We start from the raw sequence: 139,876 nt of genomic DNA, 5'->3' as shown, positions 1-139,876 counted from the left end.
CCTAGCAGTTATGGTCCCATACATGAATAGGTAATATAAAGAATAGCAGCTAAGTAGATGCATTCATTTAGAATTGGAAAAAAATGCGCCATCAAATTCCAACATTATCTACGCAAAAGATAAATTCAGAGGAAAAAAAGATGAATTTTTGAGGTCGAGATTAATTCATATACCTCCCTTCCAGGATGGAAAGGGATCTCAGGTCCTCCAGTAACTTCAACAGCAACAACTCCAGCCAGCTGTCAATAGTAAAGCAGAAATGATAATCACGGAGCAGGAAAAAGATGCAATAACAAAAATGACAAAAAGTCGAGCCGCAACGAACCTGGTAGAGGTCAGCGTAGGTCAAGATGGGAAACTGCTCTTTGATTGGTTCCAAGAGCCTCACAGCGATGTCAAGTCCGTTGTTGGCGCCATGCGAAAGCTCCTCCTTGAATCGCATGGTCCCAAACGGCCCTCCGGTCTTCGACACGACGTCATACGTCCCTGCCGAGTGCCACCTGAAACTCCCAAACCCCAAATTTCCAAGATCATACACCGATATGCTAGAAAACTTAGAAAACCTAACTAAATCGAGTGGAAGTGACCACATACGCAAGGCGGAGCATCAGCGGAGCGCAGTTCTTCTCGGCGATGAGGCCGCGGAGCTTCCTCTTCGCCTTTTCCACAGACTTCAGGTACTCCTCGCTCACAGTAGGATACGACTTCCCCATTTCAGCAACGTAGACGACGACGATGGCAGATCGACAACAAACGAAGGCAAGCGGTCGGCAGCCGCTCCACCCTGCCGGTGTTAAATAGTAGGGTTTTTCTAAGAAGAGAAAGTTCCAGCAGCTTGCTGCCCACCGCCAGATTGAACGAATGTACGGTGCAGAATCAACAAAAATGGACGGCGACGATGGCTCGCGAGGTAGTTGTTGAGGAATGATCCGTAATGGCACGTGAATCGTGGCCGCTGAAGTGTGTACGTAAAAAGACTCTTGTACCCCTCATCGCCATGCTGGTTCATTGAAGATTTTGAGGGTAATGGTGGGAAAAGGACCCGTCCGGCAATTGGCTGCCCGAGAACTTCCCTCGATCGATCAAGAGCGAATTTCATTACGACGCGTGGAAAGTCGTCAATGCCTCTTTGTTCAACCATTTACAACCACGTGTCCTGATTAAAATTCAATCGATCAATTTAAATTTAGAATATTTTAAAATTTAAAATTTAAATATATATAATTATATTTTAAATTTATTCAATTATAAATTCTAAAGATGCATTTAAAAAGATACACTTAACTTTTATTTTTATCAAAGGTGCACCAACGATTAATTTTTTTTCCTTTTCTTTTTTTCTCTCTGATTGCACTCTTAAATTAAACTAAATTTTAATTTCAATTTTAATAGATAATCTTCTAAATTTATTTATTTTTAATTTTAATTTTAAAACTTTAATAAAAATTAAAATATATAAAAGAAAATTAATAAAATATTAAAAATATTTTTTATTTTTAATATCTTCTATTTTTTAATATCTAATTATAAAAAAATTAAATTAAATTAATAATGAAAATTGATTGTATTAATAAAAATAATAATAATATAAAATAAAAAATCACTTTGGTGAGTTTTAAAAATCAACAGCGTAGTTTAAATATCAACAATATTGAGATGTTGGTGCTTAAAATCAATACCACAGTGGGGCTAATATTTAAAAATAAGTATCACAATTTAAATATCAGGACTATTATGTTATTATTTTTTAAAATAGTAAAGAAGACATATTTGGACTCTAGAGGATTTCAAAAATCTATAACACTTGGAATGAGTCCAATCGGAGTTCTTTAGGTCCATCAATAAGTTTCGATTAGACCTGCGAGATTTAGATTTTTAAAAAATTGACATGTAATATAAGAGAGTAGCTTAGTGAAGTTATGTATGATGTTCATTCATGGTTCTGACATCGCTCTGATAATTTATGTGTATGCATGTGTCAATTGCCTTAAAATTTGAAATCTTGAAAACTTTCTAATCACTATTGTTAATGACTTTAAATTAATATTTCTGGACACGTATAGACTTTGGTGAACTTCAAAACTATAGCACTGAAAATAGATTCTGTTGGAGCTCTCTAGGTTCACCAATGAGTTTTGGTCAAAATCTATTGATAGACCTAGAGGTTTTGAATTTCTAAAAATTTATTATGAAATTGAAGAAGATAGTACAGTAAAAATATTTATAGTGTACATGATTAGTGCTGACATCTCTACGTTAAGTTATGGACAAAAAATAATAAAAAAAGAAAAAATTCTTTTGAACCTCTGAAAAAGCCTTAAACTATATTTTTTGGGCTTAAAACATAGGTCATTATAGATTCCACTTTATAACAAATGTAGATTCGACGCGTAGAATGTCCTATTCTGATATCCGAGTCAAAAATTATAGCCTCCGAAAGTAGACATTTAGCACATACATATAACTTATCGTAAAGATATCAAAATCAAACATGAATACCATATATACCTCCTATACACTCATATTTTCTATCTCATAGCAAAATTTTAAAAATCCAAATATTTAAATCCATCAACGAGTTTCGATCAAAATCAATTGATGGATCTAAAGAGCTTTGATTGAATTCATTTCAACTTCTATAGATTTCTATAGTGCTTGTGATTCCAAGGGTGCCTTTTGTTATCATCGTAAATGATTCCCAACATTATTCAAAAGGTTTAGAAAGTTTTAGACTTATGCTAATTGGCATAAACCTATAACTTCGGGTAGGAAATTCAGAACTAGGATTTCTTGTCATATCTCCCTTCTACACACTCACCTCTTCCACCTATTATAAGTTTTCAGAAATCTAAGTCCTCTATGTCCATCAATGAATTTCGATTAAAATCCATTGATAGATTTAAAAAGCTATAATAAACTCCTATGGATTTATTATGTGAACCTGAGTCCAAATAAACTCTCGTGTTCAAAATAATTTAAAACTTTCAAAACCTTATGGTGTTGGTTTTCGAAGACCAGCATCACAATCTATGCTAGTTGCCACGTGATCATAATTTCATCTACGTATTTAGGATCAATATTGGATATCATATATACCTTCTACATACTAACTTCTCTCATCTCATTATAAATTTATAGAAATTCATTAAGTTTCCTAGGTCTATCAATGTGTTTCGATCAAACATCTATTAATGAACTTAAAGAGTTCTGATCAAGTTCATTCCAATTCATGTAGATTTCTCTAGTTAATCAAAAAAATTTGGTCAACTAGACTACTACTGAGGCAACAACCAAGTTGTCTGTGATTAATTGAACACTGGTTATTGAAGCATTTGGAGTCTATTTGAAGCTATACATGTTTATTGTTCCTTAGACTAAGACTTGAAACTTCAAATACAATGATAAAGAGTAGCGCAAAGACAGTCATACTTCATCGGCAATAGGCAATAAAATGAAACTATTTCACGAGAAAAAATTATAGCGCGTCTTTATATGTTTCAACCAGCAATCCCTAAGCCACAACCTCGAAAACACTAGTTTCTGAAACCAGAAAGAGAGCTGCTATCTTTTTTATCAATTAATTAGGAGGCAAACTAAGCATCACTACCACAACTACATAAGCACTGGCAGCACTAGCTAGTAGCTAACACTAACACTGTCTCGATAGAGATCCATGCCCTGTTAACAGTTTAATGATGTTTGATGACTATTTTAAACAACATATTAACTGATAAAGTTAATTATTACATATCCAAAAATCGATATGTGATGTACGATAGTTACAGTTCATGACATTTTGTTATATCACTTGATGTGGTGGAGCGTATGAAGTAGTATAATGGGAGGGCAGGCGGGCATGATGTTGATAGCCATTACCGGAGAAACATGCACTCGCTGCCGCGGGAGGATATCCATAGCTTGAATAGAAGCACTGTAATTAAGAATGATTTCGAGGAGGATATGCATAATATATTTTGACTCGTTTGAAATGATAACACAGTAAAAATGTTACAATCCTTCATGCCAAGTACGTTGTCTCAGCTTCAACTATAGAAAGTTGTCAATAAAAGCCAATTCAAGACTCGAAAGTTAAATCATAGTATTCTCAGCAACGACACAGTATAATATAATACAATAGGGTCTTTGGCAGCAAACGTGATCATTCTATCATACTATTCTAAGAAGCAAGCTTGGGTCTATGACCAGTATCATATGGTATTAGTAGATGGAACATAATACAAACAGAAACCTCCTTTTAAATGGCATAAATTCTATCAATCTCAGCATCTGATAACTCCGAGTTGTTCTGCCATGAGTTTGAACCGCTCCTGGATGATTTTGTCCTCTTCCTTATGGTGCGAGTGCGCTTTGACTTCACCACGTAGAAAGTCATGGTACCAAGGACACCAGCCATTATTAGTCCACCAATTAACGAAACCAAAATAGCTGCCCACTTGGCGCGCCGACCCAAGACAATGTATGAAGAGGCTATAAAAGCTACTGTAGTGCAGACAGAAGCCAGCCACATGAGCTTGTTAATAACCTCCACGACACGCCTCTCCGCCTTTGTTTCTCCCCTGACAATAGTTATCTGAACTACCACCACTGCAAGAGAAGTGAACAGGGCGAGAGCATTGAAAATGAAGAAAACTCTGAAGCTGGCGGATCGCACCACTGTCGCTATCCCAGATGTATCATCAGTTCCACCAGGCACGGTGAAAATTGAAGCAAATGCAACAGTAGCAAAGAGCACAGCAACGACAGTGACAGAGTTGGTAGCATTATTGATGCCTTCTCTGTGGAGCTTCCTTAGTTCCTTGGCAATGCCATGCACATTTTTGTTGGTTTTTCGGGTTTGCTCCAACTGTATATGAACATCCTTTTTAATCTCAGTTACAGTCTTCCTGAGCTCATCGCGTGGCTGATTAAGTTCATTTGCCCTGACTGCATCATAACGAGCCAACCACTCCTTTATCTCAGCTGATTCTTCTGATAGCGGCAGGCTTTCAGCAATATCAAGAGAAGTTTTATGATCCCTTGTTAGAGCATTTACATTTGTATCTGGGAGATTTAGGAGAGCTTTAACTATCTGCAGGAATTAAGAAAGATACTAATAAGCATGTCAGATAAATAAATATCACATTGGCAGAAACTCACTGCGTGTGACGGTGAAATATTAATCAATTGACGACATGACAACATTTTATTCAGGTGCTAGTTATGCATTCTCAATTTTCAATGGTGGCATTAGTAATTAGTATTCACATGAAAAAAAAATTCTCTATCATGCAGGAGGCATTATGCAGAATAATAGACAGAATGTACATTTCTAATACTTTTAAACTTAGCTGATTACTAATTTAGTTATACAATTGAACTTCTTTTATGTAGCCCTAAAATTTGAAGGTATGAAATAATCTAAATTCTTAAAATCACATTTCTTGAGCTATAGGTAGAATTTAAATTGTTTAAGCTTCTAATTAGGTACTCCTAGAAGTAATGGGTGAATTTATAAAATAAACTAGACCTTTCAAATAATGTCCTAGACAAATAATGGAACCCAGGAAATAGTTTGTTTTACTATATCTGGTTATTTTAATGGAGAGTGGAGACTAAAGAACGCGGACTACAAGAATGCAATGATATGTAATAACATCAGGGAGAAAGGAGGCAGAACTACCTTGCACCTCCAAACTGGTATTCATAATTGTATACACAATGTTATACTTGATCAGAGGGAATTAATTGGAGGAGAACATCCGCAAACAAACACCAAATTATTACCAGAACTATTACTGTAAAAGTGATGAGTTTGCAGAACAATCACATCAAGTTTCTACATGAAGTAGGACGATAAGAGAAGAAATGAGAATACTCAAAAAGATTGGAAAGGGCCAATTTCTTTGAAATCCCAAGAACTTAACCAGGAAGATCCATATAGCATTTACTTAGCTTATGCTACATTCCCGTGGCCTAAGCACCCCCACAACTATGAATGATCAAGAAATTGTCAACCAGCTGAAGTAAAATACCAGTTAGAGATTAGTTTTCTTTATCGAATACATGAACACTTTAACAAAAAATGTTATGAAGTGCCAACTAACATAGCTTTTCTATTATTAATATGGCCCAATTGCTAAGCTTAATTTCACCACAAGAGCAAAAGCAAGCTTACTTAATGGCTATGGATAAACTAACTTTGAAGGCAAAATTTTCATCAAGCACCCATGCGAACTTTCAGTTGGACGACCTTCATTGCTTGAAGAAACATAAAGATGCAAGCAATTAAGATGAAATAAACACACTTAAGCACTTCAAAATTCAAACCAAAATATTCAGGCTAATTGAGACCAATTCCATAAGAACACCAGAAGAAAGCCCAACTATAGATTAAAACAAGAGAGCATAACACCCTGACTTTTTTGCAGGGGAAAAAAGCATAACACTGGTAAGAAATACCTCTGGTCGTTTTTTTCTTGTCGCCACATGTAAAGCTGTGTTACCATTTCTGTCTGGTAGCATCACTATGGCCGGATCAGCATCCACAAGGGCATCAACAACCTCACAATTTGTTCCTTTGACTGCCATGTGCAGAGCAGTTTGCCCCTTTTTATCAGTCCTTCTAGCAAGCTGTGCATCCTTCTGGAGCAATGCATTTACAATTTCAACATGCCCTTGCCGGGCAGCAAAATGCAAAGCATTTTTCCCATTAGATTTTGACAATTCAATCAAGCTTTCATCTTGTTCGAGCAACATGTTCACAATTTCAGTGTGACCTCTTATTGCTGCAGTTATTAGGGGAGTCACATTTGACTGACCAAGTGTCTTGATGAGGTTTGGATCATGATCTAGAAGTACCTTGACAATATCTATAGACAAATAGTGAGTAATATCTCAACCATGTAAAAGAGTGAGACATAAAATTGATGAAAGAAATATTCGATAGCAAGATTTAAAAAGAATATGCAGACAATTTGAAGTCAAGCTACTGCATAGCTAAAAAAACATGATAAATATTGACAATAATATACAATATCCTATCAAAAAAAGTATGAGTTCGCGTCTCATAAATTATACAACAAATTCATCAACTTCAGCAATCAATAAAACTTAAATCACCTTTATCATTAATAATTAAATAAATCATCCTAAGCAATTCATGATTTCATAAAAATATTTTGTTTATTAATCTAATTGACAAATAAAATGCCAAATTTCTAACACATATAAAAAATCATAATAATATTTTGTTTATTAATAATAAGCAATGCATGTTAATCAACCTTCACAATCCATACAACAGAAATTTTACATGTTGGCCTGAGTAATATATAAAATTGTTTGGTATTTATTTATTTGCCAAAACCAGTTTAATCTAGCCAAATAATGACTGTAACAACCTACAAATTCATTTAACTAGATGATCCCTATGTGACCTATGTGGATGGCGTTTAACCTCACTAAATTAAAGACTATGAGGATGGCATTTAACCTCTCACTAAATGAACTTATGTAGTTGCACAAGTGACTTTAATAGAGGCTTTTCAAAACAATGCTTAATAGCAACTAAGTATATCTCAAAAAATTCGATGACCAAAATCACAGTGTAACAGTGTTCATTTGGCACAAATTTGAGATCTTTAGGAACAACAAACACTTTTGACCAACAACCATAAAACAATTTTGCCAAAAGTGCTTATAGGCCCAAAAAGGCTCTAAATCTATAAAAAAACATTAATGGATTACGAAGATCACTAGGAGTGCAACAGTGCCAATTTAGAACACATTGAGAATCTTTAGAGTCATTAAACGTTTTTGTCCTCAAGTAGATAAAAGTGTTTGATGGTTCTAAAGGGTTCCAAATTTAGAAAAAGAACACAAATAGACTCAGGGGAACATTAGGACGGTGCTCATTTGGCACAAATCTGATGCCTTTAGGGCCACTAAATACTTTTTGCCAAGAACCATCAAGCACTTTAAATGAAAGTACTTGATAGCCCTAAAGGACTCTAAATCCGGAAAAAAGAATATTGACGGACTTAGGGACCATCATGAGTGCATCAGTGCTAATTTAGAATAAATCTGAGTTCTTTAGAGCTAAAAGTGTTTGATGGCCCTAAAGGGTTTGATATCTAAAACTTGGGGGAAGACTCATGTAACAATGCTATATTTAGCATGAATCTAAGACTTTTAAGGCCACCAAGTACTTTTGCCTAAGGGCTATCAAGCACTTTTGCCAAAAGTGCTTAATAACTCAAGAGACTATCAAGATTGCAACACTGCCAATTTGGAACAAATCTGATTCATTTAGGACCATCGGGAACTTTGTTTAAAAGTGTTTGATGGCCCTAAAGAGCCCAAAATCTTCAAAAAACATATGAAGACTCAAGGAACCCTTGGAGTGCAGTGATGTCGAATTGACACAAATATGAGATCTTTAAGGTCACAAACATTTTACCAAAGCAGAGAGCTACCAAGAAAAGCCTGCATTATCTAGATACAAGAAGTACCGATTGTAAGGTAAAGATCAGTGAGTAGAAGATTGAGAAAAGAAATCATCTTTTTGACTTAAATCAATTGAGATGGTGGTCTGGAACATGCTAGGCAAGACTAGGAAAACAACAAAATGTATCAGCGCTAAAGATAGAAGTCATAGTAATAGTTTGGTTGCCTTAACCACTGTAAATATCTTAGCTGATTAAAGAGGACTAGTGGATAAAAAACAATATGACTGTCTTTCCTACTAAAAACCTCAGTATTTTCTAGACCATAATAACACTCTAAGGAGTCAGCTCTTCTCCATATTCTCAAAGCAGCCATCTATAGTTTCAACTTCATCATGAGAACTCCAGAGCAGAAAATAGCCTAATGTTATAGACATAGAAGTATATTAATTTAAAATTTAGTCAACAAGGTCAGCAGTTTCAATGCTCAAAAGCTCACCTCTAAAAGTCATTCAATTTAGACTGGTACAGTGAAAATTAGAACTAATGCTCAACCTAAGTGTTCATTGTCAACCACAATAGCTTTGCTTTAATTTTAAAAGAGATTGAAGGCCGTTATTGATGGCTTCTCATTATTATATGGTTCTAAGAATACCTTGTTTCCCTTCTCTTACAGCTACATGGAGAGCGTCAAACCCTACTCTGTTCTTCCTGGAGAGGCTCTCCCGATCCGAATACTTCAACAGCTCAACAACAATATCAAGAAAACCCTTTTCGGCAGCGATGAAAAGCGCAGTCTCCGCTACTTCGTTCACCTCGTTCACCATCGCGGCGCGTATTTCAGCCACTTCGGCGTCGAACTCAGCCGCGCCCTCCTCCCCCGTTATCTGGGCATCAATCTCGCGGAGAATCTGCCTGACCGCGGCAAGGTCTCCGCGATGGGCCGCGAGGTGGATCTCCGTGTCGTTGTGTCGGCCTGTCACCTGCTTCACGTACTTCTTCTTCCCCGCTGGGTCCACCCGCTTCCCAGAGTTCGACAGTACCAGCGCTGGAGCCGTCGTGGGGGACGCGGCCGACGAGGAAGCCTGGTCCATCCGCTTACCGGAACTCGATAGGACCAACACCGGGAATCCCGTCGGAGACCCCGTCGCCGATGCAGCATGGTCAATCCGCTTCCCGGAGTTGGACAGCACCAAGGTTGGGACAGGCGGGGGCGCCGCCGTCTGAGAGCTCGAATTGACACTGGAAGATTCCAACTGGATCTCCTCCCCTCCTGATTAGCCAAATATTGAGTAAAACACCGACCGAAATCAGAAGGGCCAATAGAAAATCAAGACACGATTAGCACAAAAGGCGGCACCTTCTTCGTGTTGCGGGGCCATCTTCCACTTCTTCTTCCTCTTATGCTTCTTCTGGTAGAGTCTCAGCGGTCTGCGTTAAGAAGTGAACGCATCGCCATCGGCGATTTCTTAGGGCGAGTGGATTGCCATGAGCATAGGGGAGAGGGTGAGAGAGGAAGAGAGACGGCACACAGTGGAGAGGACGCGAGGAAAACAACAAAGGATCCTCTCCAACCATCCTCTTGATTCAAATCTTACAATGCCAAGTATGGCTCAGCCATAGGTGGGGCCAACCAGTAATGTTCTCGTAGAGTGTATGTGAGTGGAATTGCAAATGACGTGGGTAGTGTGTTTTGAAGCGCGATTTAGGTTGCGTTGTGCTGGAGAAGGGATGAATGCAGCCAATTATTAGGTCGTTGATGTGACACATCACTTTTAATTATAAATGGTAATTGCATATTTGTTCAAAAAAAGAGATATTAATGCAAGGCGGGCTTTGGATTGGGCCAGCCCATGGGTTACCATTTTTGGGCTATTATTTTATGAATTATGAGTTTCAGATTGATGACTATTATTTTTAATAGTTTGATTTTGCACAATTGTGTTATTATTGTTAATTTGTTATATCATTCTTGTCTAATAAGCATCTCACTCCATTAAATATGTTTGGGGTAAAGATTTGTCTTATGGTTGGAATTTGATCATGTCTTTTTTATCCGTCCCAGTTAAATGATTTAAGTTATGTATGTGTTTCGTATATGTATGGACATAGATATCATATGTAGTAGTGGCGACTATTGTGTATTCAAGACTAAAAGCTTAGTGACGGGACAGAAAAATAATTTTAATAATTTTATTATTTTAACTAAGTTAGGGTTTTAAGAATATTTTCATATAAGATCTTGAATCTATTTAAATATTTATTTAATTATTTTTGAAATATTTTTTATCAATAAGAATTTATGATCGTGTCGTTTCTTTTCAAGCATCGAGTTTTGTTATGCTATGATATTATTTCAAATCAATAGATTTTAGTCGATCAATCGACTACCACCACCTGATTGTGAAAAAAAATTAAAAAAAAATGCATGGCCCACCATTGTCAAACAGAACTAATTAAATACCTCACTCATCCTGTTGTTTCGGTGGTGTTAGGATTATTTCATCAATAGATTTTATTCAACAAAGATATTCAGATTCCGAACCAATATATTTTAAAAAAGATTTCTTTTGATATTCATGCGTGAATCAACAAATTTAATAGTTATCCGCTACGTTAGTTGATATCAGAATAAGATTGATCTTGTAGAATCATGCCTCCAAAAAGATAACAATGTGTTGACAATGCTTTTAATTGTGATATCCAGTAGTGATTTTGAAGGATGGTTGACATAAAGTTTGACTTGGTTATAGATCAACTAAAAGAGAGAATGACAACGATGTTGAAAAGGCAAAATAGAGAGAAATCCAATCCAACACAATAAAAATCACCGGACAAACTCGACGTCAAAGTTATTTATGATGAGGAGGTTCCCTATAGGCATTGTGGAGTAGTCATGAAGGAGGATCATAGGCGTTGGGAGACGAACACACTTCTTTGAAGCCTGTTCCGATTGTTCAGAAGCTCATTTCATCTGTTTTAGAGATCAGGCTCAGAAAAATAAAGATCTTCAAAAAATCTAGTGTCTTCAATCATTTTGAATCTAATGATGGCACCACGAATTGCAAGGCTGATATTTACGATGATGGTGAAGTTAATGCCTGAGAGTAAGGAGGAATATGATGCAGGTTTGGAAGAGAATAAAGAATATCCGGAAATAAAAGGTGGAGGATGTTTGGATATAATAAAAGTTTTATATTGAGAATATATAAAAAAGATTATGAATTTATAAGATAGAAAATATTTCATTTCATTGATAAGAGACTTTTTAAAAAAAATTTAAAAATAAAACTATACCTATTTGGACTCAAGGTGGATAATATCTACCGTAGATAGGTTATAGCACAAAAGAAGCAATAAGTGGATATTGTTGGCCCTACTTCAAAATCGTAAAGGTGGTGACAATGAAAATGTTGGTAGTCAACTTCACAAAGCTGTTAATATGGACTCCTATTCTGACGGTGCACTTGCCAAAGCCTTTCTTGATGATGAGGCTGAAGAAGAAGATGATAGTGACCATGATTTTATGAGGTTTCAGGAGAACGAAGAAGAAGATGATAGTGACCATGATTTGACGAGGTTTTGGGAGAATGAAGAAGAAGATGAAATTGATGATAATGAAGAGCTAACTGATATGATTGCAATTAGTTTTGAAGAAGCACCAATTGACTGTGAACGGCACAATCAACTTCATCAGAAGTGGCTTGAGCAACAAGATATAGCCGCAACAGATAATGTGCTTCGGAGATTAAGATTCAATAATAAACAGCCAGAGCCAACTTTGCTTCATGAAGAAGAAGCAAGTTTGGAAATAAGTGATGAGTCCAATATTGATGAAGAATCTTGGGATCTACCTCCAACTAATACCATTCATAAAAGCACAAAAATGGCAAAACGAATGATGGCAAAAATGTTTACTCAAGATGATGATGGTCATTTAGCATCAGATAATTGTTATGGGTTAGTACGCCTAGATCAAGAAAGTCAAAATCTGATCTAATTGGTAATGACACGACAAAAGCAATGTCTGATCTCGTGGCCGACTGACTCAGTTCGGTGCCCAACCACATAGTTAGCTCGGCTCATCACCTAACTCAGCTCGAGGCCCCACACTCTAAGTCCGAGTTCTCTTTTCAATGACCGTTCGAGCTCTCCTTGCCACCCGAGCTCTTCTCACCGCTTGAGCTCTCTGACTCTAACTTCGTGGTCGATCTCCAACTCCAGCTCCAGCTCTAACCAACTTCCTCAACTTAATGATCAAGCTCATGCTCGACTCCTAGACCACCCGACCATCGGACCGCCCGGGCTCCCCACTCTAGCCGAGTGGCCAAGTGGCGGCTCGACTCCCAAATGAATCCGTGATCTCATAGCTAGAGGTCGACCTCTCTGTTAGCTCAATCTCTCCAAGTCTGCACTTTTGCCTAGACCGCTGTCAGAAGAACACGTGCAATGATATAATATTTGAGGGTAGTTCACCTACCTCATCAGTACAGCATGAATAGCGCAGCATGGTTCTGGACCATATATCGAGTATGGGCGATATGACCCTTAATTACTATGGCAATGGGATATTCTCCTTACCGACGATGGAACACCCCCAATGACTCCATATAATGACTCCACTTCTCGCGAGGGCAAGTACTGGCACACTCATATAGACACTAACTTCATCCTCTGCATTTCATTTTCTATTTTCCTCATCTCTTATCGGAAAGCTGATTTGAACATCAGAGTGATTGAGCTATTCCGTCCATCCTCCTTTATCTTAGCACATCAAAGCTTGGTATTTGATGGCTCATCGAGAGGCGATCTCAAAAGACTCAAATAAGAACAACGATAAAGAGATAGAGCAAATTTTTATTTGTCAGTGTCTAATTGAATAGAACGAGGATCCTCTCAAAACAAACATGCATCAAACTTTGGTTTGTTTATCAAGGAAAGCATCCTCCTTAATTCTTTCTCTTAGCAAAGCATCAAAGCTTGGGTTCATAGCTCAGTGGCCAAGTTAAGATTTTGAGGGTGTTTTTGCCTTTGTTGGGTCTGAGTATAGCAATTTTGACTCAATAGATTCAGACGTATCAATCAGATCACCGGAATCAAGTCGAAACGTATTTTCCTTATTATTTTTTTTTGCACTTTCTCCAAATGCACGGTGAGATTGGATAATTACCATATTTTTTTATTAATTGTGCAAATTAGCACGGGAGTTAATGTATGTATAATTAATTTTGAAATGTGGACAAATAATCTACGTACGAATTTATTTATTTTCGATGAAGTATCTTTTGGGTTAGAGCTGAGTATTCGATTAAAATCGAATTGAACAGAATTAGTTAAAATTGAACTAAACTGAATTTTTTTAAACTAACCAAACTGATCAAATTTTTAAATAAAAATCTAACAAACCGAAACGATAAAAAAAGGCTTATTAATTTAATTTTCGACTGAATTAATCTGAAATAATCGAATTATTTAAATATTATAAAAATTTATCAATTAGTAAGGATTATAAATTATTTTTTTATAAATTATTTTTTATTTTAGTTTATTCAGTTTAACTGAATAAGAAATTTTAAAATTAAAATTGAACTGAATTAACCAATTTTTTTAGAAAAAATAATCAAAATTTTAAAATAATTGAATCAAATTTTTAAATTTGATCGATTTATTCGGTTTAACTGAATTTTTGCTTACTCCTATTTTGAGTTATATTGATCAAGAGTATTCGGCGAAGCTGATGCAATGTCCTCCCCATGGAGGTTAACTATAGCTTCTTGAACATCTGCGTCCATAACTTAGTGGTAGAGCAATTTGCCTACAAATCAATAGGTCACTGATTTGAACCTGATTGGGCCCTATTCTCCTTGTTTTCTATTTTTGCACTTTCTCCGAATGCACGGTGAGATTGGGTAATTACCATATTTTTTTTATTAATTGTGCATATTAACACGGGAGTTGATGTATGTTTAATTAACTGTGAAAGATGGACAAATAATCTATGTATGGATTCATTTGTTTTCCAGGAAGTATCTTTTGGGCTATATTGATCAAGAGTATTCAGTGAAGTCGAGATAATGTCCTCCCATATAGTGGTCAATTGCAGCTTTCTGAATTATAATGATAGTTGGGTTTATAGCTCAGTGGTAGAGCAATTGATTGCAAATCAATAGGTCACCGGTTTGAACCTGTTTGGGAGTTGATGTATGTTTAATTAACTTTGAAAGCTAGACAAATAATCAATGTACGGATTCATTTATTTTTCAGGAAGTATCTTTTGGGCTAGGGCTAAGTATTTGATTAAAACAGAATCAAACCGAATTAGCTAAAATCGAACCGAACCAAATTTTTTTAAACTAACTGAACCGATCGAATTTTCAAATAAAAACCGAACAAACCGAACCGATAAAAGGCTTATTGATTCGATTTTCGACCAAATTAACCGAAATAATTGAATTATTTAAATATTATAAAAAATTTATCAATTAGTTAAGGATTTATAAATTTACTTACTTAAAATTTTTAAATTATTTTTTTATTTTGGTTAATTTGTTTTATTCAGTTTAATCGAATAAGAAATTTTAAAACCGAAACTGAACCGAATTAACCGATTTTTTTTAGAAAAAATAACTAAAATTCTGAAATAACTGAACTGAATTTTTAAATTCGGTTGGTTCGGTCGGTTTATTCTGTTTAACTGAATTTGTGTTCACTCCTATTTTGGGCTATATTGATCAAGAGTATTTTGCGAAGCTGAGGTAATGTCTTCCCTATAGTGGTCAACTACAGCTTCCTAATATTTAATGATAGTTGGGTCCATAGCTCAGTGGTAGAGCAATTGACTGCAGATCAATAGGTCACCGGTTCGAATCCGGTTGGGCCCTATAATCTTTTTTTATCTTTTTTGCACTTTCTCTGAATGCATGGTGAGATTGGGTAATTATTATTATTATTAATTAATTGTGCAAATTAGCACGGGAGTTGATGTATGTTTAATTAACTTTGAAAGATGGACAAATAATCTAAGGATTCATTTGTTTTCCATTAAGTATCTTTTGGGCTATATTGATCAAGAGTATTCGGCAAAGCAGCGGGCAATGTTCAATATCCTCTCCGTAGTGATCAACTGTAACTTTCCAATTTACAATTACAGTTGTGTCCATAGCTCAGTGGTAGAGCAATTGATTCCAGATCAATAGGTCACCGGTTTGAACTCAGTTGGACCCTATTCTCCGTGTTATCTTTTTTTGCACTTTCTCCAAATGCACAATGAGATTGGATAATTATCATATTTTTTTATTAATTGTGCGATTAGTGAGAGTTGATGTATGTTTAATTAACTTTGAAATAATACATACGGATTCATTTGTTTTCTAAGAAGTATCTTTTGTGCTATATTGATAAAAAGTAGCTTTCATGCCAAATCCGTAGTTGTTCTTATACGACATTTTGCTTGGACTTATTTTATGTTAAGAACAGCATCCATGAGGAAATGAAAATGATTTCCCCAATGGGGAACATCTTATTTTGTTTTGTGAAGAAAAGATGGTAAATTTAAATCAAAATTTCAACTTTTAAGAAACAAGCTAATGCTAGTATAGAGATTAAATTGCAAAATTATATCAAGGAGTAGTGTATATGTATTAATAGTTGAAAGGATTTGAATTTTGATTTATTGTGTAAAATATTAGTGAAATGTAGCACTGAGTATTCAATTAAAATCGAATCGAATTGACTGAATTAATCAAAACTAAACTGAATCAATTTTTTTAAACTAACCGAGCCGATCAAATTTTCAAATAAAAATTGAACAAACTGAACTGATAAAAGATTTATTAATTCAATTTTCGATCAAATTAATCGAACTAACCGAATTATTTAAATATTATAAAAAATTTATCAATTAGTTAATGATTTATAAATTTATTATTTAGAAAATTTTAAATTATTTTTTTATTTTAGTTATTTCGATTTATTTGATTTAATCGAATAAGAAATTTTAAAATCGAAATCGAATCGAATTAATTGATTTTTTTAAAATAATTAAAATTTTAAAATAATATAATTAAAATTTTAAATTTGATTGATTTAATTAATTAATTTATTTTAATCAATTTTTTTGTATGGAACTTTCTTTTTAAAAACAATTTTCCTTTAATGTTTGGTGAAATGTGTCATTAAAAAAATAGTTTTCTAAAAATTTAAATAATAGCAATTGTTTTGGACCAACCGAACCATGAATGCACAAGGGGAGTCGCTGACCAGATGCCACTAAGTCACCTGCTCCTTCCAGTTCCATCCCGACATTACTTCTATGATTCACACATAGCCGTCGACGATCACGTCCGCCATGCCCTTCCCTTTCCTCCTACGCCGGTGGCCGCTTCTCGTCTACGCCGCCACCTGGACAGCCCTCATCTCCGCCACCGTCGCCATGGCCGCCTTCTCGCCTGAGGTTGCCTTCGTGTGGGCCATCTCGCAGGCTGCCTCCTTCGCGCGGCCTTGCGGCGCCGCGTCAGTGCGGCTCCCGATGGATGGCCCGCCAGGGGAGGTGGTGTGCGTGCCTGCCTACCTCTTCGACCGATCAGCCGTCGACGCCGCCATCCCGCCGCTGTTCGCCATGGCGGTGGTCGCGGCCTCTGTCAGCGTCATTCGCGCCGTTGGGCTGTGGGAGGACGAAGAGGAGGAGGAGGAAGAAGAGGCGTCCCGTTGACCGTGACACGATCGTTGACCTTACATATGCCTTAGCTCATGAACCGATGGATATACAGGATAATATTATATATATATATATATATTGTTGATTATGGGCCTGGCGGGTTTACACTTGTTTAGATTATCGGCGGCCCAACTGCCCTAGTTGTTCTCCTTCTCTAGTTTTCTACCTTTTTTGTCGCTTTCCCGAGGCACTTGCCCACGACGTTGAACGCTAAAAAATGACCTAATAAATAATTAATCCCACGCGATAAAATTAAAACAAATTAACTCGCCAAACGGAGAAGGAAAGAACGAGAGGCGAAAGGGGGACGATTCAAGATCGCATCAACCACCTCCATTACCATAACTTGATCTACCATGATACCTAGGCATTTCGCGTTCTAGGATTTCCTTCTCTTCTCTCGATCCCGTCGGAATCGTATAGTTTGATCGATGGCTGACGCCTCCGCGACCCGCCGCCTGCGCGAGCTCCAGGCGCAGCCGGGGAACAGGACGTGCGTCGACTGCGCCCAGAAGAACCCGCAGTGGGCCTCCGTATCCTACGGCGTCTTCATGTGCCTCGAATGCTCCGGGAAGCACCGGGGCCTCGGCGTCCACATTAGCTTCGTCCGATCGGTCACGATGGACGCCTGGTCCGAGGTCCAGCTCAAGAAGATGGAGGCCGGAGGAAACGATCGCCTCAACGCTTTCCTCGCCCAGTACGGCGTTCCCAAAGAGACGGACATCGTCGTCAAGTATAACACCGGGGCCGCCGGCGTGTATCGCGAGCGGATCCAGGCCCTCGCAGATGGCCGATCATGGCGTGATCCTCCCGTCGTCAAGGAAACGCTTGGTTCGGGGGCGAAGAAACCTCCCTTGGCACCAGGCGCTAGCAAAGGTGGCTACTTGACGGGTGACGGTGGTTGGGATAGTTGGGACAGCGAGGAATTGACATCCTCGTCCGATATCCGGAGGAACCAATCGGTGGGTGATTTTAGGACGGGAAGAGGAGAGGAAAGAGGGGCGCAACCACCCTCGAGATCCAGGTCAACGGAGAACATCTATTCCAGAGGGCAATTGGAAGCATCAGCCGCCAACAAGGAGAGCTTTTTCGCGAGGAAGGTGTCTGAAAATGCTTCTCGTCTTGAGGGAATTCCTCCATCTCAAGGAGGAAAATATGTTGGTTTTGGTTCATCGCCACCACCTTCTGCTCCAAAGAATAACCCTCCTGGTGATCTTCTACAGGATACTGTTTCCATTGTTTCTCAGGTGAAGGAAACTTGATCCTGTCATAGATAATTAACTATTCATCATGCAGTTTGTTTCTCTTTTATATTTGAATGGGCAGTCAAATAAAATCATTATAGAGTTCCAAAATTCACGTACTTAACTAGAAAAACTTAATATCAGTAAATATAGCCTGTCCAGTCAACTACTAGTTTCTCGTGATAGAAATGGGATTCCTTTCCTATGTGCACATTTTACCTGAACCCTTGTTTAGTTGAGCTTTTTAGGCCCAACGTTGTTGGGATATTATTATCATGGTATCTCATACTTGGTAGCTACTGTCAACCTTAGATTTTGTGTGACATATGCTTTTGTTAAATGAGATAATCTTTGCCTTTTGATGGTAAATCAAATTTCAATCGATTTTTTTGGTTCCATAATGGCATATTATCATCATTGAGCCGGTAAGGAGCAACTATTTTGAATCGGCATAGTGGATCTTATCTCTCCATTAACTTATGCAATGTTATATCACTAGTGGCCCTTTTTTTTAATTCGCTTGTAATTTATGTTGATTGAAGTTTTCTTTAGTTGTCCTCTACTCTTTTAAGCATATCTACTAGACTTAACTTGCTAAGTGATAACATATCAATAGTATCTATAATAGTAATGTGAGAATCAACATAGCGCAATGTCTATGGGCAGCAGGATAAATGGTAGGCAATTCTGCATACATGTTTAGGTAAGAGGTTGGACAATAAGATACTTAAGATCCATGATTGGAGAACTTGTGGATTGTGGTATCAGCGAGAAACAATATGCTGTCCTCGAGAGCAAATTTGTAGCAATTACATACATCATGTTTATTTGGGCATAAGCCAACAAATGTATGAATGTGTTTTCTGATAAGTAGTTTTTTCTCTTGAGTTTTTTTGGAAATTATGAAGCCTATTTCATGATTGAATTTTATCATTGGCTCTTTGTTATTTGGTATGAAGATATGCCTTATTCTTGATTATTTAATAGGGTCTTGGTCGACTATCGCTTATGGCTACCTCTGCAGCACAGTCAGCAGCTAATGTAGTACAAGCAGGCACGAAGGATCTTGCATCCAAGGTACTCTTCATTTTTTTTTTATGTATGTTCTACTTGCTTAAGCTTTTTCATGCATATTTATGTTTAGTCATTTCCATTGTTTCTATATTTAGTGTTGGAAACAAGTTGGAGCTTTTCTACTAACTAAGTAGCACTCTGATGTGAATCCTTCATATATTACTTGCTCTTTAGCTTGATATATTTCTTTTGTGATAGAAGCGTAGAACACTATATTCGAGCCAACAAGAACTCAGCAATGATGAGAAAGAATACAAAAATTGGAGACTTTATTTTTTTTGTTTCAAGCTTGTTTCAATAATGCATGTTATGGGTGTTTGGTACTCAGATCCATTCCTTATGTTGAAGAAAATAATTTATTGATACTTGATTTACTTAACGATTTAAAGATGTAACCTCTTCATCTTAGGTTTCCTTTCAAACAGAATGTCAATGGGGTAAATATATATCATAATTGCCATTACAGAAAAAAGAGCTAATGATGCAGAAATATGATACCCCATATATATCCTTTTAAGCCTATAAGTTTCTCATAAATGTGATTAGTTTTAACCAATCTCATGTTCATATCATTTTTTTCTTTCTTTACTTCTTTATTATCTTTATATTTTATTACCTATTAATCATTTTTCCTTAGTATTCAATTGTCATTCAAAATATTAATAAATATACATGAAAGAATTAAAAAATAATATCGATAGCTAATTAAATTCACTCTATATCATATTCAAAGTTAAAGGACAACATTGTGGATTTTATAATGATTGACTATTCTAAGAGCGAAATTTGTTAATGACACATATACAAAATTTTAAATTTTAGGATGCTATATCTGTAAAATTAAATGGTGGTAAATACACGAAACAGTAGATTTGCAAGCATATGCCTGAAAATTTGCCATATTGAGCTGGATAAAGTTCAACAACATATACTATTTCTATTTAGTGGCATGTTAACAAAGAAAGCCACTGAGTCTAAAAACAACCATTTGGTCCCAACTATTTGGGCTAGCCATATGGATCATACCAGTAAGATTTTGCCATTAGAATTTCCGACCTAAGATTTGTATGAACCGAATCTTCAGTTACAAGTAAGCATAATGTTCATGAATTTTTGGCATATGCCTGTGATGGTTATTAAGATCTAGTTAAAATGTCTTATTTTACTCTATGCTTGCGGTTGACATTGATGGTATTAGAAGATCAAACAAGTTTGTTTAATCATTCAATTCTTGTTGTTTTTGTCTCCTATTACCTTGGTTGCTAAGTCTATTTCAATGTTCATGCATATATTACTATGATATAGGCCTATTAATGGTGTCGACAAGAAGAAAATAAATAAGTGGCAGAATAGGAAGTTCAACAAAGCACTTGTCAAGGAGAATGAGAGAGACATAAGATTCACTATTTGTTGTCCCTACCAACCGTGTTTTAAAGGCATTAGGCACAACTAGTTGGTAAGATGTTGTAGGGCCTACTCTAAGGCGCAAATCTGCTTAAGAGAAATGCACCCAATTTTACAATTTGAAATAACTATAATAAAAGTTACACTGATTAACTCTTAAAATCATATATCAAAGATCAAACCATTCTAAAAGAAATTCAGACACAATGTAACAGTACTACAATACTAAAAATTCTATATCAAAAAGTACCCTTTTAAAATTTTTTTTAATGATGACTATCTTTTTTTAATATCATAATTGCACATAAAATATCATGTGATAAAGGTTTTATATATGGCTTGGTGGAACAATAATGTTTTGATGCTGACTAATGTACTGATCAAAAGGAAGAGGAAAAAGAAGAGGTGGATGACCAAAAGGAAGAAGAGGAGGAAGAGGATGAGAAAGACAAGAAGAGAAATACAGTTATTTGTAGTTTAGTGTTTTGTTTGTTCACTAGAGAAACTTGATATTGACAGTTGTAGTTCATTAAAGACTTCCTCAAGGCTTCCATTGTTCCATGAGGTCATTATATGTTGGATCACCTTCGACTTGGTGTTCAATGTTTCAGAGGGGTGGCAGTGGTTCTCCATGGAATGGCTTATCTTGCTCAGTATTTGGTGAGATTAATGAAATTTAAATTCGTGCATATTATACTAGTACTTGAGAATATTAGTATCATTATGACCACAATGAGGAGATAGTCAAAATAATTTATAATCTTTTTCTATTGGTCAGTATATCATGATTATCTTTCAATGAAAGCACGTCTAATTCACAAGGGTATCATAATAGATGCTTAGTGCATCCTCTGTTTTGCGAGATTGGAGGACCTGGAACACCTATTAGAAGGTGGGGGTCTTACGAGCAACTGTCATCGTATTTTGTTTAATCCTTCAACTTCTCAAATTGCTCCTTTATATGTTTCGTTGGGCTTGATGATGGAGCCGTCTTTGACATTGCCAAGATACTTCCAACCTGTTTAATCCCGATATAAGGATTTATTTCACTTTTCAGCACCAACTAAGATAAACTCAACCAGATTCATTAGCAACTTCATCATCTTTGAAATCAAGCAACTAAGCTCATATGGGATGTTATCTAAATTTTCATCATCTTTGAAATCAACAACTAAGCTCATATGGTGTGTTATCTAAATTTTCATCATCTTTGAAATCAACAACTAAGCTCATATGGGTATGTTATGAAACTTTCTTAGTGGAAGTTCACAATAAGGAGGAGTCTTTTCCTATAGGATTCCAAATATCATGAAAGGCATAAGTGGGAGACCTAGTTTCACATGTAAACGTCCATTTTACTTTTCCTGAAATAATATGCTCTGCAATATGTAAAAGTTCATTGCACTACTTTTTTTAATTCTCTTTTCTTGGAAAGCATGACATAATGTATGCTTTTCTTGCAGTGATGTTTCCTGCAGTGATGTTTCCTGCTACATTCTAATTATAATCCTAAGAATCGTTACTTTTTTGTTAACATTTAATGTCTCTTTAACAAGTTTTTTGATGACACTTGCTCAATGTTCACATGACCAGATGCTGTTAGAAAGTTAAAATCATCTTAAACAATTACAGCAGAGCAGCATGCATCTGATCTAAGAAAACAAATATAACCTAAAGGTTTACCAAAGTAATGCATTCCATGTAGACTGCATGAAAATACTTGTTTCTAAATTTGTTTTGAGAAATCCTTAATTGCATTAGTCATATTATAAATATATACATATTCCACGTCTTGAATTTCTTAATAACAATGAATTTTGTAATACGTTAGCAAAAAAACAGATATTCAGGGACCTAGACAAGCATCCTAGTCCCATCTACATTTGGATCTTTGTTTTGATATTAACCTCAAGGATCTGGAAGCCAAGGCATTGGTGTAGACTTCTATATCTCCTGACTATTTCTTCCCTCTTTGTAGTGTGTAGACTTCTACTGGAATTCTTTCTTCACTTAATTTGATTAGCATCCCAGTTAAATGCTTCATTTTCACATTCTTAATACAGGTAGCTGAGGGAGGTTACGATCATAAAGTCAATGAAACAATGAATGTGGTGGCCACAAAAACCACCGAAATTAGGCAGAAGACATGGGGGATAGTGAGGGGTGTGATGGCGTTGACATCCCAAAAGGTTGAAGAATACTCTAAAGAAGGCATCAATTGGAAGGGGGATGATTGGCCATGGAAGGAGAGAGAGACTGTTGGTAGTAATCAAGAGTCTGGACAGGTTAGCAGGTACCAGAATACTTCTGAAGATAATGCAAGCAGACATAACAATTCCACCAGTTCCTGGGATGATTGGGATGACAACGAAAAGAAGGAAGAGCATGGAAAGGAGAAAAAGAGCAATGAAGGCTGGGCTGGCTGGGATGATGACAAAGACGACGATAGCTATGAAAGTTACAATCACAGCTCATCTAATAACACTACAAGTCAGGGCACAAAATCTGGTTCTGGATGGTTCGAAGGTGGCTTCCACTGATGCCAGTTTCTACACCTTCATTTAGCATCAAAAATGAATGTTGGTTAATGCAGGTTTGTATTTTTGATTACTTGGGTACATCCCAGTAGTCGCATCCAAGAAGGATCATCTACATTTTTTTTCCCTATATTTTTGCAAGTATAGTAATTCATTGTGTCCACTATTAACGAATTTGTTTTCCGACGCTTTTCCGGCACCTTAATTGTTAGATAATTTGTACTTCATGCACTAATTTTGTATGTTTTTGCGTCGACGAGGGGAAAAATAATAGGTACTATTAATTATAAGCCATGTTCGAAACCATAACTATGATATGTTCTGTCGTTTGCTGATAGAACAACTTGTGGAAACGTTTTCTAGCATCTCATCCAAAATATTCCTCAACATTTTTATTTTGTTGTTAAAATTTTATTTATTTATTTATTTTTAAGCACCAGAATGCCTCCATAGTTTAATATGTATTTTTTTAAAACTCAATATTTTTATTTCACCCTTAAAATGTTTCTTTAGTTACTATTTTCATTCTAGTTTACTATTAAAAACTTCTTAGAGACAAGATATTTGAAAAAAAAATTGGGGAAAATGCCACGCTATATTTTGATATTAATAAACTTTTACAAGGCTGAAAATTTTAAAATTATTCTAAATTTTATCTTCACAGTAGAAAAATTTTCTTGGGCCCCTTATCTTAAATTGTCAACGATTTTAATGTAGCTTTTTGTTTTTCCCCAAACAAATCCCTTTATAGACTGACTTTGAATGGTAAAGAAGAGAATATGTAGTTGGATTAAGGCTCAATTTGTCTCCTTCCATTAGGCTAACTTTTCAAAATCATAAAGTGTATGGTAGGCAAAAAATCAAGAAAAAGCAAAATTGGTTTCAAGCTGATGCTATCGCTACTCTGAGGGGTATTCCAAAGATGTTCGTTCTTAAATGTTTGTAATGGCGACAAGCCAAAAGAATAGTTAAAATCAGTAAATACTACAACGATGGAATTGCAAGGCTGAAGGATATCCACCATGTCAGAAACGTAGCAGAAGCTACGGGTTTGTGTTCCCAGAGCTTGCGCAGTTAATGGAAATCAGTATTCAATCAAGGACAATTAAGAAACTGAATTGCCTGAGCGATGAAGTTCTAGCAATTCGAATTTCTGAAGAGAACAAACAAAAAGATTATCAGAATTATTTAAAGGGTTTTCTAGGGCGATATCATGCAAAGTTATCAATTTTCGAATAAGTCAAAAATTGGCAACAAGTTTTTGAACAATCATATAGGCTTAAACACATAATTGCAACGCTCCACAGATGCAAAGTTATCAATTTTCGAATTCGTTTATCTTTTGGAAAACAAAAACACTGTTGTTGCATTCTGGAATTTATTTCCTACCAGTTGGCAAGTTATATATTTTACCTGTAAATCAAAGGGCAATCCGTCCTATATGAGTCTCGGAGTTATTTGTTTAATAGTTAGAATTATATTTAATAATTTTGATCAAAATTACTAAATAATTTTAAATGTCTGCAAGCCTAAAAAGGGGGAAAAAGTTGATTCCTTTCTTTTGTTTGTATTCTCCGCCGAAGCAGAGGGAGAGGAGGAAGAGCTGGCTTGTTTTTTGATGAGGAGAGAGAATCCAGTCGTGTTGTCACGGCGGAGAGCCTGTGGTGGAAATCGCGTATGAATGTCTTTATGCGCCGCGCTGCATCCGCTCGAGCCTTCACACTTTATGCGCCGCGCTGCAACGAGTCTTCACACCTAGAACAACGATAGCAGTTCGCACTCTTCCCGCTTAATGAGAAATAAATCTCGGCCGTTCATATCAGATCGGGCGGTTTACACTATGCCAATGGAACATTCTAGAACCTGAAATCTCTATATAAACACTCCCATATTCCGCGTTCCTCCGCAAGAACTCCCAAACCCTAGCGGCCGAAGTTATTGATCTTTTGCCTCTGAGTCTACATTTCTCAGCGTCTGTTTGATTTCCAGGGATATGGCTGGAAAGGGAGAAGGGGCGGCTATCGGGATTGATCTCGGTACCACCTATTCGTGCGTGGGTGTATGGCAGCATGATCGTGTCGAGATCATCGCCAATGACCAGGGTAATCGGACTACCCCATCTTATGTTGCATTTACCGACACCGAGCGCCTCATCGGAGACGCCGCCAAGAACCAAGTCGCCATGAACCCGATCAACACCGTCTTCGGTGAGTCTGAGCTATTGATCTATTTACACGCTTCTTATATGTGTTATTTGCTTCTGTATGTTGCGTTACGTTGGGAGAATGTACTTATTAATTATCAGCGGTATCAAAGATCTATCTTTACGATGTAGATCTGGATTATTTTGATGTTTTCTAAATCCGGGTTAATATGATCTGATCTCTACGTTGTTATGTTTGTGCGAGATCTATGTAGACTTTGAGACTGTCTCTGTTTGGGTCGGACATTTCTATCCAGAAAATGGAATTTAATGAAAATATTTAGTATTGTATTTGTTTTGGTAGCATTCACAATTATTCACATTCCCTTGCGTCTGCTCGCGCAAATCACCGCTGGCCACGGAGGTGCTCTCCGACCATGTTGTGCTGCCTCTCCCTGTCCGATGGAAGCAGGGTCTGGTTGATGCTGGCGTTCTAACGACTGTGGTTATCAACTGAAACATGTGCTATTTTTCCAATCTCACTTTACGCAATCTTGCATCTCTTCACATTCTTTACAATTTCTTGCTCTAAATCATGGATGCACAGATCTGTCTGGTGAGGTTACCGTTGGGGTTGGTTTTGCTTGGCTAATATCCCTTTAAGACTTCTCGTCACATTTTAATTAACGGAATGGACCTTCTTTGATTTGATTTGGGCGATGATTATATCTTGCCCGCGCTTCTGAAACTAATCATGAAGCATATGGGAAAACATGCTTGAATTTCTTAATATGAGCCTGCTGGGCTTCATCAATTGCAGCGATGACGTACTTTACAGTTTTGATTATCTAGAGATGATGATTGATGGAAGTATTTAACGTCTTAACATTTTATATTTACGTGTTGTCCTCTGTTTTTAGAATTTGTTTCATTGTCTCTGCTTGTTAATGGTGTTTTGCCCATCGTTTTGAGGTGTAGACGGCTCCAAGTCCCTGCTCTTGCAGGGAGAACCTACTTGGCGCTACTATGATCAGATGTGATATTTGGACTTTTCTGATGCAAAACTTATCTTTATCCATAAGATTCTAACTTTTTTTATTTACTATTTCTTGCATGTTATTTCAATTGAAAAATTGCTAGAAAAAGCAAATAAAACTTTCTTTATTTTTCCCGCTTACAAACTATTCTCATGCCTAGTATATGAATCAATCATCTGGAACTTATGAATTCACAAATTAGATGCTGCTCTCTCTTTCACTTGGGGATTTGGATCAAACACTAAATTTGCTTAAGGAAATAAAAGTTTTTGACATAAAAGTGTTGTTTGGAATTTTTTATTAACAAATATCAATTTGCATTTTAAAGTCCTTATGCTTGAATGGTGATTCCATTTGGACCTGCAATGTGTTCATACCGGTTTTGTTGTGTCGTTCTATTAATTTTTCATTTACTTGCTTACAGTTGTAATTCTTTAACATTGTTGTTTTAGCTATTAATGCTGTTCTTACCAAGAATTGTCAAATTTTTTATTCTATTTGTTAGTACTTGTACCTGTCTGATGGCATTTGTTTTTATATATCTGCATTCTTAGGGTTCTCTGAAGTTTTTAACTTTGATACTTTCATGAAGGTTTAGTTTTTATATCATGTAATTACAATTCTAAAGTACTTGGTAAAATGAATCTCTTATTTGTTATTTTATTTTGTTGTATGCCTTTTCTCTACAGTGTTTTTAAGTTTATGAACTGTTATGTATATATTCATCTTTATACTCTCAACAGATGCCAAGCGATTAATTGGAAGGCGCTTCAGTGATGCTTCAGTTCAAAGCGACATCAAGCACTGGCCTTTTAAGGTTGTTGCTGGTCCAGGTGACAAACCCATGATTGTTGTCAATTACAAGGGGGAGGAAAAGCAGTTTGCAGCTGAAGAGATCTCTTCTATGGTTTTGATCAAGATGAAAGAAATTGCTGAAGCATACCTTGGATCTGTTGTTAAAAATGCTGTTGTCACTGTGCCTGCTTACTTTAATGACTCACAGCGCCAGGCAACAAAAGATGCTGGTGTCATTTCTGGTCTTAATGTGATGAGGATTATCAACGAGCCTACTGCTGCTGCTATTGCTTATGGTCTCGACAAGAAAGCAAGCAGTGTTGGTGAGAAGAATGTCCTTATCTTTGATCTTGGTGGTGGCACTTTTGATGTTTCTCTATTGACAATTGAAGAGGGTATCTTCGAGGTTAAGGCTACTGCTGGTGATACCCATCTTGGCGGTGAGGATTTTGACAACCGCATGGTCAACCATTTTGTCCAAGAGTTTAAGAGAAAGCACAAAAAAGATATCAGTGGAAACCCGAGGGCGCTGAGGAGGCTGAGAACCGCATGTGAGAGGGCAAAGAGGACACTTTCCTCCACTGCACAAACCACCATTGAGATCGATTCCTTGTACGAGGGCATTGACTTCTACTCTACAATTACTCGAGCCCGGTTTGAGGAGCTTAACATGGATCTCTTTAGGAAGTGCATGGAACCTGTTGAGAAATGTTTGAGAGATGCGAAGATGGACAAGAGCACCATCCATGATGTGGTTCTTGTTGGTGGATCCACCAGAATTCCTAAGGTGCAGCAGTTGTTGCAGGACTTTTTCAACGGGAAAGAGCTGTGCAAGAGTATAAATCCTGATGAGGCAGTTGCTTATGGTGCTGCCGTTCAAGCTGCTATCCTTAGTGGGGAGGGTAATGAAAAGGTTCAGGACCTTCTTCTTTTGGATGTTACTCCTCTTTCCCTTGGTCTGGAGACAGCTGGAGGTGTCATGACTGTCTTAATCCCAAGGAACACCACCATTCCTACAAAGAAAGAGCAAGTCTTTTCCACCTACTCAGACAACCAACCTGGTGTCCTAATTCAAGTGTACGAGGGTGAGAGGGCCAGGACCAGAGACAACAATCTACTTGGAAAATTTGAACTGTCAGGAATTCCACCTGCTCCTCGAGGTGTTCCCCAGATCACAGTTTGCTTTGATATTGATGCCAATGGTATACTGAATGTGTCAGCTGAGGACAAAACTACTGGGCAGAAGAACAAAATCACCATCACTAACGACAAGGGTAGGCTCAGCAAGGAGGAGATTGAGAAGATGGTACAGGAAGCTGAAAAGTACAAGTCGGAGGACGAGGAGCACAAGAAAAAGGTGGAGGCCAAGAATGCCCTGGAGAACTATGCCTACAACATGAGAAATACCATCAAGGATGAGAAGATTGCATCGAAGTTGGCTGATGCGGACAAGAAGAAGATTGAAGATGCGATTGAGCAAGCTATCCAGTGGCTCGAAGGCAACCAACTTGCTGAAGCTGATGAGTTTGACGACAAGCTGAAGGAGCTGGAGGGCATTTGCAATCCGATTATTGCTAAGATGTACCAGGGAGCTGGTGCCGACGTGCCTGGGGGAATGGATGATGACGTACCATTTGGTGGTGCAAGTGGTGCAGGGCCCAAGATTGAGGAGGTGGATTAAGCACCAGTCCACGCGCTCTTTTCTACTCTTTTCTAGAACGATTGTTGCATCGCTAGTGTTCGTCTTCCTTGTCTACGTAACTTGCTGCTATTTTTGACTCATCATGACCTCGATGTGGGTCATGCCCGTTGTTTTCTGAACTATAGTTTTGCGTCTAATTTCCGTTAGCTTGACATGGTAGGAATAATTATAATTTTGATCCATGTTTGTCAAGTCAGTTTTGTTGGTGTGCAATCGCTCAATTGGATAAAATGTGTGAACTTGTGATTTTGGCCCAAGCAGAGTGACCATGTTCAGCAGCAGCCTTTCCCCCCTGAGCACTAGCTGTTTCTTAATCCAATGCAGAGTATTTAGGTCCATGTGTTGGTAGCGAGTGACCATCCTAGTTCCCTCTTCCAAAGCAGATGCAGTCTTCGAGTATGATCCAAGTGGGTTATGTGAAACAATGAGTAACATCTTATACCACTATGTTAAAATTGATTTAGATTTTTTTGAGACAAACTTTGGTAGAAGTATTGCAATTTTTTTTTTATCTTAAGTTGATTAACATAATTCTTGCAACAGGCATTATTGTCTCAAAAAAATGTAAAATAATCAAAGAGGAAGAAGAGTTTGTCTTCAATAAAATATCCTAATGTGTTTCTTGAGAAAAATAACTAATATATATAATATAATTTTATGAATAATTTAATTTCTTCGTTTGTCATAATAATGTATATTCTGACAAGTAGAATTGATTTGTCATAATTATTTTGAATATATATATATATATATATATATATAAGAGAAATAAAGCTTCTCAATTAATAATCAAATATTATATTAAATAATTAATTTACGTATTTTCAAATTTCATGGCTATAATTAAATATTATATTAATGTATAAAAACATTGTACAAGGAGTTGTAATTTTATAAAAGTTTAAATTTTGTAGTAAAATTTTAATAACTATCAATTTTAATCTGCATAATAAAAAATAATATCTTATTGTTTTTGTAAAATATAAAATCTATAATAATTTTTATAAGAGAATAAAAAGTACTAATCTGAATTTTTAAATAAATTTGAATAAAAATAAACCCAATTATGTGCTATATTATATCATCTCAGCCTTTCTTTTGTTTTTGTTTTTCTTTCAGAGTGTGTATGATTCGAATGATCTCTCCCTATGAGGCATGGCTCTGGAATCCCTTTGTCCTACATTGTCTACCGATAGAAGTTTAGGCAAAAAGAACCAAAGCACATAAAAGAACTGCTTCTTGCATAAAGAGCTACTTATTAGCTTTTGACACTGGGAAACGGACATTGCCTGCTTAATTTTTTTTATCAATTATTTTCTTTTACCTAGACTATTTCTTCCGTAAAAGATGGAATCCACCACCCAGCAGTCTCATACGGTCGATCTTACGATCATTTGTGAGGGAGTAAATCGAGAAACTGCAATAGGTCACGAACCCTTGTCTTTTTTTGTAACTCTGCTCCGTCGTAATTAAAATCCACCACCCAACAGTCTCATACAGTGGATTTTACGATCATTTGTGAGGGAGTAAATCGAGAAATTACAATTGATCACAAACCCTTGTCTTTTTTTGTAACTCTGCTCCGTCATAATCAACTCAGCTATGTCCCGAAAACACATAAACTATTTCTAGTTCCTGGTTCTGAGGCCTTCCACACGCTAGGGTATAGGCACACAGGCAGTGTAATTTCTAACAATTGCATTTTTCTTTAGGTTCCTGGAGTTTCTGACATGTTTATCTTTGTGAAAGAAAACTGAAACCATTTGCAGATCACGCACGCAGGACTCATTCTTATATCTTGAAAAAATGTTCAGCAAAATCACAATGCTGAACATAAAAAAAACCACGCAAACTAGCCAAAAGCATTTACATCTTTTTGCCTGAATAGTAAAAAAAGGGCAGAGAGATGAATGGTAGAGCCTCTCTTCATTCTAATTTTCCTTGACCAAAACAACATGATTCAAGCATTTAAATTAAACCAATGGGTGGCTAAATATCGAATCTTAGTCACTGAATTATTTTGAGAATCATGTCGGAAGACTCAAAACAGATGCAACCCTCCATAAAACTTGATGATAACTTACATCATCACCATGTAACAATGTCACACTTTCCACACTTGTGATCTGCGTTCCTACTTATGGCAGCTGCGACACTAATTATCGCACCTGACTGATCACCCCAACTCACACAATCACAACTAAATTAACTTTCGCATCTGACTGATCCTCAACACAGAATCACAACCCAATTAACTTACAACTCTGCCAGGCAGGTGATCTTCCACCGCCAATCTTATAATTAGACTACAACAATCATTTCGACTGGTCGTGCAAAAGAACAAAGTAGCTACGCATCAGTCAAAGCCGATGAAATTGTACCGTTAAATTGTCTGCCATTTCCTGCATTTGAGCTCGAGACTGAGCCTCAGCCTGACTTCGAGCCTCCTCCTGTTGTTCCAAAAACCTTTTCATGCGTTCAAGCAATTGTGCAGCCTTCCTCTTGCCTCGGTCAGTGCCACTCTCTATCATTTCCTGTAGGGGCACCATCATCCCTTGCTCCTGCAACTCCGCCACAATTTGTTGCTGTTGCTCCCCATTGCAGAGGTGTACCAAGACAGCTGCTGCATTTTCCTTGTTCCTCGGTGACCCGCTTTTTATCACCTTTACTAGCACTGGCAATGCATCAGCAGCCGTGATGGCTGCCTTTCCCTCGGGATGGCTTGAAAGGATTGCCATGATAGCAAGTGCTTCATCCATCATAGTTCCTTCTGAATCTGTCAAGAGTGTCATCAGTATTTGAATCGCCCCAGACCGAACTGCCCTTCCCTTGTTGCCATGGTAAATGCATAGGTTGAAGAGTGCGGTTGCAGCATCCTTCTTTCCTCTTTGGCTTCCTTCACTTAAAAGCGAAACAAGAGGGGGGATAGCTCCTGAATCACCAATTATCATTTTGTTCCTATCCACCACCGAGAGGCTGAAAAGTGTTGCAGCAGCATTCTCCCGCGCTTCCATGCTGCCCTTCTTGAGAACATGCACTATCCCAGGCACAGCACCAGAGATGATTATCTTACCCTTATTTTCCTCAAATATAGAGAGGTTCAGAAGTGCAGTAACAGCATGCTCCTGTGTGCGAGCATCATTTGTACTGAGCAAACTCACAAGAATGGGTATAGCACCAGCCTCAGCAATGCAGATCCTGTTATCTGCATTTCTCTTGGCAAGCAAACGAAGTTCTCCAGCTGCTGATCGTTGATCCTCAAGGTTCTGTGAAGATAGCTTTCGAACAAGATCAACAACTTTTACATGTTCACCTGCAGAACAGACAGATTGAGATTTTCCAGTTTGCGCAGGTCGCTTAGGTGGATCCATTCCATTTGTCTCACACCATTGGTCTATGAGGCTGCGAAGGACATAATTTGGGGTTAACGATGTGCTGAATAGTTTTTGTTGTGTCTTTGGACAAGTATCATGTCCCGCTTCCAGCCATTTTTCAATGCACCCCCGTTCATAAGTCTGTAAAATAGAAATGAACAAAAATAATTACTGTTATCTTTAAGACCCATAAGATGAATCTCTTAATGGAATCAAAATGGATATTTATCGACCTGTCCAGTCGACACAATAACTGGATCCTCCATTAGCTCCAGGGATATAGGGCAGCGGAAATCATCTGGAATGACAGGAGTATTGCCAACGTCTGTGGCTGTCAGAAAGCCCAGTTCTGGTTCATGTGTTTGTACAAAATCCTTGATCTTTTTTAAGAGCATGGACATCTTTTCAATGACCTCTCCAGGATCTCCACCATCAGAAACCATCTCATGCAAGGTAAGAGATTCTTGTTTGAGGTCTGCTATAGTGATCAGCTGTAATTTTTCTGTCAATCTCCGTAGAATGATAGGATCCACTTTGGCATCAGTGGTCATATTGTAAACCATTAACAGATCAGCATAAAGCTCAATATCAGTAGTATCAATCCTTTCTTTGGCTCTTTTGAACTGAGAATGCACAAGCTCAACCTGTAGACAATGCTAATTAAAGTCTTGAAGACATTTTAGCCTAAGATTAACATATTTTGTAAGTGCAATCAAAGTCTTGAAGACAAATAGTATTTGCTTGTTTACCTGTTCTTTCACTTCATCAGATATGTCAATCTCATCAAGGGAAATTTCATCCAAAGCTTGTTCCAGTTGAGAAGTAACATCTTGGAATCTTTCCATCATTTGATCTCGCTCTAGAACCTAAAACCAAATACATATATGTTGATAAATAATAAATCAATGGAAGATAGGAATAAAGAATTCAACATAAGTTGTCCAAACATATGCTAAGCAGAAAGAAGGAATCTCAGATGAGCACTTCAGATAATTAATTTTAGAGGAACCTATCATAATCAAAAGATAGACAACATGAATAAGATAATAGTTTTAAGATAGAAAAAGCATTACAAAGTCTTTTTACAAGTAATTTGTTAGACTTACGGGTCTATATGAGGGTTTTTTGCTTTAGCCAGTCAACCTCTACTTATGTACTAATAAGTTATCCATTTAAATAGTTTCCACCTACTCTTCATACAAACTACTAGTAACCTAATGAATTATGCAATATTGCTCCTTATTCCTTTTCTATAATTAAATAATGAAACCCACAATTGTTGCAGTGTGATACGTCTATGTTGATAGTCACATATGCATTTGGGTTCACATGATTAAAAGGCATTTCCTATCCTAGCCATCAGTTTCTGATAATTCCAGAACAGTTCAAAGAAAAGATGATGAGATTTAGAAAGAATATGTCAAAGACAACTATGATTATGATGGCATATTCCATGGCTACCTGAGAATGAAAAACTAAAGATTTGATCCATTATGCCTATAAGAGTTGACAATGTATATATTAAAGGTGACAATTAAAACAATGTGTCATGAGTAATAGCACTATGCCATTTTGACGTCGAGCAGAATAACGATTATTCTGGAGGCAGAAAATTAGAGGGAATTGTATAGGAAACAAGCACGAGAAATTGGAAACGAAGAGAAGCTGCCGTCGTCTCTAGGTTTTTGCCGAAAAAGGAAAGTTAATTCAATAATAAAAAATCATCCGAAAACAACTAAACAAGCGTATAAAAACAAAAACTTTGCTTGCAAAAGTCAAAAAGACCCTCAAACCCTAAAAATAGAAAATTACTATAAATAGTAAAAAATATATATAACCGACTGAGCCTCATTTTGATATCCAAGTCAAAAACTGTGACCCGTTGAAGCTCGACTCCTCCTGCGTCAACCCTACATCACATTTGATCCACATCCTAACTATTAAACAAATATATTCTTCAGTCGGCCCTAATCATGGTGAGTTGCAATGACATCCCATAATAGTGTAATCTTTCTAACATAATTCTATAGGCAAGAGTACAAAACCAAAATAGGGGCAAATCTCAAAATTGCAAACTTAACAATCTTATTTTGTTTCCTTTTTTCTTCCCATTGGAGGGTTGGTAACTTTATGTAGGTAGGTTGGTTCATCTTACCCTTCCATCGGTAATAGCAGAAATTACCTCATGCACAAGGCTGCACTTACATGATCAGTTAAAGTCAAACGATTTTGTACTTAAAGCTAGTGTTAAGGATAAATTGAACTCTAATGTAGTGGACCTGCTTTTATGATGTAATTCCTATCACATATCACCATGATGGTTGAACTTGATCGAGATATAAACTTGGAGTGCAACTCTTACAGAGTAAACGAATATATAAAATCAACCATTTAAAATATCTGATTCATCCTAGAAGACATGCTCAAGAGGCCCAACCCTTATCTAGCTTTCCTGATGGATTATGATGTGTGTTTGTGCTTTTTTCTGTTGCTGAACAGCATCTCAGAGATTTAGAAGTTTCCAAGATTTCAAACTATGATTCTCTGATCAAGATAAAATAGTAGGGTTGATCTTTTAAAGCTAGCACCATTCATCTATGCTTCGATTAAACCATCTCATATTTTGGGACTAGGGTCAAACTATGTAGCAGGCTTTAAGCATAAAAGAACCAAATAAAGAAAAATCTAAAGGAATTGCTTTTGCCACTAGCTTGTTCTATCTGTTTGGTTAATTATATCACGAATCTGATATTTTCCTAACAATCTTGACAGAAAATGGCAAAGACCGGGACCGAAACTCGAAATGCACAAATTTCTACATTTGATTTCATACATCAATCAGCAATCACAAAAAACTTATTAGCAATTTCTTGTATTAATAAAACGAAGAACATTAGATAGGCTACTAAAACCGAACGTATACTAGTTAAAGAGGCCTCATAAAGAAACAAAAAACAACCTAATGGCCAATCAGACAGCCGATTAACCTACCTATGACGGTGGGATACTGAATTAAGAGACAACAATAGAAGCGATAACTATCTGTTTATAAGAAGTATATAAGTTCATTGAAGGAAATTGGAAGAAAGGATACCACATTTCTGAAGATCAAAACCCACATTTCTGAAGATCAAAACAGAAGAAACCAAGAGACGAAACAGTAACCTTATGCCTCTTTAACATACCAGAAAGATCTTGCTCCCTTTGCTCCCCAGTAGGAGTAGCTCCTTCGCGAAATCAAGGCCCCGATTAAGCTTTTCCATGGCTACTAGCGTCGACACGGGGATCAGGACCTTGCTTTCCTTGAGCTCCTCGAACATGGGCGCCAGCAGCTTGATCCGCCGCGAGAGGTTGAAAAATTGCTTCTTGTAAGAGTTCCTATAGTCAGAGATGGCGGCGATCTCTTCCACCAACGCTGCCAACCTCTCAACCACCGACGATACTGGCAGCGGCGTAGGGGCTTCGTTTTCTCCCTCCTCCATAGCTCTTCTACCTGGAAAACTCAGCAATTGGTCGTCGAATAGCTCACTACTTCCCCAATCGAACTGCGTAAAGCTCGATGAAGCGATCGATTGAATGAATTATTGATGAATTGCTCCGCGATTAAGACTGGTTCGAATGGTTCACAGAAAGAGAAGGCGAAAAGTTGGTTCTTTTTGCCCTTTCAAGGCGAAGAGAGGAAGCCGCAGCAAACAACGATGAATACTGTCAGGAGCAGCCATCGGTTGCCACTATCAAGGTACAATTTCAAATAAAGTCATACAATCATCTATCGTACCGTTCATCAAGTCAGTTTAGACTTTCTGTCCGTTGATTAAATGTATAATATATTTTATCGTTTGAAATAAGTGAAGAAAATCCAACAACTAGCCAACTCGGCTTCGGCTTGGAGTCGCGGCTTGCAGCTGTAGATTAATTATTTATCGAATCTACATTTATTTAATGGGAGTATTCGAACTGTCTACCCATTTTTCTTAAAAGAATATTTATAATAATTTAATAAAATATTATTATATGACCATTTGTTAAGTCGTTTGTTAAAAGATGACGGATATTTTATACATTCATAATTATAATTTAACCTATATAATTATGAACATTTTTGAATTGTTTAATTTATAACTTATATTAGATAAAAAAATTGCCTTGATATTTAAAAAATAATCCTATAAATTTTGTTTTTTTTATAAAAAAAATTATATAAAATAATCAATGCAGTAGGATCAAAAGAAAACTTTTTAACGAGCCATCCACAGCTCGGCTCGAAGAGGAACCGAAGCCGGCCACTGACTCCCAGCGAGGCAGGGCCCTGCCACATGGGTCGCGTATATTTCGCTGATGTAGGAGGACCAACTAAACTAAGCGCGCACCCTCAGCGTTTGATAGCCGGCCGTCTCCTTGGTGATCATATTTTATTATTATTATATTTAATTATTTATTTATTTATCATCTGATGTAGAGTGGTGATCTGTAGTAACTTTACAAAAGTTGGAGGCTTCAGATATCGAGAAAGATAAACCAAGGAAGGAACGAAGAAGAGTGGTGGGAGGCAGCCGGCACTTGGGCCACTAGAGCGAGCTGCATGCAATAATGATGCTGATTTGAAACAAAGAGCCACGAGATAGATGATGCACGGCACGGGCGGGTCTGCGAAAAAGCCCTTCAATTTGTAGCCATCTTGTACCCATTTGTTGCTGTTCAGCACCGACCACGTGACTTCAGCCGTGCGGCGTGCGCTTCTCATTGGATTCCACGGTTCGGCTGATTGTAAGAACGGACTAAGCTGCTGATCTTCACATGGAAGAAGTACAGTTGTTAAGATCAAGCCAAATGAAAGCGTGGAGGGGGCTTCGATCGTTCGTACTTTAATCATTCATTTCAGAGTTATATGAAAGCATCAATCTTATAATCCGAAGCTACGTGTGGGATTTATTTTATTTTATTTTTATTTTATTTTATTTCACTCAAAAAATAACATAGAAGATCAAGGTCTTTCATTGCAATTTGCAAATGCAATGATGTTTGTAAATTTTAGTTTATAAATTGGATGTGATGACCATGCCATTTGAAAAAAATGACTAGAATAACGGTCTTAAAGAGGTCTTCATGAATGGTGTGGGTGTTGTTGCCTTCGAAGACAGAAGGTTGACTTTATGCCCTATACGTCAAGGGTACGACGGCCGATTGAAAGAGCCAAGAGCCTAGCTAGAGAAGACCCCGTCCTTCAAAAGTACAAGTAAGAAAGGAAAATTCTCACCGTCCAATCAAAAAGTTAAATCATTTGGTCGGATATTAAACGATGGAAAGACTCAATAAAATAATAATGATTGTTTTTGCTCGAGAATGCCTCCGGATAAGTCACCGACTGATGGTGGCGAAGTCACATAAGACTCACGAACGGTAGAGCTCCTGTCAAGCTGCAAGGAAAAGGAAGAGGATGAAAACGGATGCTAAGAGGTACCCTAGCTCAATCATTCCGACAATCAAGTCAGGCCGTAGCCCAGAGGGGAGGAAGAAGAACAGAAGATGGAGAGTAGAGAATGAGACTAGCATGTGTATGAGAGTGTGTGCATACCTTTGTCCACGAGGAGCAAAACAATTATATAGAGTTATCTGAGCAGCTATCCCATCATAGGAAATGTCCCATCTTCGATAGGAGAATGTCCCATCTTCATCGGAGTAGTTAAAGGTCCCATCACTCATGCTTGATATAATCCTAAATCATGTCTTGTTATATTATACAATATTAATGAGGTAGATGAGCTACCCTCAAATATCATTGTACGTTTCTTTCTAGCAGCGGTCTGACAAGCTGAATAATGGAGTGAAGGAAGTAGAGTCAATTGAGCACGAAGTAGGACACTGAGTAGATGAACCAAGGAGTTGAGACGAGATTCGGGATCAAAACGACCGAAATGAGACGTGGCGCCGAGTTGGGGTCCAAGATGAGACTCGGGACTAAGACGAAGTCTGAGATGAGACTCAGGACCGAGATGGGGTCTGAGATGAGACTTGGGACCAAGCCAGGATTCGAGATGGGTCTGAGACGAGACTTGGGATCAAGACGGCCGAGACGAGACGCGGGGCTGAGATGGGGTCCAAGACGAGATTTGGGACTGAGATGAGGTCTAAGACAAGATTCAAGATCGAGATAGTTGAGACGAGATGCAGGACCGTGGGGTCCGAGATGAGCTAAATGATGCACTAAGGGGGGGGGGGGGGGGGGGGGGGGGGGGGGGGGTTGGGGATTGGGCACTGAACTGAGTCAATCAACCACGGGATTGGGCCTTGTTTCTATCGTGTCGGTGCTAATGAGACCAGATTTTGACTTTCTTAACCTAGATGTGCAAACCCATAATAATGATTAAATTTGAATATGACTTAGAGGGAATGGACTTAAGGTCTTCTATCAAGGGTCAACTTCACTTGAAGTCGGTTTGATTGGATCCGACCGATCCTTGCCTTGACTTTGATTTTTAGTTCATTTTTATTTTTGATTTGATTATGTAACGTAGTGCTATTTTACTCACCGTATCATTAAAGGAAGCCATTATATATTCTAACACAAAGGCAACCTTTGGCCTCCTAAGCCGAGAAGCTAAAAAAGACAACACCTCCAATGATACGTCCAGAAATACATTTTGCTATGCGAGTCAAGATGCAAATAAGTAATGAAAAGTCTCATAAGAAGGCAAGATCCAACCATTAGAACAAATAAGTAATCAAAATCTCTACCTCCCAAATAGGAGATAGAAAAGAAAACAACACGTTATCAAGGCAAAAGGATAAGTAAATTCTCTTCTGCAAAAGGTGGAATCCGCTAGTCCCACACGGTCGGTCCCACGACTATTTATGAAATTATCAAGGCAAAAGGATAAGTAAACTCTCGAACCTTAGGTTTTTAGACAAGGGCATGAGCTCCATCCAAGAGGTTTCAAGGTGAGAGATAGAAAGCTAAAAACTATAGTAAAGGCTAAAGAAGCACTCATTTCCTTTTTTCCCTTTAGAGGAAATGACATACCTTCCTTCTTTCCCGTGTAAGAGTTACTTGCCCACTTAAAATCCTTCTACTCCACATTCAGCTCATAGCTATTTGTCGAGAATAATGTACATACTATAATAGTTTTTAAAAATCTAATTAATTTGCCAAATGATTAAATAAAATAAAAATTAAAGAATTAAGAAAAACATTATAAAATTTCAAATCGACTCACTTTTAAAGAATCCACAAACATATATTTTTTTGCCGTGAAATTCAAAAATAATTTTTGTCCATGATACACTTTCTATTTTATTTAAATTTTAAAACACTCTTATCTATGATAATCAACTAAAATTATTACGCACGTCTAAATCCAATATATGAGATGTCACACAAGTCCACATCTTAGACTTTAACAAAAGACTTTTGAGTTAAATTATTATTAAAATCTTGAGATATTTTGGCATATAATATTATAAAAGGTATTTGCATTACATCTCTCAATTAAACTACATGGAAAGGAATTAGTCAAGCCAATAATAAAACCATCTCCAAGAAGGTGATTATATAAATTGTGGATAAAATTTAAAGCATCAGATCTAATATATATAATTCTATAGGAATTTCATTAATGTGTTCTGCAATTCTACCTTTTTATATTAAAAAGGCTAATTCTCTAATTATTATTGTTTTGTAAAACTATATCAATTTCACAAATTTCAAAGACAAATTATCATCATTATTTGATGATGATATTTTATGAAGAAAACATTTTAAACAAGCTTTTAGAAATTTTAAGTAAGAAATATTTTACTAAGAAAATATTTTAACTAAAATTAAGTGTTACTTTAAGAGTTTATAAAATTGTTTTAATTAAAAACTCAAAGCCTGTTATTAGGAACGAAATCTGAATTGGAACTTACAATTTTTTAAAAAATTAAATGAAATAATTAAAAAAACAATTGAAAATATAAATATTTACTATTTTATTTGTGTTTAATAAACTTAAATATGTAAAAAGAAATCAATGCTAAAATAAAATCTGGAAAAAAAAATCGGAACCAAACAATCAAATGAAATAAAAAAAACTTTAAGATATTGTTATTAAGCAGCCATTCAATTAATAGTGTGTTCACCGTCAGTGTCGCCGTGAAAAATAAAGGCAGGCCCAGGCGTGGAGTGTTTGTTCGAAGACCAAGAGACTCGGCGACCTCTCCTACCCTCACGACGTCACCTCCGTTCGCCAGCGGCACAACGCCGCCGGGATCCGGTGGGAAGTCCGGATTCGAGGAGGTAGGGCGAAGATGGGCCAGGGGGTGAGCTGCGCCAGCTCGAGCTTCGAGCATGACTTCTTCTCGGCAGTCCAAGCTGGGAAATTGGAAGTGGTAGACTGCTTCCTTAGAGGAGACCCAGCTCTTGCGCATCGCACCACCATCTACGACCGTCTGTCCGCGCTCCACATCGCCGCGGCAAATGGATGCCTCGAGGTGAGGTCATCCCCTCCTCCGCGCTGCTTTCGATCAGTTCAACGATTTTTGTTTTTGATTCGCGTGTGTTTGCAGGTTTTATCTATGCTTCTGGCCCGATCTGTGAGTCCTGACGCCGTGAATCGAGATAAACAGGTGGGAAAATGCATAATTAGTGGATTTCCCGTCTTTCTCAAAATGGTTTCAGGAGATTTTGATCTCTTTGGATCTTCTTGTAAAATTAGACCCCACTGATGCTGGCTGCGATGCATGGAGAGAAAGAATGTGTGCAAAAACTACTCGATTCGGGGGCAAATGTGAGTCAGCTTACTACTTTTTGCCAAAGATTCTTTTTTGGGATAGTTTTTTCTAATTACTCCTGCGTGGTTAGGTCTTGATGTTTGATTCAGTGAACGGAAGAACATGCCTGCACTATGCTGCTTATTATGGTCACTCAGATTGTTTGCAGGCAATCTTGTCGGCAGCAAAATCCGCGCAAGTCACCGATTCTTGGTAAGTTCCTGAGGGATCTAACAGTTCTAGGCTTTATATGGCTGAATGGATCAAGATGTTAAACTTGTTTATTTCCCGGTGTATTGGATCTGCAGGGGATTCTTGCGGTTTGTAAACTTGAGGGATGGCACAGGGGCGACGCCGTTGCACCTCGCTTCCAGGCAAAGATGCCCTAACTGTACCCATATTCTTTTAGAATGTGGGGCTCTCGTCTGTGCTTCAACTGGCCGATATGGGTAATTTATATTTGGCTAACTACTGAATGCCCATCTTCTTAATTCAGAGTTTATATATTTTCATTTGGTTGTAAGCACAAGAGATTCCAATTTGCAGTTTTCCTGGAAGCACGCCACTACACTTTGCAGCTCGTGGGGGAAATTTGGGCTGCGTTCGTGAATTGCTTTCACGAGGTGCTGATCGGCTTCAAAGGGATGCATCAGGGTAAGTAACTGATGATATCTTTCTGGTGTTTCTGATTCCGGGTAGACTTTATTTTCCTCAATCTCTGTGCTTGTTCGCAGGGAAATGAATCATGGCTAAACCATAATCTAAATTAGTTCAGAGAGTTCTCCAATCTCCGTCTTCTTTCATATATCATATGTATTTTTTTTAATCAAATGCAATTAGTTGATGTAGTTTGTATCTTGGTTTTATAGTGGAGTGATATCAGATACTTAGGGTAACATGTTTGGAAAACTTCGGAAGCTTAATTAGTTCATATGACCTCACATTCTATTTGGTGTTCTCAATGTAGCTTACATGTTTTTTATTATTGCAATTCATAGATCCAATGTTGGTCATTATTACAGGAGACTACCATATGAGGTTGCATTGAAGCAAAATCATGGCGCATGTGCAGCTCTATTGAGCCCATCTGCAGCGGAGCCTCTAGTTTGGCCTTCTGCATTAAAGTTCATAAGTGAACTTGACCTAGACACGAAAGCTCTATTGGAGGCAACTCTAATGGAGAGCAACAGAGAAAGGGAAATGAAGGTCCTGAAAGCAACAACACAATCCTTGACATTCCCTGCTTGTTCAGATGAAGCATTTGATGATGATATTTCTGAGGTACTATATATTCTCCCTTTTTCTTTTCTTCTACTACTCTGTTGCATGATCCGACAACCCTTGAATTGATAACTGCTGCAGTGTCACTTCGATTTCCAGCAAAAGTATTTCATATAGAATATCAAATTTTCCTTTGCATTTTATAGTAAGTTTAAGGTGGCATAATTGGTTGCTTGTATAATTTATGCATCCATATTGCTCAGATGGGCAAATTTGTAACTTAGTTGCAAATCAAGTGCATTATCAACAAGCAGAGTCATTCTCCATATCAAAGAAAAATTTCTGTAGACTGCTTTAATCATGTGAAGCATTTTATCTTTGTAGTTCTTTGTTCTGGTTAATTATTGCTGCTATTGTACAATAAATACACTACATTGAGACACCATGTTACTTCTGATTCTAGTTCTTCCAAGCTTGGGCTATCAGCCTCAGGTTCAAAGTGATCCAAAGATGACTACTGAAACATGTGCTAACTGACATCCAAATCACATGGCAAAGGCAGATCATGCACTTGACTTTTGTCTGAATCTTTAATGTTTCAATGCAATGTTTCTGTTACCAGTGATTATAATTTAAAGGGTATAACATTATAGAAAACTTAGTTTTACAAAATATTTATTCTTCCAGGAACTTGGACCATTTCATAGATAACATCAGTTATTGCAGGACGATGACATGGATGTGTGTGCCATCTGCTTCGACCGAGTTTGCACCATTGAGGTTCAAGATTGTAGGCATCAGATGTGTTCCCAATGTACACTTGCCTTGTGCTGCTACTGCAAGCCAAATCCCACAAACTTGTGCTTAGCATCACCTACTTGCCCCTTTTGCCGTAGCAACATTTCTAAGCTGGCAACCATCAAGGAGAAAGATGGTGAAAACCATGACAACACCTCAAAGACTTCCAAGCACAGGAAGCCGAGGAAGACCCAGAATTACAGCGAGGGTACTAATGGCTTCAACGTTCTATCTACAGCTATGGGGTCATTTGGAAGAGTAACTAATAGGAGTGACATTGCGGACAAGCTTTAGCATTATTGCAGTTCAAAAGGCTACCGGCCACAGCATGGAAGACAGAAAAATAAGGTGGTTGGCATGAAGGAAATAAGGTTGAGGCACAACATCTTGTGTTCTGAATCACTAGTAAAATATAATTAATCCTCCGACAGTTTTGTGTTGGTTAGTACCTTTTTTAAGCCACAAGTAATGTGAATGTCTACTTATCGGAAGGAACATATAAGTGGATCGTTATCCTCGAGAAACCAACGTGGAATAGTGAAAAGCAATTCAACAAACACCTGTCCTCCACCAGGAAAGAACTATTATCAATTAATGGTCCAATGGACATGGGCACACTGATTAAGAGTAGAGCCTTTTGTATGCTGGCTGTCATGTGACTGCTTCGGTGCCATTGCGCATGGCAGATGAGCTACATTGTCTCAGTACTTTTTATGTAACGTGGTACTCTCTTTTCAATTACACAAGCTCGTTGCCAGTTGTAACATCTCTCTGACATGCCCCATATGGTCAAGTCTTGTATTTCTGGTAGTTGAGGTCATGTCACTGTGGAGTGATTGTGCATCTCTTATTTTGTGCAACTCTTTTTAATTCGATAAGGTCTACTTGCATAAACTCTTATTAATTTGTATCCTCTATGAATGTATTTTGTTGCTGGAAATGATGCTAGATTGAGATGAAGTCAAAGGCACGCGTAGTTGACTGTTGAGCTACTTTTATACTGAAATGGTGTTGAATTTCCATATATTGACAAAATATTTGGCACATTATATCAACTAGAAGTCGTAGCATCTTATTGACAAAATGTTTACTTTCTTCCTATCTTAGTGACTCCATAGGCGTGACTGCAGACTGGGTTAGGATGAGTCTCAATCAAGATCAAAGTGTTTTGGATTTTTTTTTTTAAAATGATTTAAAGGGAATATTTAAAAATAGCACAATAAATTCGACCATATCAACTGGGACCATATGCATCGGGTCGAATACGGGATTTTAAGGTCATTATCAAGATATTTACTAATGCTGACACAAGGCAATCATCAATGCAGTAAAATATTATTATAAGATTAGAAATAAAAGAAAATCCATAATTAAAGACATCAAAAGATATGCTAAATTCAAACATAAATAAACATAATAGTCATGCATTGAATAGTCTCCATATAGTCTTTTAATGATACTCGTCCCCGGGGCAATGGTGCAATGGTAGAACATCCGGATTGTAACTCAGAGACTACGGTTCGATCTCCAGCTACGGCATATTTGTAAGAATTTTCTTCCAAATGGGGAACGCAATCAAAGGATGCTGGGCATCTGAATTAGCCGCACATTGTATGAAAATGTAGCATGAAATGCAGCATAACACACATTGTATGAAGGTGGGACCCAAGCAATGTGTGTGTGCATTTTCATGCAATCTATCATTTCTCATTATTTAAATATAAAACTATTTTAGTACTATTATTACACTATCTTCATATTAACTTTAGTTGGGAATAAAAGCTTTTTAACAAAAAAATAAAGTTTAAGATTGTCTAGATGCATTTAAAGATGACCAATGGATTATATAGGTAGATAAGTTGAACTGGTTAGAGCTAAAGAAGAGTCAAGTGCAAGGGAAAGAAAGACTCATGCAATGCAAAGGGTTGAAACTACTTGACTGTGTATGTTAAAGGAGTATAAATATTAAAGAGAATTTATCTATTATGGTTCTAAGTCTGCTGAATTCATAATCTGTAGTAACCTAGGGATGATCCAGGGAAGTACATGAAATAGAAGGTAAAACAAACAATAGTTTCTAGCAAAACAAAAAGATGTCTGTGCTAAATATACATAATGTGTTCCCTTCTCAAAATAGGCAGAACTGCCTAAAACATACCAGTAGAAATGTGTGCTGACATGTTTCCTTATGATTGGATATTTTTCTCAATTCTTTGAATGTTTATCACATAACTGATAATAAAAGCTAGATTATAGTTGCATTTGCTAACATAATCATGGCTATTTAGTTGCAAAGTTTGCAATTTTAAGAATCCTCACACAACAAATTGGTCTGTCATTGATAATCTTATAAAGAGCTCAAAAATAGGACAAGATTCATAGAGTGACCTTTAATAGTTGTGATATACATCTTGGTTGTTTGGGGTTATAGCGTGCTTGTTCTTATTGTTGTATCACACTGACTTGTTATAAGTATGAAACTGAGCTCATTTACGTTTCAGTCTCATGATTTTGAGCTTTTTTATGCACCTTCCGCTTACATGCGCCTGACCAGAAGCTTTGGGAAACAATAGTCTCAGTTTACCCTCAAAAAGTACACCGGATATCCTAGCGGACAAGTGAATTCCACAACGGTCTTATCTATGTAGTAGCAGATCAACCATCAATTGAATCTTTAACAAAGTAACATATTTAATACAGATTTTGTGGTTTCGTGCAATCACTACCTTAAAACTAAAACTGAATTTTCATTGCAGAAATGCTGACACTCTGTTTAGCAAGTTTAGGCCAAAAACAGTTTCTTCACAGTTGATCTTGACAGTGAGAACCATAGGTTCTGAGAATTTGCCCTCAACTAAGATAGAAATCAGGCATGGTTTTGAGCTGCTCAATAATTCCCCACTGAAACGTAAACACAAGCCTGATGCGTCATCGAAATTAAAAGAAACAGGGATGTCCGCACACACAAGGGAAACATTGCAATTGCTGAGAACCTTGGATGTCAAAATTTGAGAAAGTAAAATGATTTTATCAGAATGAATTGAACTGTCATCCTTCACATGGACAATCTTCTCAATATGGTCCTTGAAAGTGCACCTGTTACAGATGATTTAAGATGGTGTTTAAATTTTTCAGGAAAAAAAGGTACAGTACCAGAAATAAACCCCTTTGCCATCTTCTTACAAGTATAACTCATTGCAAAGCAAAATTGCACACAGATGGGCATACTAAGTTGCTTTATTTTGTTCTATATCTCATGTTCTCTCCTAATAGGTAAAAATTGAACTGCCCGTATCTCAGTGCCTACCAGTATACATTTTTCAATAACTTGTTTTGGTTGATAAATCACTGGCAATCAAGGAACATAATTTTAATCCGTGTAAAGTATCCGCATTCAATTTTGTATGCTTAAAATGATCAAAATGGGACTTCATATTACAGAGATATAAGAATGTCATAATGTGTTATTAATTCAATGCTCTTCTTATTGTTTAAGTTCATTCATTTTACAATCAACATAAAATTATTGCATAGCTGTATTGAAAGGGAGCCAACTTAAACAGCTTGTTAGATGTGAATATTAGAGAAACGTTTGAAATTTCTACATTGTTCTTCACGCTCTTGGACATGCTGAATTGGTGTTGAGATTGTCAAAAGGTGTATGAAATGAAAGGTAAAACAGATTTTTTTTTTTTTGTATTTTAGTTAATGGAAATTGGATGGTGAGGTCAACGAGCCTTTTGAGAGGGCAAGAAAGGAATGACTGGCAAATTCTATGGAAAGATATTAGTAGATGCCTTTAATACTATTATGGATTAGATCTTCAAGTTAGAATATAATGAAAGAAAGAGGACAAAAGATAACAGTGTTACTGCTAACATGATTTCAATTTATCAGCATTTAATTATCTTAGCAGTTAAGCTGCTACATTGGATGTGATCAAAATGATCTTATGGTTAGACAATAAAATCATCCTAAGATTTTCTCTGTTAATTTTTTATGATCTTTTGGTGTCATTATTATTCATGTCTAGCATGGGCAAGGGCAAGGCCAAGCTCCAAGCTCCAAGACTATGGGAGAACATTTAATTGTGCAAATAAGTTAGTTCAAACAAATGCAGAAGCTACCACAGATATACAGGCCTAATGATTCTAACCGGGTCAAATCAAATTGAAACAATTAAAACTCTCCTTTAAACTATGCAAATTCTGAAACTAAACAAATTATTCAAATGGTGAAATTAGGTTCAGTTGAACAAACATTACTAACTAATTTTTTCTAATCAATCAACTTTTAGAGTTCTTGAAAAATAAACATTTGTAGTGGCCAATAAATAGATTGACAATAAAAAAAGATACCTTTAGAGTTTTGTGTTGTTTATTTTGCAATATAGAAAATAGAATGAAAGTAAGCTAGAAGCAGACCAACAATTTATATCAATTCCCACTTTGAACCGTGTAAGGGACCTCAAGTTTCAAATAATTTCATTACCAACTATATCACATCCAACAAATGGATCTTCAATTCTTTTAGCTATTCAGTGAGATATCAAATGAAAAATATAAATTGAAAAGCATTAAGTTCTTTGAGATTGGAAAACAAACAAACATACAAAAAAAATCATATTTTCATTATTTATATCTCTTATTTAGAGATCATTTTAAACACACACAAACACACATATATACATAGGATGAAGATCTATGAAACTATTTGGGGTCAAATACTTTAATTAGTTGCAAACTAAATCAAAATTTAGAAAGTGTAAATTGATTCAAAACATTGTTGATAAAAAATAAATGATAATTTTGATTTTCCTTCCACATTGAACTAACTGTGTAAACCCTTCAAGTGGGTCCATTTTATGAAAAAATACACTTGTTTAGTAGGATACTTTAATTAATAAAACAACTTCATGTTTATAGTTCACTTAACTTTTGGATTGATTGTGGGCAATCGCCCAAATTCACCCTCATGTAGCTCTTACCATGCATACTAGAACAAATCAATGATACTTTACTTGACTACCTATATAGAACATAAATCTGATCTTCATAGATCTTAGTCTCCTTGATTCAAAGTAGTTAATCATACCACATTTTGTAATCAATACTGTCATTAATGATTAGGCTACTACTATTAACAACGTTTAACAAAGGATTGGTTAAAAGATGGAAGAAATGAAAAATCACTGACCTCTTTGAATACTCAAACATCCCCGGCAATTGTCGTTCAAGATCTACAAATGCACTCATGTTTATAGAAAGTGGTTTAAGGAAATACCCAATATCTGGCCAGAGCTTTGTCAAAAACTTTTTCCCATTGCATGTCACAGCCAACTTTAGTGGCAAAAGATGATGAGGGAAACGGATTTCAATTAATTTCTTCACCCTTTGACCTGGATCTAGAGATGCAATCTCTTCAGTAGAAAGCACAGGTGGTACATTATCAGTTCGAAGAAGACTACACAAGAAACAAAACAAACATATCAGTGTGTATGCGGTAAGATAAGATAAAAAAGATTTCATATTATAAATCTCTAGCTGGTTGAAGCGTTAAATTCCATATTAGATACAAAAGGCCAATGTCAAAGAGAACACAAAAAACACCTTTCAGATTCTCCTAGCACTTGGTCTGAAGATTCCACACTTGAAGAAGACTCTCCATCTTTCAATGCTATATTTTTTATTGGTTCAGAAGAGCAGTTCTCAAAGAAAATTTCAACAAGTACTAACATTGAAGATACAGTTGAAATCTCGTATGAAAATGCATATTCCACTCTCAAGCCATTACTAGTTGTAGGATCAAGAAGAGTATGAAGTTTAGGTGTAACACTACAATTAAGATTGTTAATGGATATTCTCCCAGAAGATGCTTGTTGAGATGTTTGCACAGATGACACACCAGGTTCTTCATCCAACCAAGACTCCAAAGCTAATTTAGGCATCAGCTCTGCCAAATCTGTAGAGATAAATGCAGATAAGTTCCCCTTGGTGTTCTCATTTGCATCATCAACACAAACGTTAACATTAGAAACATCAACTAATGTTTTTTCTCTGACATCTTGAACATCATTCCTGACAGCCAAAGCAGTAGGTTCAGTATCATTTGAATCATTGGCTGATTCATTTCCATCATCTGAGCTAATTGAAGAATGATGAGAATCATAAACAGAGCCACTTTCTTCAATTGAAGATCCAGAAGAAATATCAGAGTCATTTGTTTCATTGACTACTCCAGCAGCGAGATCAGTATCGAGCAGACTACAGGGCTTAGGCAGGGGTTCATAACCAGGAGCTGCATGAAGAACTACCTGTGAGAGAGATCCAGGAAGGTAAATCCGGGAACTCTTTGTTGGCAATATTGTTGAATGCATTCTTCCATTCAATATCTTTCCACCAGGTTCATGATGCAGCCTACCATTCTGTGATATATCTGAGTCATTATCGTTCTCAGATGAAGTCATCAAACTGTGTGGCATGAATTTAAAAATGAAATGTGCGCGATCGCGTACATCATAATTTATGTCATACTTTGCCAATTCAATAAAATAGCTAAGAATCTTTCTGAAAGCCAATGAATCTGCTCCATGGGCACATAATAAAACCTGCAAAATTTAAAAACAACAAACGGCAAAAGAATATAATAATGTAGAATAGAAAACAAATAACATATAAAAAAGAGAAATAATTTAAAGAATAATTGGAGAATAGTCCTAGATTGGCGCATCTGCAATTAAATTTTAAATGATTTTAGCATTTGGTAGTTTAGGACTCGTTGTGTTTTTTCCTCTAAGTAATAATCAGGGGATAATTATAATTTCAATTAGAGTCTAGCATATTTTCCTATTTCATATTATTTAATTTCTCATTTGATTTAGAGTCAGCTATACAAAAGTGGTCCAGTGTCCTATAATTTCTCTCAGTGTGAGGCTCCTTTGTTTGTTTGCCCACTCCGTTTCTTTGATAATAGACATAGAACATGGCATTTCTAAAAGCAAGGTCCAAGGACACAACATGTTAGTGATTTCTTTTTACTTCGCATATGTAATATGTGATATTTTAGATACTTGAGATTAGGTATTGGCTAACACTAAGGATGTGTCACCTGCCCAGACCTAACTAACTTAGACATAGTAAATTGACTAGGAACTATCATAGGCTAAAACTATCTTACCCATCAAGAAAAGAAAGTGTGGAAGACAGTTATGATGAAAAAGATAAAAAGTGGATAGAAGAGAAATGATACAATAATTCCCTCTGTTGGGATACAATCAAAGTCCCACATTGAAAATACATGAAAAAGATCCTGGAATTATTAGATGAAAAATATCTCAATAGTATGAGGCCTTTTGGGAAGAGCCCAAGAACAAAACCATGAGGGCTTAGGCCCAAAATGGACAATATCATACTATTGTGGAGATATTTGGATTCCATCTATACTAACAAATGATATCAGAGCCATGGTCTATGTGGTGTGGGGACCCTCAGGAAAAACAAAGGAGGTAGGGGAGGCCCAGACCCGGACCATGAGGATAATGGTAGGGGGCTCCTAGTGGTCCTTTGTTTGAGGAGAGGATTGTTGGGATACAATCAAAGTCCACATTGAAAATACATGAAAAAGATCCTGGGGTTATTAGATGAAAAATATCTCAATAGTATGAAGCCTTTTGGGAAGAGCCCAAGAACAAAACCATGAGGGCTTAGGCCCAAAGTGGACAATATCATACCATTGTGGAGATATTTGGATTCCATCTATACTAACACCCTCATCGTTTCCTTGTGAGAAAGAAACATAGGAATCTTTCTTCCCCACTATTTCTTTGAAGGGAAAGAGGGAAATACTAGTTCCTGATTTTTAAATTTATTTTCCTTCAATACAATCGACATTTCTGGCTGCAGCTCATTTCCAGCCGATTTGGGAGTATAGGAGAGAATTGCCCTCTCTTCATTTTTCTACAATGAAACATAGAGAAAGTTTGTCCCACATGGCCTTCTGCTCAGGTTACTAGTTCAGCTCGTCAATCCACCATAAGAAACACACTGTTAAAGAAAGTAAAGAAAAGAGAATCATTTGAAGTTTTGTAACCATCTTCATAACATCCTTCATGACCCAAAAGTGAGATGTTACTAGCTTCCAGAGTTGTCATTATTTTTATTCTAGCCTCAACCAGAATATTAATGTAACAATGCCAACAAATACACCTCATACTGATGAGTAAATATTCTCTTTTATGAAAAATTTTAGTACGAACACCAAAACATATATTTGGATTCAACCCAGCACAAACAACTGAAAGCATCAGCATATGGAAGAAAAAATTATATTAACACACAATTAGCCCATTCACTGGTCAAAATGGCAAAAGGGTATTTCAAGCACTGATTGTTTTTTCTAATAATGCTTATGATAAAATTTCAATTGGTTAGCAATCATAGGCAACCAAGAAGTTAATGTTACAATTGTATACTCACATTGAACATTATAGATATGGTCAAAGTGTTTCATCAAAGTATAAAGGGGAAAAAATGATGAATATTAAGTTGAGAGGGATAATGCCAGGAAGAATGAATTAAGACCTCAAAATAAAAACATGGATGCAACAAATGGTCCACTGATATGCAGCGCACAAGGGCAGCAAACAGAGATAATTTGAATTAGTACCTTTGCTGCAGTATTTAGGATCTGAAGCTTTGTGTCAGGTTCCTCTGAAGTAAAAGACCATGCAAGGTAGTTCAGTATGCTTGGTACTACTTTGGGAATAATCTGCCCAACAGCACTGTATTCTCCTATAATCCAAATAACTAACGCTCGTGCTGCAGGTATTTTTATTCTGTCCAAGTTGCAAGCCAGTTGTACAATCACCTTCATAGAAACAAATAGAGTAAAGCATGTGTAATATGTAGCATTATAGTGACTTTGAGTATAATTACCTAAACTGGAATGAAAACATTAACCAAAAACAGTTTAATATACAATCAATATTCATAGCAAAATTAGCAAAATCCTTGCCCAAGATTTAATAGTAACTTTATTTTGATTTGGTAGCAACATTCAATATCAAAAACAAACAAGAAAATGGCCAAGACCTTTATGCTAGAATCCAGGGGTTTGAGTCAGATTGAATTTGGAGAATATCTATGCTATGAGGATAATTGGGATGATAAATAGCCATGATTACAAGGCAGTAATTAATATTTTATCCAGATTGACAACCCACTTGCAGAATCACCCCACCCACAGACTGGTGGAACTTCGATTGCATAGATCCAATTGTGTGAACATACATACAAATGAGAAAAAAGATTTATTTCCATCGACCACCATAGATGATGCCTTTGAGTGAGACTGAATATCTTTCAATTTAATTCTGGAGCAGATCTGCCCAAGACTGAAGTAGATTGTAAATAGCATGTTGACTAAAACAAAATTAAAAATTCTCTCTGAAGAATTACAGTACCAAGAAGCCAAGTTAATGATACTTCAAATGTGCCATATTAAAAAAATTACTATATATTTTTTTAATGGAATGCCCATTGCTTTGTTTTTAATCGACCTAAAATGACTTGAGAAGAGAATAAAAAAGGATATAATAACATAAAAATGCAGGTGTCATGCAGCAGATTAGATACACTATCAGATCCCTTCTAATAACATCACAAATGTCAAGGTTAACTCTAGCAATAAGTTCTACTAAAAATTAACACAGCTGAGACATATATACATCCTATTAAGAGAATCTCATCTTCCATGTGAAATAGATTAGGCCACAGATCAACCATCCCAACAAGGGATCTATCCAATTCCCATGGCCCCATTAACTTCATATATGTCAATCAATCCAGCCTTATTTAGGTAAATGCATGGTGGCTCAATAATCCACAAGGAAAAATGGACAAAAGACACAGGGCAGCTAAGGGATCTAGAAAAGGCTAAGAGAGCAATAGCTGTCAGGAAGAAGGAAGAAAGCTTATACAAAACAGAGGGCAGATTGGAACCATGGTACTGTATATATTGCTTGACAAAATACACTTAGCATGTAGAAACACTACTAGAAGTTGAGTATATATAAAATAACCTTAACAAAAGGCTTTTCCCACTTCAAAGCAACTGTATTATATAATTCACCAAATTTGAAGCTTTGTTCAGGACAACATGAATACATAATAGTGAAACTTCTAAATGGCTTCCTAAACTGAAAATATCTGATTTACCAGTACAAAGCAAAGGAGATATTAAAATCAGATGTACCAAAGGCCACAGCAGAGAAGGAAATCCCAATATGGAAACATATGGCTCATCACAAAACGCCTCACAGCAGCATTCATATATATTTTTTCCATTGATGATACTGGGCCGCCAAACTAATATTTCACAGTGAATCCAAGCCATAGAATTTGTAGGACACATGCTGACATAATGCTATCAAACTACATCTAGAGTCAGGCTGCAAAGAACTTGAGTTATGAACAAGATCGATTAAGTACTGCATATTTACTCTTCACAAATGTAGTGTTTTGATTCACCACTTCTAGCAGTACAGATATACAAAAACATACTAGTGAAACCAGGTTCCATTTGACTATGGTTTCCTCAGTTTGTAGATTAATTGAGAAACTAAGTCAGAAAGCAAGGCAACTCTAACCCTAATTCATCAAGAAATACACTTAAAATAAGAATCACATTGTAGATAATAGAACAATTACCCTGTCATAACTATCTGGGTTCTGCCTTATAATAGCTTTTATTGACATGATTGCTTGAACCAAGACACCGGCTTCTCCATCAATCTGGCTTGAACTGCTTAAGGATGATTCTGTGAATTTGCCTAATTTCTATCAGCAAATTTACAATCATGAGAAAAGTTATTAAATATAACTGCAGTTACCATAAAATGTGATTGCCAAAAGTCCTTCCAAGCAAGCAGATGCTATCATCGGTAACCTTTGTGCACACAATCCAATTGCAGCTACAGTATCAGCAACAAATCTCCTATCTGGATCTTTAATATAATCCTAACAGCACAACTAGAAATATAAACATCAAAAACTTTTTAGACTAAATGGTAGAAATAAACTACAATAGAACATTCACCATTTGCAAACACTAAACATGTATTCTCCACCTATCAACTCCTAAAGACGAAGCGTACTTATTATGTGATTATAGCTGGCTATCTTCCATAGCAGAAGGAAGAATAAACAAACAAGACAGCTCTCGCAAGAAAAATATTCCAAATTTAATGGTCATTTTCATATTTCAATATTAACCAAATAGGGCATTTCATATCTCAGATCAATTAAGATGGATTCTTTACTTCCAAATCTTTAGTAAGGAACCCCAAAGAAAGAACTCATTGAGAAGCAATTAACACCTAGATTTGCTCATTTATTGACATTTTATCAATATTACCTAACTCACATTTCTTCATTTTACACTCCAAAAATCAAGAAGGAAAGAATAAATCAATCAATTAAGAGGATTTGAAAAAAAAAATTGTATCAGTGCAAATTTGTGGTGTCAACCTGGAACACTATCTTCTTAGTGCTTGATTCCTGCTAACACTTGGCATGAGTCGGCTCGAGTAAGGGCATATCAACATGATTTCGAACTGGCTCTAGCCTTTGATCTTCTCATTTGGTTTACTTACTTTCAAAAATAAGAATATTGCAGTTTTATAGTCAAATGAATTAAAATTTCAAGGTAACAACCCAGAAAATATAGCAAATATTTTAAGTTATAAAATACGTAACTAGTAAGAATGTCTCTGCTAATGTCTTATTAGTAAGGATCTCCGTTGATAAGTAGAATGTGTCCAGAACTGAAGGCATGGACTCTTAAAGCATCCAAATGAAATCCATCCAAGAATTTTCCATCACCAAGTTAAATATGGTTCCTCAGACATTTGATATTTAAATTGGTTGTGCTACAAGTCTATCAATATATGTAAATTGGGAGTATAAATACAAGTTATAGAGCTCCAAGTTGATTGATCACATATCGTCTATAGATCCACAGTAATATGAAGGTTGTGGTATGATCAACATTGATCATGAATTTAAGATGAACTTCATGAGGTTACTGGTTATTCAGTGTAATACCACATGTAGTTACATTACATATATCATGTAATTGTTTAAATATATAATTAACTCAAACTATATGTCTAATTAAGAAAGTTGGAATTAGATCCATTACATTTAATTTGAGTTTAAATAACTGAAACTGAGATCCATGGAATATAAGTTCATCTCGCTCAATAGGGAATGAAACCAAGGTTTGCATCGCCAAATATAGGCAACACGTGACAGCATAGGGAAAATATGTATTTTTCCCTTGTCGATTAATTATAATTTCAGTACAAAGGCAATACCATTCATTTCGTCTGTGCCAACTAAACCAAATGAAATTTTAAATTATCCATCATAAACCAGGTTTCTTAGAAATTATCACTAACAAACTTTTGCATTTTTTTAGTAAGCAAAATTTGAAAGGAGTTGAGGTTCAGACTATGCCATGAAACAAAAACAGCAATGATTTGTCATACATGTAGAGAAAAACCAATCGCACAATAAGCATATGTTAAAATAATGATTATTAATAAAATAATAGCAGCAGCAGAAAGTACCTGGAATTCCTGCAAAATTATTGGAATTGAGGATTCTGTGGCAATAATTGATAGTATCTCAAGCTTCAAAGCTCTGATCTGGTATGTGTCAGAACTATATACGAAAAAGTCTTCATAGTATTGTGAAAAAAATGGAGGAACCGCTTTGGCAAACACCAACAAGTTACAGAGAACCTGCAAAAACGAACAAATGAAGAAATCAACTGTCTCATTTGGAACTTAAAATTGAAAGTGGCGCAAAAGATAAAAACAACTATATTAATTTCTGAAAGTAGATTTTGTGTCATGTATTGAAATTCTAAGTTCCGATAGTCAAATGAAATGAGATAATTTCGGCACCATGTTGGAGTACCAACACATGGTGTCAATAGCAAATTGGAAATGAAGGAGATAAGAAGAAAAAGAAGAGAAGGCAATTAGGTGCTTAGGGACAAATTTTAAAGTATTATCACATGTTTTGGTCCTTAAAGCCGAAATAATACATTTCGGCACCAAGTTGTACTAACCCTCGACGCACTTTGGCGTGCATCAAGATATGTTTAGATGGATTATATTCCTTCAATACTCTTTCTCTATCTTAGTTTACTTTCTTATAAATAGGACCATATTAATCACATTAATGGAATTATTTTTTTCTGTAGTGTACCATATTGATATTCAGTAATAAAAAATACCAACATGAATTCAATAAATTTCTCATTAATCCTCTCACTTAAATTTTCTACTTAATAAACTATGCTAATTGGTAATTGAATTAAATATGATTTTCTCAATTTTACTTGTGTGTATGTTGAGAAGTATACATACAAGACAAGTCTTACACCTATAATCTTTCGCTTACCTTGTTTACTTATATAAAAAAAACATAGCAATTAGATAATCAATTGAATTGAAATTTTAGATAAATGAGTTTTAAAAAATAACAAATATTATTTAAACTCATCTCGACTCAGTTGTTGAAGTGGGCCAAGGCATGTCAAGTGTCAACATGATACAATAGTCATCAACACAATAGCATGGGTGACATGGAAGATATTACCGGTGGCGATTCCTGTCAGATTTCAGTAATTTGCCAAGTATATTCAAACCATCAATTGATTTTTATATTGTATGCATAAACTGTGTAATTTATATACTTTTTACTGGATTTTATATTATAAATTCCTATGCAAGCTTTTTAGCTATAAAGTTTTATCTATCCATCAGTTACTTCACCATATAAGCAGCCTCATCTACTTACTGGTACAATAATGTGAACTATAAATAAGAAATACATCCTTACTAGCCACCTGAGTTGTTAGTAAAAGTAATTCTTTGAATACCACTTACTGGAAATCCCTGAAAAAAGGAATGATTCTATCTAGGAAGAGGAATCAACTTTGATGGCAATGATAAGCAAAGAAAAGGAGATTACTGTAAATAAAGGACACGAAAACAATCAACATAAGAACATGGAATAGATATAGCACTTTCTAAGAAGGATGGCAAGAAATCCATTCAAAACTGGTTTTAAAAAATGGAAAAAAGATGAGTTAAGTGGTGTCAGTGTGAAAATGGACTATTCTTTTTTTGTCTAAGCAATAGGTAAAGTGGGGAAAACAACAAAGTTGGTACCTCAAATAGATAATACTATTTGAGATTTCTTTCGAAGTAGCGCACAAATTTGAGAAGAAAACAGTTCATTCCCTTGAGTCTATTTGCTCATTCTACATTTTTAAAGAAATTCATAATTTACCACATATTCGGAGGCTTGACAAGATCTCAGAATAAACAAAAGAGGCTTGATGATCCTTTCAATATTTTCTCTTGGAGCCATAATCCAATGAACTCCTGCAGCTGCTAGTACAACTGCACTATTATGACTCCACAATAAAGGAGATGTGCATCGCAAGAGCATCACAACATCTTCATTAGTGCTGGAAGTTAGAGAGAAATCCAACTTATCATCGTTAGAATTTGAGCATCCAGTTTGTGCAAAACACTCTATTTGTCCGTCTATGTAACTTTTGCACATTAAGGTTATCATATTGAGGTCACATGTTGTACCCACCAAAGAGCTATGACAACTACCTGATGTGCCACTAAAAGTTGCAAAACCATCGGCTGCTGGGGTAGTTGACATTGTGTTCAAACTAAACATAATGGATTCTTTCACAAGTCCATGTCTAGCTATGATATATCTTAAGAGAATCTCAATTAGAACAATCTGACCCCACTCCTCAACATCTGGGAGTGTCTCACATAACCTTCTAAAACTTTTTGCAATCAGAAATAGACTGGAAGGGCAAACAGATTTGAAAGCAGCAGCAGCAGCTCCAACAACTCCAGGGGAATGATCATTTAATAAAATATCAACAAGCTGCAGGAAGATAAAATTTCTCTCATTAAAATTTCACAGGAATACTTTCTTCTGTTCATTAAAGTCCTTAACGAGGGAAAGACGGGGACATGCTAAGCTTACCTCCTCAAAAGAAGAATTATCTTCATCATGGTGCAAGTCATATAACTTGGGAAGAGCATAGGCAGCACATTTCCTGACATAGGCAGATGGATCTCTAGCACACTTAGTAATAGCTCTCAATACAAGTGGTGCTACAGCATGTAAACGGATTCCTGCCATAGTGCGAAGGGCCCATGCTCGGACCAAAGGATTTGTATCTGATAAGTCCTTCTGAAAACAGTTGATAGAGAGGAGAGCTTCATTTTGACGCCTGATTAGAATCACAAAAAACAAAAGACTCAAACAGTGAAGTAGAAAATGTTGCATCAGCCACTAATCATCACTCTATGAAAAGTGGCAAATACATCTGAAAAAGGGAAAGAAGAAAGGTGGTGCATGGTTCTTGAATGGAGATATTACTCTGAAGTATAATTTCCTAAGGGAAGCAACAAACAGAGATCAGGAAAAATGATCCTACATAAGTATGTCAGGATAATATTTACAACCATATTATAATACATTAAACATGGTGCTGAGTTGTTGAAATTGAAAAGTTTAACAATGATGACAAAATTGATTGAAGATGTGAAGTCCCAATTTTCACAATTGTTTTTAAAGAATAACAAGAAAATAAGTAGCCTAAATCGTATCGACTATGGAGATTTTAAACTATATCATTTTTGCTGACACATAAAGGTCATATATAAGTCATCTTTTAGTTTAAATTTCCATAAGATTAGGTAAACATTGTGGTTGGTCCTAGAGAAGAAAAACAATTAATAATATATTGATGTCATAAATTATGTCTATGATAATAAGTTACTAATGTTAGAGCTACTAGGAGTGTCAAAAATGCCTTTTCTATAATTATATGTTTGTGTCAATGGTTAGCCTTAAATCCCTCACTTTTATGATAGCACTAGAAGAATATAGCAGTCATTTTCAAAATAAATCTTCTGATGTATATTATTTCAAAGCAATATTCTGTTAATTGAAGAGTATATAAATAGATAAAATTAGAATCTTGAATTGTGAGGAAAAGATAAAGAAACGAAAGGTTTATGTTTAATAGAACTAAATAGCAAACTAATGGAAGGATAGTTAAGATGGATGACAGAAAATTCTTGGATGTATCATTCAAAAAGAAATATTGATAAAGATATTATTAATAGGATGAATAGTGTGGTCAAAACGAAGAAGAGTTTCTAGAGTTTTGTGTGATGGTTGTGTGCCCCTTTAGCTAAAAAGAAATTTTCAACAAGATAGTGCTACAACACGTTGTACTTTGGATTATAGTTAGGAGACAACATGTACAAAAGAATTACAATAACAAAAATGAAAATGCTAAAATAGATAACTAGGGTTACCAGAAAAAAAAATACTATTATTCTTGAGCAATTAAGTATAACTCCAAGTATGAAGAAAAAGGAAAAATAGGTTGAAATGGTACGAACACATACAAAAGTGATAAATAAATAGCTAAACAAGTTGAACCCACTAGATTGAGAGATGTAGGGGAAAGGATGGCCAAAGAAGACTCTATTAGAAAGTGGTTTAACTAATTAGGATATACCAGTGATATATTTTGCATAGAGCTTGATGAAAGGATAAGTTATGTAGCTGACCCCAGATAGTTAGGAAAATGATGATGATGACAATAACAATGACAATAACTAGGTAAACAGTTTGGATGGAAATGCGACTTGAACATAATTACATGAATCAATCAAAAGTCAAGGTCTAAGTTGATAGGCCATCATAGGAATAATAAATAGTGTAGTGATACCTGACAGAGCCTTTATAACTTCTGATTTTACTTCAAAAACATTTTTCTATAGCTAAAAGCTATTTTAAAAAAAAAAAAGTTGGAAAAAACCTAAAACAAAAGCACCTCAAATACCAACAAGGATCGACAAATGTCAAATAATAGAAGATAGTCAATCAGTCACTTATCCATGTGATTGACTTTGGCAGGCTGGAGAAGAATGTGACAGTTGTGGGTTGGACATACATTTATGTTCCAAAATCCATTGGGCAATCAACACAAAACCTAAATCTAAGGAACTTGTTTCTGAAACTGATTGCATTTACCCACTAGGGTAAAATTAACTAAAACTAACTTGACTCGAGGGTGGTTATTTGAGAGAGGCACTTGTCAAGTACTTGGAGACGAAGGGAACTATCTTCACACACATCATAAAAATATAAAATAAGATCCTACCTCTTGGATCATGACAGTTGAGAATTGAATAAGAGGTAAACAGGGAAACCTAGATGCTCATACTGACAATAAGACAATAGCGTGCAAATGCTATTCGTGTTGATTGAGCACAAGAAGAAAATACAATCAAGCAGAATGAGTAGAACAGTTCAAAAGACGGTAAGAAGCAATAGCTTGCAAATGCTATTCATGTTTATCTAGCACAAGAAGAAAATACAATTAAGAAGCACAAGTACGACAGTTCAAATGACAGAGGTTCTCTCTATGAGCATGACCTAAATTTCTAAACTTGAACCTTCAGAATTAGTTTCCATTGACCTATCTCATTTGATTACACTAATAAACATCCGAGAAAATATTGTCAACATTCGAATTGTAGACACAGAAAGAATGCAAACATACTTCTCAGCGTAATGAAGTAAATAGAGATACACAAGCTTCTTAAGCTCCAGTGACTGCGACGCAACGTTCTTCACGACCTAAAGAAGTCCAAACACTAAATCGTTCAGCCGAAATCAAGCATGTTCATTAGAATCGATTCGACAATACGATAGGTTAGGAGGGCAGAGGAGAGCAATCCGAACCTGGGGGAAAAATTGGGAGACATCGGAGCCCTGGGCAAGAAGAGCAAGCAGACGCTTGAGGGCGTCAACCTTCTCGGAGTCAAAACGACTTTCGAGAAGGGAACCGATGTTGGCATCGTCAGGATCGTCGTAGAGGTGCGCGTCGGTACCGATCCGGAGCACTAGCGACGAGGCCTTGCTCAGGCTCTCGGCCGTTACCGAGAACTGGTGAAACATCTCCCTCGTTCAGTCTCGATCGTCCTCCCCCGCCGGAATCGTTCCTCGCTCTCCCCCACCGCCCGAGATCGGAAGCAGTAGCCGACAGAGGACGACGGGCTGGCCTTCCAGATGCGTGTAAGAAAATGGCTACCTGACTACCGTCATTTTGTTCTGCCTAATTTATGATGATTCGAAACGGATCCAGTTGGGTCGGGCGGATCTTGGATATCTTTTATGGGCCCCAATGGGTCGGCCTCTTTAGTCCAACCCTATATTTACCCTACATGACCTATTTTTCTCGATGAAAATTGGACGTGAAAGTTCAGTATCATTCGCAAAAAAGGATGATCATTCATTAAGGATTGTTTTATTTTGCAAGGGTTATTTCCGTAAAAATGAAATACACTTTTAATCGAATTTCTTATTGCAAGAAATTTCTTCTTCCTTTTAAGATGTTCGATTATTTTGTTCGTCGTCATTCAAATTCATTTTATTTTTCTTGCCAATTAGAAATCTTTCTATCAAAATTTATCTGCATGGATGTCCAAAACTTTTTATTAGTGTTACAAAGACTTTTTAAATCTCTTATTGAAATTGATTTGGTTACAGACACAAACACACTAAAAAAAACACCTTGCACAAATCAAAAAGAAAATAAAAAGAATTAAATCATTGCGAACGATTTTACATTGAGTACCACTATCAGAGATGGAGATGAAATCACTATTAAACAACCTGGAACTAGTACAAACTGATGATACAATTTCTCCACCACTATATTCAACTCAATAAGGTTAAAAAAATTATATTAAGACAGTGGAAGCATACATTGCTAATCTTTTCTAAACCGCAAAGAGATGCTCAATAATAGCCTTCACCCTTCATTCTTTCACTTCAAAAACTCTTATTTGGATGTATATTTTAGCTGCTTAGCATATACGTACTCTCAATCATTTTGATGATTTTTTCCACTAAATCCTATGATTCCAAATCACATGCCAGCGGATATCAATTGTTTGTCTTTGTTATCCTTTAACCATTCAATTTGTTATTTGTGTGTTGATTCACCCTCTTGACTGCTTTCAAAGAGTCGTTTTAAGGAACACATACTGGATTTAAGCCGCAAGTCCCTTGCACTCACTCACGATCCCTGAAGTGTGAGTACAGAGGGCATGCACTCCATGTGCTAGCCACCCACCTCTGACCTCTGATATCTCAAACATGTTTTGACTCTTTCTTCCAGGTTCACCGGCCATATATATGTATCATTTTTTGGTCTCCCGGCCCTTCAAAATTACACTTGCCCACTTTACCTTAGCTTATCTTGCCATCATCGATCCTTCAGCAATCTATATCAGTGGTCATCCAGCTGGTCCCATCTCTGAACGCTTCTCCTCCATCCATCCATAGAACCATGTTGTTGCACATGCACTTGCTCTCGTCGCTAGCTGCCATAAACACCAATGCGCTGCACATGCGCTGCCCTCGTCGCTGACTTCGACTGCTGCTGCTCGTTACTTTTTTACCAATATTTATCATTCCAACAATGCACGGATCAGAGCATGGCTTGCCCATAATTTGGCTAGTGGCCCAGATCCATCCTGAGAAATAAGCAGGTCCGACCACACTCATGCATATGCGTGTAAATGGGTCGAATCAATCTTGAATATGTTTAAACTTGTTCGAGTTTAACTTTTTGTTTTAAAAAAGTCGAGCATGAAATGAACTCGAGAGCATTTTATTAAACTCAATGGCAATGGTGACTGCTATCTTGCAGTGACCAGCGCACCTAGGACTCTGACCACATGTCTCATAGACAATTTGAGGCATTCTGATTGGCATGTACTACGTCCCCTCACAATTATGGGACGATCCACAAAGATTCCTTCCGAATCCAATGTGAAAAAGACATCGTACGTACGTTCATCTACAAGATAATGTTTATTTACTCTTCGTCAATTTTATCATCACTTAATCAGTTGTTTTGAGTATATCTAAGCTAGACTTCAGGGTGGATCCATTCTCAATACTTTTTTATAGGTCTCTGCTAGGATTCTGTTTAGTGCCTCACGTCTCCAATATCAATTTAAAAAAAAAACAATCTAAAGGTAGATGATTATGCTTTGATTCATCTATCAAACGAATAGCTTATACATATTTAAAGATCAATCTTTATATTCATTTTATTAAAATTTAATATAATATCGTTATTCTTTTTTATGACAGACAAGCTTCCGGGTTTATAGCCGTTTTAATTTGTATGAAAGTCTTAAAAAAAAAAAAAAAGATAAGAGTTTGTTACTGCCCCCAAACTAATGGAGAGCGCAAACTGCATGCCTCGTGGGCTTGAAATGATTCACACTTCGGGAAGTGTGTGGGTTTGTAGCTGGATCGAGGTCTGTGGATGCCTATCTACGACGAAGAGGCACATGGGAGGGCTGTTTGGGCTACTTGCAGGGAAGGGAGGGACCATCTGCCGCACTGTAGTCTGTAGAGCGCAGCGGCCTATCCATCCGGGCTACTTCAGAGCATCCAGTGGTGGACCATGTATTTTTTTTTTTTTCACAATTAGGTCGTGGTAGTCGATCACCTGCTAGTGGAGTCCATGGCGTTATAACGCGACGTACGTTGCGGATGCTCTCAGGATGGGTCCATCTGCCACCGTCAGCTATTTGCAGACAAGTGTCATATCAATCCAATTGCACTTTTTGATAATGTTTTTTTTTAAAGAAAATGCTATTAAATATAGTTTTGTGGTTTGATCTGCTTGGGATTTTGCTGTCTGATTAAATCTTCCTACTTGGGATTTTGCTGTCTGATTAAATTTCTATACGCAACTTTATTTTGTTAATGATTTTTCTTCAACTTTTCATTTCTAAGATAGAATTAAAATTTTAAAAAGGGAAATAGAAACTTTTCATGAGCGCGTGGCTATTTATGTGTCTCTGTTGTTCAAACTTTACAGCAAATAGAATCTTCGATAGTTTGTCACAGTCATTGGGGCGAAAATATAATAACAACTAAACAATTTTATCTGTCAAATAAAATTAGATTTGATTGAAGAAAATGATCAGATATAGATCACGTTAGCGTGAAGATTATAAAATTTTTAAGATAATGTAATATTAAGCACATTATTTTTTAATTACCAAATAACACTTATTTCCAGAAATACACCCTTCATCTGCTTGCGAGTATTTTATCGAGTACTTCTATCACTTGTTCGAGTGGCTGTTAGTTGATTTGGTTTAAGTAGGAGAATAAAGCAGTGAGACGCAGAAGGCGGAGGGCTATTTTAGGAAATTGATCTGTAATTTAAAATTTTTAAAAATAAGATCTATGATTTGAATATCTAGGAATTTGGAACATTAAGTAATAAGTACGTGATTTAGTGAGATAAATTGTGGTTTGTTACATTTACATGGATCTATTGACCCCACTAGTCCCTACGTGCCTGAGCTGGTCCCCAAGCGCATTGAAGATAGCTGAGATGCTTCTGGCACCTGTACCTAATTGTTGGTCTCCTTGTCTATAATAATAAATAAATAATATATAGAAATATCAACGGTAAATAAATCGGACGATTATAAATAAAATTAATATTTAATTTAATAAAATTTATTTATATTCATTCAATATATATATAATTAAATTTAAATAATTTATTAAATTAAACAAATAAATTTAAATACATACATGTTTAATTCTTTAGTGTTTATGAACAATACTTAAAATAATATTTATCAATACCATTTTTATCAACATACTAAATAAATAAATTTACATTATCAAATTTAATAACCAAGTAAATAAGTTTAAAATGTAAAAATTTTAAATAATTAAATAAGTTTGAATTGGAAGTCCAATCTAAATGAACCGAATTCAAACTCATAAAAAAAAATAAATCAAACTTAACAATTGTTTCAATAACTTATTTTATTTTTAATTTGATTTAGCTCGATTACGTTATCAAATAAATTTAAACACCATAAAATTTAACCTAGCTCGGCTTACTGCCATATGGATGACGATTGAATAAGAGTTTAGCTCCTTGCTCGTCGTGCGAGCTACCGTTTGTATGATATAATGTTAGGTTAACAACATAAGTTATGTTATTTAGGGACACGTGTTAATTTCTCGCCAGTCGGCCGACGCTAATATTATCAGTGCGTTATACACCATCATTTCACTTATCTTCTAATTAGTTAAGGTCGTTATTCAGCTCTTAGTCCTCACGACACTTGCCTCCTATGGAAATGTTGATGTTGACTCGTAAACTGTGAGCATTAGCAGGGCATTTAGACCAACGTCACTGTTCGATCTGTGATGTGATCTAATCTTGCTACGATGGCATCTTAATTTACTTGTTTTAGTTTTTTCACAAATTATATTACACATCGAGATGCCTTGGTTGGGTCGCGAATTATCAAATTTGATTATCTGGTACGTAATTTTGAACGAAACTAAACGGGGTGGGTAACTGGACTTCCTAGTAACTCTGTGGCTCAGTGAAATTAGCTTTGTGCCCTCTTTATGCTAACTGATAATCAAATTTTCTGATTGAAATCACAGACTAAAATCATGATCCTGCCAATTTTACAGCTAGATGTAAATCATTAATGTCGAAGGAACCTGAAAGCAATATTCAGTGAAGTCTACAGAACCATTGACCGCGAGCACAGGAAGACTATTTTATCTCATGCGGTTAGTTAAATATGGATCGATCCTCCATATTTTGATCAAACAGACACTAAAAGTTTTTATTTTTCACAAAAGGAAGGAAAACAAAACCGCGCAGGAAGCTTCGTCAAGAGATAGGCATCTGCAATCACTTCATTACGGAAGTTGGCTGGTCTCGAGTCGGTGGCGTAAAAAGTAATTGGAAGTCGCAAGAATCACAGGCATGGCCCATGGTCAACACCTGACTTTTTCCACTTTTACTTCGGAGAGGACGGTGGGTCTTAATTTACTTAATCTAATTCACATTCCCAATTTGAAGAACTGAAACATGAGCTTAGACCAAATGCATCAAATCAGAACTTGCAATCACAATAAGACAATGATATATGTGTATATATATTAGGCAGCTGCGGGCTACATGAACCATTTTGATCTGCAGCCACTTCAGCTGTTGCTACTGCCGTAATTACCACCACCGCTACTACTAGATAACATCAAGACACCACACATGAAAGACCTTAGTCGAGGACCCAACTAAAAAACTATAGCAAATTCGCGGTTCTTCTCATCTACTTAGACTGAGGAATTGGCGCCGGACGATTAAAAAATAAGACACCATACGTAGAGAGGTAAGGTTGGTGCAGCACCTGCAGGAGGGATGCAATCTAGGCGTTCGGCGTGTTGGCGCAGAAAGACTAAACTAGACTCTGAAGTTCTTGCCGGAGAAGGTCTGGCCGAACTGCCAGTTGGCGGGAGAGATGTTCCAGGAGGTGGAGGTGCGCCGGTCGCTGCTGGTGACTCGGAAGGAGAGGGCCTGGCCGACAAGGACGGCGTTGGACTGCCAGTTCTGGCCCCAGTTGCGCGACATGGGCATCCATCCTGTGCGGGACCCCTTCACGCTGGCGCGCACGATATCACCGGAGCCGGCCACGTTGGTGATCAGTACCAGGTTGAAGTACATATGGCCGTTGACAGTGAAGCGGATCCCACCGGTCTTCCGGCACGGCACCCTGCCAGTTAAGACGTGAGGTCAATTTCTCTTTGACAATTTGACAAACAGTCGCGGTGCGGAAAGGGAATGGGCCAAGAGGTCTGCTCGGGCACATGCGGCGGTCTGGGTATGCCATGTTCACCGCGGCATTGGGACGCGTGAATTAATGGCGAGTGGAGCACCAGATCACGGGCGGGGGAAAATAGGAGATTTGATGGGGGCAGTGGCAAGTGGTTGGCGAACATGTCATGTGCTCTACAGGAGGGACCATTAGAACTACCGCACTGCAGCAGTCGTGGCATGTTTGCTTCCTTTTAGTTTGTCTTAGTTTAAAAAAAACCTTTTAATTGGTTAATCAACCATTAAACTAAGTAAACTGCACAACGAAATTTTTTTCCGCTTAATTAAAAAGCAGAGCGAGGGAGGAGGTGATGTATCATTACCGGCGGTAAGAGACAGGGACGATTCCGGCGCGGTACTCGGCGATCTTGAGGAACATGGGCATGGAGAGGTCAAAGTGCTGGCGAGGCGGGTTGCACCACCCACCGTCGTCGGAGGGCAGTGCGTAATTCGGTGGGCAGAAGTTGGTGGCCGTGATGACGATGCTGCCGCCCTTGCATCCCTTCGGGTCGTCAGCGCACTGGAGCTCAAAGCAAGCCCCGCAGCTCTGCCCCGAGTTGAACAGCGCCGTGCTTAGTGCCGTCGTCTCAACCCCATACCCCACGCTGTATAAGTTCCCGTACCCACACGCCCCTCCTGCACCAGACACCTTAAATCGCTACACATCAAGCAATTAAGAGAATGCAGGGTAAGGAGACGAAATGTGTATATACCCATGGTTCCAGAGGCGTCGCTTCCGCCGTAGAAAGTGGCGTGGGCGCTCTGCCAGGGGCCGCCGGAGTAGACGCCAGGAATGCGGGCGTCGGCAAGAAGAACAGAGCATGCGAGCACCAACGCGGATAGTGCTGCAGCCATTGCCATGAGTAGGGGGGAGAATTGAATGAGGAATGGGAGGAAGTGGGGAGGCAGGTGGAGTACTTAAAAGCAAGCAAGCGAGGTGAGTGAGTGAGAAGTGAGGAGGAGAACAATAGCAGTGAGGAGAAATTTAATGCACAAAGTTAAAGTGAAAACTGGAAGCGACAGGCCCACAGAGATGAGCAACGTTAATGGTGGTTGGCTACGGAGAGACTGTTGAGGTCGTCGTGCAGCGAGACGCCGAGGGAAGAGAACACGATTCGCGATGAAGTGTCGCGCGCGAGAGGGAAGAAAACGGAACGGCGCGGGGTTGCGCCGCGGTTTGTGGGGTCGGGCCGCGGCAAGTGGCGGATGAAGACGGAGTTGCTACTTTCGACCCGTTATTTACTCGAAGGATCCTATCGGTGCGGGGATTGTGTAGAAAGTCAGTTGCATACGATATGCTGCAATGTGAACGCCAACTGTTGGCTTTCTTGCGATCGGAGCTGTTGATGGAGAATGGTCCCGTCAGATGTCAATTTGTCGGTCGGTGTTCCGGTTGAATTGACGGCACGCGGATTTTTCTTTTAAATTTAAGACCCACATACCACGGTGGCAACTGACACAACTTGTGCCGGTGGTCTGAATGATAATTGTTTTAACCTGTAAGAATCGGATCTTCGAATGTAAAACATACTTAAAATTCCACTACTTTCTTTTATTGACTAGAAAGATTTCATGATGTGAGATCTAAATTTTATGGCCGTGAGCTTGAAACAAGCAACGTTCTCATTATGAACAACACAGACTTTAAAGTTGTGTTAATGAGGAGCTTTTCTTAAAAGTGATCCTATCCAAGTGTTAAATAATATCATGTGCTAGACCTAGACACTTATTTTGGAAGCTTAAAAATATGAAAGAGAATTTAGATACTTTGATTTAGGCTGAACAAATTGAATCCAGTTTACTTTTCAGTTCTTGGATTAGTTTCAAGCATTCTACTGTACAAGTATCAGTTCACTAGCTACAAATTGATGTAGTAGGTGAGGAGGATTATGAAGGAAAAACTATACATCTAATTCAAGATACGATGAATGATCAAAAACACTATAAAAGAATTAGATGTTAAAATACCTGGAGCGGAAGATGTCGAGGAGTTAATCTTGTTTTCCTGTAAGAAAAACCCAAAACAGCAATAGAGAAAAACGCAGAGAAACTTCTCCTATCGCCCAATTCCAGAATGTTCGTGTGTGTCTCAATGGGGCGACAACCACATTTTAAGGTTAGGAGAAGGGGCCTCTGCTATGATTTAATGGGCCAAGCCTACCCATTATAGCTAAGCCCAATAACAATATGTTAATTATGCTAGTCCATATAAAATATATCCAACATTCTCCCACTTGGACAGCATAATTAATACATCAGATTAATCAACAATATGTGACCATAATAAGATGTCAAAATAAGTCAACACATAACACGAAAAGGTCCAAAATGGAACTATAAGCATCTTAATAATACAGAAAATCACATTCGAAGGAATAATGATATCATGCATTATAAGATACTTATATCCTGTGACCCAACAACAAAATGGAATATGGATAAATGGGAAAGCCCAACAAAATGACATGCCAAAATTTGAACAAAGTGCTATTTCCCAGTAAAATGACCCAAACATCTGCCCAAGATGCCACATAATAACAACAAAATTGAGACTGGGTCCAAAATGTCTCCACAATATACAATATTGCCCAAGATGTTATATAATAACAACAAAATTGAGACTGGGTCCGAAATGTCTCCACAATATACAATATTGCCCAAGATGTCATATAATAACAACAAAATTGAGACTGGGTCCGAAATGTCTCCACAATATACAATATTGCCCAAGATGTCATATAATAACAACAAAATTGAGACTGGGTCCAAATGTCTCCACAATATACAATATTGCCCAAGATGTCATATAATAACAACAAAATTGAGACTGGGTCCGAAATGTCTCCACAATATACAATATGTCATCATAATATATATACAACAATAGTTATTATTTGAGCAATATCAACAGTAGTTATTATTTGAGCAATATCTCAATATTGTTCAATGTCTCAAATATTATAAATATGAGGTCATAACAAAACATAAGCATAAACTCCCACTAACCCAAAATATCAAAAGGCTTTACCACACCCATACGGGTTACATGGTCAACAAAAGCTTTAACAGTTATGCCTTTGGTTAGGGGATCAACAATATTAAGCTCTGTAGGGATATGCTCGACACGAGTTTTAAACTCTTGAACCTTCTCTCTCACAAACATGAATTTTGTGTCAAAGTGTTTGGTCCGCTTTGAGCTTTTATTTTTGAGAGAAAAACTCACCACGGCAGAGTTATCACAATATATAGTGAGAGGCCTAGAGATACTCTCCACAAAATCAAATTCAGCAATAAAGTTTTTCAACCATATCGCTTGACATGTGGCCTCATAACAAGCTATGTACTCTGCTTCCATGGTTGATGTAGCTGTAAGAGTTTGTTTGACACTTTTCCAAGAGATAGCTCCTCCAGCTAACATGAATATATATCCTGATGTGGACTTATGATCATCTGGGCAACCTCCATAATCAGAATCAGAATAACCTGTTACCTCAAGATGATTTGATCTCCTATATGTGATCATATAATTTTGGTACCTTTCAGATACCTCAAAACACGTTTTACAACCTACCAATGTGCCACACCAGGTTTACTCAAGTATCTCCCAAGTACACCCACAACAAAAGCAATATCAGGACGTGTACAAACTTGAGCATACATAAGGCTGCCAACAGACTTTATTAGAATGAGTCCATTTTTCATGTTTTGTTATAACAGCAGCGGAAGATTCAGTTGTGGGAACATCAGACTCATTCTCAGTAAGGGCAGCATCAACATTAGAAATGACAAGGAATAACTTAACAGAGTCAACCTAGTCCTCATAATTGGTTCCATTCAGCTTTGGTAAAGAGTTCATACTCATAGGCAAAGCTGGAATTTAAACATTAATGGGAGATTATTGTCGAGCATATCCAACAAAAGAAATAGAGCTTATGACCACAATAAAGTTATCTCATGCAAATGCAATCCCGCCGAAGGGTCCCGAATTACAATGCATAAATTAATTCTCACATCACATAAAATAATTATATTTTAAAGCTAATATCGAAAGGATACTGAAAACTTTAAAATATAATTACCAATCATTAGAACTATATCAATAAAGACAAACCGATAGGGTAAGTGCATTATTAAAATAATTCTTAATGCCACATTAATAATAATTTTCCAATCAATAATATTTTATCATAATCCGTCTCGCGAAGGCGAGCTCACAACTATGAAAAAATATCAATAACAATACAAAATGGTCTTAAAAAATATCCTTAATTCTCTTAGCAGGAAGTGAACAACGGGTACTTTTGTCATATAGAAATTCTGATGATTTAGAAATCTCCGGACAATTTTCATCCTTACGAAATTCTTCAAAATTGGTAAATACTACATAAAAGAGATTAAGAACCTGCCATGCCAAGACATTACCAACAAATTGACAAAATAACATCATCCATTGTCAACAAGCACAAGAGTAAACGCCAGATATTTGGCCTTTGCTAATGAACACGGAGATATCATGTTAGTCTTATGCTTCTAGTGAGGTTTTACCAATGAACATGGAGATATCATGTTAATTTTATGCTTCCAAGAGGTTTTATGCTGCAAGAGGATGTTTCCATGTTATAGCAGCAACTAGAATATAGAAACAATATACTAAGCCCAGATTTGCAGCTATCAAAAAATCTGTCCCAAACTAAGTTAGCTCGATATTCATTACCTCCGAAGAAATTAGTTTGTTATTTCTCACACGAAAAAGGTATAACCATAGCATGACATTTTATCCCAATTTATAATAAATTCATGTTATCTTTCCAACTACAACTTTCTGTTCTTTTTTCTCATAAAGTAAGGGGTGCGCCAGGTCAGCACAGTAGTGCAACGCACAGTCGACGCGCGAGAACCCCAGCAGCAAGCTACTATAATGGGCGCTCCCCAATCAAAAATTAAGTTAATATCATAGTGGCCTACGTGAGCCAATGGCCCACGTAGCCAATTTAATATCACGATTTTTTTTTTTTTTTAATTAGAAAATATACTGTGCACTTTATCATTATTCTTAGTTTAAGGTGCGCACAGGCAACGCGAGAACCCAGCAGCAAGCCACTGTAATGGCCCTCTCCCACTTAAAAATTAATTTAATATAAGAGTGGGCCCCACGTATCAGATATTAAACTGATAAGAACAGTTTTTTTTTTTTTTTTTTTTTTAATCCCACTCTTTCCGTTTCTTCCTTACGTGGTTCCCAAAAAAAAAAACGCACGACGCCGGCGGTTTCCAAAACGCACGACACCGGTGTTTTCCTTAATCCGCCCACAACGCCGACCACGACGCTCGCCGACCCGCTCAGCGCCGCTGCCTCTTCGGCTGCGCTAGTCACTCCAACGCCTGCCACTGCCGCTGCCTCCTCGGCTGCGCGGCTGCATGCATGGATGCGCGGCTGCAAATGCCGGCCACGGCTTCACCGGCGACGCCAGATCTGCCACCGGCGGCAACAGACTTCAACAATGTCTGGATCGGAAGCGACGTTCAGTGGCTTCAACAGAACTTACAGAAATTTAGGAATTTTAGGGAACTGATCAGGGAAAAAAATTTAGGGGAAAAACGGATGGAAGAGGAACAGTAAACCTGATCGGGATTTTAAGGAATTCTAGGAAATTTTATTCTGTAAACAAAAAATTGGTAAAGAAAAAATACAAAACAAAAGATTCGGCCAAGTATCAAAATCGAGGCTCATAAAACTTGGCTCTGATACCATTTGAAGGAAAAACTATACATCTAATTCAAGATACGATGAATGATCAAAAACACTATAAAAGAATTAGATGTTAAAATACCTGGAGCGGAAGATGTCGAGGAGTTAATCTTGTTTTCCTGTAAGAAAAACTCAAAACAGCAATAGAGAAAAACGCAGAGAAACTTCTCCTATCGCCCAATTCCAGAATGTTCGTGTGTGTCTCAATGGGGCGACAACCACATTTTAAGGTTAGGAGAAGGGGCCTCTGTTATGATTTAATGGGCCAAGCCTACCCATTATAGCTAAGCCCAATAACAATATGTTAATTATGCTAGTCCATATAAAATATATCCAACAAATGAAAGTTATCATGTTTATATATTTGGTAGGTGATTCAAAATCTATCACAAAAAATGCACTAGTAATTAGGTTGTAATTTTGATACGCAAAGAAATATCAATACTATAAATTGGTGTAATATGTTTGTTTAATGGGTATTAGCCTATAACTAGCTAGTCAAGATCATTAACATAGGTGAAAGTCCTTGAGACTGATTGCAGATACCATCTTTGATGATCAAGTATCATACTTGCTAGATGTGTTCGAACAACCCAAGTTATATAGTTTCACTTTAATTTACTAATCACCATTACTCCAATCTGATCAAATAAAAATTTATAATCCATGCTGGTTTATTCTTTTGAAATCAATGTAATGTTTCTTCATGCTTATTCGGACACATCCTGTAAGTTTGTGGCCCACGCAACCAACCATTTTGTTCAGCCACATCCAACAGGTCACTTCCGATTAATGTTATTCAACGAATCAATTATATCCGTAACAAACATTAAATATACGTAGCCAATTAATAATTTATATAAAGTAATTAACGAATCATACGAATAATTTATTAATATTTGTTTTCTTCCAAAATATCCTCATGTGAATATATATTGTAGGTTTTATTCTTTTTGACTTTGTTGTACGAAGAAAAGTGAAGTAATAGTTAGTAATGTCTGAAAAAAGGAGTTGAGGTCTAGTCTTAGTCGTTCACCAACTTATGTTGGTCGCACCACCATATGGTAGGGTTAGAGGGCGTAAAAGATTTATATATACGAAATCCAAATGCAATGGAATCATCTTTGTTATCTTTTTTCTTTGGATTACTAGTGAAATTTAAGATTTAGTTATTGTGAAGAAGAAAAGGATGCTTCACTTTTTAGACCAAATAGCACATATATAAATAGCTATAGCTTAAACGTAACAAACCGTCAATTCACAAGACAAAGAGATGAATTTATTTAATTATTATATTTACCAGTTGTGTTTAATGGCCGCATGCAGCTGGAGAAAGCGTCACATGAGCTGCGTCGTCTTCCCGGCCGGTCTCACAACTTGAGATCCTGCCCATCCCTCCAGATTCAAGATCACACAGGAATCTTGTGATCGTTCCCTTCAGTAATCTTGTGAGCTCCGAATGGCTCGATAAATGGCATTAATTAAGTAATAAAATATGTACATAAACCATATACCGATGCATTGTCCGTGGATGTGATGTGCTAATTAAGAAAATCCAAGTTGCATGCGAACCCTAAGATATCGATCGGTAGCATCGTCGTGTCACTTTAATGTGTCATTTCACTAAAAGGGGTGGGCGAAGGGTGGGTTATCATAATGATGCTAGGGTTCTACGTGAATAGTGGTAGTAACGTGACAGGATTGATTAATGCAAGCTAAGAGAGGCAAGCAATGAATAATGAATAATGAATAATTAAACCAAGCACATGCGTAGATGATCCTTGTGGACATAAAGTTGCGTTCCAACTATGGTATATTTGTAAAAAAATTTCTTTAAATGAAGATCACAATCAAAAGATACTAGACATCTGGATTGGCCGCTGCATGCGCTTCCCGATTTATCTTGATGGCCAGTGAAAAACTTTTATGGGACCGGACCGGTCACCCACAGGGATTGAGTCAATGCAACTAATTGGTATTATCATTTTTTTTTTGGACATAAAGTTGCGACTTGAGGATACTAAGGAATAATTGATAGAAAACAAAAAAAATTCAAGAGACAGAGATCACCGTCACTCCGCCCTTGGCCATGCCCCATAATTGCACTGCTAATTTCCTTCCCTAAAATTGTTTTTATTAAAGGAAATTCAAACGAGAATTTATCATAAGCATCCTTTGAATAATAATCTCCGAGTTAAATTTTTTGTATTTATGATACGCAAATATAGTCAATTCAATCTCACAAATATATATTTAATTTACAATATCGTAGTATAATTTTGAAGCATTAACCTTCTGTTGTAGATTAGTGGGCTGGACTCAATGGCCCAACCCTTTTCATTATCGAAGTTCTGTTTCATAAACATATTAGTGGAATTCATATTGTTAGAACAAAATTCATTTTGCTTTTTATTTTTCCCTCATATCTTACTTTCCTGTAGTTTATAATATAATATTTTGTGAAAATATTTGACTGTGGACCAAAGGCGGAGTTGAAGAGATGGAGTTGTTCCATGATGGAGGGGATGAACAAATTAAGTATATTAGGATACCGTTGATGTGACATGCCATTAACATTAAGAAAATGATGAATAAATGAAGAATGAGAGGTCGAACAGATTTATATAGCCATACATAAGATCCATGTAACGGACCCCAAGTAATTGAGATTCACAGGCAGGCTTGCTGTCGTCATCTTGTGTGCAATATCAAACAAGAAGTGGGCTAGGGATCTTTTGCATTTAATTTGGTCTATCTATTGGCTATCTAGATATGTGAATTTGTTTTAGGACTTATAATTGCATATATATTCATGTCATATACTCATATTCATTAGCTTGCCAAAATGGTGAGCAGAGTGGATTTGATTGTGTGAAAATTACTTCGAAGATTTGATCATATCAAATATATAGTCTTAAGGCATTTCCTCCTGATTTCTTCATTGGGATTATTATGCACATTTGTAAAAACTAACCACTTTCACATTTGTGACATACTATGATAATTTTGGAAGTACAAATGCTCACATAAAGTATATGCTAGAAACAAGTAGATTCAATTTGATATATTACACTATCAAAATGAAGTGTGTTATTCCTAGATTTTTTTCATCTAAATGTAGGTAATTTTAAGATTTCTCTCTTTTAATTCATATATTGTAGGAAGATAGATACTCTCGTTTCATTAATTAATAAATGGGGTAGGGTAAGTGAGTATTTATTCTCGTTGTTTACCTGATCGTCTGTACAGTTTGAGTACATATTATATATTAATGCACAAACTTATTAAACTAAATACTATGATTCTTTATTAGCATGTAATTTGGTCACTAGAGATTGTTAGTCCACACTCCACACTATCGAGTTTTTGATACTCTGATCTAGGGTTCTGTTGAATAAATGGATAAGGTAACTTGCAGTCCTTGTCGACATGCTTCTCCAAATCCAATGAAAGAACTACAGAAATTTGGAAGTGATTTAAATCACACCTTGGATTGGGGCTATTCTTGATAGATTTTTGTCCATACTTTCTCCATCTGTAGCCATCATCTGCTATCCTATTCCTGCACATATCTTCATAACCTCTTACATGGCGTAGAAAACCTGCAGCGATTTGATCAAACTTGGTTCCAGCTTCGTCAATGAGATAGTCCATATTGTTCTGCACACAAATTTAGCTCGAAATGGAAACACATTAAATTCAAGATCGTCACCTATCAACGGAAGGGAATATTCATTCTGAAAGGTTGTCGACAAGGCACTTTCTATATCTGGAGTAGAAGGTCGAGATGAGCTTGTTGGTGATTGATTCAGATGCACTCTTCCCAGAGTTGGTAATCTCTGTGGGGAAGGTAGGATTCCTATCATGAAGGAGCAGCCTCATGAGTTCCTCTGGAGAATAGTAGAGCCAATTCAGCTGTTTCATTCGCTTCCACCATAGTAGCTAGAAACTGAGAAGAGGAGGCTAACCTAATGTATATTTGTTCTCAGTATCACAATCCTACTACAAACCTGTATTCACCATTTATTCTCTTCCAAAATTTTGTAGCACTGATTAGTGTGGAATGTCGAATGCATGTTAACTTGAGCTAGCCCAAGAGTGGCTATTTAATAACGCATCTTTATTCATCAATCAAGCGATGAATTTCTTTGAAATCCTTCTGCATCCAAATCAAGCCTTTGGAAGTTGATGAGAAGGTTTCTAATTGAGCATCTTTGAGGTTGTGAGTCATCTCATTTCCTTAGGAGTGGGCTTGAATTGAATTCCATGGTCATTGACCAAAAGCACAGTAGTGGGGCAGTGTTGAATCAGTCATTCTCCTGTACCGAGCAACCACCAGTCTGGCCCGAGCCTAGAATGCAGTCAGTTAATAACTCCTCACACCTACCACACCCCTATAGGCTATAGCTATCAGCATATCTAAATTAACCAGCCTCTATGTGCTTCTGCTTCCCTTAAAGAGTAATTAAAGCTTAATTACAATCTAAAGCATGGACAGTGGACAAGGAGTCAAGTTCACTCACTGCACAGTGTCCACCGATTCTTATCAATAACATTCATTACGTGCGTGACGTCAGAATAAAAAAGCGGTAAAAAGAGACTGTTAGTCTGAAAGACAGTAAATGTTTTTACAAATAAATTACTATATGAAACTTAGACTCTATAAACGTGTCAAGATGGCCGAGTTGGTCTAAGGCGCTAGTTTCAGGTACTAGTCCGAAAGGGCATGGGTTCGAATCCCATTCTTGACAATTAAAATTTTTTTTGTATAGATATACATTTTTCGTGTTTATTCTTAAAAAAAGATACAATCTTCTTGTGGTCTCACTGGCTGCTCTTTTGGCTTTAAATTTTGCTTACATCACTTTTGCACTGATTTGGTTGAAAATTTGGCTTTTATGGGCACAAGCAAAGTGAGTTCGGAAGATAGATCACCACCATCTATCAATTAAAATTTTTGCTATGTTAAGAATCTTGATAATTGAAATTTTTGCTAGAATATACTTTTTTATGTTTATTCTAAATACAAACTTCCTTTGTTGGCTGTAAATTTTACTAACATTACTTTTGCATAGATTTGTACAATTATAACTAATTTGATATTAATATTCCGTGGGACAACTGATGATAAATGAAAAAAAAACAGTTGTATATGTTTATTCTAAATACAAACTTCCTTTGTTGGCTGTAAATTTTACTAACATTACTTTTGCATAGATTTGTACAATTATAACTAATTTGATATTAATATTCCGTGGGACAACTGATGATAAATGAAAAAAAAACAGTTGTATATGTTTATTCTAAATACAAACTTCCTTTGTTGGCTGTAAATTTTACTAACATTACTTTTGCATAGATTTGTACAATTATAACTAATTTGATATTAATATTCCGTGGGACAACTGATGATAAATGAAAAAAAAACAGTTGTACATGAAGCATTCTTTTGAAATATAAAAAGAGGAGCATCCACTACCTCGCATAATAAATCGGAATCTAAATCTGAATTGTAAAGATTGAAGGGGTTGTCAAGCAAAGTTATACATTATTGCAGAATTAGCGGATGCTCTGGATTCTTACAGACAAGAAGACGCTGAATTTCAGCCGCTATTTACAGCCTGTTGCAAACTGATTATAGCAGTAGGAAGACAAGACAACGCTTGAAACGAAATGAGCCAATCAATCCTGCAGATTTAGAACAAGACAAGCCCACGAGCTAAGTGATATTGGAAAGGCCAACTGCCATCAATCAAATATCAATCTGGCTATGGAATGATACAGAGTTAAGATAGAACCATAAAATTTTTTATTCATATAATAACTAGTAAACCAGATGCATCTTTAAGCAAGGAAAGGCAAGCTGCTGATATATATAATCGTCACTGTAATAGAGGCAAAACCTTGAGTAGATTATCCTGTGGGTTTCACAAAACTAACAGTATTCTGAAGCTAAGCTACGGTTTTCGGAAACGATTCTTAATCGAGCATCATTAACATGATGAGCATAGAGATTTGACAAAGCCTGTATTTAGGAGAATGATGCAAATTTTCCATAAATTCCTAAACCAGCTGAACATATTCAAGCACATAAATACAATATGGATACGTGGATGTTAATTTCGTTTGCAGAAATAGTTTTTTCAAGTCCACATGATCTAAAAATCAAAAGCTTATGATATCCTACCACAATCCAATGGATCAGTTGGATTATGAGAATGAATGTGTAGAATTATCAAGCGACTGCTAAATGACTCACAGTAGCCACCAGGAACAAAATCGTTGAGCCTCGCAAACTGATCACCCATATCGCAAAAGTAATACTTGATTGTTTCGTACGAATTGAAGGAACATATTTACAATCAAAACAAATCTGAAAAAATTACATTAAGTCCCAACTTTTGCATCAAGCATTCACGTTGGCATTTGCTTCCAAATTGGAGCTTCTACTTCTCGAGCGCCTTCTGAAAATTGACCTCCTGTGGCTGTGAGGGAATGACGGTTGAGGTTCTAAGCTCGCCCGTGAAGAGGAGGAAGATGACCGTGCAAATCCAAAGAACGAGAAGAAACTGCGAACTGCTCGATGAATTCCACTGCTCTCCCTCGACCTGGTCGGCATTCCAGGCCATGACACTCTTCTCGGGGCTCCACTGTTATTGAATCCACCATCCATCTCTGTGTAAACTACGGGAAGCTGCACTTCCCCTGCTCTCCTGCCCCCAGAGAACCTCCCCACCGCGAAACCCCCACCTGGAAGCCTCCATATCGTGAGTCCCACAGTCTCCTCCTCGCTCCCGGCTGCAGCGGTCGTCTCGCCCTCTTCCACCATTGCCGTGTCGTGTCCTCGCACGTCTGTTGGCATCTCATGGCGGCAGACAGGGCACGAGTTCCGTAGCGATAGCCATGGCAAGATGCAGTCTTGATGGTAAATGTGTTTGCAGGGCATCTCCCGAGCCTCTACCCCGAGCTCGAAGGGGTCCATGCAGATGGCGCAATGGCAATCTTTCCCGACGTGTTCGTCGACAATCTCCACCGTGGGCATCGACTCGATGGCGACCTTCGACGCCGGAGGGTTGTCGCACCCCCTCCCGCTGATGATGCCGTTGACCTCGATCTGTGCGAGCTGGTCGAGTAGGCGATCGAAGCCGGAGCCCATCAGGAAACCCGAGATGCTTTCCGGCAACGGTCGGAGGCCAGATCCGGTGCCGTCTTCGTAGTAGAGCTCGAAGCTGGTGCTGGAATCTCGATCCGAGTCGAGGGCGCTGCTTCGGGATGGACTGCGGAGGGCGATGACCGGGTTAAAGGGAGAACGGTCGCGAGCCGACGTGCGGCGGTGGCGGCGGTATCTGAGATCGGACGACTGGCGGGGGAGGCCGTCAGCGGCGGATCCATCGCTTCCGACCACGGGAGAACCAGGCGACGAGGGGACAAGACGGCGGCGGCGGCTCTCTGCGGGAGAGTGAAGGCGGCGAGGCGGCGAATCAATCTCCTCGAGGAAGCCGCCGTCGCAGTCGGGGCAGACGATCGCATCCTGCGGCCACACGCGGACGAACCGTCTACAGCGGTAGCACCAGTAGGAAGACGGAGTTGCCATGGAAGAAGGCATCGAGCAAACAAAAGATCCGAACTTTCCCCCCAAAAACGGAACGAAAACCCCCAAAAATCCAAACTTTCGGGCAAATCTCACAAGGCAATGAATCAATCAATCTGCAAACTCACAAATCTCAACTCTCCAAATTCAAACACAAAGACACCAAATCCCAAATCAATTCCCGGTCCGGTACTTCGACGCCGGAGGCGAACGATTGAAATCAGGTGGATCTTGCAGGAGGAGGAAGGAGAAAAATGTATGTGATTTATGGCAGATGGGAATTGTGGTTTTATCATGCGCTCAGCGAAGCATCGATGGCTAGTCGCGTGCAGGACGATGACGTGGCATCCTTTGGATGCCTTCACCTGCAGACTCTGTAATAACCATTATCGTGTGTAAACGTGTCACATTTTTATTGGCCAAAAATTGACGCCAGTCAAGCTGGGCAATGTGGACTGTACCAATGGGTCAAAGTAAAGGGGTTGGGAGCACAAGTTGCCTCGGAGCAGGTACACCCCATAACTTCTAGGCCCCACTTTTTTCTCCATCTGGCTGCATCAACCCCATGATAAAGATGGTAATCGCCTGGGTCGGCCAACAACTGTGTCTGTTCGCAGCCGACGTCTTTGTTCGCTACCATCTGCGCCTAAAGGTAGGTTCCATCTAGAGGAAGGAATAAAAATATACTAAAATTTATTTTAAAAAATAAATAAATCTCATAAATCAATATTAGAAGAAAAAAACGTATTTAGGTGTGCTGTCCTGTTGTGACTTGTAAGCAAAAGGAAAGAAACAAAAAAACAGTCAGAAAATTAATTGATTAACTAGTTATACAGAAATTACACAGCAGTTGTTCCTGGAAGCTGCACGGGGCTTTCTTGGGTGTTCACTCTCAGAAAGCCCTCAACTTTGAACACTCAGTATCGTTAAAGACTGCATTCTACCTTTTGCCCTACTTCACTTTTCCCATTCCCGTTCGGATATCATTATCAAACAAGAATGTGTTTGTCCTCTCTCGATCGATTCACCTCCATTTGTCCTCAATAATTGCAGGATCGATAGAAACAAACTGCCATGTGCCCAACTGCAGCAAACGAAACATCGACATGATGTCGTGCATACTTTAACGAGTTGTATGAATGGAAGATAACGCATGCTTTAAAATCTCTTCTCAGTGCTTGCTTTAGTAGAATGCCTGTGGATGATGATATTGATTCCATGGAAATTAATTGTGGTCCTGATGTGCTTGACTCGGAGATGCAATTCCATCTCACAAGTTCTTTCAGATTTCCTCTTTTTTTTTGTTTGCTTAAAAATGAAAAATCTGCTAAAATTATTTTTTAGCATAAGTCGACTGGTGGGGATGCGTCCACATATATGTTGGCTCAGTCTTGCCTTTGGAGGAGACTCACCACATCAGGTCTGACGCCAGTGGTTTGACTTAACTCATAAAAGATGTAAGCATGTAAATTATGAGTCTGGATCCTATTGGCATGCATGTTTAAGTTAGTTGAGACACCCGAGAAAAATATTATCAGCGTTATGGTTTCTGTTAGATTGTTGGGGCACCTACTTACATCTCTCCATTATATATATCCAAATGCCATATGAATTATTGGGTGCCCTTTTCTTTTACATTACATTTAGAGATTGTGTTAAAGTTGTTAAAGATCAATATACTGATTAGCGAGCATAGAACCTTTAAACTTTAATATATTTCCTCGTGCTTAAGATAATTGAGAGGAAAAGGTTTAATTTTTTCTTTTTCTGACGCAAGTAGAATTTGACTATCTCATTCCTTAATGCTGTGGATCAAGTCGACCAATCAGGAATCAACCCTATCATAATCGTTTAAAAATTAATAATAATAAAATGGATATTTATTAATTGTAAGATTAGACCAATAAGTAACCTGCATATGGGTTGACAAGACAAAGTCTTGCTAACTAGTTGGCACCAGTTGTTTAGCATGTAACTTACCTCAGTGGCATCTAAATACTTAACTAATCCACCAACACTAACCTATAAGTTAGACTTTTTCAAAGTCTCTGATGTGACTTGCTTTCCTTTCAAACAAGCAAACAAAAAAATTTATTATGAATATAAATGCATTCTAGATGCATTGATTTTTCCACCATTTCTTGGAGCACAGACAACCTCTAATATTAATGAAATACTGCATGTTTCAGCTGCCATCCCATGGTCGACCTATTCCTAGCTTCTTCCCTTATCTTTGACGTTTTAATTTTTCATTAAATTTGTTTACAAAAATTCAATATAATATATTATATATTGGAACGGGAAAGCAATAATGATCAAACCAGGGATCCTACAACTCAGGTTAGCTACTTCTATACGTATACAAGTTTGAATTGCTTTAAAGTTTGAGATTTTTGTTAGTTAAAAAAAAGTACTTTTAGTTAGTGTTTTTCTGATATAAAATGTGCATGTGGATCATAAATTTGGTGAAAAGTTGATAGGACCATAAATTCTAGAAGCATATGTTGAACAACTACTAAAATAAAGAAAATTAAAACAGTCAGTTTAATTGGTTGGTTTATGATCAAAACAACTGCATGGACAAGGACTTATTAAGAGGTTCCCACGTGTAGTTTGGAATTTTTGTCCAACTTTTCAAAAAATATCTAGCATCCTTTAAAAAAAAAAAGAAAGTATTGTGTTTAATTATATGAATTTAGTCCTCCGATTTCATTGTTGACATTAGATGACAGAACTTAATTTGGAGGAGCCCAAAAGAGAAGTCAAATGATTGAAAAATAGAAGCCCAAATGTAAAAGTGGAATATGATGCTAGTTTAGTAGATTAGGCCGAATCCAAAATTGAAGCCTAGCTCGATTGTGAGAGGATCTTTGTTACGCCTCTTCAGTCCTGTCTTTACTTCGTGAACAGCGGTTGTGATCGATTGTGAGAGATTATACTGTGCTTTACTGTTTCCATCTTTGAGAAAAAGCAACGATGGCGAAAGACGGCGCAAATTGCGATCAATTGCTCAAGTGTAAATCTCTCCCATGCTAATGGAACTTGTCCCACTCAAAACTTGAGGTATTATATGAATCCCTTTGATTTCAGTTGGTCCCGTAGCTAAGGTTCGGAGCATTTACTTTATTTTAAGCAGGCAAAAGCAAGTTTGCAGACTCTACGAAACATTAATTAGTGATGGTATCTTTTTCGGTTGTTGGGGCTTCTCCTCTCCAGCATTTATAATTGCCTCCTAAATGTCCGAAATTAGATTACCTGAGAGGCACAATCGATTAGGGTTGGCCGACTTTATCTGTATGATCACTCTGACATTCATATCAATTCGATCCAAGGTGGAAGACTAATAAATTAAAGATGTGAAGATGAAAGAAAGAAAATAGAAAAAATGGAGTTAGGAGAAGAGTTGTCTCCGCTTCCAAATAGAAAATCATCACACCTCTAAAGGAATCTCCATGTAGCTCATTAGCTATCCAGTCAAGAGGTGTTAAGGTGTCGGTGGCAACAACCATTGGACTGTACTCTTGACATTATCGGGTAGTTGGCTAAGTGTCATCTTCTACGAAGCTGTCAAAGGTTGTCGAGTCATTGGTAGGTGCAAGTTTTCAAAGATTGAGACCGACTGAACTTCTTGAGTCCAAATAAATATGATGAAGATTGAGTACTCGGGAACAAAGACTGAAAATGAAGCCTAGTGTTCGGGAGCACAGATCAACTGGTTTAAGATGAAGGCTGAATCAGAAGTGCTCGGGAAGACTAGCAAGTCGGGATGCTCGAGACAAGACTTTAGCTACTCGGGAAGCAAGACCACGTGCTTGGGAAAGACAACCAGTGAGTCAGGCTGCTTGAGTAAGGACTTTGATGACTTGAAGTGTTCAACAATAACTCAGGATACTATCACATGCCCCCCTTCAAATGAACTGAAGAGCAAAGTCGAATGAAATCCGATTAAGTTCTCGATTGAAGAGGATCAACTTGGGAATAACTCCGGATACCATCACATGTCCCCCCTTCAAGTCGGACTAAGGGGTGAAATTGAATGAAGTCTAATTAGAAGTGCTAATTTGAAGGGGATCAATTTTGTAATAATGCCATATACCATCATTCGGTCTGAGGATAATAATCAAAAGGCCTAGAACACTAGAAGATTGATTCCTCCCCAAGCGAGAAGAGATACTCGATTTCGCGGTCGGAGGATAATAATAATAACGTGGATGTCTCAAGTATCAGCTCTGACATGATAGAAAAAAGAAGCTCAATCACTCATTGTGGGGGCATGTAGCAATACTAAAAAAGTGAGAAGTCTAATATTGAAAATATCAAAAGTGTAATATTTTTCCGACCAAGTAGATTAGTAAGAATATCGAAAAAAAATAGAAGACTAATCCTGCTAGGAATAATTTTAAGAATATGAAAATATCAAAAGATCAGTTCCAATTTGGATGATCTAATCAGGCTGATCCCGAGATATACACGACACCCCAGCCAACCGTACGTCCTCATTCTCTCTATTTTTTTCTCCTGCCTATAAATCCGCACTTTTTCCCTTGTCGATGACGCTATCAGACCCCCGGGCTACAACCCGGGTAGCTTGTAACTAGGCTCTCCCCTTGGTTCCACCTGAGGGTACTTCTTCAATCAGGCGCCCACCGTTGGGGTGCTCGAGCTCAATCGACGATAAAGAAAAAAAAGGCGAATCGATACTGCTTACAAAATAAAATGTTTAGAAGGTATTTTAATATTAATCAAACATTTATTGGCACTTTAAAAATAATAATAAATACTGAAAGGATTTCTAAAATCATTCTAATTAATTTGTATTATCTTAGTGAACTCTGTGTAAAATAATTTCAGATCAACGAACTTTTTAACAACGACTAATTTTGAAATAAATATAAAGTTTCGTGTCATTGATGCCTTTGCTGAAAAATCATTATCAGTTATGTATCAGAACTAGATTCTCTTAATATATATAACTCGATCGGTATAGCAAGCAACCAAGAATATGAAACAAGATATTTAATTTCTAATGTAAGGCTACCCCTGTTTGCTGAAACATATTCTCTACAATATTTTGAAGTTTTTAGGTTGAGTAGCTAGGTTAAGTCAGATGGCCAAAGCTATTAATTTGAGAAGGGCAATCGATTAGATTAACTTAATCAAAGGATCAACCAGTTAATCTGGCTCAACTTCAATTAAATTAATTAACTTGGCCTATAAAAAGCAAAAAATATTTTCCATGCCAAACATAAGTGAATTTGTAAAAATTATAATTATAAATAATAAAAGATAAATCCATCATTCTTTAAAAGATTCACGGGGTGACTATTTTTTTTTGGTGGGGGTAGAGGCACGGTTTAAATTTAATCGTTCTATCAATAGGAATACCGGCTGTTAGCTAGGTTAATTAATTAATTAACCTCTCTGCAATTGCTCGCATCCACACATGTAGCTCTCCCTCCGTCGCCACGTCCTCCACGTGCGGCCTTCTCGCCACCTCCATACCAATCTCCCATGGCGACGCCGCGTCCTCGATCAATACCCAGCCCTATGCATCGTCTTTATCTTTCTCGTCCTGATTGGGCCTCCGCCCGTAGCTGACCATGGAAGCGATGACAGAGATCAATATGCGAAGCGGCGTCGAAGCGGCTGCCGGCAAGAAGCCGACCAGCCTGAGCTGGCTCCAGAATCAGGCGCCGGCATCTCTACAAATTAATACCAATAAGGTGAAGGAGAGCTTCACGTGGGAGGAGGACGATGCAACACCAATTCCGTTGCTGTCGCCTCTTGCTGTTTCGCCTTCGCCATCGATGTGGGACGGCAACGACGACGCTATGGAAGAGGACAAGGTGAGTGAAGCGAATATGGAGGCGACGTCATCGCCGGAGGGATGGCGTCACCCGGCTCTCCCGGTGCCGGTGCTGGAGCCGGCTTCTCTGGTGCCGTTCTTTGAGTTTCAGTGCTCCTTCGCGCACTAGTAGAAGATCGCGCAGACGCCGATTTTTAATTTCTTCATCATTTGTTGGTGTATTAATTCGTTTGGTTAATGTTTTTTTTAGATGTTCTCAATTTTTTCCCCATCTTTCTCATCAACTCAATCCTAGGCTGGGATTATATATATGCATCTTGCTCGGATCAACGAGTATTCACAGCTCGGGTCAAGCGTACAAGCAGATTAAGTTCAAATAATAAACTTGTAAATGGTTTCTTTGAATAAGGTTTTTTACTCTTTAATAGTATCCAATTTGAAATATGTTCGTTGATCATTGGTGAGTTCATCCAGGATTAATCAGAATGAAGTAATATATATATATTTTAAATCCGGTTCCACTGTGAATAGTGAGTATCTTATTTTCTCAGTTGGAATTAAATGCAAATCCTCCTCAGCGTTTTTCGTTGCTCTTTTCTGTCGAGAGATGATTAATTGCCTCGTACTTATCTTCGTCTTTTTTTTTCCCTTCTAAAATCAAGCCTTTAAAACCTTTATTGCTAACCGATGTCCATGGAGATTTGGCTTCATCAAACTTGGTGGCTGATATATTTTAAAGTACTTAAAAAGTGCTGTCCACTTTGCTTTTCTTTTTGTATGTTTTACATATAGAATGAGTGGACTGTTCATTCTCCGCAATTAAGCAACAAAAATCTTGTTTCTATGATTTATGAACTTCTATCGAGCTTTCATCTTCCACTTTATCTTTGCAGGGAGGATGCGGGGTCTGTTCTTGTAAATTACAGTTCCTTTCTTATTATGCTTCAGCAGATTAATCTGAATTCATATATATGCTTCAGCAGATTGCAGGACACATTGGGAAGATCTTATCTTCCAATGATTTGAACAAGTTAGTTCAGCATCATCACCAGCATACTATTACATACATTTATTTACTTAAAGCGTACTTTGGTACATCACGATACGTACAATACTTCCTGATAATTGTTTTCGCACAGAAAGCCACGTCGTCAGCATGTTCTTTCACGGCAATGTGTAGTCTGCAAAAACAATTGACAAGTAGAACGAGAATTTACTGATCAATCTTCTTTAAAGAAGTATATATAAGAGATTACTTATGAAATAAGTACTGATGAATATAATTAACCTCCGCATTTGTAGCCAACGGGGCGGTTGGCCAAGTTGCAGCGCTTGGGAATGGTGATTGCGATGTCCGGCTTAACGCCGACGCTCTTGGCGGTGTTGGAGAGCATGACGGCGCAGAGGCACCCGGGGTTCTGCCCCATCTTTTCCACTGCGGAGCAGCAGCTGGACGAGACCTGCGCCGTCGGGTCCTGCGCGGCCGTCGCGCACGGCGCCATCTGCACCGCCATCCGCTGCACCGGAACGCGGCCACATTCCCCGGCGCCCTCGACGCCGTAACATGCCAAGTGGAGCAGCAGCAGAGCGGAGACGAAGTAGAGAGACCGGCTCGCGGTGGCTGCCTCCATTATTGGTGATCTGGCTGGGTGCTGTGATGATGATTGAGGAGTGCGGTTGGTCATTTATTGAGGTCGGAGGGGAATGCCACTGGAGCAGACGAACGCCAGCTCAAGGGGCACCATTTGTAATGGAGGCCGCACTTGGTTGAATATAATGAAAGATTAGGTGTGGTTTAATGGGGCACTCATCATATCTTGTTCACTTCAGCTTTTAGCTTCCATTTCAATTGCTAATCAGTAGTGGGGGATGTTTTTCAGAGTCGAGGCTGAGGCATCGTTGTTGAACCGGGGAGTCGATGCACAAGCTCCATGAGATATTGCTATACAATAACTGTTGGACAAATAAATTAAGATTAGCCTTCTTTAAAAGTTTGCAGCTTCCATTTAAATTGCAGTTTGATTCATTTACAGTCCTAAATGCAGCTTCTACGAGATCATGTTATGCTTTGAAGTTTGAAAACCTTATTAAGATGTTGACTCGGCATTCTAAAGTGTTTTTTTTTACAAAACATAGAAAAGCATAAGCTACTGCAACATGATCACGTCTTGCAACTGGTAAACACCTCGGGGCAGAAAGACTAATTGCACCACAAAACAGACTATTCAAAGTTTGAAACAACCAAAAAGGTTGTTATTCACTTTTGTTTTCCCTTAGTCAAGGTGCTAGCAGATGGACAATTCGAAGGAATATAATCATTGAGTGTTTCTTGCTTAATATTGTTGAAATAGGCAGTGTGGGTCACGATGCTGGTGCTATTCTCAAAATCTTTCGGCGTTTATCCTGGCGCATTGAAGCGGAATAACCATGAGACGACGAAGGCGAGCACAAGACAAGCAAGAAGGAATTTAAGAAATCGGTGCCCCTGCCAAATGCTTCGAGTTTCTGATGGTGGTGGTGGAATGGTTGACGTATTGACCTCACTCCGCTGCTCCGCAGTCTCTGCCTCAGTTGCACCAACCACATTCCGTGCAGTTGAACCACAAATCTCACAAATCCTAAAATCATGATATATAGATAGCAAACTGTAGCAGATGTAAACAGATAAGAAAGTGACTGATCTAAATAGCATAAAATGAGACTAGAGATCCAGGGTGGCTCCAGTCTCCAGAGAGATTAACAAGTATATCAAAAAAAGATTAATGTGTTGAAATCTCACTAATATCTGGAATATTTTCACATGTTTTGGGTGGATAGTATTCAGCAACTCCATATTTTCTTAATCATGTAAAACTGCATTGCTTCGGGCAGGTTGTGATCAAAAAGCAAACACAACTTCATTGCCGCTTAATAATGGTTGTCATGGTTCGTAAAATAGGTGAAAGGTTAATTCTTCTTTTTAATTTTTGTATGCATTTTCTTTCGTAACTTCTAATTGATTCGCTTTCAAGTTTCAATTGCATCTTTTTGGAATTCAATGCCAGTTTATTGTTAAAAATAAAAAAAGTACGTTTGTTACTGGATATGTATGCAGTCCCTCTTTTAAACTTTGACATGGTCACAACCTCATGAGTATTCATGATATAAGTCATTGTATAAGAACTTTTACACAAATGAATGGTGGAGTTTAATTAAAGATGAATGTACTACAAAGCAAACATTCAACTATCTTATTTATGTTTAGCATAAATTCAAGAACAATTCCAAATTCCATGATTATCAAAAGTGAAAGAGATGAGGATAACAATGACTAGGTATGGAACACTTTAAAATGTATAATGCAGCCTTCAAGGATTAATTAAAGTAAAACAACCAATAGTGCAAAAGAGTTAGAGAAACACTAGTTCAGTAGATAAAGCTCATAAAGGTTAGCAAAGAGATTTTTCAAAAAGAGCACCACAGCCAACTAAATTTTACTATAAATTTTGTGGGATTCTTCATTTGTGAAAAAAAAAGTAAATTCAAGAAACCAAACTGGTCCAAACTCATATATAGAATGAGGACAAAGAGAATAAAAAGCGGATCCTAGAAAATTCCTAATATATCTGCTCACTCACGTATTTTTATCTTGTCCCACCTTTTCTTTATATCACTCACCTTTCCTTTTCATGCACTAAAAACTAAAGAATTCTATGTAGGTTAAAAAAGAATTGTAAGTAGAGTTTTAACAACTTTGCAACTGCAACAAATGTGACTAACCTTTCTTGATTGAAAAAAAGTGCAATCAAAATTTTCTCTATTTAAACAATAATGCAACCAAGGGGAAAAGAATCCCTTTCCAAAGAACTAAGAATGAAGCAACAAGAGAAATGCATAAAGATATGCCAAGCTAAACTTACCTGTTTCCCCTGATTTTAAACCATGTCTCAGCACACTGTTTATGGGAAGCAGCTAAATCATTTTTGCAAGAACAGCCTAATACAATGGGGGCACCTGATTCCGGAGATGCCTTCTCCAAGCTGAGATGGCAAATCCTGCAATCTCTCTCAGCTTTATTAATATCCACCTTTACTTCTGAAGACTCTCCACTCTCTAGGTCATCCTGATCCAGTGAAGAATCCGAGACACAGGATTTTCTACAGGCCGCTCTAAATTCATAGATCGAGGCACCGTCATCATCAGAAACCGAACTAGCACTGTGGGAGCTATATGGCGAATGCCAAGAGTTCTCTTCAGCATCTGCGTAGTAAATGTTTTCTTCATCACTCGCATTACCATGACAGTGATGTGTCCCTTCTTCTACGTCACCGTAGGATTTCCCAATCTTTTTAACCATTTGACAAGTATTTTAACAGCAGAAATTTGTAATATGACAGTAATTTCTATCAGCTTCTCAGAGAGGATGCCCTATCTTTTGACCAAGAACTTTGTAAAACTCGATGATAAGAAGCAGAAGAATGTGCAATTTCTACATAGAATGAGGAGGATGGCAAGAACAAGCAATAGAAGAGCTCTTTCAAGTTGAGAAACAAAGTCAGACAACCAGGAAATTAGAAACCCACAATGAAGTTGACTCTCTTTTCTTAGTATTTGTCCGTACTGAGCTGATCCATAATCACAATCTCTTGAGCAACTCCTTCAAGAAAGAAACACGACTATAAATCAGCAAAAAGAAGCTTCACCATAGGTCTACTGCAAGCTTTGAACAACAAATTGCACCCGAAGGGCCAGTACATTACAACACGAGGTTTCCCAAAAATAAGGACGATCCTAAATCCCAAGTTCCCTACAATGCGTGAATAACGGGGAGTAAGGGAAGTAGAAAAAAAAAATCTATTTTTGTGAACTCTCATCCTTGGTTGAAGGACCACGAGCAGAATAGACAGATTAAAAAGGAAATAAAACAATTCACGATGGCCACGTCGAGATCCTGAAAATAGAGTCCTTACAAACAGAAGATTTTACCAGCATCCGTGGCGGAGGCGGCGCCAGGGGAGGCTGCTCTGCTTAGAAGAACCAGAAATCAAATAGAGACCAAGGGAGAAGTAGAGTAAACCCGGGGCCGGGGTTGTAGGAGCAAAAGATGAAGTGACCCAAAGAAATGTGCAGGCATGGATTCTTATGACAGCGGCAGGCAGGGCCACAAAAATCACGCGAGAGAGAGAGAGCAAAAGGCTTCGAAGAACATTATGGAAGCTGCTGGGAGATAAACAAATAAATTATTGTCCCTAATCCTAGTGTTTAATCTAGGTTTGAAATGCCAAATTAGCATCCATGAAGATTGTTTCAAAGCGAATTTAGTCATGTTGCAATTCACCCTCTTTTAACTCCATGAATTTAGCTTGATTAGTAAAAGCTTGATCAAAATGTGCCTTTTGTGATCCACTCGAGCTTCCTCATATATACAATTGATTAAAAAAAAGAAAAATAAACATACTACATGTATAAAAATATAATATAACACATTACACTGTATGGATATAGAACTAAGTCTATAGTGTATCATATTGTATTTTTATGTTGTGTTTTCATGTAATGTATCATTGCTCTAAAAAAAAATTCTTGCTATTCCAAATGGTCGCGCTCCCTTATAACTGAGCTCTTCGGAGAGTCTTCCACGAGAATGAACCATAAAGGACCACCTAAGGTAACTATCATCACCACCCGGGACCCAAATTGATGGATCAAGACGCACAGTTCACTGATTGCCTGAAGCATGCGGCCGACCGAAGTAAATTGACCTATTCCCTTCTCCGAGGGAGTCATCAAAGCCTCCAACTCCCATCATTAACTTTGGAAACTAAAAATGCAAAATCAACTTGGGGAGTAATTTGAAGATCGTAGTAGATTAGAATATCGGTGGAGCAAATGATGTGCCACCAGTTACCAAACCCTGTAATACACACACACACACACACCAATGATGAAAGAATCAATCAATGATACAGTAGAGTTGCGACAAGGACTAGGGCTAAACGCTAGTCTTTATCACAGGGTTTACATCATAGTGAAGTGAACGCTCGGATTGGAATGCACCGACTGTGGGGATCACATGTGCCTTATCATTTGAACGTGACCCGAGATTAATTCAACATCGGTTATCATTTAACTCACATATTTATATATAGATTTAAATGAGATACTTCTATAACGTGAAATCACTTCGTTATTATAAGATAATATGATAGACATTTTATCTTTCTTTTCTTAATAAGAATAAAAAAAATAAGCATTATAGTATGTACGTGATTCAATATTTGTTACCCCTAATCATCACTTAGAATGAGATCGTGAACTAATAAGAGATTTCGATCATAAAGATCTCAAATTAGGTTTCTTCAGTTATAGTCTCCAAGGCCCGATCGATATAGATAGGTTTCAGAGGTCTGAGCCCTAGGGGTCTCTGTCACGAAGGTCTCGACCCTAGAGATCTAGGATAACATAAGTCCACGGTAATGATCTTGCCCTTCGACGTCCCAAATGAATCAAGTCCGCTACTCTATTCAAGCATGATTATCAGAGCCAATCATGGGTTTAGACCATATTTTCCAACTACATCTCATTAATCCGCTGGAAGAAGAGATAAGTCCTCCCGTGAAATAGGTTTTTTCTGGGTAAGGCACCGGCTTGGGATCCATTTCCCATGGCGGGGAAATTGGATCTCTTTTTTGATGAGATTCGATTTCGAGGTACTTTAAATAGAAAAAATGAACATCCCAATAAGATCCTTAAACTTTGTCCCTTGTTCCTCAATTTAAAATTGCAACTTTTTTGCAATATCAATGACAAAGTGGATCTATTTATTCATATGAATTAATAATTATGAAGCTTTTTAACTTCCACACTCTCTCAGTTCGTCCTATGTACTTCTCTTGATCTTAATGAAAACAACGTGAAAGTACAGTACTCTGAATATTAAAAGCTCTCAATATCAATAATTAAGAACATTCATCTTGTATAAGTAACATGATCTTCCACAATATAATAACATCTCGGTTTTGGAACACAGAGTTGGAATCTAAAAATATTATTTAATAATACTTATAATATAATTTTATAGTATTTATGATACAAGTTAATAACATCTAAATAATTTAATATATCTATCAAATTGATAGATTTATAATGCAATTTAATAACACATAACAAAATTTAATAGCATATATATAATGATTTATGTGTTGGACAATTTTTACCGGAGAGATTAATATTTTACTGAATTATAATACAATTCAACTTATATATAGAGATGACTTGAACTGATAATTTCAAGCTGCCAGCAGGGACTGGTGTTTTCCTGATCACCAATGCTAAGTCAATCGCATGATCGACTCGCCGAGTGTCGAGTCGGCCGAGACACCGAGTGTCGAGTTGGCCGAGAGCAGAGTGCCGAGTCGGCCGAGTCGCCGAGAGGATGATGTCGAGGCCTGCGTTCAACGCAGTTTCCTTAAAACAGATTCGTCCCCTCCGGCGGTGCTTAGAGGTCACGACGGACGTCTATTTCCCAGGATACAACGACAGAACCGCGCTAACCACCAAGTACAGGCAGATCGCGGCGAACTGAGATAGTACCCGAATGCTATCACGACAGAGAGGAAAGAAAGAGGGGACTATAGGTGGATTTCCTTTGAATTGTGTTCCTTTGCTTAAAACTAGGAGTCTTATATAGGTTTTCTCATCTAGACGTTACATTCATGCTAGACGTTACTTTTATGCCATTAATGCATTCTATACGTTTCATGCAATATTAAATTGCATAAAAATATTTTCAAGTGGCAAAATGTTGGTTTATTCGTTTGAACAAATTTTGTCCTGACCGGTTCGACATTTGATGTGTGCAGGTCGCACTCGCACACAAGTTGCCTTGCGAGTAGTGCAATCCGGGCCCTGGATTTGCACCCCCCTACATACCCAGAGAGAGAGCCTCTTCTCATGCTTTTGTTCACAACATCAATGTTTGTGACATAATATAAACCAACAATAATGCCTTGAAACTTCCAATGTGGGACTATATTCCCATTCACAAAAAAGTCTTCTCCTTCCACCACCTTTTATTTTCATTCAAATTTCCAACATTATGCACTAACTAATAACTATCATTTCATATGATAAAGTTTTTCACACACACTACTTATATCCCTATCTCAATCAATTTGACGCTACTTCATTCTAACCACGAAGGATCACTCCAGCTCCAGAGACCTAATTCAAAGAGCATCATATCATCACTAAGGTTGAAGCAAATGGAAACCCAATCATAAGCACAGAGATCCCCGGGCATAGTAAGGTGGTAAGAGGTCGAATATTTTTCTTAAATAATCAAATGTTCGAGTGCAAGTGACGTTTGAACAACTGATGACACTTATTTCTGGATTTATTTGATGATTAAAATATGAGATTGGATCGTCCCTTCCAGGATTAATGGGGTGTAATAAGTTAGATAAAAAAAACAGCGCAAGTTGAGTGGTCTGCTGCGTAATCCGACAAAACTGTCGCAATAATTTGCTAAATGACGTGGCACATAAGCAAATGTTTGTATACAAACTGGCACATGGACATGGTCCCAGCGTGGTGGGAGATTCATGGACTGAGCTAGCAACATGGAGTAAAACACTATATATGTATCACTGAAAAAGAAAAAAGAAAACAGGCATGGCCCAGAGACTTTGCACATGTTCTAGCTAAATCGTAAGGGTGAAGCTAAAGAAACCATGCACGAATAAAAAAATAAATTAGATTTTCTTGCCAGATATTTAATTTCCACTTATAATTGACACCTTCTTGCCCGACCTTGGTCGATTAAAGCCACGGCATGCAGGATATGTTCTAAAGGAAGACAGAACTGTGGAAGCTGCATGCAGCTCATGTGACGATGCTGAAGACCCAGCATATATGATTCCTGTGTACCGGCGAGGAACTGAGATCTCATAACTACAAACCACATCAACTCGATTGATGACCACGATGTGTATAATTACAGTTTATTTTAAGTATAGTCTAGATGAATATTAATGATGAATAATTAAAACAGTACTATATAATTAATAATTAATCGTATAAAAAGATGAATGGCATCATGCCGTTTATCCGGCCTTCTAGCTGACAATACCATCTGTTTGTCTTTGGGCAGGTAGATACAAATTAATTATGCATTGGAAGATGCTACAACATTTGTCATTTAGCATCTAAATGATTTCGAAATACTCACCGAGTTTTGCGTCTAAAGTTTTCTTCAGCAGGTTAAATACACATCATGTCATCATCAATCTCCTAATTATTTGTTTTAATTAGTTAGTTTGAACATCAATTCCTTAGTATCATATCGAATAATTCTTCCCCCACAGTCAAGAGTTTTTTGGGTTTGAATACACCGTAGTTTTGATTAATATATAATTTAGCTCACATACACACAACTATTTCTAAAACTCATTAATGATGATCGATCATTGCCTGCCTAGCTTCGTTGTAATTAAAGATCCAACTAAGCACAATTTAACTTGTCACAGCTTAATCCTTTGTGCATGGACATTATTATTATATCTTGTTTGCAAGCTAAGTGGATCGCTATCAGCATGCATGTGCTCTGCCCTTGATTAATTTGGACGCTGTCCAAGAAATTAAATGAACTATAGAAATAGTAAAATCCAAGTAAGATCCAGCTAATGCATTCAAAACAAAGAAGAATTATTACAAGCAGTATAGCACAAATAAAAATTAAAAATGAAAAGCAAGAGGAAGTAATCATTATGAACTGTATTATAAACGAACCAATTTGCATGTGATAAAATTGAATATTACCACCACTGATGATACACATGATCCGCTCAAGATTCCAGAATCAACTCATTCTTATATATAGGCCCATTATAATTAAGACGAACGCTGGGGGAAGGCAAGCCCTCTAGAAAGACTTTTTGTGGAAAGTTAGGTTTTTGTCTTTGGTAGTGGCAAATCATCATTACACCGGAGAGGTAGCTAGACCTTGTTTTTGTAAAGATGGGGATTTCCAAGTAAAAAGTAATGTAAAATTCATTCAATAAAATATAAATTATCAATTTACAAATATTTTTTTTTTTGCAAAAAAAATCTTATTGCACGTATAACTAGTAATGGCCGCTCAACTACATTTGTGCTCGAGGCCAGCCTAATATGTGCACTTTTGAAGTGTAAGTCAACTAGTCTAATCATGCACATCTACATATATGCACAATTAATGTGCAATAGGAACATATGAGTTGGTTATCAATCTCTTTGAATCTTCTTACTAAAAGACAATAAGTAACCAAATTTAGCTCAAATCTCATTTAAAACCAACAATTTATACATCGTTAATTTCTCCTTTTTCTTTTGTAGCACAAGCTATTGGATTTTAAAATTTCTTTCAGCTCGTAATAAATTCAAAGCGTGCTATATATATCACTTTATAATTTTGAACTTTTTAATTTTATTCTATCACTAACATCTTTATTTTGCCATTATTTAAAATGCCATACACATTTGATCATTTGTTAAATTCAATTGTTTGAGAAGAGAAACTGCGAGTCAAGGTGGCATCCAATATAATTCACCATCCGTTTTCGGCAGACAACTGTATCCATGTTCCTCTGCAGATTCTGCACTAGCATCTCTGCTCTAATGGAATCTCAAAACCCTAACCCAATTGGATTGTGGACTCACAGTCACAGTACGGGCCATGAATGGCTGGCTGCTCGACACGTTGACAACACAGGTGGGACAAGCCAGCTCAGAAAAATTCCCTCGAGGGATGTAGCCATGTGGCTGAAAGAGACCAGAAAGAAAGCTAAGTTGAAAAAAACAATTAACAGAGAACAACAGTTGGTCACATCAACTAGAAAATTAGAGTTGACACTTGACAGTGATTCCAGCCGCCCCTTATTCACAGGAAGGACGTTTAGATAAAGTAAACACAATTTAATCTACTGGTATCGGGTTCTGATTGAATCGAGCAGGCAGAGAACGAGTATTAAAGGCTGGTCGTAGTCTCAAAATCAGCAGGGAGAAAATGGTTTCTGTTCTCTTTCAATGAGGAAACAGTGAACGAGAGCAATTAAATAAGCTTGTTATTGTATGGTTTGCAATTGATGGCTTCTGATACAAAAAATAAGCCAATAGCAGCCGTGAGAGTGATAGGAAGAGTAAGCTTTGAGCTTTAGCAATGTTCTCCAGTCTGTCTTTAAAAAGGAACGAAGGAGAGAACTATTGGTTCAGCGGCCACAAAGTTTAAGCTTTCCACCTCCGTTTCTGTGCTCGTCACTCAGATCTCAGGAGGCAGGAAAGTGAGATCAGAATAAAGAATCCAGGAGGAAAAAGGAGGGGTGGAAAAGATTGAAACTTCTGGATTCATAGATCCACCACTTTCTCTCTGCTTTATACTCGTAAAGGTCCCAAAGGGGAGAGGGAAAGCCAAGAGAGAAGGAAATATCGGATCTTTGCTTCCGCCTCTGTGTTTGCGTCATCTCCAGTCTTACACTTCTCCTGTCGCTATCGCTTTTTCGGCAGGTACCCGTGCTTCTTCCGAGTTTAGATTTATCTTCTTCTTTCCTCCGTTGAGTTACTCTTTTCTGATCGAGTTATAATAGTGAATTGGGAAGGCTCTGGGTTGGTTTCAACCTTCGGAAACCTGTGGTCAAGTCGAGATTTTGCGGTCGGGGGAAGGGTTTCGGACGCGAGTTGCAGATGATGACAAGATCTTGGACGGATATGCTTCCGCGGAAGGAGGCGGCTCCGCAATCGTACTGCCCGAATTGGTTCGTCGGTCAGGAGAGCAACGACGGCAACCGGAGCGCCAGTTGGACGCCGGAGGAGAACAAGCGGTTCGAGGATGCCCTAGCGGAGGTCGATGCGGACAGCCCCGACAGGTGGGAAAAGGTGGCGGCTTTGATCCCGAGGAAGACGATGGCAGATGTGATGAACCATTACCGCGAATTGGTTGACGACGTGAGGGATATCGAGGCCGGGCGCATCCCCTGCCCCGAATACTACGGCGCTTCAATTTTTACCCTTGACTGGGAGAACAATTATGATTCCGAAGACTGGAAGAATCCCTACTGCGCCTCTGGCAAGCGATCTGGTGTCAGAGAATCAGATCATGAGAGGAAAAAAGGAGTTCCTTGGACTGAAGAGGAGCACAGGTAAGCTTAGACCCGTCCTTGTTTGCCATGTCAATTTGTTCACCTTCTTCGTGGATCTTCGCGGATTAGTTTATAATCTATTTGTGTTAATGCTTCTACTTAAGTAGATCATTAACTTTTTACCTAGAGATCAGAACTATTCGATTGCACTGAATCTAATTCCATCGTTGTTCACTTGTTTGTTGTGAGTTCTGTTATTCTTTAGGTTCTTCTTGGGATTAATAGAACATCACTTTGGCTGACGGAATTTTGTGCCAAAAATTTCAGATTATTTTTGCTGGGCCTAAAGAAGTACGGAAAAGGAGACTGGAGAAGCATATCCCGAAATTTTGTGATCACCCGGACACCTACTCAAGTAGCTAGCCATGCACAAAAGTACTTCATCAGGCTCAACTCTGGCAGCAAAGATAAGAGAAGATCCAGCATACATGACATTACTACCGTGGACTTGCCTGATAACAATAAGCCTCCTTCTCCATCCGCTCAGCCATCTACTGTTACCTCACAATCAAGTTTATCCATGACACCCACATTGCCAAGCCAATTCTCTGCTATTGCTGATTCAGATCAGCTTGGTGAAGTAGCAAGTGGCTTTAATCCGCCATCACATGAGAATCGATTTGTGCAAAATCAGTCAGGAATAGATCCGTATCATATGGAACTACAGCCTCAAAATTCACAGCTCATGGATGAGATACTGTTGAGCATAAGATCGATTGAATAGATGCTTCCTGCTGGGTCTTCTATCCAATGAGTAGAATTTCAAAACCATATGATTAATTGAGGTAGAAATGAAGAATGATTAATGCTGCAAAGGTGGATGAGAAAATGCATCTAAGTTTCCCAACTGCCATGACACTAAAACGCATCTAACCTTTCCAGCTGTTGCATCCAATGTCCTAGTTGAAGATTATAATTCTTTGTTTTCATGTATATAGTGCCACTTTTGACTCTGTGAAACTCAGAAAGAATGCTTTGCGCAACGTACTATTCTGATCTCTGGTAACTTTCTTAACTATTTATTGATCAGCATGCTCTGTGTTGGGAATGGATTAATAACATCACTGTATTCTTCAGTTTGGTGATTTCTTTGTGTGGCTTGACATGGAGGGAACAATATTATGGACTTGTCTTGTTTATTTGCTACTGAAAAAGCCTCGGAAAAGCCAGTGTCTTCAAATTCACGATACCTCCATGAGTTATAAGGTGGAGACACAGCATGTGGTTTGATTTGTTGTCTATTTGGTGTCCTTCACACTACCAGAGAAGATATATTTGTTTGCGTGTTCAGAAGTTTGTACTTGGAATAGTCATGGACCCACGCTGCTTGTCTTTCTAGCTTGAGATTCTCTTTTCTTATGTATCATCTCTTTCAGAAAGGAGACAGCTATAGTTCTAATAGAAAGGTGCATTCTATTTGAATGTCATGTGGTATATTTATTGCACTTCTGAATTATGTGTCTTGTGGTATTGATTGATAGAATAATATATGCATCAAAATTTTGCTAGTATGTTTTTTTTTTTTGATAATGAAGTTGGTCCAACAGAGGTAAAGGATAACTATTAGTTCGATTTTGGATTAAAATAATTAAATTACTCAACTATCCAATTTAAAGAAGATAGCTCAATAGAGGTAAAATATGTCCATTAGTTGGATTTGACCACACTTGTGGCTTTGCATGGATTATGAACCATTCATTTGCTTCAATGCTTTGGTATAGTAAATGTGGACATCACTGTCATCCCAATTGCTTAGATTTTTAAAACTTTCAGCAACTCTTGGCTGTAATGGCCATCAACAAAGTGACAGGTGACCATAGAGTAAGCTTAATGCTTTTCCAACATCATCTTGATGCTTATTGTTTGTTTCCACAATTGACATCATTGTTGATTTATTATTGGAACACGCCACATGGTATTTTGCAATTTGCAAGGCAGGATGCTGCAAACTCTCACTGCGAGAATGCAAGAGAAGAAGATTTCATGGACAAAAACCTTGCTTTGTGATTTGCGCTACGAGTTTTTGCCTGCCACTGCCAGTTAATGTGCCACTTGAGTTTGATTAAGATCCAGGCAAAGTTCAGTAGCTTTGTATAACGTCGCGTCATGCATTTACTCAAGATTCCAAGACTTCAAATTGATAGTGTCATATGCTGTCTCTTTGCTTTGAGCAGCTGCGATTGACAATGGAATAAAATGGTGATGGAACCATTAAATGAACGGAGACCATCAGAAACAACGATCAGTGTATGGCAATCAAGTCGAGTTGATGGTGATTTTTGCTCATGTAATGGAAGCATTGTGACCATGATTTTTAAGTCTAGAGGAGGAAGCTTCAAGCTTCCTCCTTGCATTTGGATTATTCCATCTAGCATGTTTGGTCTCTTGTTGAAAGGATAAAGAGGAATATTTTCCATTCCGTCTAGAGATTTCTTCTCTGAAAAATAACTCAAAAATGATTTCTTAATCAATTAAAAAATTTCAATTGAAAGTGTTAATAATTTTGAGCTTCCAGTATGGTTGGCCTACGGGGCAGAAAGTGACTCGGACTGCCTGCGCTAGATCTTGCAAGATCTATTAATTATTGTTGGCCTATTGCAATTGCAATGAAGACAAAATTAACAAGCTAAGGATGATAAATCATCGTTTAGAAATATTAGTGTATACCATTTGGCTCTTGATCTTAATGCCTCATCAGTAATTATATATCGTTACCCTCCAATTATATTCAGCACTATCAATTTAATGGTTATTTTGTGTTACTTTGTCTCATTTTTCTATCCCTTTCTACTTGTCCATTCTAGTAAACCAAGTTCCATTAGTGATCGGTCGGTGGTGCTCCAAGAGTAATTAATTTTAATCGAGAGCTTAATTTGAACAAACGGGTAAATTAATAAAAGGCCATTATTTTAGAGCTTTTGCAGTTTTGCCCAGTTAAACAAATTTATTAGAATGCCAGGTTAAGAGGAGTGCATGCGACCATGAGCGTTTACCATAATAATCTCACTGCGTTGCTATGACATCAGAATTGGAGATTCAGTCATGGACAATATGGATAAACCCCTTTTCCACCACCAGATGCACCTCATTACATGCGCCGTTGAAATAATAAATTTAATTTTTTTATATGAACCAATAGTATGTGTTTGGTTCAAATTATCATATATCGATGAATTGATATACTAAGTGAAGAGGTTGAATGAGTGGATGTGACTCTTGGACAGGATCAATCTGGACCGTCCGATTTGGAGGGTTATAACCCTTCATATAACCCTCTTGATCTCATCCATCAAATCTGAAGGGTTGTGACCCCTCAGATCTCTCCTCTGGTCATTAGCCATCGGATCTGGATCTAATGATCCATTCGATCTGACGCTTCAGATCAGATCTCATCGCAGCGGTCAGATCGTGACTCTTCACGATCTAACGCTCCAGATCGCAACACATGTGATCCATCACACCTCTTTGATCAACGGTTGTCATCCGTTGGCCCAATCAATAGTCCAATCATCTCTCTTAACTCACGTGGATGCCACATAAGTACTATCACGTCACATGTGAGCCTGACACATCACCCGAGTGCCACGTAGGCACTGCAATATCATTTGGAGCATAAATTTAAGATCCTCAATGCTCCTCGCAACAACGCGAAGTGCAAAGTGCGTCTACAAAGCGCCCATTGCGCACGTGCGCACGTGGCGGGCTCACAAGTGCGAGCACCTACTTGCCCCTGAGAAGATAGTACATGATCTTTTTGTGTTAACTCCATTAACACAGCATCATTAATAAGAAAAGAAAACATATCAAAAATTTCTGATGTGGGACTATTCCCCGTACATTTCCTTATATATAATATTAATTAATAATTAATGTTATTCGGGCCGACTTTAAACAATTAATTTCTCATTCATCCTTAATCGGTTTTGAGCAAATTAATAGTCTAAATCTATCTACACAAAACGTAGATTTCGATTTTGAAGTCAATTACGACTTTCATCAATTGATGGCATTCTGATTTTTTCACAAAATCGTATTGATCCATTACGACTCCAATATCCAATAGATATTTATATAGAACAATCATTATGATATATTATCAAAGGATAAGAAAATAAAGTTCTGAAGTTGAAAAAAGATTTGTATGGATTAAAACAAGCTCCTAGAACTTGGTACAATAGGATTGATTAACATTTCAAATCTACAAGTTTCGTAGAGTGCTCACATGAATATGGTCTCTATGTTAAAGAAAAGGAGAGTAGTGATTTGATAATTGTGTGTTTATATGTTGATGATCTAATTTTTACATGGAGTAATTCAATAATGTTTGATGAATTAAAGAAATATATAGCTCTAGAATTTGAAATGATAGATATTGAGATAATTATGTTATTTTATCTTGGAATCGAGATAAAACAAACTCATAATGGTATCTTTATTTCTCAAAGGGATATGTAAATAAAATCTGGTAGGAATTTGGCATGTGAGATTGTTAATCAGTTGGCACCCCTATTGAATGTGAAGTCAAGTTGTTCAGATTTGATGATGCTAAAAAGCTAAATCTACATTGTATGGAAAGCTTGTCAGAAATTTGATGTACTTGATATGTTCAAGACTTGATATTCTTTATGAAGTTGGACTTATTAGTCGTTATATGGAGTCCTCAACTCTTCTTCTGCAGCTTGAAGGTTACTAAACGAATATTGTGGTATGTTAAGGAACTTTGAATTATGATTTAATTTATTCATTTTTTGAGAATTCCAAGTTAGTTGGATACCGTGATAATAATTGGAAAAGAGATATTGATGGTAGAAAAAATACTTTTGATTTTGTATTGGAGATACTGTATTCACTTGGAGTTCAAAAAAGTGATAATTATGACATTATCAACTTGTGAAATAAAATATGTAGTTGCTATTATTTGTGTTTGTTATGCTATATGGATAAAAAAAAATTATTAAAGATGATGCATTTGTCACAAAAAGAAGCTATTAAAATTGTTATTGATAATAAGTTATTTATTGCATTGGGGAAAGAATCCTATTTTTCATGATAAAAATAAGCATATAGATATAACTATAAGATATTATTTTATTAAAGAAAATATCATTAAAATGAAATTCAACCAAACTATATGAAGACTCAAGATTAAATTGTTAATATTTTTATTAAAGCATTATAGTTTAAAGATTTTGTAAGATTAAGTGGGTAATAAAAATTTAAATTTAAAGAAGAATGTTGAAATAATAAATTTAATTTTTTTTATGTATATGAATGATCCATGCATTAACTCTAAATTATATTCTAGCATCTAGTCACGAAGAAGAGGGTCTCTTAAAAATCTCTTTGTATGTGTTTTTAAAAATTTGTTTTATATATATAAATATATCAGCGTACTTAACATTCGATAATGAATCAAGAGATTTTAGAAACAAATATTTTCTCTGCAGAGATCCTCATCTTCTTCCTCATCGAGCTCGTTCTACTTCTAAGCAAGATTTCGTCCACGTCTGCTGCAAAACCTTCTCCGAAGTCCTGCAAGGCTTCCTTCCACTGCTATGGTCTGACCCCAACCTATGCAACCGCCTTCTCATCGTTTGCCGCCTCCCCTTACACCTGTCAGTGTGGGTTGGAAGCTTCATGCCCTCATCGTCACCGCCGTCGGCGCCTCTGCCGGCTATTTGTCGTCCTCATTCAGAACGGAAACATCCGCGCCGCCTGCAAGCTGTTCGACGAAATGACCGAGAGGAACATCGCCTCCTGGGACGTGATGATCACGACGCTCGCCTAATTTGGAAGACCTGGAATTCTACTCGAGGACGTCGAAAGAAGGGCTGGTTCCTGCTGGGTTTCGTCCTGCAGAGCATATGTGCATAACGAGGTCTGCGCGGCTGAAGGATGCTGGTTCCATCCGCCAAATCCATGCTTATTTGGTGAATGTATTTGAGCTCTATCCTTCGGTTGTGAGGTATGTAGCCCATGTGTGCAAGAGAAATGGTGATCCCGTAGAAAAAGAGCTCTGACGTTACATGTGGCGTAATGCAATGCAATACTATCAGTACATGCAGGCAGAGCAAGGTTGAAGGATTGGCTCCTGATCATGTTGTTTGCACTATTAGTGCATGCTCTAAATTAGCTGCCCTCACATAGAGGCCGCAACAACCAGTTCATAAGCAAATCATTAGAAATGGGGTTATAATCAACGGTGCTACCGTGCTAGTGAAAATTCCTTAGCCTGGATTCTAAATGGGGTTGAGTGAACTCATTGTTCACTCCTATCATCTTCAGAAAAAAGGAATTTCAAATGTCTGTAAGGTTATCTTTTATTAATACATGGATCGGATCTTGTGGTTTGGAGCTCTGTCTTATTACTTATGATTTCCATGGAAATGGAGAAATAAATGCACTGTTGAAAAATATTATTCATCAATAATTTAACCATAAATATCAACTAAATAATTTTTTAAATAAACTCAAAATCCTAAGATGCAACGGTAAAAAAAATTCTAATATAAAATAAATAAATCTTAACATATTCTAAATCCTAAAAAGCCTAAACGAATTCAAAATCATAAAATACAAAAGATAAAAATTATCAAAAATACTCTAAATATTAAAAAATTCAAAAATTATCAAAAAATAAAAATTATTTAAAAATAATAATAAAAATCTTTGGATCTTCCTGTATCATGGTACCTTCGTAGCAAAATGTGGTAGGTGTATACACTTCTCCATGAGAGTTTCTCCATGGGCCACTCACATCTTGGGTATGAACTTGACCTCAATATGCTTGTTATGGTAAATGAGTTGGGCTATTTGAGCATTTGCTTTAGATAGAGGCATCATTGGATAAAACCATGAGATTAGTAGTATGGGACATTGATCAAACATATAATTTCTCCAATGTGGATTTCTTATGTTTTATTTTTGATGAGTTGTCTTATGCTCTTGTTGACACTATATACATATTCATGATATCTTTTCTCTTCATTTATTATTCGGTGTCCTCTTGGTTAATGAACTCTATGTTAAATTTATATTCACATGTCACCACTTTTGTTAAGACTTGCCAGTAGTTGCTCTCTATTCTTTATTATTTTTCCAAAATTTCATATCGATGCTTGACCTTGTTTTAGGCAAGACATACTTAGCACGTCGTCGTCGTTAATATGTTGCTATTATCATTATCTTTTTAGCAATAATTGCTCACAGAATATCTATTTTCTGGTGCTATTAGCATGAGCACTGAGAAGTCAAGTGAGATTTCTATATGATTGTAGCTAGTAGTTTATTTGATGTGAAAGAAAAATGTATATACTTTTTGACGCATGTTATTAGCTTATTGTTAGCTTATGCTGTGGTGTAATATTCCAGGTCTATAATTTTCTACTGGAGATAAGTTACATACAAGGCAAAGGGAGATTGATTTGCTGTTAAAAGTGTTTAAGTGGCAGAATGATAGAGTCAAGATATTGGATAACTACCAGACACTAGCACAGTCTTCCATTATATTAAAGAAGGTTTTTTTATTAAAAATTAATGAAAAATAGGAAATTCCTAATATTAAATTTAAAAAAAGACTATTTTGGTTCACCATAGTGAGAAATTGGTTGTGTCATTCACCATTTTATGCTATTTTGCCGTAGTTACGATAGGTTTAATGAAGCGCCTTCATATTTGCAGTGGTTGTCATTAGAGATCATGACTAATATGCAAGATTGCCAAGTGAGAAAGTGAGGTGGGGGAAGTTACTTGGTTTGGTGGCTTCAGAGATAGGGAATGCTCTTATATTACAACTGGCCTGTTTGGAAGCAAAGTGATTTGAAATAAACTCTGTTGTATAGCTTATGTGAATAAAGTCCAGAGCATCTGAATCTGGACACCAGATGTAGAAGAATGATTGGAAGGACTGAAGCTTATTTTATGGCGGTTTTTGCAAATTTAGCATTATTATTATCCGGAAAATATGTTGTTTACAAGTATATATATATATATATATATATATTATTGTATCTAAGTTTGCAATACATATGATTATTGTATTCGTAGGGGTACTCAGATGGAAGGAGCAGTGTAGATTGTGGATTATTATGCTTACTTGTCTATCTAATGATGTTTTTATGTTAGCTAATTTTAGGTTGAAGAAGCAAGTTAGAAAGAAGATAGATCAAGGGATATTTAATCTCTAAGATCTACTCAGCAAAATATGTACTTATTGAGATTTTCTAATTGATATTATATTTATTTAAATTGTTTGGTAGTGATAGTTGGACACTGCATATATCTACTAAGCTCCTGGAAACCTCAGAGGTCTTTGGAGATCTTTCAATAGAGACGGATGTATTCTAGGGTAGCTAGTGTGATTGAGTTTCCTTCCCAAGCCACATTAGCAAAATTGGTATTGAAAGCTGGATGATTTCTAGCATTCTTTCTTAGTTGGATCTTACATGATTTGGCACTTATTCTCATTCTCACTATTCTTTCATTTATCTTCTTTGATTATATAATTTGTCTTTGAAGAGTCTAAGATCAATCCCGTTTCTATTCACTGTCAGTGCTTGGAAGTATTATTTTGTTTTTTGGAAGTGCAAAAGCCTTAGCTATAAGACTGAATACTGAAGTCAGGCAATTGAATATCTTTTTACATACCATGTTATAGATGATTTGTTTGATTCTGATATATCATTAGTAAGAAACTATTATTTTCCTACACGAGTTGATATTTTCTGAAAACAATATTAGGTATTAGTCTATAATTTTCATTTCTTGATGTAGAAATGTGTTTGTCTCAATGCCTGATGGTACTGCGTCCAGACTTTAGTATAGGAATTTAGAGGCACTAAATTGTTAGCTTATGACTGTAAAAAAAACTATCTGAAAAAAAATAGTCGACGGCAGAACACGATTTGTGTGTTCAAGGTCAACTAGTCAAGTTGGATTATGTTCAAGCATATCACCACAATTTGTTTCATCAGTATGATAAAGTTTGTTAGAAACTTCCATATTTACTTTTATTGCTCTCTGTCATCATTCCAATGTCTGTTTCTAGTTACCATGAGTCAATGAGAATGAGGTTTTATGTTAAATTACTGGATGTTAAAATATACATTATACCTTCCAGTTGGTAATTAATTGGATTCTATGAGCCTTATCCATCTCCATAGAAGTTATTTCTTACCTGTCTGCTCCACTGACTTTATTATCATTCTGCTCCATTGACTTCAGTATTCTGTTCTTGCATAAAGTAACGCCACTCCTAGGACAAACACTTCATCCCTTGTTTGGTTATGCCTTGCTGGGCCTTAATTCTGTCATTCTTTCTGTGCGTCTTGGTTTGTTTAGGATGTTAAGTTGCTTTTGTCTCAATATGTATTTGTTTTCGAGCTTCATCTTGTATTGTGAGAAAATCCTCCCTGACCCATCACTTCTTAGGTGCTATGGTGATTATTTCCCACCTTTGCTGGTCGAGGTGACTCCTTGGCAGCGATGCAACAAAATGGCAATAAAGCCTGGAACTTTAAGGTCCTTTTCAGAATGCTGAGTGCAATTAAAGCAGCAGCTCATCTTTTGCACAAGTCAGAGCTTGGATGCTGAGAGACGGGGTACCTTTTCCAATCATGCTAAAGTGGACTTTCATATTTCATGCTTTTTATCCGATTGAACTTCTGTATGTTCCAAGGATTATTATTGCCTCCTTTGTTTATCGCTGCCGGCTGATGCTCATGATGGCTGTTGCTTATTGTTCTAGTTTGGTCATTGCAGAGGCACTACCAGGTGTTCCTTGATGTTCTGCTCTTTTTATTTTACTGCCAAAAAGCTGTTCAGCTTCAGCCAATGCCATTTTGTTTGTCTTGCATTTATCAACAAAGAGCCTGCAATGGACGACACTAAAAGTTCTGTGGCTGCTATTTCTGCGCTTGGCATTTCACACGAAATCAAACAAAAGCATTTGTCAACAATGGATATATTTATGCTAGATAACTTATCTATTCTGAGGCCCGGACATTATTATCTAAATGGGACTTTCCCTATCGTCTTTATTCAGATGAGCACATTGCTGACTCTGCACTTTGTTTTTTCTGCTGTCTAATTAGTGACGATATAGGAGAACAATTAATGATCACCGACTAATGATACATCGATCCTTGTTTTACTAATCGCATTGTTTTCACGTGTTCAACTCAAATCCGTAGGGCAGTCTAACAATGATTGTGTGTGAAGAAATCTGGTTTTCATCACAATCAACTTCGACTTTCCATTTCAACATTTTTTTCCCGTGACTTAATCAAATCGAAACATGCTCTACTTCGGTAGCGAATTTTAGCAACATGGATACGTACAAATTATATTTTAAATTAATGGCCAATAATGAGATTTAATTTAAGATTACTGACAGTGTTAACACTGTGCATTACGTCGGGAGAGGATAAATTATTGTCATCAGACGTCCATGATTCTTCTTCCCAAGATAGGTGTTCCCTCTGAGTGATAGCTTATTAGCTTGTCGAACTGCTAGAACAATAACTTCACTGATGAACCATGTCATTGTAGTCCTTCAACTTTGTTTAAAAAATTTTACTTTTGATAAAAATAATTTAGGCCTTCATATATATTTCTATCAAGTTGAGCATAGAAGAGATTGCTTATCAGTCTGGTAGGTTGCTCCTGTGTAATTTTTAATTCGAACGACATAACAATATAATAAATGTGGAAATCATTCTTAAAGCAATCCTTCAAGCTAGCGTGTACACTTAACCTAGCTCCTTTACTTACCATTTTGTCTTCTTTATCTTGTACGGCAGAGCGACTTGACAATTAAACCATGTTTTTATGGTTAAGCTTACTTGAAGTTAACCTAGTCAAGTTGGAAGAATTATAAGTCGGGATTTTCTATACGTTTACGTTTCAGGAATAATCCTTCGGCTCCTTTGTGTTCCACAAACTTTTTCTTTATAGGGAAGTTAATAGCCATGAAGTACTAAAAGATGACTCTAACATGGCTAGGATTTATCTTGCTAGGAACAGTCTTATACCTTTTGGATTTCTTTGACCAAGCATAGGTCAGTCTAGGCTCCTCTGCGTCCCTAACCCATGATGGTGGGTCGATATAACCTGATTATTTCTATAGAGGATTTAATCCCATTTGTGTTGTAGAAATTAATGGTTTTAGAGGGTAATTGTAATCATCAAAGAATTCATTGAGGTAATACCTCTAATTTCATAACTGTTTCTAGCTATAGATCAAAATTATCAAACTAGTCACATCTATGAGTATGTATGCCTTTTTTGTATTTGACTTTGCAATTGTAATGGAGATGGTCGATTCATTATGATGTTGGGAGTTCATCCACTTGGTGTCCTCTCCTAAGAGATGGATATGCTTTCTTATATTCACTTTACAATTGTAATGGAGATGATCGATTTATTATGATGTACTTGAGAGTTCATCCACTTGGTGTCTCCTCCTGAGAGTTTCATGGCTAGATATATATGTTCTCTAGTGTTGACCAATCCTGCAGGTTTGCTTGCTTTGCCGAATAGATGAGGTCCTTGTAAGGATGACCTCTTATTGTTGGTCCTCCTATGGTGAAATTTAGAGGGTTTACGAGTTAGTTCCCTTAGTGGCTGAAGGATCGAACAGTAGTCGAGAGAACTAATGATCAATACACTTGTGCCAATGGCCTTTCAATGTTCATCGTATTGGATGTTAGACTCACTACCAAATGCTCATGCTCTATAACAAGTGCTGAGTGGAGAAAGATGGAGATCGACTCTGATGACCACTGCTGGACCATTCTGCTCATGCGATAGCTGCAGGAAAGATCTTCCGGTACTCAAAATCCCAAAGAACAGCCACTTGCGTTGCCGTCCCATGTCCTTAGGAGGGCAACCAAAATATATCTGCGCGTGCACGAAGAGAGAATTTTAAACTTGTCAACTTGACTTTGTAAAAATGGCAAACCTAGTTGACTTCAATCTCCTCGCGTGCACATAAGCACATTGTCTATTTAACCTGTCAATTAAATAAATTAAAGAATACCTTAAGCACAACAGAAGAAACCTCCTGCCACAAACTCACAATGCATGCATTCGCTGTATCTCGGGGGTTTTAGAACTGTTCCATTTTGATCACCGTCTTCTTTTCTTATTAAATTATTATAAAGACAGTTGTCTTCCCATCTGAATCGTGGAGGAAGACAAAGACTTGGAGGGTACAGTTGCGAGTGCAGAGCACCGGACTCAGGAGAGATTCTTGGGCGGCAGGACAGAAAGATTCATGAATCCTCCTCAATGCTTCCTGGAAACAGCAATATATATACATTTGTTTATGTGTTAATTAAGTCATTGACTTGGATGGACCGACAATCTCAATTTCGTTCCATTCATACATCTGTAATTCTTAAGTTTGTATTTATTTTATTTTGGAGATCCAAATTGGTGGATTGTTTTTAGTTGACCTAAATCAGTAATATATACCTTGATGGTGTATTTGATTTTATGCAAGTAATTATTCTGCTAACCGACCACCCTTGTTGCATGGGTCGATCATACTAGAGGAGTTAAATAATTCGATCATGTTGATTGGATTAGACGAGTTAGCTGAGGTGAATGGGCCGACATCAATTGAGTTGAATAGACTATTCATGACTGCATCAAATTATTTTTAAAGTAAAAGTTATTTTTTTAAAAAAAAAATCAGCATCAATGATGATATATTAAAATTACCAATCCACACCAAAAATATATGTCAATAAGAAACATTGTTGGTATATAACAATTAAAATCACTAATACGTATCAGATGTATCGTTACCGGTTCTACGGACTTGTGGCATTTAGTCTATCAACTTTAATAAGAGATTACAAAGGTCTAGCTTCATATCGAAACACCCCCTTTTAGTTGATTTGGTTGGTTATCCACAGTAACTATACGTTGAGTGTGGGTCAACAGTTAGGAGTTGACCTAGCAGAGACGCATGATAGAGTCGTATTCACATAAGGATGGATAAATTGGAGAGGTGTGTACTGCGTTCACTTCATCTGTTCTTTTTGATGAGACTGTGCCGTGCGAGAATATATCAAGCATTGTCTCGATGTTATCACGGCATTTAGTCAAATAATCGGCACAAAAATGTGCTGATAGAATTATATATAGCCATGAAAGACTCACTTAGGAATTAAAAAAAAAAAAAAGGGAGATAAAATCCAACTTCGAACTGTCCTGATTAAACGTGATGCTCTGCCCATTTGAAACGTGATGCAGAGCTGAGCCACCATCGTCAAGTGTCCCGAGCATGGTCGGCGTCTCTCTGAACAAATGCCACCATTAATAAACTGAAGCTCAAATGGTCGGTCAAAATACAAATGCAGTAGCAATAAACAGGATTGAGCTGGAGAATTAAATATTGTTCCCTGACAACCAAACCAAACGATAGGAATTGCGTCACTGTAGCAGAATATTATATGATTCGCTGCCACCAAAACGCTGCCGTTCGTTTATGTCCAACTCCAATCAATTGATTGGTTTAAAGTACCAGAGGACTCGGCAAATGCATGCACCGCTAGCCGCCCTCCTCCCTCCTCGCTGCTTTATAAGCCTTCCCCTCCTTCGACTTCCCCTCAGTCGAGCAGAGGCGGTAGGCGTTTGTCTGTGACTGTAGTTGATCGCCATGTCTACCGTTTCCCTTCCTACCTCCCCTGTTGTCATCGCAATTAGCACAAATTCAACCTCCCCTTCCCCGTCCATGGCTGCTGCCGCAGCTGAAACTGGTGTTGTTAACATGGTATCGAAGTGCACCGTGTTCCCCGATCGCGCGTCGGCGCTCGGCGAGCTCCGGTTATCGGTGTCGGACCTCCCGATGTTGTCGTGCCATTACATCCAAAAAGGCCTCTTTTTTACTGCTCCTCCGATGCCCATTCCCGCGCTCTGCTCCCTCCTTGTTTCCTCGCTGGCCCGCGCGCTTTCCCTCTTCCCCGCACTCGCCGGCCGCCTCTCCACCCTCCCCGACGGCCGTATCGTCGTTGTCTGCAACGACGCTGGCGCCGACTTCGCCTACGCTTCTGCTCCGTCCCTTACCCTTTCAAATCTTCTACCCCCCTTTTCTGACGTGCCTACTGCTGTCAAGGCTCTTTTCCCCTTTGACGGCACTGTCAGCTTCCACGGCCACTCCCGCCCGCTCGCTGCTTTCCAGCTCACTGAGCTCGGTGATGGAGCCGTCTTCCTGGGCGCCGCCGTCAACCATGCCGTCGTGGACGGCACCTCGTTCTGGAACTTCTTCAACGCGTGGGCGGAGCTCTGCCGCGGTAGGGACCCTGCACCGCCGGACTTCATCCGCAACTACTTCGGTGAGTCGAAGGCAGTGCTGCTGTTCCCCGGAGGTCGTGGCCCAGAGGTGACATTCCCAGTGGATGCGCCAATTCGGGAACGCATCTTCCGCTTCAGCCGCGAGGCCATTCTGGAGATCAAATCGAGGGTGAACGGCCCCGTCAATCTCCGCGGCGGCGATAATTTGACAGCCGAAATTCTCGGTAAGCAAGTGCACGATCGGAAATCGGCGGATGGTGTATCGGAAGAGATCTCATCGTTCCAGTCGCTTTGCGCACTGGTGTGGAAGTCGGTGACGCGGGCACGAAAGCGGCTGTCGCCGGAGGCGACGACGACGTTCCGTATGGCTGTCAATTGTCGGCGCCGAGTGTCGCCCCCAGTGGCGGCGAACTACTTCGGGAACGCGATACAGAGCATCCCGACGCGGGCGGTTGTTGGGGAGGTGGTGGAGCGGGATCTCCGGTGGGTGGCGGTGCTGCTGCACCGCGGTGTGGCGGCCCACACCAACGAAGCGGTGCGGCACGGAGTGGCAGAGTGGGAGGCGGCGCCGCGGTGCTTCCCGCTGGGGAACCCGGACGGCGCGGGGCTGACCATGGGCAGCTCCCACCGCTTTCCCATGTACGAGGGGAACGATTTCGGGTGGGGGATGGCGGTGGCGGTGCGGAGTGGCCGGGCCAACAAGTTCGACGGAAAGATGTCTGCTTTCCCTGGCCGGAAGGGCGGCGGAAGTGTGGATTTGGAAGTCTGCCTGGCGCCGGAGACAATGGCGGCGCTGCTCGGCGATGAAGAGTTTACAAGCTACGTCGACTTCTCGTAGCGCAGCGGCGGAGACGATCCTTCTGACTGAGTCCGCGAAATGGCAGTTAATAAAAATCAGCAATCAACTGCCACAAACTATCTATAGTCAACTTAAGCATAGAATCGATATGCCTTGTCGCTTTCAGTTCTCTTCGATAAAAAAAATCTCTAATGTCAACCTGTATTGTTCAAGTTTTATATTAATATTAATTTTCTATCAATAATTTGGATATTTCGCCGTGAATTATCTCAAAGAGAAAAGATCGATCGACCAGAAAGTATTTTTTACGCCTAACAAACAACTTCATGGAGTAACAGTTGTTATCTTCGTTCTAAGGGATTTTTTTAAAAAAAAAAACAAAAACAAAAACAAAACATATCGAACGAGAGCAACAGGTTCTTCTTATAGTCAACTCTGACGATAATATTAATTCTTAAATTCTCATTGAGCTGATAGGATATCGGTGTCATTGTCCTCTATTCTCAGCATTGACTAACTACATTAATTATTTCAAAAACTACGAGTTAGGTTTTAGATAATTTTTAAAGTTGGTCCTCGATGAGATCACTGATATTTTAAAATTGGATTACATTAACGCTTTTTTTACTAATATTAAATTATGTCATACATCTATTTAACATTTTTAAACATAAAAAAAAGTAAATTTTGTTATAATTTAAATTTTTAATTGAAGAACGATTATGGATCCAATGGAATTCACGTATATCTCTAAAATGATATAATATTATCTATTTTAAATCCACACTCTCATAGTTTTATTTTTAAGCTTTATCCAAAATATTTCATACATATATCTATCTTATAATCCCAAGATCTTTTTATGTGTTTTTAATATAGGACTTTGATTCTATCCCAATAATCTACTCCTCAAACAAAAGACCATTGAAAACCCTTCCTTAATAGCCCCAATGAACACCTTACTGTTTCGAATCCTAACATACTTTTTACTAGGAACCTCCCAATCATTTTTATGAGAATCCCCACATGACACCACGTAGATCTAATCCGATACCATTGTTAAATCTGATGGAATCTACATATATCTCCAAAATGGTATGATATTATCTACTTTGGACCCACCATTACCTCTTCTTTTTTAATATCTAAAATATCAGAAGCTTCAAAAACATACAAGTTATTTTTCTTTCTAAATTTTTCAGAGCCGAAACATGCTGCTAGATATGTGAAAGTGAGATTTTAAAAAATATCAATTGGTTCTGCAATATCAAAAAATATTGTCATCAATATTTTTTTTTGAAAAAAAAATGCCTGATGATCTAAGACTTCATAAATTAATCTAGATATATAAAACTTAAAATTAAGCTGTTCAAAATTAAGAATAGCAATGCAAACATCTAACTCTTACTAATTAATAAATATGTAAGTTTTTAATTGATAAATTCATGGAGAATTTTATGCTTCAACTCAATTATTTGTATATAATTGGGCTAAGTCTTCTACTAGTCGTCCTATTGAGCGAATTGGGATAATGAAGTTTATACTCCCACAAAACATGAATGTCTCAAGTCAAACTTTACACATATTTTTTAGATTTTACATGCTCACAAATACATTGTACTTGGATAACCCCTAGTTTCTAGATTGTTTTATTCCTTTCTTTTATTCGTTTCTGTCAGAAAGAGTATTATAGGACATCCCTTTAGCATTTTTTTTTCTTTCAAAAAGAACGTACAAAAAATAAGTAACAAACAGTGATTACTGCTCTTCAACTATTTGCTTAAAAAAGGAGAATAATTTATGTCGGATTGTCCAATTAATGGCTTAATGGATTGTTGCTCTTTCATGCTCCAAATTCCAATGTCTGAAAAACTGGTTGGACCGGAATTGAGTTGACGCTTGAGTCGATTCAATGAATGAATTTACGAATCTGCTGTCTAACAATTTTACACAGTTGATCTTATGATCATCTGAGAAAATAAATTAAAAAGTTACAATTGATCACAATAAAGAAGGATATTACCTCAGCTTCACTAAAATTTGATTCTTGCTTATCTCAACGAATGTGATTCTCAACTTATAAATACGCTGATATCAGACTCTTAGAAATAATTCACTAATATTTGCAATTATATATATATATATATATAATTGCAATTTGAATGGTAGTTTATTACTTTCTATTAGAAATATTCACTAATATTTGTCTGTCGTGTACTGGTGTAACGCCCATGTCGCATTGTCATTCATTCTCATTAATTGACTATATAAATTTAAGACTTGGGTCGACATCAACATTGAATCTTAGAGGTTTGGAACTTTAAATTTTGTCAAATACTTTGACAAAATGTAAATAAACAAATAAATGTTTGACAAATTATTTTTTGGATGTCTGCCCCAGTCCCACGCATAATGCTCATTGCGGTTACGAATACGTCACCTTGAAACTAGGACGAAATCAAACACAATAAATTATTCTCAACGGATTGCAGACAATTCAAGGATTAAACTCTCATTCTCTCAAGCACTCATCGATCAAGTTAACTTTCGTGTTAAAAACTCAAATACGAATCCGAAAAAAGAAAGGCAAAACGCTCGTCAATGGACCCAAACCAATCGATGGAAAGATAACGCGAGCAAGGAGAGTAGGGCAAAATATAACAGAACGAAGAGATAGAAGAGAATGTCCAAGAGAGCAGAGTGACGGGTTCAAACTGTCATGTAGCATGAAGTCGCTTTCTCCTCTCGCAAACCTTGACGAGCCGTTCTTTTATCTTGCTTCAAGGGTGATAAGATTCTTCCACCATCGGGCAAAGCGTGACGCCAAGCATATACCATCCATGTTAGTGTTCCACTAATCCAAAGCCTGCCATTCTCTTCGACCTTGTTTTCTTGGCTGCTTGAGGATGCCTCGCCATAATTTTTTTGCAATATCTTCTCGAGTGAGATAGCAGCATGGGCTTCCGCAGCACTGACGACTTAGAGAAGCCTGCGATTCATCCAACATCCAGTGGGCATTGCGATGCTTCAACAGGGAGGCAAGGGGCCAGAGGTTTCGCTCATTGCCTGCTCAAACATGCTCGTTGCCCATTGGCGAAACTCTTTCGCCTTCTCGACGTCCAGGCATGGAGAACTAATCAGCAGTTCATCTCCAGAAGCAGAAGCAGGATGAGGCAGCCAACAGCCAAAGTATCTTGTTCGATCATGACACCGCAGAGACCCGCAGCAGCAGGAGATGCTCACCTATCGGAGGCCATCGAAGACTGCATCAAGTTCCTCAATTCTTCATCCAAGAGATCGTGCTAGAGGAAGCTGAACCTGCATGCAATTTAGTAATCGCTTTATATGACATACTGTATGGTCACCACTCTCTTCTTTTTAAAAGATCTCCCGGGACATCTGGGAAACCTGGAGTTATTTGTATCATCGCCATGGAAAGTGGAGATGATGCTTTTAACCTGCTGAAGAACTATTTTAAAAAAACGATAAATTAAAATGCAGGAGAACAATTGTCGTAGCTCATGTATTACAGTGGTGCTATACACTGATTTTAGACCCTGCTTACATTTCAGTATCATAACTTAGCTGTCATTTGGGGTTCATTTGAGGTTACAATTGTAGCATCGATTCAAAATCTCTCAAGGAAGAAACTCTCGCACAACAAACTGAATCTACTTTAAGCTTTCAGAATTCAAAGATAGCTTCTCAATGTCTACAATCCCATGACTCGAAGCTTTCTTCAGTTCTAGTGCTGTTTTGTAAGGTGGAGCGATGGGAGGCTGCACAGGATCCAAACTCTTGTAAGAGCCACCCTCTGAAGAACTTGGGAGTGGGTATGATCGATCTGAATCATAGCCATTGAGGTCTCCACATGCTAAGAAAGGAATGTAAACCTTGTTCGGTCCCTCTAACCACCCACTTCGGCAATCTGACGAGCATAATGTTATCCGTGATTTTTTTAGTTGAATATGCAAGATAAGAAATTACAATTTATTGTTCAATTTAACATGATTTTCATTCTGGAAGTTTGAGGGAAAAAAAGATAACACATTAAAGTAGAAGATGAAACTCATTCAGCTAAAGGGCAATATATTGTATCAGCCGACTCCTAATCACAGGCCAATTTCTATGCTGACCTTCGCAGCTGCACAGTCTCACTGGAATATAAATCAACAGATACTGATGCGTGTCAGTGGCTGCCAGGTTGTGCAGCTGTGAAGGGCCCTTCATAGCAAATTCTATGAAAGGATCCTCCATAAAATGTGTTCCTAATCATTGTGTAAAACAAGAAAATCTTTACATATTGTTTAGTTCTGAGCTTAATAGTCTGGTGTTTTCTTACCAGAAGTTGTTCTTGGTAGCAAAAGGAATCAAGTTAGAAAAGGGCAGTGGAGGAACGTAGGAACTATGCATATTAGAACAAATTCACATTATTAAGCTTTACATAGAATAAGTGTTGTTGATTAAAAGAACTATATGAGGCGACAAGTAGGTGTAAGCGGATGATATCTCTAGTTGCTCTCCCATTTCTGGTCAATTAAACAAAACCTTGGTTTGATGAGACCTAAACCAGAAATACCTTCTAAAAATATGGGATCATAGCTGTGATGAAATGAACTGATTGTTTGGGCATAATTTAAATGCAAGGAAACTGAAGCTAATATCCAATGGAATCAGAAGTATTAGCCACGAAATCCTTATCATGTTAACAATCAACAGAGTTGTGCATATGAGGGGTAGATATACATTTTCACAAGGAGCACCAAGTAACGGACTTCATGGGGATGGAAAATTTATCAAAAGATTGATATTGAAAATCAAGTTAATAACATTTTGCGTGGAGAAGATCATATATATATATATATATATATATATATATATATATATATATATATATATATATATATATATATAATTCCCTGTATCTGTTGGTGTATATTCTGTCATTTGAATTTTCCTAGGTCTTATTTCATTACAGGGTACTGTGAAATTAATAGCACAAAATATCCAAGAATCTGGTTGTATGAAAGAAATGCAATTCAGTCACCACTAGATCATAATATATAAGCATGTTCAATAGGTGCAAAAGAAATAAAGGTGCATAATGCAGAAAAGTTCACAGGTGAGCAGCAGACCTAAATCATAATCGCCAGAGGGAGTACCAACTTTTTCCAGAAGATGATACAAGTCTCTCTCATTAAAACCTTGAGGAGGTGAATAATTCTCACAAACAGCAAACGCCTCTGCAATGTAAATAAATAATGTTAAGAACCTTATGTGGTAATTAAAAGAAATATGCAAAAGAATGCTCTAATGTTTCTTTTATTTAAAAAGTCTTAAGTCTGTAGGAACAAATGTAGGGTATCCTTCAGTCTTCATAGTCAATTTTGATGTACTCGTCTAACTTCTTAAGAACTTTCCGCTTCAAGTTTGTTTGAGTACATAAACCTAACTGGAGAAACAAGCCTGCATTGTACTGACTGAGAAGTGACCTGCTGCTACATCATGTCCATATATTCATGCAACCAGATCAATACTTCAACATTATTTAAGAGATGAAATAGACAAGAAATTTGCTAACATTCCTTTAACAGAAATAATGATTGGAGTCATCTTCAATTTGCATGGCAATTAATATGTAGCCAACATGGTAACCAGCATATGAAATAACATAAACATGTAGCTTTACCTAGAATCTATTCCAAATAGCCACTGACTTCAAATTACTGGTTATACAATGAGCACATGGAAAAAGGTAATTCAAAAGTGACAAATTAGCTTACCTATGCTTGAGTTACGACTACTTTTGGGCTTTGCAAATGTAACCTGGGAAAAGAATAATTTCAACTGCAAAAAGGGATAAAATTGCAACAGTAAGCAGATTTCAAAAGGGAGAGAGAGAGAGAGAGAGAGAGAGAGAGATGATTAGGCATAACCAACTTAAGGAGCATCTTACTTGGCAATACAGAAGGCTTGTATCTTTACCCCGGAATATTTTTGCAATGAACTTTCCACCTACTCGAAGAACATGAGTAACAATTGTTAATGCCTACAGCCAAGAAAAATGGATCACAGATTAGCATATAATAAAAGGAAGCAAACCAACAGACAAACTTCAAAGTAAATCATTAACTAAAGAATTAAGTCCACAAAAGTGAATAGTACAAATCTGGAGTCAGATTAAGACACTGAAAAAGAACTGTAAGTTGTGCTTCCATGACTACAGTACATTGCTTTGACCATAGTTTAAACTTTAAAGTCTTCACAACATTCATGGTCTAAACATACTAACTCAAGAATTAGCAAAGAAGATTTGATTTGAACCTTTTACAGCATTTATGAATGTAGAGCAGCTTTAGACAATGGCATTCAAAGAAATGAAAATTCCAAGCAAACATTCTCTTTCCTGAACAATCTCTGATGATCTTTGTCGTGACTCTCTTAATTAGGTATAATAAATATGATTCAGAATAATGCAAATATTTGGACAAATGCACTTACTGCCAATATAAGTTGACTCTGAACAAACTCATCCATATCATGCAGACCAGTAACTGCAATAAATTTAGAGATAATCTTATGTAAAATATTAAAGGTTCTAAAGATTGGCATTCACCAAAAATGAAAATGAGAATATATGATCATTCTTACCATCTGGAGCACCATCACAGACAACCAAGTCGGCTTTGCACCCATCAAAATGTCTGATTACCTGGCAGGTTCATTCTAGTTAGTTAAATATACAAATTGTTCATTGTATCTACCAATATGGGGATTCTGCATATAAAAGGAGACTGCATCTAGTAGGCCAAACAATGTCTTGATAATTATAAAATGCAAAAAAAGCATAAAATAAACCTAGTCCCATATGAAGATTGAAGAACAAATGAAAAAACAAAACAAGTAAATGTGATTAAGATAAGGGAAAAGTCAATAATGTGATAGTGATCACATATTTTAAGCAATAGAAAACACAGAAAATAGCCACCTAAAAATTCTCCAACACCATTATAAGTTTATTACCATAATGATGGAGGGATAAGATCTTCAGTAAATCCAAATATGTGGAACAAAACAGCTTAACCACTAATGAGGTCATCTTGAACAAGGAAAAAATTTGAGGCAGTCTACTTGAACTTCCTAAATTTTTTACTCGAACCATGAGGTAATACCTTTCAATAAAAGAAACATGAGGATAGAAATTAGAAGTTCCCAGACTTATATCAAGTTTATTTCAAGCCCAAATAGAATGGACACTGTAGGTAAAACTTGTTTACAGGCAGTTAAACAAAGCATTACATCGTTCCAAGCATAACTAGTGTAGATGATTTATTTCCACTTTAATTAGAACAAATACAAGACAATGTAAAATTACAGGTTAACTGGTAAACCCATGACAAAGTTTGCATGGAATTTCAACTCTATTTTTCCAAATCTACCACAACATTTATAAACTAAAGTCAAATATATCAACCATTTTTTATGTTGTTAACTTGACAACATGACAATGACCTGGCATAATGCCAAGTCAGCAAATTGCTGACAAAATTGTTAACCTGGATTTTTGAAACCCCTAATCCAGGTTTTAAACCCAATAAAATCTCAGAGAAAGGGGTTTAAATGGGGTTGAAGTTCATCAGGTTTAAAATTCGTTTTAGGAGTTCACAAATCCAGGTTAGCAATTTCATCAATGATTCCTTTGACTTGGCATTATGTCAGGTCACCACCACATCATCAAGTTAAGACAGAACAGACAAAACTCAAATAGGTGATGTATTTGATTCTAATTTGTAAATACTGTACAGAATTGAAAAAAGATTAAAATTTTGGGCTAGACTTGAAATTTCATACAAATATTGTGATAGATTTATTTAGTAACTAACCTTAAAGTTACAGAAGAAATGAAGTATCCAATAAAAGTCCAACTACTAAGAATAGATAGTAATAGATGCCAAGTACAATTTAATTTTTACCACTTCTGCTGTTCGAGCATTAGTGATATCACCCTGAACTTGAATTACACCCTCAATTGGAGCCATAGGCTGCAAATCAATTGCAACAATAAGTGGAAGATCACCATCCCTACAAATAAGATGCAAGTATATAGGGAGTAAGCTAAAGCAATTAAATGCATAAATGAGTATTGCTCCCTCACCTAAATTGGCTTAGTCAATTCTCCTTGAGGGATTGCATCTAAAATTCACTCTTCTATTACAAAATAAAGATAAATTGATGCACCAATAAAATGAGTCACATGAAAGGTCAGGGGACTCAGTATAGCAACAGCAATCAATGAATGTGATCTTATCCTGCATGAACAAAGATTATTTGACAAAAATCTGTCGTTCCCTGTACATGAGTTTAACAAGGCTTTAGGCTCACCACCATATTGATTCACAGAAAAAGTCTTTATATTGAAGGCACAGGAAAATTCACCATGTAAGTTTATATCCTATGGAAAATGTACTGCATAATGTAATTAGAATAGGATTCTATGTGAAACATCTAGTTATTAAACCATTCTTGATTATTTACAAACAATTGCCTCGAATCTCTACTGGCAATATGTGAACAAGTCTTACCTAGAAGCTGATGACAATTTCGCTGGAACATACAATTTGCGACTCAAGACCTACAGATAAATTAAATAAGATCTTGTCACTGATCAATGATTGACAGGATTCAAAAAAGAGGGGAGCCACGTATTCTAATGATCTTTTAATTAAAAAAAAATCATTGCTAACGTTTGGGAAAAAAGTTTTTTTCAAATATTTTGTTGATAATAATTATGTATCTATTAAACAAACATCAATCTAACACAGATGGCATATTTGGCACGGAATAGTCAAAACATTACATAAGTAGTGAAAATTTGAATATTAACAAAAACAAAATCAAAGACAATACGAACACCTTAAGAATATACATCAAATCACATTTAGAATATAAGTAGACAAAGGCATGTGGTCCTGAAGTGATGATTGAGTGGCTAGAAAACATGAAAAGGTTATTTCTTGGATATAGACTACTGGCTAATTAAGTAGGTAAATGTATGCATCACTTCCAAATCTTCAAACAGGATTCTACAACAAGGGATGATTCTTCTAAAACTTCCTAGGTTTTGTTTGGGGTTATATGTATAAATTAGATTGTATTAATTTCTTGAAATATTTCCACTTTTTCTTGTTTTTTGAAGAATATACATGGTTTTAATTTCCTGCATCAGCAAGCATAGTACCAGATGCAGACTTTCCCTCAGGGGAGAATTAATCCATCATAAGTACCTCTATTTCTAAAAATTAAGAGGGCTAAGGTTAATAGGTTATAGACACATACTTATTAAACAATGTTTTTACAATGCAAGTTTCTTATATTATGAATTCTCTATAGAAAACACTAGTTGAGAAATAAATACACAGGATTTATTCTTTGCAAGCAGAATATTACAGAAAAATCTAACATCATTGATTGAAAGTTGGCACTCTATTCCACACCATCAGATAAAAGAGCAGACTGAAACTGACACCGGTAAGGTAACTCCATGCGGACATGGTAGTATCACATAGAAGGCCATAAGGTAGGCATCTCAATGGAGCTGCATCTAGAAAGTCACAACATGAAAATACTGATGGGCAAGAATGTTAGTCAAGCATCTCTCTCTTGTGCACATCGAAACCCTAAATACATCACTTCCTTTTCTTGATTTACTTCTTCCTCCTAACTTTCATTTTTCTTCCTCTTCACTTTCTCCATCTTTCTCTTTCACTGCTTCTTTCTCTTTCTCCCTTCCATACTTCTTTTTCTCCTGCTCTTCCTTTTTTCCCTTTATTTCTGATCGAAGACAACATGCATCACTTCATTTTACCAAGACATGCTGATACTAATATGTCCCAATCAACTACCAAAACGCTGGAATTGAGTGAGATTTAAAACCTTGCCTAAGATTGCTAAAAAAAGAATAAACCTAATAGCAAAGTGCATGAGCCAAACTACTAACTCCCACTTCTAGAATCCAAAGTAATAGAAGCCAGATTTTTTTTAAAATGTCATCTTGAAAATGGTTACAATGACTTGATTCATTCAAATCAAAAGAAAATGTTTACACTAATCTTACCAATTATCATGTTGGGAAATATCTCAATTTATAAGGAACAATCCTTAATATAGTGTTTTTTTCTGAGGACCACTGTTTTCAAACCAGCTTCTGAACAAGGTTGCTCATGGATTAAATAGCCACTGAAATTAAATGCAATTGCATTCCTACAAAACTCCTTATGAAATTAACAGAAAAAAAGAAAGTTCTAATATCAAACACAACCCATTTATATTATACCCTAAATTTCATTCATCAATCCTGCTGACCACTAACAAAAGGAACCTCTTGAAACTGAATAATATCTAGCATCATATTGTCACAATATTTTAGTAAAGAAAATTAAACAATTACAAATATTTTATAGTAAGTAAGAAAAAACTTAATAAAAGGCAACAACTTAAGAGAGGAGAGGTAGTGACTGACAGTGAGTCAAGAAAGAGAGGTTGGCAAAATTAAGGACAGTGATTTCGGGATTGGAGGGCATGTTAACATAGAAGGATAAAATAATACCTAAAATGGGCTGCATACTTTAAGGAGTGTAACTGTAGAGGTCACAAGAACAACAAAAAATGCATTGAGACAAAGGGGCGAGTGTTGAAAGGTTGTTTGTCTTTTTAGTGGGTTCCACTTTCATTGACTACTTAGCACACTGTGACAGGTGAAATTACCTTTGGGGGATAGACATTAAACTTTACTTCTTTATCTACCCAATAGACCAATGACAAATCTAAAATCTGAAGTAGGTTGTTGAATAAGTCAAATAGATAAGTTGGACTAAGCAGACAATAAACAGAATAATATAACTTAAAGCCAGATTTTAGCACCTGATCCATAAGTCAGTAAATAAAAAGCAGGAGATGCATGTTTATCTTAGCAAACCATTCTGCCATATTATCTAAGTGCAGGTGATCAAATTCTAAGGCATGCAGGAAAGGTTCCCCAGGAATAGATATGAGGAAAAGAGGACTACGCATGATGTTAGTTACCAGAACTATAGCAATCTGTGTTCATTGAAGAGATAATAGTTCAATATTGACAAAATTCATACGAGTGGAGAAACATGTTAATTACATTCAATTGTGCATCACCAACGATAATTAATGGGTTAAAGAAAAGAAAATCAATCCAATTAGCATGATTACCTAGAAGAAAAGGTCATCAAGAGGGTATATCTTAAAACATACCTGACTCCAGCTACCAGGAGCAGCACAGAGATCAACAACACGCTTTACTCCTGACAACGAAATGAGTTGAACATTATGAATTTTGTATTTTTATAAAACAAAAAAAATGTTGATCCTGAGATTGATTTTATGATATACATAGAATTAGTGTCTAAATTATTAGCTAAAAGTTCTGATAAACATCAAAAGTATCATGATCTTTCTGATAGGAAATAATTGAATAGATCAAAGCCTTACAAGCAGCAATGGTAGCAATTGCAGCAGTATCTACAATGAAATTTTATTTTCCTAGTGCCAAGGCATAATTATCTTCTTTTGGCCTCTCTTTTCATTTTGCCAAACACCACAAATCTTCCAGTTTATAACTACTTGAGAGAAAAGAATTCAATGCCTTTTAATTGACAAAAAAAGATAGAAGTTCCAAAGCATGAGGTGAAAAATTCACTTCCTAGTTTCCTAAAACCAGTATTTGCTTATCTTCTCTCCTACAACAGAAATGATACTAGCTAAGAATTGTCATTATAAATAAGAATTATAAAAAGTGCAAAAATTTTCTTAACCAATCCATGAGACGGTGATATCCTTTTTCAAAACAGAATCCCCAATAAAAATTGTATAAATAAATTGAAACTGAACCAGTTCTATTTCTCAGTTGCTAACACCAAATGATTAATATCAAATCACAATTAATATTTGTATTCAGTTATTTTATAACAAATTAGTGACATTGCTAAGTAGAATTCTCCATGATAAAGTCAAGTAGAAGATATTAAAAATAAGGATTTCAAATAACAGGTGTCCAGCACCACTTGCCCCATGGCATTATCCAATAATAAAGAGATATCTTAGTCATCTTTTCTAAAATACATGCTCCTGCAAGAGCAAAGTCAATAAATGAAAACATAATAATGATAAATTAAGAGGTCAATTGCATATCCCAAACACAAATTGTTGATAGAGCCCCCACACTCATAAACTACCGAGAATAGTTTCCCTTGAATGGTTGCCATAAACAGAAGCAATAGCTGCAAAAAGAATGTCATCATCCCCTGAATTGATCAAATTCTAATGAACTTATAACCCCCTGCACAGCTAATAACCTTGGAAAGCCAATTGTGACCATGAAGAGGGGGGAAGAGGGTAACCGATTTCAGATATGACGTGGCTATCTTTTTGTTTTTAGAAACGGCAAGGCCCATGCCAAAGCTCCCGTCCAATAGTATAAGCCTTAACAATGTTTTCTTTGTTTACAAATTTCACTCTACAGTTTGGTCGCATGAAGTTTCTCCAGCAACGAAGAAATTTAGATTGCATTCGACAAAGTATCAATCAACAACCAGAACCAGAAATCTTGAAACAAACCAAACAACAAGCTTAACGGATAAATAGAGTTTCACAAATAGCTACTTGAAGAATACGGTAACATGGACTAGTTTTCGGTCACCTTCGAAGATGTTGAACTCCTCGTCGATCTGGAGAAGCTTGAAAGCACTCCGCGCACGCCAACCCTCCTCCTTCGCCTTCCGGTAATAGATATCCTGCAACCCATACACGGCGCCGCACGAGGACAAGGAGAAATGAGCCAAATGAGCAAAAGAAGAAAATGCACAGAGCAAAGAGATTTGAATACCCTCTTGTCCTTCGAAGCTTTTCCCATGACTCTGTCAATCGAGAACGTCTATCAGATCTCCGCCGGATTGGGAAACGCTGAAGTGGGATTAAGCGAAGGAGCACGGATGGCGACGGCGGCGGAAGAATAAGAAGCGGAAGGGCTGGCCAAACTGGACGGCTAATATACTGGTCCAGGCCCATGTTACGACTTGGGCCACAGCCTACTTTTGACATTAGAATGCGAGTTCAAAACTTGTTCATAAATTGCAACTCTTTGATTCATGTCACTATTTAAGCTTTCAAAAATCTGAAATTAACTGAGGAAATAAACACGCTACTTTAATCCGATCGATGTTTTTTTCCTTCTGAAGAGCTCATCCGAGGCGTTCTTATGGAGTTGTTTTTAAGTGTGTGTTGATAATTTCGGTAGCAGGAGTTGTTTTCCTTCTGAAGAGCTCATCCAAGACCTTCAAATTATCGATTTTTAGGAAAGGGATTATCAAGTTCTCTTCTTTTAGAAAGTCTCAATAGAGCTTTTTATTTTATTTTATTTTTTTTTAACTCTCACGTTATTTCATTCTTTTTTAGAAGCTTTCGCTAACATTAGGCACTAGCTAATTAAGCCTCAATTTTAATATAAAAATGCAGTATGTATTAATTATATACAAATTTAAGTAGGAGAATAATGTTTTATTAAAAAAACGTGTTTAAATACTTGATTTTTCATAAAAAAAAAATTATAATAAAATATTATTAATTGTATTTCTTTAAACTTTAACCCCTTTTATAATATTTTTACGTCAAATGAGTACATATATCCAACCTAATATAAGTCATTTCTATCCTAGTATAAATTAAAATAAAAATTATATATATAATATGACAAAAGATGATAACGTTGATCCAAACGTCCCTCAGTATCTATCTCATAGTTTTTTGAAAAGAGATAAATCATGATTAAAATTATATATAAAATGATAATCTCAGTTAGTCGTATTGATTCAATCCCTGGGGGTGACCGGTTCGGTCTCACGGAAATTTTCCATTGGTCATCAGGATAAATCGGGAAGCGCACGCAGCGGCCAACCTAGATGCCCAACATCATTTGATTGTGATCCATATTTAAAGGAAAAACTATATATAAAAGCTTTTAGAGAAGCTGGATTGATGATAACAACATAAGAAAAACACTAGGAGATGGAGCGAAGAAAAAGTATTATTTCCAAGGAGTTACAAATCGTGTTCGATTGTAACATGTACCAATCCTATTGCAGAGAACAACTATAAATTATATTATTGAAGAGGAATTGTAGAGTGATTTACGTAGACTAAGATTAAGATTGACCGCCGTCTGATGGATTTTTCTTCTTCTTCATCATTGATACTTTCATTAATTTGTATCAAAAGAAAAGGAATTTATTGATGAAAACAGTCGACAGTACAAGCTTTTAGAAGAAGTAGAAGTCATATTGGCGAGATGGAAGGACATGCATGATCTGCTATAGACTATAGTATTCCTGTCACTACTCTGTCACTCCCCCTAAAGAACGATTGAAACTTGAAAGGGAACTTAGCTTGTAGCAAGGAGAAGGTAAAAGTAGACCAATTCAATGTCGACACTCTGATATCAATTTTGTAACGAGACAAATATATATCCTTTGCTCTTTGCATGATGATTCAACGTATACAACAAAGAAAAAAAAATAACATAAAACGACAACACTTGTTCAATTGAAGTACTGGATCCATGCACTAGCTAGGTCGTCTAATTGACAGAAACCACAGAAGACAGCAATTTCTTTAAGAACAACGTAAAATAAAAAGTAAACCAAAAAAAAAAAGTTCATATCCAATTAAATTCCTCCCATCTTTGTGGTTATGTAGGTCTTGAAAATTTTATATAACCTTCAGAGCTTTATGAATATTCAGTTCTAATTAAGTAATCTTACTTTTATATGTATATATCTGCATTTTGGAAGATTGATTCTTTCTTTTTCTCTCTGTCAGCACTTGGAGCAAAGGAAGTCGATCGTTGACAAACAGATAGCAATGGATATTATAATTATCTAATTTGCAGAAGCAAAAGCAAGATGGAGCTACATATGCATGCAGTCAGCCACACTTGCAGAGCCAACACGAATTCTAAAGACCTTGTACTACACTACAGTACTGCGAGGATCATGTGCTCCCACAGTGGCTCGTACTCAACAATAGTACTCAGAAGGAGAAAAATAATATTAAAATTAAGAAAAACAAATCTACAGACATTTGAAACACAGCTCATGAAGCTAGCTAGCGATCTTTTGAATCGTAGAGCGTCTCAAGTACGATAACTCAACAGGAGTTCTGCGTGCAAAGAAATATTAGGCAGGATGAAAAAGGATGCAGCTAAATTAAATTTACTCTACGTAATTGAAGCTCAATCGCAAATCCAACGGCGGGTGATCTCTTCCAGCTGCATCCAAGTATAATGTTCGCCCGCAGAGCTCGCCTCTCACGGCGATAACATTCTCCTCCTCGGAGATGGATGACTTCAAAGGAAACAACTCCAGTGTCTCCGTCGTCTCTTTGATCTCCGGCCGCTGCCAGAATACTTCCTGCTTGCCCTTGGCGCACCCTGAAAATTTAATCATCAACGAATTAATTAATCTTTAACTAAGCTAGGAAAAAGGATATAGACTCGCGTGTGCATGAATGTGGTGTGATGAACTAGCTAGTTACAGTAATATACCTCCGGGGAGGCATCTAGTTCTGGGTTTATGGTGATCGCCGTCCGCGGCGCCGTCTCCGTCGACATCATCAGGGGGACCGCGGCGGCGCTTCTTGTGGTGGCGCTCGCGGGCCTTGTGGTTCTGGAACCAGTAGAAGACGTTCTTGCTCTCGATCTTGCCGAAAGCGCTAAGGTGAGTGGAGATCATTTGAATCTGGTCGGTGGTGGGCGTGCGCAGCCCGGAGCTGAACAAGTCCGTCAGCACCTTCACCTGCTCCACCGTCGGGTTCCACCGGCCACACTTGGCGCCCACCCGCGCCTCCATAGTCTTCCCTGATCTTTTTTGGCCACCAAATTGTATATCTTCTACCCTGTTCTCAGTTCCCACTTCTCGCAGCCTTGTAATCTCTCGCTCGATTACTCACTATGAATTAAGAGACTGAAACTGAAATCAGTAGAGCGAAATTAAATGGGAACACTGGCATGGGTATATATAGAAGTGAGAAGAGAAGGATCTGGTGGCAGAGATGTTGATGTTAAAGGCGGTAAGTAACAGAGAATGGTGGACGTGCCGGGGGGACATGCGCAAAAGCTGCCACTGTTCAATTACATCTCGATCTTGGAGTAGACATCCATGATCCTGAGGGGGTTTGCTAATTAATAATGGTTCGTACAAATCCGAGCGCCATCGTGTCTAATAGATCTCTGTCGTATTGCTTGTCTGCTTCTACGTGGAGAGGGCTTATTATACTTAATCATGGTAATCTGAGCGGAAGTTTGACTACTTGATTCCATTCAGCGTTTGGATAAGAGCTCCGCCACTGCCAGTGCCAGGGTTCAAACAAAGTTTGAAAACTAGCCATTTCTTTAATTTTACTTCTTTCATTAGAAGTCGTTTACACTTCATTTTACCTCGTAGGTTCAACTTTTTTTCTTTTACAAGATGTTTCAGTAATACTTCCAAAGATATATAGTTAAGATGATCGATGATGAAAAAATAACGATGTCTACTCAAAGTTCCAGAACCGTGTAAGAAAAAACAAAGACTTTTCACTTTAAAATTCGTTAAATTCATAGCTAGCATGTGCCTAATTCATGAAGTTGGATGAGTCGAGACTGTTCTAAATCAAACTGAATTGATAGGAATTTAACTTCAGCTAAGTCCATCTATCATAACAATAGAACCTTAATGGACAAGTTTCAATTTCAATCAACAAACGACTAGACTTGTTAAGCTCCACCGCTTCAACATTGACTTAAATTTATAAGACATATAAATCAGTCTACATCAGATTTGATGATTGAAGCAGTAATAGAGCAACTTTACATGAACAATTAATTAGCTACCCATCAAATAATTTTTGTCAAGTTTCCAAAGAGACTTAAAAATGGCTATATATACAGTCAACTAAATGGACCGTCAACTCGGATTGATCCATTCAAACTAACATTCTGATGCCCCTTTTCTCTTATAGGATTAGGGTGGACTAACATTCTCTTATAGTAAAAGATCGACCACTGAGCCATCCACTGATTACTGGTATTGTATACTCATATGTAAAACTGATGATCAATATTGATAATTTTGTATCGTATGTGAGCTAAAAAGGTAAAAAGGATGAAATTTCTATGAAGATCTATTGATCGTGGATAAAATTCTGTCTGCTAGGTATGTGCACATATTTTTATCTCATGCATGTATGCATCTATTCCTTATTTTATGTACATTTCATCTCTCAAATTCATACTCGCTAATTCTCATATGTATGCTGCATATATACTTGTTTCTATTAACCACTAACCTCAATTTAAATATTTGTGTACCTTTGTGTAGTCATTTGTAAATAATGTGCTCTTGCGTAGAAGTTCTATGCAAGGAGCCATACCGATTTTTTTTTAATGTCCTTTCAATTATATGTCTTCCATTTTATGTTTTTTCTCAACATTTCTTACCTAGTTCAATTGTGTCTTCATCCTCCATTTATCCTAATCATGTGAATTGCTCGTCATCTTGTTGAATTACGATAACTAGATAATATAATCACAAAAAACACACACAATGTTATGCTTATTGGTGAACAAAATGAATTTGTATAACGCAGAGGAAACATGAAATTTTTTAAATTCAAGATCCGGCATTTTGCGAAGGTTAGCAAATACTTATGGTAGTAAATTAAATATTTGTTTTTATCTAGACTATTTCCATGTGATATTAATTATGTTGTATTTAATATGAAAACAATAGTATAGAATTAAACTTTCTTAATAGTGTCATATGCAAAGGTTTAATTTATCCTAATAGTATTATTATATAGATTTGAACTTAATAAGTTCTCTATCTAAATTTAATTCAGTACTTACTGTTAAACATTTTCACTATTTATCTGTTAATCATTTCGCCTAATTATTTGATATAAATGTATAGTAGCTTTGCAATATTTCTTGCATGCATTAGCTCTATATGCCATCACAGGATGAGACCACCTACTGTTCCGAGCTCGGTCTGCCTGTACCGAGCTCCCTCTGCTAGGGCAATCCTTAGGCATTAACTTTTCAGGATTGCCATTAAAAGTTGAGGAAGTTGTCATCCTTTTAGGCAGTCCCTTGGGGGATTTTGAAGACAATTGGGGTTTGGCTTCCTTGAGTTCATTCCTTTTGTTGCAGGCCCTATAAAATATATCAAGGCTTGGCCTCATGCTTCCACTTGTTTCCTGACCGCTGCATTATAAAATATCCCTCCATTAGCATCGTTCCTCCCACTTGCTTTGCAAACTGCAATAATCCCCGGCCTCCCAAAGTTTCATGCACGGAAAATCCGTTTTGCGTGCGCTCGAGCTGCAGTCTCCAACGCACTGCTGATTTGATCGATCTCCCCAAAGACTGCAATTTGACGTAGCAGCATAGCAGAAAAGAGCAGCATGCATGTCCTCGTTCGTTCCATCCGTTCGACTATCGATTCTTTTAATTTCTCGAAATTAAGTCGCGCGCGTGACTTTTGAACAAACATGACTACTGATTACGATTTTGAAGCGCCTGGGTTTACTTTATTTCACTCTCTCTTTGTCTGTGTTTTTGTTTTCTGAAATATGCAGAGAAGTTTCTCTCTCTCTCTTCTCTTCTCTCTGCAGATTGATCTGTTGCAGTACATTAAAGCAACAGAGGCAGTTTTCATGGTGGGCAATTGAACTAATTGATCAGCATGATGCGCTGACCAGGTACGTGATTTCCGCTGGTCTCTGTCAAGCACTATGCTGCCGCGCGTGCCAGAACGCATATCACCCATTTCTTAACGTACGGCTATCAATGGTGGTATATGGGTTTCAAACAATAGCAGATTTATCAAAATTTAGCAAAGTTATCAATGATAATAATAACAACAAAAACAGTGCATTTGAGTTCAGAACACCCAGATCGGTAAACTAGAACGTTACCTAGCTAGCAATCCATCATTGATGTTGCAACATCATGGTCATGAATCCACGAGAAAGCAAATTAAGCGATGGAGTGCACTGTGGTCCCACTTTGACCACAGCCGCCGGCTCGCCCTACGCCGTAGCCGAACCGGCCGGAAGCCTCCATGCGATATCCAAAGGGAAGGGTAGAATAGCAATGTCCCCGGTCAAACACCCGGCTGGCATAACAATTCCCAACACCAGAGGCGATTGATCGAGCCATGCACAGAATCAGATTAATACTTTCCCCGAACCACGAGATCGACCGGAATCCATACCCCCAGCGTTGCAAACAACCGAAAGGCGATAACTTGGCGATCCGCACGCATTAATGGGAGGAAAAAGTCTATATTTATATGTATATGCATGGTGAACTATGTATCTTCTGCGTTTGTCCTGTTGTGTTCGTCGCAAGGGTTTGGCGTCGAACAGAGGCCACTCAGGCCGAGGGCGACGAGAAGCAGCGACGGAGAGCGAGCTTGGATTTCCAAAACGGCTTGTGGATGCACAGATAAATAATTGATGGTGGTGATTCTATTGCTAATGTCGTGCTTGGTTGTCTTGAGAGATGCAGTTATTCAAGTGCAGTGAAGTGCCGGGGAGATCGAGCCTGGCTGCCGGCTAGCTCCTCGAGCGGCAGCCAGTTAATTAATTTCGTACGTTCGTCGCCCTCAAATCTGCTGCTGAAGAAGAGTGATCAAGAGAAGCGTGACATTATAAATTAACTGCAGTTTTTGGCGCTTCTGGCCGTCTGCATGTAACTCGACGTTAAATCGAATGGAAGATTAATTATGTCCCCTTCATTAGAGCTGCGCGTGGGGAGGGGAAAAAAAACTAGTAGTAGGGGTTTTATGGGGAAAAAAAAGATAATTAAGTTCTTCAAATAAATTAATTCATAAACTTTGAAGAATGAACTCTTCTAAAGGGCAATTATGCAATTGAGCAATCTGATTAATTAGTGACCATTTAGTTTCCAATGGTAGAGATCGGAACTTGATTTGATGATCGAATTATGAAATTTCATACCACTTTAGTTTGTGTGAATTAAGAATATATCCTTACTTTAGTTCTTGTTATGGATAGGACCCGTGTTAATTAGAAATGTGAATGAAAAAAAAAAGTGATGGAAGAATGAGATTTCATGGGATTTTAATTTAGTCTCACATTAGGAGTAGATGGTTGGTTTATATTATTACACGAGTATTTATTTGTGGACAAATGCACGAGAGAGATTATCTCTCACGCGTGGATGCACAGGGGTACAACTCCAAGGCTCGGATTACATTAAATCAAGTTGACTCATGTGCTAGTATGATTTGTGCGCGTTGAATGCCAGACTGATCGAGATAAAATTTGCCAAAATGAAACAACTAACATTTTACGGAAGCATTAATCAAAAGTTACTAATGATTCCATATATAGAGTAATGATAGGTAGCATGAAAATTATAGCATGAATGTAGCATAACACACTCAATGCATGGATGTGGATCCCACTTGCACTGAGTGTGTCATGCTACATTCATGCTATAATTTTTCATGTTATCTATCATTACTCGATTCCGTAACTTCCCGGACAGTAATAAATGACCATTGATGGTTGATGGCTGCGTTGGGATGCAAATCTAGAACCCGGATTGTGCTGAACCAAGTTGACTCGTGTATGAGCACGACCTGTGCACGTTGAATCGGTAGAGATAAAATTTGTCCAAATAGAACAACCAATATTTTACCGAAACATTAATAAAAAATTAATGACGATTCCATAATCTCTCGGGCAGTAATAGTCATTACTTTACCATTCAACACAACCAAGGGTGAGCACTCCTATATAAGGAGGTAAGATCTTGAGCAAAGAGTAGTAGCTAAAGTTATAGCAAAAAGATTTCCATCCACCTGTGTTCTTCCTCTCTCATCTTCTTTGTCATGCATTATTTACGAATTTAGTTCGCCGCACTACGTCAAATGCAGGCTTCGACATCGCTATCCTACTGGGTACATCAACCCACTCGAACTCGAGCAACACTTAAGCAGTTGGGTGAATTCTCCCACTACGCCATCCACTCGAGAATACTTCCGAGTATTCAACTTCTGTTCCCGACTCAACATCGCCTTACCCGACTTGGCATCAGCTTACCCGACTCGGTATCGACTTACCCAACTCGACACTTGGAGTACTCGACGAATTAGCGATTCAATGACTTTGACTCAATAATATGCTCAGGTAGTGAATCAACAATTCAACGACTCGACTGACTCAGACTCAACAATTTGTTCAGGCACTTGGCGTCTCAGCTAGGCAAATCTCTTAGTGGTTCATAGTCAGGTGCGGTGATAAGCAACAAAGATGCATGATTCTCATGCAACGATTCAAATCTCATGTTAGGTATTTTTAAATGTTCCTGGAATTGGAATCAGTCATAACATTAATTTGGTATCATGCCAAGATCCACTTGTGCTTTTTGAATTTACTTAATGGCTAGTCTATGGAAGCCGAGTTATCCACCTCCATGCACTGATTGAATTTATCCAAGACCCACCAGACAATTGGATTAACAAAAAAATAAAAATTTTAAAATATTATTTTACATTCATAACCAGTACGTGTTACTAAAATTTATTGTAGTTTGCTATCAAATGATGCATGTCATAGATGTTGCAAAATTAAATCTGGAGCACATGAGATTTAAACCATGATGAGTCAACCACCATACCATGACCAACATGTTAAACATGCCAAGGAGTAGTTGTGTCGAGCGTAAAGCATGAGAGTCAAAGGAGCCAAAGAAACACTAGAAATAAGAGGCCAAGCAACTTTGACCAGCACCCTTTGAACTCCTCATAGTGTATTGAGAGAAACTCTTACTGCACATATCAGCCCAAGGTGCTCAAAAAATATAATTGTCTGTACCACAGATTATACGGCCATATATATATACCACAGTAAGTGCATGAGTTTAAAGTAGAATATTGAGGAAATTATCTAGCATGACCACCTTAGCAAGCAAGGTTGTAGAGGCTACAAAGCTCAAGAGTCAAAGGAGAACTGAAGGTCCTAATCACGGCTAGCTAGCTGATGCCAAGGAAGAATGGCATTTTCATTGAACGATCCGTCGCAGGAGGATATATATATAGGACAACAGCAAATCTAACGTCTATGCTCAGAGTACGATAGCCACTTTGCTTTGTTCTACACGCAGAGTCAAGATCTGGACGTATAGCTGGTGCATGCTTGGCATGCATTCACCCAAGAAGGTGACGATCGAAGGCATCTGTCCGAACAATCGATGCGCTGGTGATGCACACGAATAGTAAATTAAACATCAAGATTCGATTCAATTTAATTGCAATGAAGGAGGTCATGAAATAAATTCACATCACTGTTAGTTGGAGTTATTGTTAAGACTTAAGATCAGCGTGAGACTGAGACCTTCAAGCTTCAAGCTAGAAATACTGACGATATATATATAATAGGAGGTGTCAGTTTGAAAGGTGAAATTAGTTAGAATTGTTCCGTTTTAATTAAAATTAGTTCAAATTAATTAAATCTTATTGAAGTAACTTTGATTAAAACTCATACAATTAAAGTTTTGCCCAAAATTAATATAACTTGGAATAGTTTTAATTAAGACAGATACACTGTTAAAGAGTTTTGATTAAAATTAGGTTAATTAAAATAAAAACAGTTCTTATAAATCTTGCTATTCATATTGAAACAATTTCAGTTTTGCTAAAATTGTTATATTGTTATCAGAATAAAGGTAGTTTGAAAATAGAAAAATAGGATTAATGTCTTCAATATTTTTTAAAATGGGATATTTTTTATGACGGTTAAGCGGACGGTGCTTAATTGACTTGGGTCAACGTTACTGCACTTTGTCCATTTGTTGTTTCGACAAATATTAATCAACCAGCAAACAGCAACTCCAACGTTTGCCGCGAGCCAGTCCTGCCCTAATTGCCAAACCCCGCTGCTGATCTACCGAGATAGAGAGAGGGGACTGGGGAGGCGATGGAAGCAAGCAATTCCGGTGGCGTCTCCTTTCCTCGGAACCCCAACGATCGCGTCAAGCTCAACGTCGGCGGAAAGCTCTTCGAGACCACGGTCCTCACCCTCCAATCCGGCGGCACGGATTCCCTCCTCGCCGCCCTCTCCCTCCGCGCCGCCTCCGCTCCCCGAGACGACCCCCTACCCATCTTCATCGACCGCGACCCTGAGATCTTCTCTGCCCTCCTCTCCCTCCTCCGCTCCGGTTGTCTACCCTCCGCCGCCCTCCGCAGCTTCTCCAAGCAGGACCTCATCGACGAGGCTCTCTTCTACGGCGTCGACGGCCGGCTTCGCTCCGCCTTGTCCCCACCGCCACTCGTTGGATTCGACGCCGTGCTCGCCTCCACCATCCGCCCCGCGTCGGATGCCATTCCCACCGCTTTGTCCGCTGGATTCGAGGACGGCTCCGTCTGGGTCGCCCATGGCGGTCAGATCTCCGCCTACGACTGGAGCCTCGCCCACGCCGGTACCATTCGAACGCATCTTGACGAGATCACCGCACTCGGACGCGTGTGGCCAGAGGTCGCCGCGACCGGCTCCTTGGAATCCCCTGGCCTACATTTCTACGACGTCTCCGGCGGCCAACACGTCGGATCAGTCCATTGGGCGGATCCGGGCGATCCACGCATCTACAAGGCGCGGGTGACCGCGATTGCCGCTGGGTGGTCCAGCAACGACCCTCTGTACGCCGCGTTCGAATGCCCCCACCGGGAGAACTGCATCCTGGCAGTCGACCTGGCGACGCTGGGACCGGCAGAGACGATCGGGCGGCAGAACGGAGGCGCGGCGAAGACGGCGTCGCCGGGGCGACTGGTGAACGTGCGCGAGCGAGGGCTGATCTTCGCGGCTGCCGTGAGCGCGGGGGCGTTTGGCTATGCCGGCTACATGCGGTTGTGGGACCCGCGGTCGGGGAAGGCGGTGTGGGAAACGAGCGAGCCCGGCGGTGGCAGCAGCACGCAGCGGTTCGGCGATGCGTTCTCCGACGTGGACGTGGACCGAGAGGGTTCGGCCATCTACAAGGTATGTTGGCGATCGGGGGACGTGGCGGTTGCCGACATGCGGCGGCTGGGGGAAGATCCCTGGGTGTACCTGGAGGATAATAGGAGCGCCGCCGCGGGGGTGAGGATCGTCGGCGAAGGGGTCAAGAGTGTGATCCATTGCTATAAGCAGCAGGTGTTCGTGGGCAAGGAGGGGGGACTGGAGGTGTGGTCGCAGATAACGGACGGCGAAGAAGGCAAGCAGCGGAAGGAGGAGGGCGTTAGTGTTGGCGCGACGTATCGAAGGAACTTCGTAGACAAGGAGGAGGACGCTAAACGAGGGCGGATAGGGGCAATGGAAGCCGGCGGCAATCGGCTGTTTGTGAGCAGGATAGGAGTGGAGGGAGTGGAGGTATGGGAGAGTTCCGATCTGGCCGGCGCCATCTCCATTTTGTAGGCTAAATATTTGTAGAAAAGCCTGTGCTTGTTATTGGCATGCCAATCAATCAAAATGTAACTCGTTTCTTTTCTGCTCAATCTACTTTGTATTCACAGCATGCGAATGAAAGAAAAGATCGCAATTTTCTCCATTCTTCTGGAGCTACTTGGTCAATTTAATTGCGTTATATATACAATTCAATTGAAGTATTCATGGAAATGTACATTACAAAATCGGTATACGTTCTTTGTACATTTTTCAAGGAGGGTATTAGCTTAGGGAGTCAGTACTGCCCGAGCACCGTAGGCTATACCTTTCTTTGCTTTTATTCTCAGGGAGAAAAATTCGCGTCTACAAGAGGAAGATGTGTTCTGTGATACAAATTTAGATGCAGTTTCTTTGTTTGACCAAAGATCAAAAGAATCAGGCTTGCTTATCTCGCCAAGTTTATTTTAAGTGTCGGGTTATCCAGAATAAGTTTTAGTCAATAATCTTCTCCCCTGTTGAGAATAGGTTCCAGACCACAGTTCCAGCAATGTAGAGTGCTACTGAGACCTTGAAAACATCATCCCAGGATCCTGCCATTAGTTGACATGTCAGTATCTGCCGCAGAAAAGTGATCACCTCCAATTTCTAGACTAGATTGTTATCAGTGTTATTGTTCAAATTGCATAAATTAGGTAGACAAACCATGTTGCAAGATGTAGCCTGTTGCTGCTGTCCCAAAGACTCCAGCTAAAACCCCAGCAGTGTTTGAAAGACCAAGAAGCACACCCTGCAAAAAAAAAACACCAAAATGATTCTTTAGAAGCATGGATGATTCATAGAAGAATAGATGAGAACTTTTGAAGACCATCATAACGCCTTCAAAAGGAATGCATCTGAAAATGTTAATGTTACTTACAGCATAGCGAGGGCCAATATCTTGATGGTTGGAATACAAGCCAGACTGTGAAAATGCATCAGTTCCCTAATTGATAGAGAGTAGTATTAAAAAAATTGTAATTCTTGATTTGATGACATAATGTATTACTTAAATGTAAAAGAGAGAAATGTCAGTATGTCATTGCATCTGATTTAAAATTTATTACTACCGTTTAAATATCAAAGAAACTCTCAAAAACCGCTCATGTTTCAGCCCTAATACAAATAGCAAAATGCAAAATTCGAGCCTAAATAACCATATCATGAGAAGTAATATTGTGTTCATATTGTGCTCATCAAAGGCTTAAATCCTTTTTATTTCCACTATTACACGATTTTAATGAAAATAAAATAAAGAAGTTAAATGAAATTAAATTTCTTATTCGATTCTACTTTCTTCCAAATAAACAAGAGAACATAATTTCCTTTTTCTTAAAACCAACGTAACAGTAATCTGATGGAAGAACTTTGAAGCCTCAAGTCAATTACCAGACTAATGCAAAGTTTGTCTACAGCAATTAAAGGTTGTGAATTTTTTGCCTAATGAGAACCATTAAATGTGTATAGACTGTACACTTAGAATAGAATTTTCTAGAATCCAATGTTTTCTGACGAGAACAATGATCTTCATAAAAGAGAGACAGAAAAAGAGAAGCTTCGGCTTCTAAATTGCATGCAACCATCTGTTTCATACTTATAAAGACCTCAATACATCTGATCACTTGAAACTCATATGACCCATGATGATCATTTATCCTATGATTTGAACAGCTCAGGATCAATACATAGGTGTTGGCTAGATTGAGACATGGGAAAGAAGAGAAGTAAAGTGAGAGAGAGGTTTAGTTGTAAACTTTTCTGCTTGTTCATTCGTTTACTTTCCCTGATTTTTAACTTGGCACTCCCAGTACTAGCTAAACATGGATTCCAACTTAGTCC

At 37.6% G+C, this 139,876-nt stretch overlaps 18 protein-coding genes, 5 non-coding genes and 1 pseudogene across 26 annotated transcripts in view; 11 read left to right on the top strand and 13 right to left on the bottom strand.

Annotated features, from left to right (window-relative positions):
- Nucleotides 1–782, bottom strand: part of LOC141822995 (L-ascorbate peroxidase, cytosolic) — a 5,014-nt gene extending 4,232 nt beyond the window's left edge. Inside the window, exons 1-3 of the mRNA XM_074710280.1 lie at nt 595–782; nt 326–500; nt 174–239 (exon numbers count right to left, since the gene is read on the bottom strand). Coding sequence (XP_074566381.1) covers nt 174–239; nt 326–500; nt 595–713 — 360 coding nt within the window. The 5' untranslated portion in view covers nt 714–782. The remainder of the gene's footprint in view (nt 1–173; nt 240–325; nt 501–594) is intronic.
- A 3,275-nt stretch (nt 783–4,057) lies between these two features.
- On the bottom strand, nt 4,058–9,999 carry LOC141823935 (ankyrin repeat-containing protein ITN1-like). The gene is made up of 4 exons (XM_074711141.1): nt 9,805–9,999; nt 9,100–9,717; nt 6,460–6,869; nt 4,058–5,089 (listed from the first exon to the last, which is right to left on the bottom strand). The coding sequence occupies exons 1-4, from the start codon at nt 9,824–9,826 to the stop codon at nt 4,256–4,258; spliced, it is 1,884 nt and encodes a 627-aa protein (XP_074567242.1). The 5' UTR covers nt 9,827–9,999; the 3' UTR covers nt 4,058–4,255.
- A 5,254-nt stretch (nt 10,000–15,253) lies between these two features.
- Nucleotides 15,254–15,325, top strand: TRNAC-GCA (transfer RNA cysteine (anticodon GCA)). Its single transcript has one exon. It is a non-coding gene; the product is annotated as a tRNA-Cys (tRNA).
- Nucleotides 15,326–16,748: 1,423 nt separating this feature from the next.
- On the top strand, nt 16,749–17,349 carry LOC141822701 (uncharacterized). Its single transcript, XM_074710036.1, has one exon. It carries the CDS (start codon nt 16,792–16,794, stop codon nt 17,152–17,154), a length of 363 nt encoding a protein of 120 aa, XP_074566137.1. The 5' UTR covers nt 16,749–16,791; the 3' UTR covers nt 17,155–17,349.
- An 84-nt stretch (nt 17,350–17,433) lies between these two features.
- Nucleotides 17,434–23,549, top strand: LOC141824213 (ADP-ribosylation factor GTPase-activating protein AGD7-like). Its single transcript, XM_074711455.1, has 3 exons — nt 17,434–18,407; nt 19,392–19,481; nt 22,946–23,549. Exons 1-3 carry the CDS (start codon nt 17,592–17,594, stop codon nt 23,420–23,422), a joined length of 1,383 nt encoding a protein of 460 aa, XP_074567556.1. The 5' UTR covers nt 17,434–17,591; the 3' UTR covers nt 23,423–23,549.
- A 1,790-nt stretch (nt 23,550–25,339) lies between these two features.
- LOC141824260 (heat shock 70 kDa protein 4-like) lies at nt 25,340–29,288 on the top strand. Its single transcript, XM_074711514.1, has 2 exons — nt 25,340–25,626; nt 27,343–29,288. Exons 1-2 carry the CDS (start codon nt 25,413–25,415, stop codon nt 29,073–29,075), a joined length of 1,947 nt encoding a protein of 648 aa, XP_074567615.1. The 5' UTR covers nt 25,340–25,412; the 3' UTR covers nt 29,076–29,288.
- On the top strand, nt 26,277–26,361 carry LOC141825780 (small nucleolar RNA U36a). Its single transcript, XR_012601535.1, has one exon. It is a non-coding gene; the product is annotated as a small nucleolar RNA U36a (small nucleolar RNA).
- On the top strand, nt 26,506–26,622 carry LOC141825815 (small nucleolar RNA Z278). Its single transcript, XR_012601565.1, has one exon. It is a non-coding gene; the product is annotated as a small nucleolar RNA Z278 (small nucleolar RNA).
- A 1,849-nt stretch (nt 29,289–31,137) lies between the features above and the next one.
- LOC141824837 (protein spotted leaf 11-like) lies at nt 31,138–36,123 on the bottom strand. The gene is made up of 4 exons (XM_074712169.1): nt 35,656–36,123; nt 33,220–33,336; nt 32,704–33,114; nt 31,138–32,611 (listed from the first exon to the last, which is right to left on the bottom strand). Exons 1-4 carry the CDS (start codon nt 35,950–35,952, stop codon nt 31,457–31,459), a joined length of 1,980 nt encoding a protein of 659 aa, XP_074568270.1. The 5' UTR covers nt 35,953–36,123; the 3' UTR covers nt 31,138–31,456.
- A 4,504-nt stretch (nt 36,124–40,627) lies between these two features.
- On the top strand, nt 40,628–44,147 carry LOC141822887 (E3 ubiquitin-protein ligase XB3-like). Of its 2 annotated transcripts, none has more exons than XM_074710196.1 (8): nt 40,628–40,939; nt 41,015–41,074; nt 41,164–41,235; nt 41,310–41,431; nt 41,527–41,667; nt 41,765–41,872; nt 42,241–42,499; nt 43,166–44,147. In XM_074710196.1, exons 1-8 carry the CDS (start codon nt 40,757–40,759, stop codon nt 43,529–43,531), a joined length of 1,311 nt encoding a protein of 436 aa, XP_074566297.1. In that variant the 5' UTR covers nt 40,628–40,756; the 3' UTR covers nt 43,532–44,147. The 2 variants fall into 2 exon arrangements, with proteins under 2 accessions (XP_074566297.1, XP_074566296.1); XM_074710195.1 differs by having other exon boundaries at nt 43,157–44,147.
- Nucleotides 44,148–45,873: 1,726 nt separating this feature from the next.
- LOC141822885 (AP3-complex subunit beta-A) lies at nt 45,874–61,446 on the bottom strand. Its single transcript, XM_074710194.1, has 11 exons — nt 61,111–61,446; nt 60,929–61,005; nt 58,327–58,576; nt 57,601–58,224; nt 55,866–56,039; nt 54,126–54,252; nt 53,944–54,053; nt 51,902–52,102; nt 48,847–49,844; nt 48,434–48,700; nt 45,874–46,333 (listed from the first exon to the last, which is right to left on the bottom strand). Exons 1-11 carry the CDS (start codon nt 61,324–61,326, stop codon nt 45,985–45,987), a joined length of 3,393 nt encoding a protein of 1,130 aa, XP_074566295.1. The 5' UTR covers nt 61,327–61,446; the 3' UTR covers nt 45,874–45,984.
- Nucleotides 61,447–66,330: 4,884 nt separating this feature from the next.
- On the bottom strand, nt 66,331–68,167 carry LOC141823176 (expansin-A4-like). Its single transcript, XM_074710436.1, has 3 exons — nt 67,813–68,167; nt 67,423–67,735; nt 66,331–66,998 (listed from the first exon to the last, which is right to left on the bottom strand). The coding sequence occupies exons 1-3, from the start codon at nt 67,958–67,960 to the stop codon at nt 66,689–66,691; spliced, it is 771 nt and encodes a 256-aa protein (XP_074566537.1). The 5' UTR covers nt 67,961–68,167; the 3' UTR covers nt 66,331–66,688.
- Nucleotides 68,168–71,943: 3,776 nt separating this feature from the next.
- LOC141825814 (U2 spliceosomal RNA) lies at nt 71,944–72,089 on the bottom strand (annotated as a pseudogene).
- Nucleotides 72,090–72,157: 68 nt separating this feature from the next.
- Nucleotides 72,158–72,351, bottom strand: LOC141825783 (U2 spliceosomal RNA). The gene has a single exon (XR_012601538.1). It is a non-coding gene; the product is annotated as a U2 spliceosomal RNA (small nuclear RNA).
- Nucleotides 72,352–77,518: 5,167 nt separating this feature from the next.
- Nucleotides 77,519–77,599, top strand: TRNAL-CAG (transfer RNA leucine (anticodon CAG)). The gene has a single exon. It is a non-coding gene; the product is annotated as a tRNA-Leu (tRNA).
- A 1,459-nt stretch (nt 77,600–79,058) lies between these two features.
- On the bottom strand, nt 79,059–80,681 carry LOC141824009 (putative E3 ubiquitin-protein ligase RHC2A). The gene has a single exon (XM_074711229.1). The coding sequence runs from the start codon at nt 80,452–80,454 to the stop codon at nt 79,255–79,257; it is 1,200 nt and encodes a 399-aa protein (XP_074567330.1). The 5' UTR covers nt 80,455–80,681; the 3' UTR covers nt 79,059–79,254.
- A 6,474-nt stretch (nt 80,682–87,155) lies between these two features.
- On the bottom strand, nt 87,156–87,898 carry LOC141825410 (uncharacterized). Its single transcript, XM_074712790.1, has 2 exons — nt 87,534–87,898; nt 87,156–87,426 (listed from the first exon to the last, which is right to left on the bottom strand). Exons 1-2 carry the CDS (start codon nt 87,874–87,876, stop codon nt 87,410–87,412), a joined length of 360 nt encoding a protein of 119 aa, XP_074568891.1. The 5' UTR covers nt 87,877–87,898; the 3' UTR covers nt 87,156–87,409.
- Nucleotides 87,899–88,519: 621 nt separating this feature from the next.
- On the bottom strand, nt 88,520–90,950 carry LOC141825199 (uncharacterized). Its single transcript, XM_074712585.1, has 2 exons — nt 90,145–90,950; nt 88,520–88,863 (listed from the first exon to the last, which is right to left on the bottom strand). The coding sequence occupies exons 1-2, from the start codon at nt 90,579–90,581 to the stop codon at nt 88,644–88,646; spliced, it is 657 nt and encodes a 218-aa protein (XP_074568686.1). The 5' UTR covers nt 90,582–90,950; the 3' UTR covers nt 88,520–88,643.
- Nucleotides 90,951–97,349: 6,399 nt separating this feature from the next.
- Nucleotides 97,350–99,819, top strand: LOC141824532 (transcription factor DIVARICATA-like). Of its 3 annotated transcripts, XR_012601443.1 has the most exons (4): nt 97,350–97,765; nt 97,846–98,397; nt 98,665–99,399; nt 99,475–99,819. XR_012601443.1 is itself a non-coding variant. In XM_074711842.1 (3 exons), the coding sequence occupies exons 2-3, from the start codon at nt 97,943–97,945 to the stop codon at nt 99,119–99,121; spliced, it is 912 nt and encodes a 303-aa protein (XP_074567943.1). In that variant the 5' UTR covers nt 97,350–97,765; nt 97,858–97,942; the 3' UTR covers nt 99,122–99,819. The 3 variants fall into 3 exon arrangements, 2 of the variants coding, with proteins under 2 accessions (XP_074567943.1, XP_074567942.1); XM_074711842.1 differs by having other exon boundaries at nt 97,858–98,397; nt 98,665–99,819; XM_074711841.1 differs by having other exon boundaries at nt 98,665–99,819.
- A 12,235-nt stretch (nt 99,820–112,054) lies between these two features.
- LOC141825141 (putative acetyltransferase At3g50280) lies at nt 112,055–113,644 on the top strand. Its single transcript, XM_074712529.1, has one exon. The coding sequence runs from the start codon at nt 112,064–112,066 to the stop codon at nt 113,534–113,536; it is 1,473 nt and encodes a 490-aa protein (XP_074568630.1). The 5' UTR covers nt 112,055–112,063; the 3' UTR covers nt 113,537–113,644.
- A 3,327-nt stretch (nt 113,645–116,971) lies between these two features.
- On the bottom strand, nt 116,972–126,529 carry LOC141824274 (uncharacterized). Its single transcript, XM_074711533.1, has 11 exons — nt 126,408–126,529; nt 126,222–126,315; nt 124,778–124,827; nt 122,080–122,129; nt 121,471–121,579; nt 120,149–120,209; nt 119,999–120,051; nt 119,454–119,546; nt 119,281–119,344; nt 118,633–118,740; nt 116,972–117,425 (listed from the first exon to the last, which is right to left on the bottom strand). The coding sequence occupies exons 1-11, from the start codon at nt 126,432–126,434 to the stop codon at nt 117,169–117,171; spliced, it is 966 nt and encodes a 321-aa protein (XP_074567634.1). The 5' UTR covers nt 126,435–126,529; the 3' UTR covers nt 116,972–117,168.
- Nucleotides 126,530–128,787: 2,258 nt separating this feature from the next.
- Nucleotides 128,788–129,423, bottom strand: LOC141822802 (WUSCHEL-related homeobox 9-like). Its single transcript, XM_074710125.1, has 2 exons — nt 129,120–129,423; nt 128,788–129,005 (listed from the first exon to the last, which is right to left on the bottom strand). The coding sequence occupies exons 1-2, from the start codon at nt 129,421–129,423 to the stop codon at nt 128,788–128,790; spliced, it is 522 nt and encodes a 173-aa protein (XP_074566226.1).
- Nucleotides 129,424–136,493: 7,070 nt separating this feature from the next.
- On the top strand, nt 136,494–138,176 carry LOC141824063 (protein ENDOPLASMIC RETICULUM-ARRESTED PEN3). Its single transcript, XM_074711296.1, has one exon. It carries the CDS (start codon nt 136,562–136,564, stop codon nt 138,029–138,031), a length of 1,470 nt encoding a protein of 489 aa, XP_074567397.1. The 5' UTR covers nt 136,494–136,561; the 3' UTR covers nt 138,032–138,176.
- A 38-nt stretch (nt 138,177–138,214) lies between these two features.
- LOC141824062 (putative anion transporter 1, chloroplastic) overlaps nt 138,215–139,876 on the bottom strand; it is a 6,680-nt gene continuing 5,018 nt past the window's right edge. Inside the window, exons 8-10 of the mRNA XM_074711295.1 lie at nt 138,918–138,983; nt 138,704–138,788; nt 138,215–138,591 (exon numbers count right to left, since the gene is read on the bottom strand). Of these exons, the coding sequence (XP_074567396.1) occupies nt 138,494–138,591; nt 138,704–138,788; nt 138,918–138,983 (249 nt within the window). The 3' untranslated portion in view covers nt 138,215–138,493. The remainder of the gene's footprint in view (nt 138,592–138,703; nt 138,789–138,917; nt 138,984–139,876) is intronic.

This window comes from Curcuma longa, chromosome 3 (assembly GCF_044706935.1).
Source record: "Curcuma longa cultivar G26 ecotype Majalengka, Jawa Barat chromosome 3, ITB_CL_G26_1.1, whole genome shotgun sequence".
NCBI classification, from domain to species: Eukaryota; Viridiplantae; Streptophyta; class Magnoliopsida; order Zingiberales; family Zingiberaceae; genus Curcuma; species Curcuma longa.
The sequence above is the reverse complement of the archived record's forward strand: the minus strand, read 5'-3'. Positions and strand labels throughout refer to the sequence as shown.

What these genes read in the sequence shown, in the direction of transcription:
- LOC141823935 (XM_074711141.1), bottom strand. Translation starts at nt 9,826, where the DNA reads ATGGCCCCGCAACACGAAGAAG. An exon ending in GGCCCCGCAACACGAAGAAG is followed by an intron (nt 9,718 to 9,804) that starts GTGCCGCCTTTT and finishes TTGGCTAATCAG; the next exon opens with GAGGGGAGGAGATCCAGTTG. An exon ending in TGTAAGAGAAGGGAAACAAG is followed by an intron (nt 6,870 to 9,099) that starts GTATTCTTAGAA and finishes ATTTGTCTATAG; the next exon opens with ATATTGTCAAGGTACTTCTA.
- LOC141822701 (XM_074710036.1), top strand. Translation starts at nt 16,792, where the DNA reads ATGCCCTTCCCTTTCCTCCTACGCCGGTGGCCGCTTCTCGTCTACGCC.
- LOC141824213 (XM_074711455.1), top strand. Translation starts at nt 17,592, where the DNA reads ATGGCTGACGCCTCCGCGACCCGCCGCCTGCGCGAGCTCCAGGCGCAG. An exon ending in CTGTTTCCATTGTTTCTCAG is followed by an intron (nt 18,408 to 19,391) that starts GTGAAGGAAACT and finishes ATTATTTAATAG; the next exon opens with GGTCTTGGTCGACTATCGCT. An exon ending in CGAAGGATCTTGCATCCAAG is followed by an intron (nt 19,482 to 22,945) that starts GTACTCTTCATT and finishes TTCTTAATACAG; the next exon opens with GTAGCTGAGGGAGGTTACGA.
- LOC141824260 (XM_074711514.1), top strand. Translation starts at nt 25,413, where the DNA reads ATGGCTGGAAAGGGAGAAGGGGCGGCTATCGGGATTGATCTCGGTACC. An exon ending in CCCGATCAACACCGTCTTCG is followed by an intron (nt 25,627 to 27,342) that starts GTGAGTCTGAGC and finishes TACTCTCAACAG; the next exon opens with ATGCCAAGCGATTAATTGGA.
- LOC141824837 (XM_074712169.1), bottom strand. Translation starts at nt 35,952, where the DNA reads ATGGAGGAGGGAGAAAACGAAGCCCCTACGCCGCTGCCAGTATCGTCG. An exon ending in AAGGGAGCAAGATCTTTCTG is followed by an intron (nt 33,337 to 35,655) that starts GTATGTTAAAGA and finishes ATTTGGTTTTAG; the next exon opens with GTTCTAGAGCGAGATCAAAT. An exon ending in CTGATGAAGTGAAAGAACAG is followed by an intron (nt 33,115 to 33,219) that starts GTAAACAAGCAA and finishes CATTGTCTACAG; the next exon opens with GTTGAGCTTGTGCATTCTCA.
- LOC141822887 (XM_074710195.1), top strand. Translation starts at nt 40,757, where the DNA reads ATGGGCCAGGGGGTGAGCTGCGCCAGCTCGAGCTTCGAGCATGACTTC. An exon ending in CTTCAAAGGGATGCATCAGG is followed by an intron (nt 41,873 to 42,240) that starts GTAAGTAACTGA and finishes TCATTATTACAG; the next exon opens with GAGACTACCATATGAGGTTG. An exon ending in TTGATGATGATATTTCTGAG is followed by an intron (nt 42,500 to 43,156) that starts GTACTATATATT and finishes AGATAACATCAG; the next exon opens with TTATTGCAGGACGATGACAT.
- LOC141822885 (XM_074710194.1), bottom strand. Translation starts at nt 61,326, where the DNA reads ATGTTTCACCAGTTCTCGGTAACGGCCGAGAGCCTGAGCAAGGCCTCG. An exon ending in TTACTTCATTACGCTGAGAA is followed by an intron (nt 58,577 to 60,928) that starts GTATGTTTGCAT and finishes GATTCTAATCAG; the next exon opens with GCGTCAAAATGAAGCTCTCC. An exon ending in TTTGGCAATCACATTTTATG is followed by an intron (nt 54,054 to 54,125) that starts GTAACTGCAGTT and finishes GCAAATTCACAG; the next exon opens with AATCATCCTTAAGCAGTTCA.
- LOC141823176 (XM_074710436.1), bottom strand. Translation starts at nt 67,960, where the DNA reads ATGGCAATGGCTGCAGCACTATCCGCGTTGGTGCTCGCATGCTCTGTT. An exon ending in CGACGCCTCTGGAACCATGG is followed by an intron (nt 67,736 to 67,812) that starts GTATATACACAT and finishes TGTCTGGTGCAG; the next exon opens with GAGGGGCGTGTGGGTACGGG. An exon ending in GTCCCTGTCTCTTACCGCCG is followed by an intron (nt 66,999 to 67,422) that starts GTAATGATACAT and finishes CTTAACTGGCAG; the next exon opens with GGTGCCGTGCCGGAAGACCG.
- LOC141824009 (XM_074711229.1), bottom strand. Translation starts at nt 80,454, where the DNA reads ATGCCTTCTTCCATGGCAACTCCGTCTTCCTACTGGTGCTACCGCTGT.
- LOC141825410 (XM_074712790.1), bottom strand. Translation starts at nt 87,876, where the DNA reads ATGGAGGCAGCCACCGCGAGCCGGTCTCTCTACTTCGTCTCCGCTCTG.
- LOC141825199 (XM_074712585.1), bottom strand. Translation starts at nt 90,581, where the DNA reads ATGGTTAAAAAGATTGGGAAATCCTACGGTGACGTAGAAGAAGGGACA. An exon ending in TTTAAAATCAGGGGAAACAG is followed by an intron (nt 88,864 to 90,144) that starts GTAAGTTTAGCT and finishes TCATGATTTTAG; the next exon opens with GATTTGTGAGATTTGTGGTT.
- LOC141824532 (XM_074711842.1), top strand. Translation starts at nt 97,943, where the DNA reads ATGATGACAAGATCTTGGACGGATATGCTTCCGCGGAAGGAGGCGGCT. An exon ending in TGGACTGAAGAGGAGCACAG is followed by an intron (nt 98,398 to 98,664) that starts GTAAGCTTAGAC and finishes CAAAAATTTCAG; the next exon opens with ATTATTTTTGCTGGGCCTAA.
- LOC141825141 (XM_074712529.1), top strand. Translation starts at nt 112,064, where the DNA reads ATGTCTACCGTTTCCCTTCCTACCTCCCCTGTTGTCATCGCAATTAGC.
- LOC141824274 (XM_074711533.1), bottom strand. Translation starts at nt 126,434, where the DNA reads ATGGGAAAAGCTTCGAAGGACAAGAGG. An exon ending in CTCCTGGTAGCTGGAGTCAG is followed by an intron (nt 122,130 to 124,777) that starts GTATGTTTTAAG and finishes ATTTATCTGTAG; the next exon opens with GTCTTGAGTCGCAAATTGTA. An exon ending in ATGCTCGAACAGCAGAAGTG is followed by an intron (nt 120,210 to 121,470) that starts GTAAAAATTAAA and finishes TGAACCTGCCAG; the next exon opens with GTAATCAGACATTTTGATGG.
- LOC141822802 (XM_074710125.1), bottom strand. Translation starts at nt 129,423, where the DNA reads ATGGAGGCGCGGGTGGGCGCCAAGTGTGGCCGGTGGAACCCGACGGTG. An exon ending in AACTAGATGCCTCCCCGGAG is followed by an intron (nt 129,006 to 129,119) that starts GTATATTACTGT and finishes TTAAATTTTCAG; the next exon opens with GGTGCGCCAAGGGCAAGCAG.
- LOC141824063 (XM_074711296.1), top strand. Translation starts at nt 136,562, where the DNA reads ATGGAAGCAAGCAATTCCGGTGGCGTCTCCTTTCCTCGGAACCCCAAC.